The 144,179-nt window shown below is 41.1% G+C and overlaps 10 protein-coding genes and 1 long non-coding RNA gene across 33 annotated transcripts; 9 read left to right on the forward strand and 2 right to left on the reverse strand.

The window, feature by feature from the left end:
• The first annotated feature begins 11,818 nt into the window (after nt 1-11,818).
• LOC127774921 (probable aquaporin TIP4-1) lies at nt 11,819-14,083 on the forward strand. The gene is made up of 3 exons (XM_052301211.1): nt 11,819-12,158; nt 12,247-12,500; nt 13,406-14,083. The coding sequence occupies exons 1-3, from the start codon at nt 12,029-12,031 to the stop codon at nt 13,775-13,777; spliced, it is 756 nt and encodes a 251-aa protein (XP_052157171.1). The 5' UTR covers nt 11,819-12,028; the 3' UTR covers nt 13,778-14,083.
• Nucleotides 14,084-16,693: 2,610 nt separating this feature from the next.
• Nucleotides 16,694-18,409, reverse strand: LOC127775054 (peroxidase 29-like). Its single transcript, XM_052301366.1, has 2 exons — nt 18,164-18,409; nt 16,694-17,659 (listed from the first exon to the last, which is right to left on the reverse strand). The coding sequence occupies exons 1-2, from the start codon at nt 18,407-18,409 to the stop codon at nt 16,898-16,900; spliced, it is 1,008 nt and encodes a 335-aa protein (XP_052157326.1). The 3' UTR covers nt 16,694-16,897.
• Nucleotides 18,410-24,165: 5,756 nt separating this feature from the next.
• LOC127772930 (uncharacterized) lies at nt 24,166-27,478 on the forward strand. Of its 5 annotated transcripts, none has more exons than XM_052298922.1 (10): nt 24,166-24,315; nt 24,405-24,446; nt 24,525-24,579; nt 24,708-24,781; nt 24,878-25,008; nt 25,136-25,199; nt 25,547-25,773; nt 26,130-26,657; nt 26,944-27,043; nt 27,125-27,478. In XM_052298922.1, exons 1-10 carry the CDS (start codon nt 24,291-24,293, stop codon nt 27,178-27,180), a joined length of 1,302 nt encoding a protein of 433 aa, XP_052154882.1. In that variant the 5' UTR covers nt 24,166-24,290; the 3' UTR covers nt 27,181-27,478. The 5 variants fall into 5 exon arrangements, with proteins under 5 accessions (XP_052154882.1, XP_052154880.1, XP_052154881.1 ...); XM_052298920.1 differs by having other exon boundaries at nt 24,173-24,315; nt 24,390-24,446; XM_052298921.1 differs by having other exon boundaries at nt 24,177-24,315; nt 24,390-24,446; nt 26,947-27,043.
• A 19,507-nt stretch (nt 27,479-46,985) lies between these two features.
• On the forward strand, nt 46,986-52,282 carry LOC127774729 (probable ubiquitin-conjugating enzyme E2 26). Its single transcript, XM_052301011.1, has 7 exons — nt 46,986-47,079; nt 47,202-47,319; nt 49,803-50,204; nt 50,287-50,350; nt 50,785-50,924; nt 51,012-51,323; nt 51,640-52,282. The coding sequence occupies exons 1-7, from the start codon at nt 47,066-47,068 to the stop codon at nt 51,991-51,993; spliced, it is 1,404 nt and encodes a 467-aa protein (XP_052156971.1). The 5' UTR covers nt 46,986-47,065; the 3' UTR covers nt 51,994-52,282.
• Nucleotides 52,283-53,053: 771 nt separating this feature from the next.
• On the forward strand, nt 53,054-58,175 carry LOC127773843 (uncharacterized). 18 transcript variants are annotated; one of them, XR_008017654.1, is made up of 6 exons: nt 53,054-53,706; nt 54,223-54,266; nt 54,726-54,860; nt 55,011-55,096; nt 55,195-55,208; nt 55,298-58,175. XR_008017654.1 is itself a non-coding variant. In XM_052300034.1 (5 exons), exons 1-5 carry the CDS (start codon nt 53,539-53,541, stop codon nt 57,474-57,476), a joined length of 558 nt encoding a protein of 185 aa, XP_052155994.1. In that variant the 5' UTR covers nt 53,054-53,538; the 3' UTR covers nt 57,477-58,175. The 18 variants fall into 18 exon arrangements, 7 of the variants coding, with proteins under 7 accessions (XP_052155994.1, XP_052155997.1, XP_052155999.1 ...); XR_008017653.1 differs by having other exon boundaries at nt 55,195-58,175; XR_008017655.1 differs by lacking the exon at nt 55,195-55,208.
• A 1,481-nt stretch (nt 58,176-59,656) lies between these two features.
• LOC127774358 (uncharacterized) lies at nt 59,657-60,413 on the forward strand. Its single transcript, XM_052300584.1, has one exon. It carries the CDS (start codon nt 59,769-59,771, stop codon nt 60,180-60,182), a length of 414 nt encoding a protein of 137 aa, XP_052156544.1. The 5' UTR covers nt 59,657-59,768; the 3' UTR covers nt 60,183-60,413.
• A 13,379-nt stretch (nt 60,414-73,792) lies between these two features.
• Nucleotides 73,793-75,674, forward strand: LOC127774534 (uncharacterized). Its single transcript, XM_052300794.1, has one exon. The coding sequence runs from the start codon at nt 73,994-73,996 to the stop codon at nt 75,422-75,424; it is 1,431 nt and encodes a 476-aa protein (XP_052156754.1). The 5' UTR covers nt 73,793-73,993; the 3' UTR covers nt 75,425-75,674.
• Nucleotides 75,675-79,804: 4,130 nt separating this feature from the next.
• Nucleotides 79,805-81,862, forward strand: LOC127774685 (WRKY DNA-binding transcription factor 70-like). Of its 2 annotated transcripts, none has more exons than XM_052300968.1 (3): nt 79,805-80,334; nt 80,917-81,024; nt 81,199-81,862. In XM_052300968.1, the coding sequence occupies exons 1-3, from the start codon at nt 79,946-79,948 to the stop codon at nt 81,626-81,628; spliced, it is 927 nt and encodes a 308-aa protein (XP_052156928.1). In that variant the 5' UTR covers nt 79,805-79,945; the 3' UTR covers nt 81,629-81,862. The 2 variants fall into 2 exon arrangements, with proteins under 2 accessions (XP_052156928.1, XP_052156929.1); XM_052300969.1 differs by having other exon boundaries at nt 79,806-80,334; nt 80,920-81,024.
• A 12,567-nt stretch (nt 81,863-94,429) lies between these two features.
• Nucleotides 94,430-95,311, forward strand: LOC127773464 (uncharacterized). The gene has a single exon (XM_052299528.1). It carries the CDS (start codon nt 94,430-94,432, stop codon nt 95,309-95,311), a length of 882 nt encoding a protein of 293 aa, XP_052155488.1.
• A 4,653-nt stretch (nt 95,312-99,964) lies between these two features.
• Nucleotides 99,965-100,340, forward strand: LOC127774902 (uncharacterized). The gene is made up of 3 exons (XR_008017831.1): nt 99,965-99,998; nt 100,132-100,191; nt 100,285-100,340. It is a non-coding gene; the product is annotated as an uncharacterized LOC127774902 (long non-coding RNA).
• A 38,037-nt stretch (nt 100,341-138,377) lies between these two features.
• Nucleotides 138,378-140,265, reverse strand: LOC127773465 (uncharacterized). Its single transcript, XM_052299529.1, has 3 exons — nt 139,062-140,265; nt 138,783-138,977; nt 138,378-138,694 (listed from the first exon to the last, which is right to left on the reverse strand). Exons 1-3 carry the CDS (start codon nt 140,263-140,265, stop codon nt 138,378-138,380), a joined length of 1,716 nt encoding a protein of 571 aa, XP_052155489.1.
• Between the last annotated feature and the right edge of the window lie 3,914 nt (nt 140,266-144,179).

Raw genomic sequence — 144,179 nt, forward strand, 5'->3', positions numbered from 1 at the left:
GAACTTTTAAAAATCATTGATTGGATATTTCATATTTACAATATAATCTAGTTTAACTACGTATATTTATAATATAATGTATTTGTAGAGTAATATATTTATATTTAAATTGTAGAAAATATTATTTTAAAGACCATCGGTCTTTTTTTAGTGATACGAATTTTTTTTGTTTTATTGTATTTATAGTATTCCGTGCGGTAGATTTTTCTTTCTTCCGATGGAAAGTAGGAAAGCTTCATTTCTTTTTCCCAGTCGTCTATAAGTATGGACTATCCGTAATTGGGAGAGATGTATTATTTTAAATAATAAATATAATATAATGGTGTAAAATAAAACAGCTAAATTACGTGCGGACTACTTATAATTTTTTGTCTTTTCGGGTCAAAGGTTATATAGTTCTCCCATATACGTACGTAGAGTAATAAGGTATTAGTTTTTTAAATAAAATACATTTAATTTAATGGTATAAAATATTGGGCTCATCAATTTTGGTGAAAATCGACGGTGATATTTGCTTAAATTTATATTGTAATATATTTTATCTCTAAATAGTAGAAAATTCTATTTTAAAGATTATCAATTTTTTTCAATGGTACTATGTACGTATGCTTTTTGGTTTTATTTTTTATATTATTTTTTCAATGGTACTAAGTACTTTTTTTTTTGGTTTTATTGTTTTTTAGTAAGTTCGTGCATAGGATATTTTTTCTTCTGATGAATAGTATGTAAGCTTAATTGTTTTTTTGCCGTACGTATGTACTTACGGAGTAATGGATTACTTATGTATTTTTTCCTTTTCCGGCCACAGTAGTAAGGTATTAGTTTCTTTTGAGATAAAATACATCTAATCTAATCTAATGGTCTAAATTATCGGGTCCACCAATTTAAGTGAAAATCGACGATGAGATTAGCCATTGCCATGTGGCGGTATAGGAGCGGTTATACAAGTGCCACATGGCAGCTTGAGAGCGTTTGTACGGTGATATTTGCTTAAATTTATATTGTAATATATTTTATCTCTAAATAGTAGAAATTCTATTTTAAAGATTATCAATTTTTTTCAACGGTACTATGTACGTATGTTTTTTGGTTTTATTTTTTATATTATTTTTTCAATGGTACTAAGTACTTTTTTTTTGGTTTTATTGTTTTTTAGTAAGTCCGTGCATAGGATATTTTTTCTTCCGATGAATAGTATGTAAGCTTAATTGTTTTTTTTGCCGTACGTATGTACTTACGGAGTAATGGATTACTTACGTTTTTTTTTCCTTTTCCGGCCACAGTAGTAAGGTTTTAGTTTCTGTTGAGATAAAATACATCTAATCTAATCTAATGGTCTAAATTATCGGGTCTACCAATTTAAGTGAAAATCGATGGTGAGATTAGGCATTGCCATGTGGCGGTATAGGAGGGTTTGTAGAAGTGCCACATGGCGGTTTGAGAGCGTTTGTAGTAAGTTTAATGGACTTTTAGTATATAATAGATTCGTTTAAAGCGAGCAAAGTTCAAAGAAAATTTATAAAAACACTCCCAAACATGAAGCAAGCACAAAACTAATAAAGAGTACGACACAATATAAAGAGTACACAATTATTTAATCCTATTTGTGAACTTTCATTCGAAGTTGATAAAAGGTTGCATGAGAATTGTCTCAAGATTAAAACATGCAAACTTTAAAAGCTTGTTGTTTTCATCACACTTTTGTGAGCCAATGACTGTAGAAGTTTGTTAAGGTTACGGATAAGGCATATCTCCTATCTTACGATTTACCGAATATGCAAGATTGGTATACCATCTTCTATACGATATATTTCCATATGCGATAAGGAAGTATACAAGATATTATGGAAAATATCCTCACGGTCTAGCGATTAACAGAGTCCTACTTGAATAGGATAGGGATTAGTCTATATCATACAGGGTTCATTGTCTCTGAGTTCTACTCGGAGACCAAGGCAACTCATGGTATAAAAGACACACCCCCAGAGAGGTTCAGGATCATCGAATCATAGCGCCAACCCTCCCACCACAGTTTACAAAGTCGAAAGACACAAGCCGAAGCTGCCGGGAGATCTCGTCGAACGATCTCGACAAGGACCTCGTCGGTATCGTCGGATTCATCCGTTCTTTTTATACTATGCGGTTTTCCATATCAATCTCATATAAACAGGATTAGGCTATTACCTTACAAGGAGACTGAACCAGTATAATCCTTGTCTTTTGTCCGTTTTGATGTGGTATCGTGTAGATCCTCGTACCAACGTACCCCAATACCCTATTTATCCGGTCTACGGGTATCCTCCGTGACAAAGTTAGCCGACGACTAGAAAATACTTTTGTTTTCATCCGGGCTTAAGAACAAGCCACCTTTGCTTAGGAAGAAGCTATGGTGGAGGCAGATTGCTATGCTACCGCTCATATGGTTTTGTGAGAGGAGTTGAGCTCGCTGGAGGTGAAAAACAAGCTCCATTAAGTTCCAATTGAGGGCTTGTTTATATCTACCTCAAAATTTTACACCTTATCATATTGAACGTTTGAAACTTGCATGAAGTATTAAATATAGGCTAAAAAAATAACTAATTATACAGATTGCGACTACTTTACGAGACAAATCTTTTAAGCCTAATTGCTCCATGATTTGACAATGTGGTTCTACAGTAAACATGTGATATTGATGGATTAATTAGGCTTAATAAATTCGTCTCGTGGTTTACTGACGGATACTGTAATTAGTTTTTCTTATTAGTGCCCGAACACCCCCATGCGACACCCTATATAATACCCGATGTGACACGCCAAAACTTTACACCTCAGGATCTAAACACCCCTGAAACTATTTTAAGCCAGCTGACTGAGGGCCTGTTCAGATCCCATGACAAAATTTTTCATCCTGTCACGTCGAATGTTTGTACACATGCGTGGAGTATTAAATATAAACGAAAAAAATTACATAGTTTGCGTGTGAATTGCGAGACGAATCTTTTAAGCCTAATTGCTCCATGATTTGATAATCTGGTGCTACAGTAAATATTTGCTAATGATGGATTAATTAGGCTTAATAAATTCGTCTCGCAGTTTACAGACGGAATCTGTAATTTGTAATGTTATTAGTCCACGTTTAATACTTCAAATGTGTGTCCATATATCCGATATGACACACCAAAACTTTTCGCCCCTGGATCTAAACACAACCTGACTCCATTGCCAGCTAGCAAATCTGTACTTCATGATTTTTTTTAATATGTCTTCCATACAAGGTTGCCCAGGGGGGAGGGGAGGACAAAACGTGAAAAGCAGCCCCTAATTAAATAACCGTGGAAAATTCAAGAGAAATAGTCAAAGCTGAGACCGTACAAAATCATCTCATCACCCATCCATGTATCCAACTAGGAGAAAATATGAGGTGTAAACCACATGTACTAAAAATCATCGTACGACAAAAAAAAATGTACTTTCGATATGTATCCATATTATTATAAGTAAAACATTTACTTCTGGATTTAACTGTTAGTAGAAGTTTTAAGAGAAATAAAAGATTTACTCGTGGTGACGTGAATAAATATCATACATTCATTTTAATATCCTAGGGTTTCCACCACATATTTTTTCTTAGATTATGATTGGTTAATCCCCATGAGACCTTGTTCGATTTGAAGGGGAATAAGGGAAAATAATTTCATATTATAATAAGTGTTGAATAAATCCCTCCAATCTTCCTCTCTTGAGGATTAACCGATAAGATCTAAGGGAGAGATTAGAGGGAATTTACTTCGCATCTATTACGATGTGAAATTATTTTCTCATTCTATCTAATCCATTTTAATCCTCTCTGAATCGAACAAAAGCATTAACCGGAACCATCCTCCTACCTAGCCTGTTTTCCCTATTCTGGCCTCTCATAGTCATAGGTGAGCACTTGCCTGCCGCCGCCTCCCTGAACGACGACCACCATCAGGTCCGATGCTCTCTCGGGACGCCACCGGTGGATCTGGCCCTCATCGGCATGACAACCATTAAGCCGCCAAGAACTAGGCCACCATCCCACTGCACGCAAGTAGGAGGCGCAGCTAGTGACTGGTGGCCGGCGCAGCCAACGCACCTCCCCACTGCCAATTGTCACTGCATCTCCCTGAACGGCTGTCGTTAGATCCGGAGTTATCCGGGGGTGCCACAGTCGAATTGGGCCCTTGCCGGCCTGGTAACTGCCAAGCTGCCAAGAAAAGACATGACGACTTCCAAAACACCAAGAAAACGAAACTGGAGTAGAAAGAGAGAGGAAAAAAGAAAAGGATATCACAAATAGATTTCAATAATTGTTTTCTCCTTGTATGTTGGTTTATTATTTATGTTCTTATTGTTGCCTGGGCATTTGCTTTCTTCGAGAGAATTTTGTAATAAGTTGATGTATCTTCTTTGAAGCAAAGATTGGAATTTTTATTCCATTTAAGAAAATGGAAAAGGAATGGAAAAAGGAATAAGATGGGGAGGAAGGTGGTGGGTGGAGCGGCTGCCCAGTCTCACCGCCAGAGGCGATGCGGTGGCCATGGATTTGCCCTTTGGGGTGTCGGGAATGGCATCCCAGGCCGCTTGAACAAGCGATGGCCGAAAGTTTATTTTTACAATTAATTTTTAACCGAGTCCGATCTTTAAATAAGTGTTCTAATAAAAGGGTAAATTGGACAAAAAAAAATTTGTTCTCACTCACTCCCCTGATGATGACTCAACACTCAACAGTAGTCAAGTCGCCGTGGCGGCCTGCGCCACGTGGTGAATATTCTTGGTGGTCGCTCCACCCATTCGGCTCGCGGTCGCGGGTTCTGCACCCAACCAAACGTCTAAACCCAGAAGTCGTGGACCATGCCAATGGCCCCCGTTCTCTCTGCTCGCCAGTTTGCTAGCTAGGTGCGCTGGGCTGCCTGGCCCTGGGGATGCATCGCGTACGTACATCTGCACCATGTGATTCATCACGAACCCATCTGCCAATTTTACTCACTCACTAGTAGGAATACTTCTACTCCAGTGTCTAGTCGTCCATCACGAAAGGGAAACGCTTGTCCTAATACCAAACGCTCCTTTCATCGCCCACACACACACACAGGCATATGGAACCGAGGAATCGTACGTGTTCATGCACACACGAGACGGGACATGATTTCTTCGATCTTATCGCCAACGTGCGCTACTGAGGGTGTGTTTAGATTCAGCGCAGAAAGTTTTAGCCAATCATATTGGGTATTATATAGGGTATTATATGGGGTGTTTGACCACTAATAAAAAAACTAATTACAGAATCTATCAGTAAACTGCGAGACAAATTTATTAAGCCTAATTAATCCATCATTAGCAAATATTTATTGTAGCACCACATTATCAAATCATGTACCAATTAGGCTTAAAAGATTCGTCTCGTAAATTAGTCACAATCTGTACAATTAGTTATTTTTTAACCTATATTTAATACTTTATGCAAATGTTCAAACGTTCAATGTGACAGGATAAAAAATTTTGGAGTGGGCCTGTTTAGGGGAGCTTTAGATTCTGACAAGCAGCTATCTGATAGCCAGCTTCTGAGAATCTGGAAAAGCTCTGAGACCCAGCTTCTCCAGCTTCTAGCTTCTTAGTTTATTTTTCAGAATCTATAACTACAGATTCTCAGAAACTGTGGACTCTTTAGGACATCTTCAAGCAGAAGCGATTTTTAAGAAAAGCTATAGCTGAGACAAGCTTCTCAGACAGGGCCTAAGCTTGACCAGCCCCAACCCCCAAGCCGTCACAAAGTGAGGCTAAAATAGCGTCTGGTCGACCAGAGACCGCTGCACGCTACTAGATTGTGGTCTTGCTGTTAGCCGGTTGCCATCCAAGTGTTGCAAGTGCGTCGTCGTGGGAGAAGAGGGGACCTACTACTACTACTGTACGGATCAGCCCTTCCTCGGGAGCACAATCTAGGACGACATGGATCTCTCTGTCCTACCATCCACACCCTACACGACCGTCCATCTATGATTGGGATGTGTTTAGATCAGATAAAAAGTTTTGGTGTGTCACATCAGAATATTAAACGTATACTAATGACAAAACAAACTACAGATTCTATATGTAAACTGCAAGACAAATTTATTAAGCCTAATTAATCTATCTTAGCAAATATTTACTGTAGCACCACATTAGCAAATCATGGAGCAATTAGGCTTAAAAGATTCGTCTCGCAATTACACGCAAGACTAAATATAGCCTTGGTTTTTGCCGTATTTTAATCATTTGGAAGATTCTTTGGCTTTAATTATTTTCCATGTGTTTTGTGGATGCCTACTGTAGCTTTGCATCAACCAAATTTGACTAATAATTCGATTTCGTGTGCAATATAGGTCCAATCACTATACAAGTCACTTACCTGATCTATTTTAAGGTTTTTCTAGTGGATTTTAACTTCACCGTCTAATCACCATCCAACGGTATATATACAAGTTAGTCTTTTTTTTTCTTTTTCTTTTCTTTTTCAGTGGTGGAGTTGGCTCCCTGGCTGACCGAGCAATCGTCCAGCTCTATCCCGGGAGTTGCTATTGTTTATCAGTGAAAATAACTATAAAAATTAATCGACGATCAGAAAACATTTTGTCACCCAGGTTCTAGAAGAAGCCACCTTGCTTAGGAAGAAGCCATGGTGGAGGGCAGATTGCTATGCTAGCACTCACATGGTTTTGTGAGAGGGGCATGAGCTCGCTGGAGGTGGAAAAACAAGCTCTGTTAAATTCCAATCGAAATTCCAATATTTGTACTTTCACGATAACTTTTTGCTAACATGTTGTCTTCCATAGGAGGTTGCCGCGGGCGCGTTAGCGCGGGGGGGGGGGGGGGGGGGGGGGGGACAAACGTGAAAAACTACTGCCTAATAACTGTGAAAAATGCAAGAGAAATCGCCAACCTAAGGCTGTACAAAACATCTCTCACCCATTAATTCTGAGAAAGCTAAATATGTAGTGTAAACTTAAAAACTACCGTAAAATAGAAAATGAACGTTCGAGATTTGTTCACATCGCCATGAGTACAACTTTACTCTTGTTAGATTAATGGGCTATGGGTAATAATACCACTTTAGAAATCTAAGTGAAGAGGTCTCAACTTAAATATGGAGCTAGTTGAGAGTCTCTGTTGACTGGTTGAGATGGTGCGCGGACAGCCAACCGGGGCGGGGCAGGGCGAGGCGAGACAGGCTACTTCTCTCTCTCGTTTTGTAACGGACGGTAATAAAACGCCGTGAATTGATTCCGTCGGTTACGGAATTATATGTCGTAGAATTGATTATGTATTAACAAGCGTGTCGGTTACGGAATTAAATGTCGTGAATTGATTCCGTCGGTTACGGGATTAAACGTCGTGAATTGATTCCGTCTTTTAACGGACGGTAATAAAACGCCGTGAATTGATTCCGTCGGTTACAGAATTAAATGTCGTAGAATTGATTATGTATTAACAAGCGTGTCGGTTACGGAATTAAATGTCGTGAATTGATTCCATCGGTTAGGGGATTAAACGTCGTGAATTGATTCCGTCTTGTAACGGACGGTAATAAAACGCCGTGAATTGATTCCGTCGGCTACAGAATTAAACATCGTAGAATTGATTCTGTATTAACAAGCGTGTCGGTTACGGAATTAAATGTCGTGGATTGATTCCGTCGGTTACGGGATTAAACGTCGTGAATTGATTCAGTCGGTTACGAGATTAAATGTCGTGAACTGATTCCGTATCAACGAGCGCGTCAGTTACGCGTCGGTTACGGGATTAAACGCCGTGAATTGATTCCGTTGGTTATGGAATTAAACATTGTGAATTAATTCCATATTAACGAGTACATCGGTTACGAAATTAAACATCGTGGTTGATGATCCCAAACGTTACTCTCGCGCTCACATATGTATACTCCGCAGCGACCAGAAGGAAGAAGATAAGTTCTTCCCGACGTCTCTTGCACTTCACCGGTTCCTCCTCCTCTGTTCCTGCGCTGTAGAATCCTTCACCGGTTCTGTTCACTCGCACGCAAGGAACTCCGTCCGCTTGAGAACCTGCACGGGTAGGCGGGCGATCATGTTTTTGGGTAACGCTTCAAGCGCGACTGCTCCGGTTCTTTGACGACAACATTGCATCTTCCTCTACTTGCTTTACCATGGTTCCTACTAGAGAGAACGGAGGAAACAACATCAACGGAGTCAATACGAATGCTTCAACATCTTCTGCACCGTTCTCTGGGTATAAAATTGTAACTTTATTTGATTTTCTTCTTGTTATTTACATATTAACAATGTTATCCATAGGATTTCAATCCTACGTGAATATAAACGATGTCTATGCTTATTTTACCTTAAGTATGCTTATGTTTATGTTTAGTCTCATCGCTAGATCACTTCTAATTATATATGTTATGATTATTTTCTTAATATTTTAGATTAAAATATGTTGAGTTATGATAAAATTTTCAATAACTCTTAAATTTAACCATCAATAAAAGTTTTAATAGAAGTTAAAGATTTACTCGTAGTAACGTGACAAATTTCAAATGTCCATGTTGAAATTCTACGGTAGTTTTTATGTTTCCGGCATATATTTTTCTTTTAACGGGAGCCATCCTCCTATCCTACCTAGCATGTTTTCCCTTTCCTAGCCTCTCATAGTCATAGGTGGGCACTGGTAGCTAGGCAGCGACGCCGACCTGTCGCCGCCGGGGACCATAGTCATCACTGTAGTGACATTGTTGGACCTCTTCAAGCTTTGCCTTCTCCCCTCCTCCAGTCCTCTTCTCAGATATTTTCAGATTTTTTTTTTGTTGACCTACTAGTGTGTAAATGTTTTTGGGATAGTACTCCATTTTCGAAGAGGAGAACTGAACATGTCACTAGACTCACTACTCCGTAGCAATCTACGGAGAAGTAACAATGATTGATGATGAGTCAAACAAGGCGGCAGATACTTTGAGATGTTTTGTCTCCAGCTGGATTCGGAATATGCGACACACAGCAACAGCAGCTGGAAATATCTCTTGAACTTATCGATAAATGTATGGTAGTAATAAGTTGCTAACTATCTACCCTTTCCTGTCTAAAATATGACAAACCAGTATTGTATTAACATAATTTAGTATTACAAATCAAGATTTAAGTATTAGTGTTATTTAATCAAGTACAATATTTTATAACGAAATGAGTAATTCGACAAAAAATTACTTTATCCGTTCCGTTCTTTAATATAAGGGACTTCCGTCATATAGGTGATAGCAGAATTAACAACATGTGTACTATCCATAATTCTTTCCTAAATACACGTTGCTTTAAGAGATGGAGAAGCATTAATTTCCCCCTCACTAAATAACCGATGTCATTTTTACTAGTACTATTAGATAATTTATTGTATTTCACGGTACGGTACAAATTGAGGGCAATAGAAACAAAAAAGACAACTACGATTCTTTCTCTGCACAAACCAAAAATGAACTCCTGCTACGACCTCACAATCGATCGGCTCATCAATAGATCGAGATAGCTAGGTTGGCCATGAACCCGTTCTGTCCCCAGACGATTTCCCAGTCGACACAGATCGAATCATCTTCAAACAAGATTTAGATTTGAACAAATCATTATCCCCAATGCAAACCCCATTCATTCATTCATGCATTGCCGACGACCAATCAAAAATGCCAAGTTGAGCCTCAACTTTGGCCCGGTCTAACTACTTGTTGGCCTCATATCACACATGCATATGAGACCGGCTACCACATCGATCGGTAACCACCAAACCAGATATTTTGTTGCTACACATCTGCACTGCATGCTCTGCTCTGCACCCTACGTACACATCCCCTTCCTGGTCGATCACTCATTAGCACAACCAGCTGCTTCATCAACTTGCAGGTAATCAATAGTGACATGCAACTGCAAAATGGTCCTGCAGAGTACGCTTGTATCTGCACCATGACAATTATATTGTAACACACACTTGACACTTTCATTGATCCATTCGTTTTAAGTTGTTTGTCGTTTCGGCTTTGTTCTAAATCAAATATACTACTTCCTCCGTTTCACAATGTAAGTCATTCTAGCATTTCCCACATTCATATTGATGTTAATAAATCTAGACTTATATATATGTCTAGATGGGAAATACTAGAATGACTTACATTGTGAAATAGAGGGAGTACATATGTCTATTCGTGACAATCAACTTCTAAAAGAAATTGTAGTTTAACAATAGGTAAATTATATATTATGAAAGTATTTCTCAAGATAAATATAAAAATATAAATCTTACAATGTTAGAAATTGATATCGAAGATGCAAATGTTTGTCTTAGGACGAAGTTAGAACAAGTAATTTAAAACAGTTAGGGTATTAAGTATGTTGACATATACTCCCTCAATTTCAAAATGTTTGACACCGTTGACTTTTTAGAACATGTTTGACCGTTCGTCTTATTCAAAAAATTTGTGAAATATGTAAAACTATATGTGTACGTGAAAGTATATTTAATAATGAATCAAATGATATGAAAAGAATAAATAATTACTTAAATTTTTTGAATAAAACGAATGGTCAAACATGTACTGAAAAGTCAACTGTGTCAAACATTTTGAAACGGAGGGAGTATATGTTTTGTACTTTTGTAAGTAAGAGTACTTTTGATTTGTTAATGCAACTAGCATTAGAGGGGTGATGCATCCAGATCAACAAAGTGACACCAAACTATTGTTGTATAGGAGTAAGAGCTTGACTAGGTACACTTGAATTTGACAGAAGCCTGGCCGGCAAAAACTATGGAAGCATATGCGAATTGCGCAATTGGATAACTCCAGATAAGAAAGCGACCATAATAAGTTTAACAACGCCACTGTTGAATTAGTTTTTGTCAAAAAGCACATCACTGCTCACTTGTCAGGTCGACAAGTCATCACTTCATTTCTAATTTTTCCTTTTTCTTTTTGTTTCTTTTCTAGTATTTTGAAATGAATTGTGGATGGTGACGTGGAACAGAAAAGTCACGCGCTGAAACCGACGTGTACCAACGGGAGGAGCTCGACGTGTAGGCCATCTGGAATGATGGAAGAAGAAGAGACTTCTGGTTGGGTAGGCAAAGGAGTTGCTGCTAAGTAATGGAAGGGGTGTTTTTGTAATTTTACAAGGCGGTTAGGACAAGCAAGATTTGGACACCTGTCGTGTCCTATGCTCATATGGTATTAAAATATGTTAGTTGAAAATTATAATCTAATGAAGAAAGGATTAGTTTATGGAGTACTAGTGCTCTTGGTTGCCATGTGGAGTATTTCAGTGAGTAGCAAGTGTCCAGTTTCCAGTGAGATGGCACCCATGGATTTCTGTCTCATAAAAATGCAATTAAAATTTTTGTACTGCCTCATTCAATACTTTTATCCTTTTTAGCTAATCTAAACTCAAACTAAAGCGTGACAAAAGTAGAATTCTCTCTTATTGAAAAATGTGAGTAAACTTTGTGATTGGAAAGAAGTCGTACAAAATTGGACTGAATTCATATGCCATCTGTATCAATACATAAACCGGTTATCAAGACACATTTGTAACGATAAAAACAATGTACAGTACGTACTAGAAACATTTCTTGGATCCCATTTCAATAATCATTCTGACAAGGAAAACAACCAAATGGGCACAAACAGTTTCGCTTTCTTGATAGCCATGTCGCAGCCACAGCTTTGTTTGCTAGAATGAGACACCCCTGATTCCTCAGCCACATACTTAGATTAAGAAACTAATCACCTTCCTCAATCTTGGTTCCTAATCCGCTATAAAAAGCAGAGGAAAGCAGAGGAGACAGGCAGAGCAGAGGAGAGAACCCCACCTTGGCAAAAAGAAAAGAAAAATAATATCACCGCACTTTTTGCTGCCCTTTTCATCCCCTCGGATATTCACGAAGCAAATCTCTCTGCAATTCTTTTCTTTTTTTTTTTTTGATCTTGCGGATCTTCTCCATTGAGGAAAGGCGAGAGCTTTGGGATCGATTCCGGGCCATGGCGAAGGAGGTGGATCCGTGCGACCACAGCGAGGTCGTCGACGCCGGGTGCGTCCGCGCCGTGCTGGCCGAGCTCGTCCTCACCTTCGTCTTCGTCTTCACCGGCGTCGCCGCCACCATGGCCGCAGGTAAGCCCCGCCGCTCCCTTCTCTGGTCGATTAAATATTTTCGTTTTTTTTGGTTAAAAAATGGAGTTTAATTTTGGGTTGGGGTTAGGGGTGCCGGAGGTGGCGGGGGCGGCGATGCCGATGGCGGCGCTGGCGGGGGTGGCGATCGCGACGGCGCTGGCGGCGGGGGTGCTGGTGACGGCGGGGTTCCACGTGTCCGGCGGGCACCTGAACCCGGCGGTGACGGTGGCGCTGCTGGCGCGGGGGCACATCACGGCGTTCAGGTCGGCGCTCTACGTCGCCGCCCAGCTGCTGGCTTCCTCCCTCGCCTGCATCCTCCTCCGCTACCTCACCGGCGGCATGGTAAGCACCCAACCCGTCACCGCCGTTAATTCTTTCTTTCTTTCTTTGCCTGTCAAAATTAGGATCCGTGAAAAGAGGAGGAAATTTTTTTTATTTGGGGGTGGAATCATGTCGTTCTCTCGATTTGTCCGTGGCCATCAACTTCTAAATTTGTTTTTGTTAGCTTTTTTTGGGACCAGATGAGATGCTGGGTTAATTTACTAATAATTCACCTGATAAACTTCTGTGGGTTTAAGGTTTTATAGTAGTAATTGTTGAGGAACTTCAAAGATTGTCAGGTTTTTAATCCTGTGATTCAGTTGGTTCAGTTTACCAAAAAAAAAAGACTTTGCTGAAAACCATTAGTTACAAGCCTTTTTAAATCAGTTTTGTGATTCAGAACTGTGAGAATTCTAGTTCAATCTATAGTTTTGTTTTCTTATTTGGATAACAACTGCCGATTGCTTCAACCAAAGTCGTATAAGATATGAATCATTATGCTGTTAGTGACTCTGATGAACTTCCAGGTTTGTATTCTGCTTTAGTGCCTGAAGTCTCAAAAACCCTCTAGAGTCTTGGTTTGTAAAGCATATGTATCACAAAGTTAGTACAAGTTAGCCAAGTTAAACACGCTGTTAGCAACACTGACCCTTGGGAATTGGAATAGCTGGTTTAAAAATACAAGTTGAAGACTAACATAGGCGAGACCAAGTCACTTGATCGTACTTTCCGGTTAGTCCACATAGATACATAAGCAAATTCATCACTCCTAAGTATAACAAGTTCACACCTGTGCTAAATAAGTATAAATTAAAGGCCACATCACCATCTGGTTTTCTGTTCTTTTCAAGCATCTTGTATTCATGTGTAAGCTGAACACGATAGGTATCTTCCTCACAATCTAACCAAACTGTCGTAATGTGCAGGCGACCCCGGTGCACACTCTGGGCTCAGGGATAGGGCCCATGCAGGGCCTGGTCATGGAGATCATCCTAACCTTCTCCCTCCTCTTCGTCGTCTACGCGACCATCCTTGACCCGCGGAGCTCGGTCCCGGGCTTCGGCCCGCTGCTCACGGGCCTCATTGTCGGTGCCAACACCATCGCTGGTGGCAACTTCTCCGGCGCGTCAATGAACCCGGCCCGGTCATTTGGGCCGGCGCTGGCCACTGGAGTGTGGACCCACCACTGGATCTACTGGCTCGGGCCGCTGATTGGCGGGCCTCTCGCTGGGCTGGTCTATGAGTCATTGTTCTTGGTCAAGAGGACCCATGAGCCTCTGCTAGATAATTCCTTTTAGTAGTCTGGTCTCTTTAGATGGTTTCATTTGCAGAATGCATATATTGCCAGGTAGTAATAAGATGCTTGTGCAGCTTGTAGGCCTGTAAGGGCTGTATAATTATTATTTTCTTTTTGCCCTCGAGGATTTTATCAACGTTGATAATCAGCCATGTAAAAAGATTGTTTGGGATATGATTTTTTTGTTAGTATAAAATGTAGTCCGGTAGTTGGTCTGTTGTAAATCGGCGAATGCCATGTGGTTTTGAAATTAGAATCTATGTAAACATTTTCAAATGAATTCAGTAAAATTCATTTCAAATGGGTATCAACTTGACCTCAAGCTCTTCATATATCATCTAAACTAAATGCTAACTGTTATGGCTATGTACACCTAGCAGCATAGAAACACAAGGAGATCCAAGAACTGAAAAAAATCAATGGCTCATTGCAGCTATTATCTGTGCTGCCAGTGCAATATGCATACCTGCTTGCTTGGCCCATCAATTTGGCCCAAAACTGTTATGATCATAATGAACTCACCACATTCATGGAGTTGACTGTCTATGCGCCAGTTTCAATTGCTATCTTACTTCAATTTTAATTTTGGTATCGGGTATCGCCAAAAATTCGTAAGGTATAAAATGCTATTTTTCCAAACAAGTTTGTAATGGAGGTGAAGAAGTGGAACGACTACGTGCCGAACGTAGAACAATGTCGGCTGACTTATGGAAGAACCGTGTCAAAACAGCAGATCGAGCGCAAATTCAAGGCTGGATAACAAAACTGAACTAGATGATCGCAGCGCTGCTCACCCAGAATATTCAGACATTTCTATTCATACGCTCTACTCTTTCTTTCTTCTTCTTTCTTTACTTTTTACCTCTGTATTATTTTATCTCCTCCTTCTCTTTTTTAAATGGCCACTTGGCCTTGTAAACCACCGACCATCATTAATACAATGGTTATAAGGTAGAGCCTCTCTACCTTTTACCTAAAAAAAAAATGGTGTGCAGCAAATCCTCGCTAGCTCAACGCTCCCACCATCCTCACCTTCATTGGCAAGCTCAGGGCCATCTCTGTCGACGGTGCCTCAAGCTCCACCCCCCACATGCCACTGGCTTGTGGTCCCACTGCCGCCGCCGAGCTCAGGACCCCAAATGGCGTTGGCCACATGTTCTCGCGGGTGTCGCCGCCACTGGCGGGAAGCTCGAAGTCTTCTCTGACGACAGCGGTTGCTTCGACGACGGCGTCATTTGCTCCCCTAGCGACAACGTCTTCCTTCCGCCTAAGTTCATCCGTGACACGTGGTGGAGAGTTCTTCCAACGTAGGTATAAAATGGATAAAGAGATCACCACATACCCGTCTTGGAAAGCGTAAGAAGTATCGACGCACGTCACAGCGTCCGCCTAATAGACGGGGCATGTTGGCGTCCCTAAGAGTAAGTTTAATAGTATAGGCAACTACTAGCTACAAGTTATCTATAGCCAATTTATTAGGGTTATGGATACCACATACCTAATAGTAGTTGACTAAATCTCGGCAGGACCCACCACTTACCATGTCCTATACGGAAACAACCTGCGGATATAGGAGGAGTTCCGGATAAGGGAAGACAACCAGAGTTCTATATGGAAACGACAAGTACTACTCGGATTGTATCTATATTGGTTTCCCTAGTTCTACTTAGACAAGGGGACACCTATGGGTATAAATACAAGACCCCCTATGAGGAGAGGGGACAATCAACACCCACCACTATCAACTAACAATAGATCAATATACAAGCCAACATACGCCAAGACAAGACGCCGAATATCGACTTCAGAGATAGGCACGGCTAGTCCCCTACGGTGTCTTCGGATACTGATAGGAGAGACATTGCGCTGTCTCTGATCTCGCCGGGCACGGATTCGAAGAGGAAGACTACCCTGATGTCGACTACGAGTCAGACTTACAGATCGCCAAGTCGACAACAGTTAGATAGGCTACCCCAAATATTGTATTGGTGTGATTATGGTGAATAAAAGCAATACCGGCTTCGCCCAACAGGATGTAGGGTTATTACCTGATAATTCAGGGGCCCGAACCTGTATAAAAATCCCTGTCTCTGTCTCTTTTACCTCAGTCTCGCGTATATCCTAGTACCGACGATCCCCATACCATGCAAATACCGGAATCGCGACATCAAACGTCAACACAATTTAATAGCCAATTCATACAACAATTGCTTACAATACTATTAATATTTGGTCCCATGTTTCATACACACATTACGTCTTAGAGTCCGTGCTGCAACTGGCTACAGATCTATATACCGCTGCTCTTCTATCTGCTCTTTTATCTCTTTAAAATATGTTTATAGTTGGTTTATAGTCAGCTATTGTACCTGCTCAAAGCCGTTCGACACGAGTTGCAGGATCGGACATTCAGAACAAAGCATTTTCATGAAGAAGTGGGTTTGTGTTGACAAATTTATTTATCATATTTTTATCTTGATCTGACAACAAATAAATTCCATTATTTAAAAAAAAGAGAGAATCCCTTATATGCCACTGAAAATTAGTCTGATCCCTTATATGCCATTGAAAATTGGCTCTTCCCTTATATGCTATTGATCCAAATTTGCACACCCTCTCATGCCACTCCCGTCAGTTGACCGTGTGTTAACCTTTAATTCTCAAGGAAAAAAGATGTATTTACCCTTATAAGTATAGGGCATGCCCAACAACTCAGGGAGAGCAAATATGTCTTTTTTACTTGAGAGTTAACGGTCAACACACGGTCAACTGACGATAGTGGCATGAAAGGGTGCGCAAATTTGGACCAATGGTATATAAGGGAAGAGCCAATTTTCAGTGGCATATAAAGGATCAGACCAATTTTCAGTGTTTCTCAAAAAAGAAATACGTAGTACATTACTATTCCGTTTCATTTTATTTCTGCAGACTCTAGTCAACAAACTTATGGTCGTAATTTACTTTTAGAGCGATTTTACCGGTAGGTATTATTACATTTTGTAACGTAAAATTTGGTACTAGTACGATACCTCGAGGTATCACCTCAATTACAGTAAAATTTCTCACATTTTTAAGATCACAATCTTCAATTTCAATTTCAAGTCAGCTCGGAGCAATCCGATCAATGGTTGACGACGTCGCAGCGCCTCCTGATCTCCCCTTCGTCTCCGGTGAGCACCCCGCTCATGGCGAGCTTCAAGAACGCCGACGAGAAGGCCCGGAAGAAGCGGCGCCCGTCCGCCGCGAACCGCCGCACGTGCCCCGCCGTGCGCGCGTCGGCGGCCTCCTCGGCGTCGACGGCGAAGATGCCGCGCCCGGACGCCGCGTTCCAGTAGTAGAGGTTGTCGAACCAGCTCGGCGTCGCGTCGCTGAGGACGGGCACGGCCGCCGCCACCGCCCGCGGCGCGGCGGCGGGGCACGCCAGCCGGAGCGCCGCCTCGAACGCGGCGTCGGAGCGCCCGCGCCCGCGCCGCGCCGTGTCGACGGTTGCACAGTGGCCGCCGCCGAGCGTGTGGCCGCCGAGGATGGCGACGGTCTCCTCGACGGTCATGCCCTTGCTCTGGAACATGGCGAGCGCGCCGTCGATGCCGAGGAAGCTGTCCGGGAGCATGGCGTCGGCGCGCTCCGCGCTCGCCGCCGTGGCGTCCCTCCGGCCGAGGGGCACGCCGCGGATGCGCGGCCCGCCGGCGTGCGCCACGGCCGACCTCGCCGCGAGGACGACGATGTCGGCGCACGACACCTGGCCGGGGCACGCGCGCTCGACGGCCGCCTTGACGAGGCCGATGGTGCTGACGTCACGGATGCCGAAGTTCTTGTCGGAGCCAAGCTCCGACGTGATGTTCCGCCGCTCGTCGGAGTTGAGCAGAATGGACCCGTCACATCCCTGAAAAAAAAACTCACTAGTCCAACCTTAAATCTCTGAAAGCTCAAGAAAATTTCGGATCTAAATTTTCATAAGTTTCAGGTTTACCGACAGGTTCTGGTAGTATGTTCTACTGGTAAAAAAATTCAAATTTTACTGAATTTAGCGAAGAAATTCAACAAAAGTTTTCGTTCAAAATCAATTTATTTTCCTGAAATTTCCTCAAAATGTTTATGCATTTTGAGATAGTAAACCATGCCTCGAACATATGATCGACTTTATAATTATGATTTTACGTAGGTAGATTTTGATGATCACTAATAGAATTCAATAATTTTTGTGATCTTTTTATGCTGTGTGAGTTTTTATTAGTTCATCTGTGCTTTTGTTTATTCAGGTGTGAGTTTTTGTTGAGTTAGTGTAATTATTGGCCGTAGCTCTTTAAATAAAGGGCAGGATTATATTCCATTATCTTAAAAAAAATCAACAGTGTGTATTGGAGATAAATATATTGTCAGTACGTACCTGAACTTGGCAGTCGTGGAAGAAGAGGCGGAGGAGCGCCGCCGGCGAGGTCTGGTCGACGGCGAACACCGGCGCGAGGGCCATGTCGACGACGAGCTCCAGCTGGGGGCACGACCGCCGGTAGTAGTCGCCGGAGAGGCCGCCGGCGCCGGCGCCGGCCGCCATGCCTGCGCCACCTGGTCCTGGTGCTATCAGTACAAGTAGCGTTGCAAGCGCAAGAACCGAGCCAGTTGCAACGCTAACCATTGCACTAATACTAGTACCCAATGTCTTAGCTTCTTAAGCCTTCACTAATTAATTAACTTCGATATCAAGTAGAGGAGTTGTGTAGTTTCGTTCGTGTGATCTACTTTTTTTATTTATATATTTGTCTCTGGAGTGATGAGGAGTAATTTATAGGTCAAATAGGATGGTGATGGGCATGGAAAAATAATTCAGGTCATGTCTTGCATATGATTTAATTGACTCAGATCAGTGGATGAATTTTGATCGAAGAGGAATGAGATGATGCTAGGGGACTAGTGTCGCAATGGGAGATTTTTCTATTATCAAGAGGTTGCTGCCTGTTTTGCACAAGAAATGTGACTGTGTTTTGCGGATAGTGCTAAATCAAGATCGTTAAACATTTTGGTTTAATTTGTTAGCTAGTATTAATTGAAACGCCGAGCAAGAAGCTACCCACTTTAATTGCTCCAGAAATGGGGGATTTTGACCCAGAAAATTCAAAACCCGGTGGTGCGAGGAATTGGATTTTTACAACTCCACTGCCCTATACTCGTTTACTTCGTCACTACTCAGTTATCAACAACAAAAGCTATTAAAAAAATCCAGAGAAGAATTAACGTACAACATTATATAGCAGGTGTCTACCATGATGCAAAATTTGAAGTTAAAAGTCGATCTACACAAGGAGAAGCAAAATAAATATATATTTTTTCAAAATACATTACAGACAGAGGCATTCATATAAATTAACATATATATGCACAGATTATCCCTTTAAGTACCTCACAATACCGAGCCGGTATATGTTGAGATTCACGAATTTATCATAGCATCTATGAGCACTTCCGAAGACTAATCCGGTATTTCAGATTCACGAGTTACCATAGTATCGACATCTATCGCTGAAAAAATTCCTTTTCTCCTATGTACCCTTCTTTTTCTTTATGTAAATTCTTCTGTAAATGTTTTTCTCAATAAAATCATCGTAGGAGGCTAGGAGCCTCTCCTGCTGCTTTTTCCTAAAAAATCGCTGAAAAAAAATTAACCGTAAATATAATTACATGTGCCAAGTCTTACTAGGACTTGAACCTGGATAGGTAAGTTCCACCACCATGTGAAAAATAACCGATTGAACTACGCTAACTTCATCAAAATAAATAATTTGAGTTATGTTTTTTTTTACGTTGAGGTGTGAAAATTTAATTTAGTGTTGCATACATAACAATGTAATCTATGCTCTGAAATTTTTTATGACCATTCAGATGACATATAAGAGATAAGTTATTTGTGTTGCATAAACAACAAATGCACTTAAGTACTGGCTGGTTTTAATGTTTGACACTATTGACTTTTGATTGAATATATGTTTTACCATTCATCTTATATAAAATATATGTAATTGTTGCTTATTTTGTTGTGATTTTTTTATAATTAAAGGTATTTTAATCATGTTTTTTTTTATATTTGCATATTTTTAATAAGACGATTAGTCAAACGTATATCTCAAAGTCAACGACGTCAAACATTAAAAATGGAAGGGAGTATATTTTTAGAATTTAAGCCACTGCTATTTAATAGCAGCATTTTTACTGTTTTTATTACTTTTAATAATTTTTGCACTGCATTGTTGTTATTTTTGCAAATTTGCATACAACATTGGTACTACCCCCATGTATTTAAACAGACAAAAGGCTACCCTTGGACCCTTGGTCCAAATTCACCGAAACAATTTTAAAGAAGGAAAACCCTTTTTTGCGGAGAAAAGAAGTGATATCTGAATGTTCAGTATTAAAATATGGTTAAATTCGCTAGAAAGAAAACGAACAACCCGCTATGTTGTAATTCCAACAGCATCTCTACAAATAGCATTCAAGATATATACACGCAAAGTAGTTCTGCAATGTGTGCTGGGGCCCAATTGCTATATGTTGTTATCCTCTGATAATTAAGGGCCTAGAATGTTGTTGCAAACTGCAACCAGTCATATGATGATTTATACCAACACTTGATGAAACCAATTTGTGTAGCGTATTGCGTATGCTAGAGTTTATATAACTGAACCTAACACTATTGTCAGTTTGCCTTTTCAGCTCTTCAGTAAAGTCAGTTTGCCTCACATCATACATGCAGAATGGATTGGTTTTGTATAGGTTATTAATTTCTCATTCCAGTTATGAATGCAGCATGTTCTATGGGCATGTTATACAAAGCTCTAACTTCAAAGTTTAACTCCAGGAGTTTAGAACTTGAGTGGAGTTTTGAAGCTTCTAACTCTTTTATTTTATGAGAGCACTTTAGCATATTCCACTTTATTTTTGGGTGGAGCTGAAAAGGTTTGGCTCAGTTTCAACTTTGGGTTTCAACCTCAGAAGAGATGGAGTTGGAGCCGAAGTTCTGTCAAACACATCCTATATACATATTGCACATATATATACTACTGTCAAGTAGTTCCTCCAACCATATCTACGGCACCAATTTTTGCGGTGGTTGCCATATCGATCATGTACATGGAATGACCAAAACAAATTCTTTAGACGACGCTGCATGTTAGCTAGCTCGTTCAGTCGTTCTAGACTTGAAGTTTCCAGTTCAAACAGACTACCAACTAGTGTTGCATGGCTTTCACTTAGCTAGAAAAAGATCGATCCGGCCGTCCCAATCCAATCCTGGCTGCTGATAATTAAATTAAGTAGGCGATAGGCAGATGGATTATGGATACCACATGCAAAATTGTGAGACTTGTGAGTGTCGATATGTGACTACTAGCCTGCGAGCAACTATTCAGCTGAACTATAATATCTTCTTCTTGAACACCCGACTGGATAACCTGAAGTGTGTCACTAGTACAATAACGACGTTATTTTTTCGTGCGGTCAAAAGCAGTTTTCGCGTATGGATCTTCCACCCGTCTTGAACGAAGTGTCTGTGAAAATCCGATTTTTTTTTTCGGGTGACGCACCCGCACGCGAAAATCGCAATTTTTATGTGCGGGCGCTTTAGCAGCCCTGGAACCCCAATCTAGCCGCCGCCGGCCTGCCCGAGGCCCGCCGCCGTCGTCTCAGCGGTTGTCGGTGACGGATCCAGACGCCCGAGGCTGGGATACCACTGCCGCCACCGCCGTCGTCGTCGCCACGGTGGCTGACGACGGATCCGCTCAGTCGCCACCACCCTAGCTGATGCCACCGATGCCGCTGTTGCCATCGATGCCGCTGTCACTCTCACCGATGCCACTGCCACCGTCGCCGGGAGTGGGTAGAGGGGGAGGGGGAGGGGGGAGAGGGAGAGGGAGAGGAAACGGGAGTGGCCGAGCAGGAGGATGGGAGGAGATCGAGTGGCGCCGGGAGCTAAAAGGGTGGGTGGGCTATTTTCGCGTGCGGATCTATTAAGAGGCCCGCTCACAAAAATTGATTTTTTCCGTGCGGTCATTTTAAAGAGCCGCACGCGAAAATGGAGCACGATTTTTACGGACGCGACCACTTATGGTCCGTCTGTGATCTAAAGTGAGTCTTGTACAGGAAAATTATTTCTGTACTAGTGTGTGCTCCCTGCGTCTCTCCACTCAAGGGGCGACATGTGTTAAATATGTGATCTGAATTTTAGGCCTGCAATATATTCGGATAAGTTTCCTAATATTTTAGGCCTGCAATATATTCAGATTAGTTTCCTAGTATGACTCTTGAGTTTTTTCCCATTAGGACTTCTAGATTTCTCCTATATATAGGAAACAGATCCTCTATTGTAGAGCTAATACTGCACAAGTGCTTGTAGCGATCAAATCAAGCCATCCGATTAGATTAAGCAGCTCTGATTCCGTCCCTATATATATCCCTTGGAAGCTGTATAGGGAGGGTGCGACAGCTCGATGTATTCCCTGTGTTTGTATTCAACTCCTCTATAGTGATCATTGTCGGTCGGCACCCATGGTTTTTTCCGGCAAGGGTTTTCCACGTAAAATTCATGTCTCCATTGTGCATCTATTTTCCTAACAACATGGGCGCCACCCAAGCAGACACCGGCCTAGCTAGGTGGATGCAAGGACGGTGGCGGCAAGGCTCTCTCCCCTCGCTCGTAGAGTCGTGGTCAATGAGGCTGAGGCGCTGACGAGACTGGACTCTGGAGCCTGAGGGCAAGATGCCAGTGTCCAGATCCGGTGTCGTGGAGTCCGGACACGATCCCCCCATGGCCGAATCTAGTGCTCCCACGGCAGATCGAGCTAGATCAACGGCGCAAGGGCAACAACAACTTGGAGTTGAGGCGGAGCTAGGACATGCAGGGACGGCGGTGGCAAACACGGATCTGGTGAGGGGGATGGCTACATCTGTCGTCCTAGCGACTGGCAGTGATGGCGACAATGATGAGGTGGCGGCGTGCGGCCATGGAGAAGACGATGCATGGAACGGGGTGGAGGAGGGACATGGCTGCCAAGGCGAGCCGAGGTGGTGGAGTGCCACCATGGAAAAGGTGGTGCGTTCCCTAGCCGGCGGCCGTGGGAGGCCGGCACGGGTGGCGCCGGGAGGTTGGTGCGGGCGGCGGCAAAGAGGTCGGCCCGGCCGATGGCGCAAAAAAATTGAACATGATGTAGAAAAATCGTCGAAAAAAAGTATATCAGTTCATCCATAGAGCATTTAAAATCACTCAACAAAAAATGGTGCAACTAAAACCGAGATATTTTTTCTAAAGCAACATAAATATAATTTCCTGCCAAAAGATAATACATAAATCTAAATAAGATCATATTTTAAGAGAAAATTAAACTTTGTTTCACTTTGGACACAATTTAGTATGCAAGTTCTGTTTGTACAATTTGTCACTAGTACTTATTTAAGATTTTTAATTCCGTTATCATTTTTTTAAAATTCAAGTACATAACCCATGCATGAAATTGCATTTCATTTTTCAAAATGTCATTTAACATAAAAAAAAATATAGAGAAACTTTCAGTTGCACATTCGTGTATGTTAAACCTAAATAGATTGGGCCTGTTAAAAAAGTCAAGGTTAGTCTGGCACAAAATTTTATTTTATACATATTATAAAACTGTTTTTTTTCTGTGGACCATTTAGGCTGCGTTCGAACTTATTAGCACATGATTAATTAAGTATTAGTTTTTTTTTTGAAAATTAGATTAATATGATTTTTTAAAGTAACTTTCATATAGAAAATTTTTGTAAGAAAACATACCGTTTAGTAGTTTGAAAAACGTGCGTGTGGAAAAAGAGGGGAGTGAGTTGGGAAACTATACTGCCGAACACAGCCTTATTCTGCTTATATCCCACAAAAGTAATCTAGATTGTATATACTATATAGAATAAGTGGTAAATTTGAAGCATTTTTTATTCATTTAGGATTTTTTTTTTAAAAAAAGATCAACAGAATTTTCAGCCTTAAAACACAATGATATATCATCAAAAACTAATTTGAATCTGGTGAAAGGATAAAAAGTAAATGGTATGGAAAGTTCAGGGCTGAGCAATATCCAATTTTAAAGTTTATGGATGAAATTTAGACCTTTGTGAAAGCTCAGAAATGTAAAATAGACCTTTTTTTTTAAAAAAAAGCTACAGAGTATATGACTTGTGCATGTTATAACAAACCTATAATTTTCTTCTCACAAAAAAAGATCTATAGATTTGCTATGATCTGGGCATGCCATAACAAAAATGCTATGAATAAGGCATGTTATAACAAAATTCATGAGAGATACTGGCCACAATACAGTCTCAGTGGTGATGGGGAATGCTATGAGGACTAGGAGACAAACATAGACTCTTCCAATGGCCCCAGCCTCCCATCAGAACCTGTGGTTACAGATAGCCAGAAATAATATCCACCAGCTGCTGCTCTTCTCTATGCTCTGAAAGATTAGAACTGGGAGGCTTCTAAGCAGCACCAAGCAGGAACTATGCCTGGCAGCATCCATGTCTCAGGTTTTTTTTTTTTTCTCTGATGATTTTTCCATTCACATGAGTATCTGAAGAAAGCACAGAATGACTTTGTTCAGTATCTTACTTCTCAGCTGCTCAATCACCAGCTGCCACAGCTCCACTGTTCTTGCAAGGTTAGGTCTCCTCAAATCACCATTTTTTTCTCACTTACATTACTACGATTTTGTATATAAACAACACGATGGATGCAGTTGTATTGGGCAAGAGAGAGTACAACGGAAGCATAGGACAAGGCGAATTCTCATTGTGAGTTCTGCATTTCTGCTTATTTTCATCAAGTTGCATTCAAATCCCCCTTGTTTTATGCAAAGAAAATTTTCAGCATGTCTCACACTAATTAACGGAGTATATCTGTATATGTAATATGTGCGTAGCCCAGTTACGTCACTTCGTGAGAGCGTGGTGATGCTGCTGTACAATGCAGATAGATCATTAATATCACAAGCAGGTGTTTTTCAGTTAGTTCATTGTTCATTTTTTCTACTTAGCCAGCACAAATATGAACTGCTGCCTGTTTTAACTAATAACCCACAAATCACCACAGAACTGAAGATGAAAGCAGTTGTTGAGTCAGGAACTATGGATGTTGATTTTAGTCTTGACAATGGAGGAAGCATTATTCTAAGGCTGCAGTTCCTACTCAGTGATGAAGATCGCAGACGGGTCCAAGAAATGGTAATGTGGTTCTTTTTAGGGTATTTTCATGTTAGTTCAAACCACAAGTCCTTTTTAATTCATTATTATAATTCCATCTTAATTTGAATTATCTAGCTTGTGTTTATACTGTTTTCCCTTTATTCAGAGGAACTCTGCAGTGAAACGAAAGCAGCAAGAGCTGCTTTCTGATGGTTATGTACTTTCTCAAGGTAACCTGTCAAACTGTGTTCAAATTATGTCTCATTTTTTTGTTGCAAACACGATTTTAGGGATCTACTGAACAGACTATATGCTTCAGATGTGCCAATGTTAAGCAGTTAATGTCTTAGCTAATAAGAACATAATATTTAATCCACATATATTAGTATTTAAATATATGTGAGATGTTGTATAAGTTCCCAAATATCTGACCTTTGCTGTGTGTAGTGTACAATTCATCAAACTCGTATTTAGGCTGTGTAACTGGAATGCTAATGTCTGAAATTTAATCACTGATAAAATGTACAATTTGTATGGATAACTTTCTTTTCTTATAGGTGATTTTGAAAATTTTCAGACAGCTTGTTGTCTAAACAAGTCGAAAATATCTCCAACATTTCGAGAGAAGGAGATGAATCTTCAGTTAGGAAGAGCATGTCACTGGATGATTTGCAGGAGAAGGCTGTTTTCTCTGCAATTATTGTAGATCCCCAGATGAAAGACACAAAAGAATCACCGGAGCAAAGTGGATCAAATAGTGCAGTGCAGAAAATGATAAGTGCCTTTCAAAGCAGCTCTCCACAGGTATAATACTTGTATCAATAGATCAATAATGCAGGGCAAAACCACTCCTAATATACTCCGTCTGTTCATAAATATTTGACGTTTAGGATATTTTGTTAAATTTTTGAAGCTTTGATCAACAATAGTTTCTCAAATGCTTGGTTTATTTTATTTTTTTAAAAAAAATGATATGCACATTTTTGACTTGAGTACTATCATAGTATCACAAATTCATTAGATTTTATGAACTTATTTTAATACAAAATGGATTGACAAAGTTTCAAAAGTTTGACCAAATCTTATCCTGAACATCAAATAGTTATGAATAGAGGAAGTACTAGTACAATTTATCTACATAGTCTTCCATGGTCTTGCAGGATCTGACGCGGATCAAATCAGAAAGCTCACGAAAAGGGCTGTCTGCTTCTTCAGAGAATTTCACCCAGTCTTCTTCAGACAAGTCATCTAGTTCACTAGCAACCCAGGATGTTTCAGGCCACACAGAGGCAGGTCTTGTGGCTGGGACATCAGGCAAAATGCAGCTTCCTCCTGGTGACAAAAGCTTCAGTAACAAAAGATCAAATGCAACCGAGCAACAGGCCGTTCTGTCAACCACATCTGAAGGCAGAATCCGTAGGCTATTCAGAGAGAAGGACCTCGATAATTCAGAGATGGTGATCACAGTCCAAAACCGGAGCAAGAAGCGGTCGATGCCGAAGCGTCGTCGCGCCGCCATTGGCCCTTACTCTCTTGAACACATGCATCCCCATGTCTGCATCACCACTGCAAGCAGGCAGCTGAGAGAGCTTGTTGAGCTTGAGCCACCCTTGGATTCGTTTGTGTTTGTAGGACAAGTTGATATCAAGAGACCAAATGTGAGGGGAGGAGCTAGCATGCAAGATCAGGTATGATTATGAGAGAAATTTTATGAATCTAGAGAAAGTATCTGTTGGTACTAAAATTTTAATGTTATGAGTCTACAGAAAGTATCTGTCGGTACTAAAATTTTAACTAAAAAATTTGATGCCTCGAGACACTAGTATCTAGAGATATCAAGTTTTACATTAGAAAATATAGTACCTCTCGATGTCTTCTCCAAAATGATAAAATTATCCTTAAACTGATAGTTTCAGCTTAGCCTGCTGATCCCTGAACTTATGCACTCCCATGCCAAACTTGTGAAATGTGAAGCAGGGCACAAGCGACAGTAAAACGAAAAATGAGATGGTTTCTGCTCGAGGTGATGATCATGGTTTTCCAATATTGGATGGGCGGTTGATTAATCAGGCAAGTCAGTTGTCGATGTGTGCTGACATTTTCTCCTCTTTTTCTTTCCCCTCTCTGACTATCTGAATTTATGTTGTGCAGGGAGTGCGTGTTGTCATTGTGATCATAGCTTGCGGAGCAATATTTCTGAACAACAGATAAGGGTAGCAGGACATGTACATTTAGATTGTGTGTGTGTGTTTTTCTTTTTCAAGTTTCAGTAAGTAATGCAACTGCTATACACCTCCATCCCTAAAAAAATTAACTTCCGAGAATGAATCTAAACAACAAAGTGAACAAACGTGTGTCCGAGTTTATCTTAGAAGTTGCCTTTTTTTTTTTTTAAGGACAGATGAGTAATTCTTGTGCTTGCGGTGGTGTGCCGTATGCATTGCAGCAGTTGCGTTTTATCAGGCTTGGTGTTTTTTTTTTTAATCTCAAACCATGCTCTTTATTGATACGTTGGTTCAGTGTAATCACGAACCACCAAAGACCTTACAAAACACGGGAGGGGGTCAGTCCAAATGGACATCTGACCCGGGTCCCAATTAGCCCCTCGACGAGCCAGTTCATGAGCACAACTATTACAAGATCGATAGGCGAAAGACACATCAACCTTTACAAAGTACACCAAAGACATCAATCTGATTTGCTTGAAGATGACACCAGCCGTAGCTTGATCATAATCAGCTGATTTGAGAGCTTGCACTAGGACAGAGCAATCAGTTTCTACTGAGACATGAGAAATTCCGTTGTTTGCTGCGGCGCGCAGAGCATAAAGACATGCCGTAGCCTCTGCACACAAAGCATCATGCACCAGCTCAATTCTCCCAGCTCCAGCTAGCACACAGTGGCCACCATGGTCCCGTACTACAAATCCCCATCCACCGGTCTTGCCTTCATCAAAGAAAGCCCCATCAAAATTCAGCTTCAGTTCGCCCAGGATAGGGGGATGCCATTTCCTCTGCGCTTGAACGTTTGGTCGAGATTTGGCCGGGCTCAACAGGGAAGTTTCAGAAACCATCCTCATGACTCTGTCATACACTTGCTCAGCTGATCTGCGATCTTCCCCAGCGTTTACTTTATTCCTTGCATCCCACCAGTTCCAAAGAAACAGCACAGTGGTCAGCATTTTATCCTCCTCCATATTCAGAATATGTTTGCACACATCCAAAGCAGAACTGTACTGCATCAGCTCTAACCTGATATGCTTCAAATTCATCACTCTCCAGCCAGCTTTAACATATTTGCGTTTGAAGAAGCAGTGGCCACCATCCTCATTCAGACGATGACAGACAGGGCATCGTGTGTCAATCTCCATGCCTCTTCTGTCAATGTTCATGCGCAGTGGCAGGCTATCGTGGGCAAAACGCCAGAGGAAGTGCTTCACCTTCGGGAAATAATGTAGACGCCATAGCTTCCCCCAATCCAGGCTCGCCGTGCGAGCAACACCCGACGAGGATTCTCCCGTTTGTCGAGACGCTAGACGCTCTCGCTGATCCTCTAGAGTATGATATGCCGATTTAACCGTGAAGATACCTCTTGGATCAAAATGCCATGCTGCAAAATCTTCTGACCCCATATTCAGCGGTATAGCTAGGATATTCCTCACATCCTCCTCCCAGAAAATATCCTGGATCAATTCTTTGTCCCATTCTCCAGTAGATGAATCGATCAAGTCTGCTACCCGGTTCAGTATTGTGCCTCCTCTTGGAGTAATTGGCCGTCGGGTTATACCTGATGGAATCCAAGGATCCTTCCATATATCAATTTCAGAACCATCGCCAACCCGCCATATCAGACGAGACTTCAGCGCCTGTACACCACGCACGATACTCCTCCATGAATAGGAAATACCTGGGCCTTCCTTCACCTCCAAAAGCTTCCCATCTGGAAAATACTTAGCTTTTAAAACTCTTGCACATAGAGAGTCTGGGTTGGACAGAAGCCGCCAAGCCTGGCGAGCCAGCATGGCTAGATTAAACAGATGCAGGTCTCTGTAACCCAGCCCCCCCTTCTCCTTCCGACTGCACAACCTATCCCAGGCTATCCAGTGCATCTTATTTTCCCGATCGTGTTGCGCCCAAAAGAAGCGGCAAATGAGACTGCTAATTTCATCACACAAAGTTTTTGTCAGATCGAAACAAGACATCGCGAAGGAGGGAATCGCCTGTGCAACCGCCTTGATTAAAATGTCCTCCCCAGCCCGTGACAAAAGTTTTTCCTTCCAACCTTGAATTTTCCTCCACACCCTCTCCTTCAGATAACTGAAGGTTTTTGATTTTGATCTCCCCATATACACCGGCAAACCTAGATACTTTTCATTCCATGCTTCAACTCCAATATCCAGTGCCCCTCTGAACTTCTCCCTGTCATTTTCCTTGGTGTTCATGCTGAACATTACTGAAGATTTCTCTTTATTAATGGTTTGCCCCGAGCATCGTTCATACAAGGAAAGAACATTCTGCAGACACTCAGCACTCCGTTCATCTGCCTTTAGGAGTAACAACGAGTCATCCGCAAACAGTAAATGATTGATACTCGGCGCTTGTTGACAAACCTTCACCCCGGATAGATCACCCCTTTCTTCTGCCGCATTCAGCAGGGACGAGAACACCTCTGCACATAGCAGGAATAAATATGGCGAGATGGGATCCCCTTGACGCAGGCCTCTTATAGGAATGATCTGCTCAGTATAGGTTTGGTGTTTTTTTTGTCAGGAATAAAGGACAGGGACTTAGATTGCCTGCATCGTTGATGTTTTGTAGTTTCTCATGTCTGTCATACTACTACTACTACTAGTACACTCTTTTTGTTATATAGAGAGGTCAATCGCACAAATATATATGTACATGTCTGATTGTTTAGGTGGTGTTTGGATCTATGGACTTAACTTTAATCTCTGTATTTAGACACTAATTTAGAGTATTAAATATAGACTACTTACAAAACTAATTACATAAATGAAAACTAATTTGCGAGACAAATTTTTTAAGCCTAATTAATCTATAATTAGAGAATGTTTACTGTAGCATCACATAGGCTAATCATGGATTAATTAGGCTCAATAGATTCGTCTCGCGAATTAGTCCAAGATTACGGATGAGTTTTATTAATAGTCTACGTTTAATATTTATAATTAGTGTCCAAACATCCGATGTGATAGGGACTTAAAAGTTTTAATCCTATCTAAACAGGGTCTTAAACAACTGAACCTGAACACATGGCAACTACGACAAATATCCCGCTTTGCAACAAAAGCATACGAATAGCGCAACAATTAAAGAACGGAATTTACTAGATTTCACGCGTCTCAAAATTTCTAAGTTTTCATCTACATAAAATTGCACATAGCTTAAATTAAAATCGCAGTGATATGTAATGTACAACTTTAGATCATTATTCGTTGTATGTAGTTTGAATACCTTTTCATTTATTTCATAGATACTAGCAGAGGGCCCATGCGTTGCAACGGGATTTGAGAAAAAAAATATAGTAACGGTTTCACCTCGCGATCAAGTATATTTGATAGGTACAATGGTATCATCTTAAGGATGTCCGACCGTGTTACAGCGTGGGCACAGCTAACAGCTAACAGGCGCACACTAAAATTCATCATATAGCCTGAATCATCTATCGTGTGTGAGGCTTTCATCGTAGCTTCGGTAGTACACTGGAGCCAGACAATAGCGTCGTAACTCGTACGTATATTATTTTTGATTGGAAACTCATCTTCTAAAGTAACAACTCGTATGTATGTATATTGTGCTGGTACTCATGGTGATGGTGGTCAGTCCTAGATGAAACCAAAAATTAGATGATTAGCAGAAACACTACCAGAAAAACCACTTTCCCACCAGAAAAACCATTTTCCCAGATGATGACATTTTATTCTAAGTAGATAGGCCTCTCGGAGCTAAATGGCCACCTGCAAAATGGCCACCTGCAAAAATAACAACCGTGGGCGATATCGTTGTCCGCATGCAAAAATACCTCTTAAGAGATCCACCTGCAAAATAGCTTAGGCATCATAAAAATCGTCACAACAGTCAAAAAAAAAAAACTAAGTCCTCTCCCTCACCTCCCACCTCTCCCTCAACTCCTCCCTCTCTCCCCTGCATCCCGCACCTCCCACGTCCCTCTCTCCCCCCCACCTCTCTCTCTCTATCGGCGGCAGCGGCTGCCACCAGTGGCGGCGGCGGCTCCACCCGGACGCGACTCTCGTCCCCTCCCTCCTAGATCTGGCTGAAGCGGGGAGGCGGGAGGGCAGCGGCGGCAGCAGATCCGACCGGAGGGAGGGGGAGGGCGGTGGCGACGGCGGCTCCAAGCGACTACCCGTGCAGCTCCCCTCCCTCCTCCTAGATCTGGCGGAGGGAGGTGGCGACTGCTGCTCCTAGCGGTGGCGGCGGCGGCTTCCCCTCCCCTCCCTCCCAGTAGTGTTGGTGGCAGTTAACCTCCCTCCCTCCACTCCTAGATCTGGCCAGAGGGGGAGCGGCGGCGGCGCCCCTGCAACAGCCTCCCCTCACCTCCTCCCCCTCTCCCTAACCCTAGATCTAGCCGGAGTTGGGAGGGCTACAACGGCGGCGTGGCCGGAGGTGGGTAGGGTGGGGGTGGGGGTGGGGGTGGCAATTTTTTTGTTCGCCCAACACATTTTCGCAGGCGGGGTGGTTATGGCGCCTGCGAAGATTGTGATGCCGCCCAGGCGGGCCATTGGGCCGCCTGCGAATATTTTCGTAGACTTATGCGTACATGTGGACCTTCCCCCGCCAGGGAAAATGCTTTTTGGCCCCATGGAAAAACACATTTTCTAGCAGTGAAACGTAATTTAATCGAACTCTTCGATTACCAATGTATATAATTATTGGATGGTATTATTGGATGGACAACGATGCTCGACGGAGACACATACGTGGATAAGGCGGACCCACGGATGGACTCGCGACATACCAATCGGACTAAACGGAAACAACTTCAATCGTGCTGTTGCTAGTCAAAATTTGGAAAATCCAATTATATACCAATGTATACCAACGCAAAAACCAATTCAAACACGGACAATGTACCAAAGTAGTGGTAGAAACATATTCAATTTCTATAATATAGAAAAATACCCGTGCGTTGCAATGGGTGAATGTTATTTTAATCTTATTATTGTTATACGGTTTTAGCTAGGATAAAATTTACGGTGGGAATTCGCTTAGATTTTTTTTTATAAAATCATGAGCTGTAATTAGGAATCTGACTTCCATGTCAAGTTAGCATGCATGTTTTTTTAAAAAATTTCTTATCTGACTTCTTTTGTATTTTCAAAAGCAAACGAACTTAAAATCTGACTCGTACACTGATCTGTATTTTCAAAAGCGGAGGAACTTAAAAACCGACTCAAATACAAATGACGTATCAAAATACCAGCAAAAACATCTTCAATTTTTATAATAGTAGAGATTTCAATCGGCTGTAGTGTAACAATTAATGGCACAATGTGGGATGACACAAGATGATGAGAGTCGAGTAGCAGACGAAAATTCCATCAGAAGTCTTATGAATTTTTTTAATTAAGTATAGATAGATGGATACTGAATGCAAATTTGATACATGAAATTTAGCTCCGAGGAAGTGAAAAATATAGATTTGGGAGTAATAACCGAAATATTTCTTCTTTAATTTAATTTGGGATGTGTAACTCATTTGCATAAACTATAGTTCCATACTAATGGCTATAACTTTAGTGCACGCTGCATGCACGCATACATGAAACTCTCATCTGACAAATCAATTCTTGGCAGTCAGCAGCAATGCCGCATGATCATCAGTGACGCCATGCTTTTCTCCATTGCATGCAAGACGATGCAAACTGCAAACATGATCGGTAATGATCGTGAAAGGCACGGTCCGGTGGGCCATGCGACACACGAGCCGGACACAGAACACAGAGCGGACGAAAAAAAAAAAGATGGTGACGCTGAGACGTGAGATATCGGGAGTCAAGACATGACGCAAAATCTGCCTTCCATCTCCATCGCGCGTCTGGATTCTGCGTGCCACGGACAAGTCAAGCCCAAGCCGAATAGAAATCGAACACAAATTTTCACGACGTACGAAAAAACTCTGATAAAAACATCTTAAACTTTTATAAAAACTTTTATAATAGTAGAGATAGGGATATATAATAGTAGAGAAAGATATAAAAGTAGAGATAGGGATATATAATAGTAGAGAAAGATAAAAGTTAACATAAAAGTTCGAAGAAAAAGGCTACGATATAAACATGTCCAGGAATATCACGAAGCATGCATTGAGCATGTTGTCACATATGCATCAGCCAACAAAGCATATATGAATCGTGGATGGCACCCAACCCAATGGCATCTCTACTGGTACTAATATAATATATAAGTAAATTAATAAGTACGGAGTATATAAGTAGATAAGAGACAAATCAATAAAAAAATCTATGTTACGCAACTGCGCTGTTATTAAGCTTGCAAATTCTGAGAGGAAGAAGCTTAAGCAATCAAGGGCTTATACACTGTGGTTTGCGCCTGGTTGGTCGATGGTGTCCATCAGTGTAGATCATCGAGAGGTCTCGACGCTGGTAGGGTAGCGTAACGTGCTTCGTCGATATACGTAAGTAGTGAGGGCACACGAGGTGCGAGCGCGATTGTCCGTCCGGCGGCGGCGTTCATGGAAGGTATTATGTCAGCGGAAGGGTGTCCGAGCATGACCGAGTCGAAGAGAGGCTTGGACGGACTACGACACTGAAAGGACCTTGATGTCACCTAGAGGGGGGGTGAATAGGCGTTCCCAAAATTTTTCACAACTTAATAGCGTATTAGAGTGATGAGAACTTTCAATTCAAATCGGAACTTCCGGTATGGTAATACTAAAAGAGATCTTATGATAGGTGACGTTTCATTTACGTCATAAACATTAAATTTACGTCATGTTGTGTAATCTTTGACGCTCGCGTGACGAATTTTCATTCATTACCTATCATGCGTCTCTAATGGCGTTTGTCGGAGGGGTGACCCTCTCTAGCGGGAGGCTGTGAGGCCCCCCTTTGTGAGTTCGGCCGGGGGCAGCGGGTGAGATTCGAAGATTCGGTGAGCGAAGCCATGTGATGTTGAGGGGGTCAAGCCCACAAAGACGATGAGACCAAAAGGGTTTATACAGGTTCGGGCCGCTAAGAAGCGTAATACCCTACTCCTGTGCTATGCTCCTTGAGTGAAGGATTACAAGCTCTCCTTGTTGGAGTAAAATGTGGTGTTGATCATCAGGGCTAGAGACTGCTCTGGAGCGTCCAATGAATCGTCCCGTATCCGTCCCTCCCCCTTTTACTAGGCCTGGACTTCCTTTTATACCTCAAGGGGTTACCACATGGGCCCAAAAACCTAGCTCCGATGGAAAAGTGCTTTGTATTAAATGCCTGTCTTGTCTCTTGACTTGGGAAGCAAGCGCACGTCATTTTTATGATGGGGCCTATCAAATCTTGCTGCCTGACACGAAGGGCGCCCATGTCAGCTGCTATTAATGGGAGAAGACTTCCGGGTCCCTATTTGCACCGGGAAACAGGAACCCCAATTGACCAGGGCGGATGGACCGACTCTGGCCGGGATGAGAGGTTAAGACCTCTCGTCATCATGACTGATGGGACAAGACAGGGAGCATGCCCCCTGACCCATGCAATAGTACGCCTGACACCCCGTGTCCCATTAGTCATTCAACCGGTCACAGACCAATTTAGCGCGTGCTGCACGCCCCATTAAATGCGGCGTGGCGCGCCTGCTCAGGTCGTCATTAATGCGGGTAGGTGAGCGCTCGAAGGTGGCCACCTAACCCACCGCACGTGGCAACCCGCTGAAGGGGTCGGGGGAGCCCGACCCCTAGTCACATGAGGGAGTGGCGTCCGCCCCGCCTAGTCTAGAGACCCCCAAGCCCATATCACCGACAGTATTCTATGACGAAACCTTATTTTTTTTTGTCATTAATCTAGTGACGATCCTTCTGTCGTCGTAGAGTTATGACGCCCATTTTCGTCACTATCAAGCCTAAAAATCGTCATAAGATTCTATGTGGCCTGTTAAGGCCCATGTAGTGAGCAACCTGTTTATGGGCTAGGTCTATTGTAAATCCAATTAGATTTTTAATAAATTCAGCCCAATTATACAATATCCATCTATATTAAGTGAGCTATACATATTCAAAAGGCCCAATAGACCCAAGCATTGCAATGAAATTGAATTTGGGCCATGCATACTCAAGAAGCCCATATATCAAATAGAACGAGCTCAGCTAAAATCCAATACAAAACCCAATTAACATCCACATATCTGACATCTTATAGCCCAATTAACAACATTTAGCTCACATTAATACAAATTCACAAAACAGGCTATCACAAATTCAGAAAAAAAAACAAAGATCGCAGGTTATCCTCAAGTCAGTTACATAACAAGTCAGTTAATTACATCCACAAATCACTATCCAAAACATGTTCAATTACATCACAGGTTCATTGACCATACCGGAAGTTCTGGTCTCAACCGAAAAGTTCGGCGGATAACGGAATAAATACTAACTATGAACTTGTAGCTCGAACAAACAAAATGTATATTAATCAAAAGGTGACAAACAAGGTATCTAAACAAGATATAAAATCACCAACTATATTAATTAAGCATGCAAATAGATCGGGTAAAAACAAGCTCAAGCACAATATGAGAGATGGTAAGAACGAGCAAACCTAAGAGAGGAGACACATTGATTTGTTTCCCGAAGTTTGGATCCACGGATCCTATGTCTCCGTTGAGAGCCACAAGGCCGGGTCTATTTTAACCCTTTCCTCACGAGGTTGCACAAATGCACTCCTCAGTTTCACTCTTGATTTTTTCCCTTGCGGAGGTGAAATCGAAGCCTTTACAAACTTTATGTGGCACACCACAACCTTGGGTGCTCACCGGCGACGCCTAGCCGTCTAGGAGACCTTAGTCTCAAGAGTAACAAATACAATCGAAGATTTGCTTGCTATGAACTTGAGTGCTCAAAGTATGGAGTGAAGCTCACTAGCTCTCAACTTCTCAATCTCTCAATCCAACTCTCTCCCCTTCTCAAATCCCTCTCACAAAGAGGCACACAAAGGTAGGGAAATGAGGTTAGCTATTTGGCTTTGGATGTATCTAATGTTGTCCAAGAATAGCAGCCACTCAAAGGAGGGGTGGAGGAGTTTATATACCCGAGCCTCCCAAAAATTAGCCGTTGGAGGCCAAGACTATAATTTTCGGAATTTCCGAAAAGCATTTTCAGAAAAAACTGAAAATTTATATAAGCAAATCTCAGTTTCGTAGCCATTTTTGGAATTTTCGATAATTTTTCGGAATTTCCGGAAAGCACAGAGTAAAACGTCCATAACTTTTTTGCTCGGGAGTTCGTTTTTTATGATCTTGGATTCTATGGAAAGCTCACTCAGAGGACTAACCAACTCAACCAAAAACAAGGTCTAAAACCACTTAAAGGATAGGTTAAATCTTGGGTTTCTCTTAAGGTAGCATTATGATAGGTCACTTTGAGCACCGAGATATACACAAACACCTCAACATTGCATCCCTCTTAATAGTACGGCATTCCTAAACTCAAATGTAAATAGGAAGAGAATTATACCAATAGGAATGCCTTCTTCCCATCTTTCTTTCATGGGACAATTTCGTTTTTGCCCCCACTTTCATCTTCAATATTGATTTTGCCCCTACTTTTTAGGGCTTTCGTTTTTGCCCCCACTTTTTTGAACTGGAAGAGGCGTTTACCCCCGCTTTGGATGGAAGTTAGTGGGACCGGGTATATGGCAGTAAAAAAATAGAGAAATAAATGAAATAAAAAAATTTCGAATTTGTGTTTTACTTTTTTACCCCTGGCACTAGTCTAATGGAGAATCGATTCTTTCCCCCAACCTCGCTGCTTCTCTCGATTGTACAGGCAGCGGCGGTGACTAGGCGGCGGCGGCGGCTAGGGCGCAGCTCCTCCCGTCGGCGGCAGCGAGCAGTGGCCAAGCGGCTACGAGCGGCGGGGAGAGGGTAGGCGGCGGCGGTGGGTGCACGGGAGAAACAAAGCTCTCCTGGTACACATGTTGCGTCGCGAGGAGACATCATCACCATCGTCGTCGTCGCCGCCGAGCTCCCTGTCGGCGGCCACCACCTCGCCCCTCTTGAGTCTTGAGGTTGTAAACCCCATACCGATGCCCCTGACTTGACCGGAGCAGTGCGTCCCCACCACCGCTGTCGTCGCTCATGTGGGCGACGAAGAACCCCATCGTCCTGGCCACGTCGCCGAGGAACCCGGTGGCGACGCGGTACACGCATTCCCATGCCTCCTCGTCGTAGTCCCGGAGCAGCCACAGCGCCAACACTCTGTCGCCGTCTGCGTCGTACGACGAAGCGGCCATGGTGCCCTGTACTCTGTTGAGCTGGCCGGTCCAGTCGGCATCTTGGGAGTAGTCGCACGGCCTGCGCATCGTGCGAAACTCCTCTGCCGCCGTATCGAACACCAGCACGGTGCGGAACACCTCCCCCGTCAGGACGTTCCAGTGGAGGCAGCCGCACAGGGTCATCGGCGTCCGGACGTTCCAGTGGACCTCAACCGTGCAGGGTCACCGGCAGGTGATGCCACGATGTGTTCGAGGTAAGGTACATGTCGCCGTTTGGCGGCCCCAGCAGCCTCGCCATTGGCTTGCCCCTGGCAATAGTCTAACAGATAATAATTTTCCAAAGCCATGTATAATGGAAGCAAAAACAACATCAATGAATAGAGATGGAAGAGGGTATAAATGTCCTACTTAACACCGTTAACTCCTCCATCAAAAACAGGGGCAAAAGCCTCTTCCGGTTCAAAAAAACTGGGGGCAAAAATGAAAACCCTAAAAAGTAGGGGCAAAATCAATATTGGAGATGAAAGTGGGGGCAAAAACGAAATTGTCCCTTCTTTCATCGTCTTAAGGGGACGCCAATGCCAAAACCGTTTCACCATATATTTTTCAAATGATTGATGCGGTTACTTGTAGCTTCAAATGGCCTCGCACGGTCCATCATGACAAATCGTCACTTGCCCTTCACAACCGGATTTGGTTCTTGTCACGCCCTGAAGTTCTTCTCCCTAGCCAAAATTCAATTAATAAATTGTTGCAAGAAATTATTTGTTTAAAGGCAAGAGAGAAACCCTAAATAAAAAAATGCAAATAATAATCAGAATCGACATGTGGAATTTTTCTTGGGTTCTAAATGTAAAAATATGCTAACAGGATTTTTAGTAGAATTTTCAGAGCCATGGAAATAATTTTAACCAATTAAAAATGAGCATGTGCATTATTTAATCCCTAGAAAATCCCCCTTTTCCTTTTCTCTTCTTTTTCCTCCCTTTTTCCTTTTTCTTGGGCCGTCAACCCACTCCCTCGCGCGCCCGATTGCTCGCTAGGCCGGCCCACTCCCTCCCTCCTCTCTCCAAGTCACCAACAGGTGGGGCCCACCTGTCGGCCCCGTCTTCCTCTTCCAACCGGTAGCAACCGCCGCCCACGCCGCCGCTTCCTCCACATCCACGCCCCCACTCCGTGCCCACACGCCCCCCCACGTCGCCGCCCCCACGCCCCGCCTTCTCCCGCCCACGCGCACGCGCCCGCAAGGGCGGGATTCAATTCGAATCCCCCCTCTCTCTCTCTCCACCTCCCACGTCGCCGGCGAAATCGGGAGCCTCCCCGGCCACGTCCGCCTCCCTGGCCACGTCCGCCTCCCCCTCCACCTATAAAACGCTCCCCGTGTCCCCCCTCTCTCGTTTTTCGCTTTCGCCGAGCTTCCCCGTGCCCTCCTTTGCTCCCGAGCCGCTTCACTCATCGCCGCCGCCCTCCAGCCGCGCTCCGGCCACCGCTAGCCGTCACTAGCCGCCGCACCAAGCCTCACCGTCGACGCCGCCGCGTTCAACATCCCGTGAGCCGCCGCGTCCGCCATCTGCCCGGCCAAATCCACCGTCAGGGCCTGCTTCTCCCCGCGCGCCGGTGAGTACCACCATTGCCGCCGCCTTCGGCCATGGGTTTCGGTCGCTGTGGACTCCCTCTCTCCCTCTAACCTCTCTCTTTTCCTCTCTTAGGGTGTCCCGTAGCTCGGCCGCCGTTCGTCGTCGCCCTCCAGTTGCTCGCCGTCGCCGTTCGTCGTCGTCTCCTCCCGCGCCGGCCGAACCCCGGTGAGGCACCCCCTCCCCTTTCTCCCCCTTCCTCTCCCTCCTAGCGCCGAGCCGCGCCGTCGTCGTCGTCCGGCGCTTCGCCGTCGTGCCGCCGCGTCGCCGCGTGCTGCCGCTTGCCGTCGATCGCGTTGGCTGCCGTCGCCACTTCCGCGTGCACCGCTCCCCCATGGCCGGCCGGCCGGCTTGGAGCCGTGCCGAGCCAGGCACCACGTCCCCTCCCTTGGAGCCGCTTCTAGTAGGGCCCGCCTGCCAGCTGCCCCCTCTCCCTCTCTTTGTGCCGCTGGCCCGTGGGGCCCACATGTCGGCGCCACCCCCCTGGTGACGTCAGCCCTGGGATGCTTTATTGCGCAATAATTAATTAAGGACTTTTCTTTAATAGTAAAACACAGAGATTCTTCTAAAAATCATAACTAATTCATCCGAGCTCCGTTTAACTCCATTCAAGTCTCAGTAAATTCATAAAAATGCATAGAATCCATTAAAAATGGTTTTGTTTCCTGTTTCAGTAGTCTTATAGCATGTTTTGCTTGTGTGCTTTGTTTGTCGCGTAGATTTCGGCCGTTTCGTCGATCCGCGGTTTCTCGAAGACGTTGCTATGGTCTCATTAGTGCGAGAGCAAGGCAAGTCATGCATTATAATTGATCATATTGTACCCAATTTACAAATGTCCCGCATTTCTATTAAAGGTTGCATTATTTCATAATATCATGTGGGATGGGTCGTACTACTCAGCCATATATATTGTTTACCTTATGCCATTGATAACTTGGGTATCAAAATGATTAGATGTTGGATTAGGGATTGCTTAGCCATGCTTAGTTCAAGTAGTACACAAAGGGGGAATTACATTAATGCATAGACTTTGATTATTGGTATAGCTTTGGATTAGTACCACCGTAATGGTGTTAGTTAATTAAAATACACTACATGGTGGGCTGTGGGTGCATGGTTTTTCTAGTCGTGCCCATAGCGATTAAGGACCGGTTCGCGGGATGCCCTGGAAGGACTTATCGTACTTACCACAAGCCAGCGTGGGCAACGGCTGGACTTGTAGTGTAGCTTTCCTCTAGCCAACGTACCCGGGCGAGGGTGGGCGTGATGGAGTTGGGTCGGCCGGGGTGTCCGGTTGATCGGCTTCCGGATTCACCGCGGCACGAGAGGGGGGCTGCCCGTTGCCTGCTGGGGACGGGGGCGAACCCTGAGGTGTGGTGCGATCGGTTAGAGGGGGCTATGCGAAGGGTCCTGTCACGGTCTCTTTCTGGTATGTCGTGATGGCATGTCGGCGCACTGTCACGCCCGGAATTTCTATCCAAAACTCCAAACGCTTACATGTGTGTTAAATCCTCGTCTAGGAATCAGCCGAGGCACACAATAACAAATTGATAATAGAGTACTCTTAAACAACTAATTAATATTCGCAAAATAGCAAATTATTACAGAGGTGGATAGTTCCTCTCAAAAAAATAAAATTCTACGCAGCGGAAAATAAAACAAACTACGGAACAGCTATGGTGACTCCACTCCACAGGCAACTTAACCCGGACCAAGTCTAGTCCTCCAGATCATCACCTTCACTGAAGTACTCTTCCTCTGATGATTGAATATTGCAAGAATGAGCATATGACATACTCAACAAGCCACACAGCAAATATGCAAGTGCACAGGATAACAAAGGATGGCATAATATAGCTCATTGGCATAAACAACATTTAATAAATATTTAAGAGAGTATTAAAACAGTTGAATAATTAATCAGTATTAAGTAAACACTATACAACACACCCGTGTTGCATAGGCCCAACCCCATCTGAACAACCAACCCCGGTTGTACAAATCAAACCTCCATATCAGGAATATACCATTCCAAACCAGGAGTCAAATTAATTATCACAATTACCATCAATGACTAATGTGAGACTAATCACGAAAAACATTGTTAGACCCGCCCATAACCGCGGGCACGGCTATTCGAATAGTTTTACTCTGGCCAGAGATGTACCACTGTACCCACAAGACACAGTTCCACAACATGTTACCATGCGCCTCAATACCACCACGGTACCTCGGAAAGGAACTGTGACAATACCCCTCGCACAACCAGAGGCATGGACTCCCCAGCGACCCCCACGGACTTCTCGCTGCTTCTCAGTCTGGCACCCCATAATGAATCATGCTATACAAAAGGTAAAGCCGTTGCCCACGCTGGCTTGTGGTTGGCACGGTAAATGTTTCACAACAGTAGCTCGTGAACCAGTCCTTAATTGTCATGAGCACGACCATCAAAACCATATGCTCACAACCCACCTTAATCAGGTTTTAACTATCAATTAATTAACATAACACGATTAACCATCGTGAGCTACCATTAAATATAATCGTGAATAATAATGTAGTATGATTCATCCCATTAATGAGCTTATGTTTCTAAGCATGACTAAGCAATTATACCTATATAGCATTTAGCTGAACCAAACCAATATATAAGGTTCAAGCTAATCAAATTATAACCCATAGGAAAATAAAGTCATCTTCGGCCATAATTAAATGGGAAAAGGCTCACCACCCGATAACATTCGAAAATAATGCATAAGTTGAAATAAAACATTAGCTTTAAACGGGTTCAACATGCTCAAAGGGTTATTTGGGATCTGTGTGACTTGCCTTGAGCTTCCACGAAAACCTCTGAACCTTCCTCAACTGAAACGCTCTCCTCCGGAACGTCGGAAACTAAAGCAAATAAACAAAATCAACAAAACAGTACAAAAACAAGCATGAACAATACATGTGGATATTTTTAACATGTAGATCTTGATTTTAGAAAAATTTAGCAACTTGAACCACCTGAAACGGATCTACGGTTATTTAGTTATGATTTTCCGAGGATTTAATCTATTGGAGAAACGAGAAAAAGAAAAACGATGATGACGTCATAATGACATCATCAATGGCCGGACCAAGATGGCCACCTCGCCGGAGATTGGATGGTCGGCTGCGAATTTGAAGGGCATGTACACATAGAGGACGACGAGGCGAACCCAACGGTACTCACCCTCGTGCCAAACGACGACCGACGACGGCCGGCGACGAAGGGGCGACGGCGGCGGCTCGGTATAACCGGCGACGGCGAGCTACGGCGGCCGGCGATGAAGAGGGAGGTGCAGCCGGGCTAGCCCTCGGTCACGCGCACCCGACGGCGGCGAGAGGAGGCAGTGGTGACGGCTAGGGCGACGGCGCGGCGCGGCTGGTGGTTGGCCGGCGACAGCGGCGGCTAAAGCGACGCGGCGGCGACTCTACGGCGCACTAAAGAGCTCGGGAAAGGGGGCAAACGAAAGAGGAGGACTAGGGGGTCCTATTTATATCCTTGGATTGAAGAGATCGGACTCCTCCCGCAAGAAATCGCTCCGGGAAAATCTAAACTCGGTTTTGGAGATAAACTCGAAAACGAGTTCGATTCAGAGAGATTACTCAACGGTTTGCTCCGATTCTTGAGGGGATACGAAAGAGGGAGATAAGGGAAATATTTCCCCTCAACAAATTTTAGGAAAACACAAGAGAAAAGGTTGGATTTGGAGGAGAAAAACCGAGCCAATTCGGTCTCAGTTCGGCTGCTAAAGGTAGAAGATGAACAGTGCTGAGGGAGGCAAAATAGACTTTCGGCTGGGCTGAGAAGGGGAAGAGCAGCTCGGCTTGGGCCGGCTTGGGCTGCACAGCACGCACACGAGGGGGAGAGATGTTGGGCTGAAATCAGCCCAACGGCTTAGGAGAGGATTTTAAAAACTTTTCCAATTAAAATAATTCGTGAAATGATGTTTCATTATTTAAAAATACTTTCCTTGCTCAAATAATTCCCAGAAAAATCTAGAAAATAGATAAACAAGCAAAGTATTTAACGAGATTTTATCTAACTCAGTTTTATGTTACAATTTCTCCTAGATTATTAGAGTTTAACTTGAAGGCTTTTTTTTAAAAATAATTTCTAGAAATGATTTAAAATATGGATTATTAATTTAGGCGATTTTTAGGGCGTGACACGCACGGAAACATGTCGTGGGGCTGTGTCTTGTGGGTACAGTTGTACACCTCTGATCAGAGTAAAACTATTCGAATAGCCATGCCTGCAGTTATGGGCGGTCGACCAGATTCACCGTGATTAGTCTCACCCTAGTTAGGTATTGAATTGGTGTAGTTCAGGTGGTTGGTTGGGCCTGTTGCAACGTGGTGTAGCGTTGAGCAGTGATTGGTTAATATGGATTAATTACTACAACTGTTTTACTGCTTTCAACTACTGCTTTTAAATGCCTGCTTTGTGCAAATGAACCTTTAGCCTCCCTTGGATATATCCTGCATCATACCTTCTCTTCCGGTATGACTTGCTGGGTACAGTGGGTAGTACTCAGTCTTACTCTCTTTTCCCCCACACCAGAGTTGAAGTTCTTCTCAGTTGGAGATGTCTCGAAGAAGTTGGTTTCGTCGCTGCCGTCAAGGATGCCTATGGAATGGAATCGCCCGCTGCAGGAGTCAAGTCTTCAGGCTTAGCTCGCTTTTATCTTTTCCGCTGCATTTGTAATCTTTTATATTTTTGTAAGATGTGGATCAGTATATCAACAATTGTCGTTTGTGTACCCTAGCTGGTCCTGGACAGGGGGTTTAATGCACATTCAGCTTAGAAATTCTGGTTCATGAATTTCTGGGTGTGACAGTTCTTCGGCGCCAAGCCCCTTGCTTGCCCTTCACCGCCGCATGGTCCATCGTGACTGAGCTTCACATGGCCTTCACCGTCTTGCCATGGTAGCCACTTCGTATCCCACATCTTCAATATCTTCACTTTGTCATTCTTGGTATTGTTAGGTGTAATTATATCACTTGAGCATCAATATATTTGCAATCCTTGGGACCTATTTCTTTCATTCAACTAAATAAAATTATTAGTCCCAATGATCCAGTTGGCAATCTCCACATGTTGACCAACCCATCACATGTATAAAAGAATATGAATAAATGATGAGTATTAATCAATACCACAAGTGTCATATACTCAAATATATGCTCAAATGTAAAGATCCCAATTAAATGAAAGTGAATAACTTGGATCGATTACATGCATAACTAAAATATACGATTTGCTTCTCCTAAATGTATGCATACAAAATGTTTGTGTGAAGTAAGAGTATGCATAAAAGAATGAAACATTAGGAGCTTACCCTATACAAGAATAGAATGCATTTATCAAATATAAGCACTAAAATAAATGTATACCTTCATCATCTTCATGTTCTCAATGTAAAGAGACTAAATAAGAGAAAAGACTCAAACAAAACATTAGTCTCACATGTATATTGTTATTCACATGGAAATATTATATATGAACGTATCAATATGTACATGGAGAGAGAGTGATACATATAGCTTGATCTCCATGCATTTCATCATTGTGATTTAGGTCCACCATCAATGAATGTTTCTATCTCAACTCATAAGAAGTTCGGGAATCACCTCTCACACACTCTACTTTCATATCCACATGAGACTAGGCAAAGAAATGCTTATAAAAACATGAGTATCACATAATTGGATTTGTCATTAATCACCAAAACCTAATTAATGGCACTTGAACTTTCAGACACATATTAGTATTGCACGGTTGATGGGCCTCCCGAGAGCTACTCCATTAGGTCTCCCCTAATCCAATCCTATCTGCCGACCCATATATGTGATATATATGATAGGGCTAGCGTGAAAGATGGATGGCGAATACGTATGAAAGACGGACAACGTACCAAGCACCCAAAAAAACATTTTTTATTTTTATAATAGTAGAAATAGAGAGGTGGAACGGTAGAAACACCTCTAATTTTTTTATAATACTCCCTCAATCCCAAAAAAAAGGCCAATCCTAGCATCCCAATGTAAAATTAGTGGGGAGTAAAAATGCCCAAAATAGCCCTCATTATTGGAAAAAGTAATAATGGTGATAGGTAGGCAATGATATTTAAGAGACAAAACTTCTCGTTTTATGTGCTGAGAGTAGGTAGGATGGTAGAAGTTAGTTTTTTTGATAAAATTTAAACTGTAGAAGTTGAGTTTTTTTTGGGACGAAGGGGTAATAGATATAGAGGGGTGGGACTGTAGAAATAGTACGAATCTTTTAAGTAGGTAAAAATTATGAATTGTAACTTTATTCCCTATTTAGCTTGTATTAATTAATTGTCCAATCTTTTATCTAAGAAAATAATAGAATTTTGTTTATAAATATGTAATAGAGGTTGTCATAGAGGATGAGAAAAGTTATAAAAATGATTCAGTTGGCTAAAATTTTGACATCCCCTTAAAGAAAACTTCTGAAATAACAACGAAAAAAAATTGTACAACAAAACCTTATGGAGAAAGGTAGAGAAAACGTGCATTATGCAGTAAAACCATACACTTTAACGTTTGTGAACACTTGTACTCCTAGACCTGTTACACCTGTACATGTAAGAGATGCCATGCTTCTACGGCTCTACCCCATAATTTCTCATAGATAGTCCTTACAATCTGTGCATAATACCTCCTCTAACATTGACTCCTTGCATGAAAAAAATATGATGAACATTTAACCTACGGTTACACAGATGCATGATATTCATAAGTTTCCTTTTTAACATAAATGAAAATCAACACAAGGAACTTATTGGATATATTAATATAGCACAGTAGACTTAATTTCTACTGTTTTTTTTTATAAAAAAGAACACTAGCACCCTAAAGCAGTCTCATCGGTGATGATGTAGAAAGATATGGGTCTTTTCGTCGGCCACCGTACTAAACCATCAAGAAAATATTAGGATATATATAATGGACAAGATTGTAGATAGAGATAGATCAAGATGTTTCTTGCCATCTGCATATTTTGTCGTTGTGTTGGAGGTATGTTGTAGGTCGGTGGAATAGAGTGCCCGTGGACCGCTGGATTCTCAAATGACAAAAATAACAGGTAAGACGCGTGACATAAATCATTATTATATTAAAAAGTCACAAAAAAAGGAAACAATGTTGATAGACCATTGTTTCGTTAGAGGTTGGGGAGTTGAAAAAGAAGGGAACTTATACACTAAGACGATTGGATTTAAATTAGATGGAAGGTTGAGAATTAAGCTGATCCTAAACGATTTTGTTATACATTTGTTGATAAATTTTCTTTCAAAAATTACAGTGTAATTACATCATAACTTACGTGTAATTACAAATTGTAACTTTTACATAATTTTGAATCGTCAAGGATTCGTGCAAGCGAGGATGGAAAAAATCACAACGTGCGTACGAGTGAGGGGATTTCATAAAAAAAACATCCGCTCTGCATAAATAGCGTGTTACCATGAGATTTATGAAACTTTCATATAATTTATAAGGGACATAATATAATCACCCTATAATTAAACTACTATATTTACATCCGTTATATTTTGTAGAGAGAATTTAGCAACAAACGTTTTGATAGTCTCGATGCCAACCAACACGGCTTGAACTACCGGGGGTTGTTGGGCCTATTTCCCATCTGGACGCAGTACTTTGTCCCAAAATCGGAAACCCGTACTATCTCCGTCACACCCCTCTCCACCCACTGTCATGTGGGTCCCACGGGACCCGCGTCGTCTGTGGGCCCCACATGGCAGCGGCCGCGCGGCTCCCCGCGGTGGGACTTGGGAGAGAGTGTGTGTGGGCCCCGCCGCATATAAAAATCGCTACGCGCACACGCGACGAAATCCTCCTCTCGTTCGCCTCATCTTCTCTTCTCCCCCCACTTCCTCCGCCTCCTCCGCCGCCGCGCTTCTCGCCGCCGCGGCGAGCCATGGACGCCGCAGGGTAGGGTTCCTCTCGCCCCTTCTACGTCGTGGAGGAACCGCGTGGGCCGATTCTGGGTGGGGGGGTTTTGGGATGATTTTTTGATTATTTTTTTATCTCTCTTTTTTTGGTTTTCCTCGCAGTTACCCGAAGATGCAAGGAGGAGGGGCGTCCTCCTCGTCGTCGTCCTCGGCTTCCTGCCGCGCCGCCGACGCAGCCGTGTGGGACGCGGTGCAGCAGCAGAAGCGGCAGCGCTGCCAGGTACCCCCCGTCGCGTTCTTGCGCCCCCGCCCCCCGAAAGTTCTGGGCCTGAAATCGCAGGAAGTTATAAGTTTTTTTCTTTTTGCGCCGTTGGTTGGGTGTAATCTGAGCGGGTTTTTGTGCAATCCGGGATGCGATCGTTGTGTTTTGTTTGATCTACTAGGCCGTCGATCCGATCGATCATGGTACGAGGGGTTTTGGTTTTTCTGTGTTGCTATGTTTGAGAGATTCGTTCTTGGCGAGATTGTTAAATCTAGGTTTTTCTTTTCTCCTGGGATTTAGTTTCTGTTAGATCAAACCGGTGGGATTGTGGTGTCGTGGTTTTCATTGAGGTGGAATCATCGTGTTGGTGGTAGGGTTTTGGGTTTTGGGGGTGATTTGATCTTGGGTTGGGATCTGTTTATTTTTTATATTTTCGATCACACGGAAGACGTACATGCACCAAATGCACATTTATGATTAAAGGAGAAGATTGTTTCTTTTTTACCAAACATATGCGGATCAAATCACTTCTTACAACAAGAAGAAATCTTTCTCGGTATCAATCCCCTTGCCCCTCATTCTTTGAGAATTAGAAGGATCCTTTTCGAGTTTCTATTTCTTCATTTGGAATCTGGGCTCTTCTATCTTCAACTTATTTTTTTTCGCTTTATTCTTTAATAGAAAAATGTCCGTGCGTGGCAACGGGTGAAGACTATTTTAATCTTATTATTGTTATATATGGTTTAGTTAAGGTGAAATTAAATGTGTTAAATTCGCTTGGATACATATTTTGTTAGAAAATCATGAGCTGCAATTAAGAGTCCAATCGTCTCAAGTTAGCATGTAAGTTTTTTTAAAGAGATTTCTTATATGATTCCTTCTGTATTTTCAAAAGCGAACGAACTTAAAAACTGAGTCAAATACGGATTTGTATTTCCAAAAGCGAACAAACTCAAAAACCGACTCATACACGGATTACGTACCAAAGTATCGGCAAAAACATCTTTAATTTTTGTATAGTAGAGATTTATTTCACACGAGTGTGCCACCAAACGTTTATGATTAAAGAGATTGAGACTAGAGACCAGCAGCAAATCAGTTTTGTTTAGGTTTATTATATGGTAGAATGGAGGTTTTGTTTATTCTTTTAACTCCTAGCTAGCATTACTTGTAGATTGGGTTAGTGATTTGGGGTGTTTGGCACTATTCTCATCTGCTAATTCTGTACTAATTCTGAGCAGTAGTGACATTTGCCTTTGTCTGAATTTATACAAACCATTGAAGTGCCCTAGTGTTGTGATGGAAATCCATATTATGTAACAAATATCATCCTTGTCAGATCATATGGAAGCTATATTAGTAGAGATTCTTCGTGATTTGTGAGGTTTTTATGCAGTGTAGGCTTAGTCATCAGCTGTAATATCATATATGGTTGGACTTGCACGATTTGGTAGATATTGCGACATGTGTTGCTTTCAATAAGGAAATTTTATTTTTTTCAGCTTGTAGATTCAAGGATGATTACATTTATGATATGCAAAAACTACATAAGATGTTCTTACATGCTAGTCTATTGTGTATGTGTAGGATCCATAGACTTGAAGTTGAAGCTGCATAGATTATTTGCTTCGCTCCTATTATTACTAACCAAAGATCAATTCTATATTGATCCAAATCAATACGTATGCTCCCATCTTTAATAGGATTCCTGCTAAACTCATACATGTACTGTAATGTGCTTCGCTATGGGTATTTGGTTACTACATATCACGTATGTAGGCATATAATCGTCAATTTGACAGCATAAGCAACAAGGAAGCCAAAATAAAATTGTATTTCCAACGTAGCAGGGTATGAATCATCTGTATGATTGAGTAATTAGACTTGTACAGAAATAGGGCAGTGAATCTGAAAACAACAGTTTTACTTTGGGGTGTGTGTAGAGACCATCTGATCACTGGAAATTAAAAGGAAAAAGTCTGTGCCTTGTTTTCCACTTGACTTCCTGAACCTTTTTTGCGTCCATTTTAGCTCCCTAAGTCGCTATGCTGGGTTATGTTACCTCATGCTGGTTTCAACATATAAGGGGGGCATATTCATCATTGCATAAGTGTTTCACATTATATTCATCATTGCAAACTATGATGTTGAAACCCTTATATGTCGAATTCGCCCCTTATGCTGGTTTCACATATTCATGATTGGTTGAATGGTTGGCAATAATCCCTTATTGCTTCAGTTTTTGTAATGTAAATATATTGCTCCTCCAACATCGTAGTTTGTGTTATCTACATTATATTCTCATGTAATCAAGTAATATGCTTAATGTCATCGGTTGTCATGCAAGATCTGATCCTAGATGTTAATGATGAATATCAATAAAATCATAATATGCGAAACTAAATTTACAAAAGTAATAACGGTGACTGAAATCCTGTCTTTTTTGTGCAAGCTGTCTAAGATCTTTTTATTTCTTACAATAACCATGACATACTTTGTAGGGTTCTTCATCCAATGATCAAGTTGGACTCAGTACTGAAAATAATTCCTTCCAAGCACCTGAACCTGAGCTGCAGAATTCTGACTGTGTGGAAAATGAGGAAGAAGATTACTATTTGTATGATGAGGATGATGTCTGCTATGATGATGATGGAGACTATGAATTTGATGAAACTGACTTCAATCAGCAGCTAGCTGATAAGTTCGATGGTTTGGATTTGCCTCCAGGAGTGGAGGCTACCGTTCCATGGCTGCAAAAAAAGGATATTGCTGATGGACCTAGCACTTTCAAGTCAATGGCAGAACTAGATGCTGATATTACTAAGAAATATGAATTCTTTAAGCAGTTTGATGTTGTTGAGAATTTTTCGGACCATCATTATGCTGATAAGCCTGTTGGGAAGGTAAGAGATCATATGCATATTTGTATCATTTTATACTCCTTTCTTCAGATCAAAACTAACTTTTTTTAAATAAAAATATCAGACAGGGAAAGACTGGACAAAAAGGATTCAGTATGACTGGAAACTTCTGGAGAAAGATTTACCAGGTCAACTTCGGAAAGAACAGTTGTATCATTGTTGTTATAAATGTTGCATCTGCATATTTATTGAAATTTCTTTTAGTTCTTTAATCAACATTGAGCATTCTGCTTTGTACTCGTAAAAAACTGTTCTGTAAAAGCTTGAGGTATCTTTTGTAGAGATGCAAATGTTGATGATGAAATGCTCATATTGTTAGTCCTATCGATTCATAACTTCACTACTTTAAAATACTTCTATTTACACAGTTTTAGAATACCCTGTGGCTCACAGATATAGGAGCTCCAGAGGTTTACAAACTACATCCATGACTTGCAATACATATGTACACTGTTGTAGATGAAGTTAGAGATATGCTATTCCATTTGCTTGCTCTGTCTTGATATGTTTTATTCCATAAATACATAATTCTTGTAATTCTGATTCTTTTTCTTCTGTGCAGCATCCATATATGTCCGTGTGTCTGAAAATCGGATGGACCTTCTGAGGGCTGTAATAATTGGACCTCAAGGAACACCTTACCATGATGGCCTTTTCTTCTTTGATGCTCAATTTACTAGTACTTATCCATCTACTCCTCCAGTACGTGTTCAAAAATTGTTCTTGTCATTTTTTATTTAATTTATTTATGTTTTGATTGAAATATCTAAGCTGATATTTTTTTCCCAGGTGGTATATTATCATTCTGGAGGGCTTCGGCTCAATCCAAATTTATATGCTTGTGGAAAAGTCTGTCTTAGCCTGCTAGGCACCTGGTCTGGTAGTGGTTGTGAGAAGTGGAACTCAGCTCACTCAACTATGCTACAGGTTTTAGTCTCCATTCAAGCTCTCGTACTGAATGAGAACCCATACTTCAATGAGCCAGGATATGAGACCTATGCCAACAGTGCTACTGGACAGAAGAGTGCCATGGACTATAATGATACCACATTTCAGTACTCATGCAGGACGATGTTATACTCACTCCGTAGATCTCCACAGGTAATGTTGTGCTGCTTATCAAGCTCTTTTGTACTACCTCCATCCCAAAATGTAAGCATTTTTAGCTATGAATCTGGACAACTATGTGTTCAGGTTTATAGCTAAAAGTTGCTATATTTTGGGATGGAGGGAGTAGCATAGAAATAATCATCCATTAGGCATTTGAATAACATTTCTTTTACAATTATTATTGTGGCATGCTTATCTGTTTCTTTGATTATGAGCATGGCACTCTTTTGCCTGTAACTGATGCGATTCCATAGCTTACACACAAGACCATCTAATAACATCCCTTGTCATTTATTATTTGTTTCAGCACTTTGATGCCCTTGTAGCTGGCCACTTCCGCCACCGTGGTCATGCCATTCTGGCTGCATGCAAATATTACATGGAAGGTCATAAGGTTGGGTCCGTAGTCCCTAACGAGGACGAGGAGGATGCGAAGCAGCAGGACGACACTGATGCAGGAGGATCCGGCAGCAGCAGCGGAGCAAAGCCGCAGCCTGAAAAGCCAGACCTGTGCAAGGGCCGTGCTGCATCCTTCAAAACCAACATGGCCGTTCTGTTTGAGGAGCTCTTGATGGAATTCAACGTCAAGGGTGCTGACACCAAGAAGTTCTGCGATGAGAAGTTGAAGAAGAACCAGCAGGCTGCTGCTGCTGCTCCCTGAAGAGGCCCCCCAGCTGCAGCTACAAAACGCACAGATCTTCTCTAGTTCTGAGGGTTTCATAATGAAGCGAAAACCGTAGAAAGGGGTTTTGCTTGCCTAACTATAGAAGTGCTGTGTAGATAGTCCATTCTCGTTTTTCTCCTTTTGTTGTACAGGTTGAGTGTGTGGACTTAAAAAATTTAAATGATCATGTTAGATGCTAACTGAAGTATCATCAACCCACCCCTCGTTGTGGTGCGATCATGAAATAGACACCTGCATAAGTAAGCAAGGTGGCGGTTCCATATGATTTATGTTGGCTTGCATTTAGGTTACACCGTGTTACTTGCAAGAGTTTCTCCATCGGCTAGCGTAGTGGCTTTGATCATATGGTTAGATTTGCCCTTTTTCTTGTGAGTTCACTTTTTTTGCAGCTAACATTGCGTTAGTTTCAAACTGCTTTACTAATAGATTTAATTCAACCTTGAGTTGACATTTATCTTGTCGGAAACATATGAATAATTCTTTACTGACGGATGTAATTCGACCTTGAGATAACCATTATCTTGTATGAAACATTTGAACAATTTGTGCGATTTATCGTGGCTAGACTTTTTTTTTTATCATCTGTTCTGATAGTATCTTTTACTTGTGACGGTAGTAGAGTAGCAGAATTTAATCTAACCATTGAATTGCTATAGGTATTTAAAACATTTTATTTAAAAATTTGACAAGTACAACTTTAATAATTCATCTATGGCAACATTTCATAATTTTACCCCTCAAAAGTATTTGTTATTCACATAACCAGATAAGATTCATATATATTGGTTCACTTAAATGCCGTAGGAGCGGTGAAAATTTGGAGCGCCACGTCAGCATTTTTTACAAAAACCCCCCTGTGCTTTCAGTTAATTATGTGCCGGTTCCCGCTGCCGTCCACTGTCAGATCTCACCATAGGGTCGATCTGGCCGTCTACGTGTCCCGCTGTGTCGGCCCTTTCTCAGCCGTGGGATAGTCGAATCGCGAATGAACGGCGTAGATTTCGTCCAGCCGGACCAAACCCTAGCCCCCGCGCCCGTCTCGCCCGCAGCCTGCCGCAGCAACGCCGCCGCCTCGCCCTTCTACGCAGCCACGCCGCCGCCACCGTCGCCTTTCTCCTTTGCGCGCGCCGTCGCCGACGCATCCTCGCCCTCCTCCAACCATCATCGCCGTGCCGCTCATAAACCCTAGCCGCACTACCAGGCTCGCGCGCACGTGACCTCGCCTGCCGCCGCCGCCACTGCTCGCCTGTCGCCGCCGCCGCCGTTGCTCGCCTGCTGTCGTGCCGCTCCCCTCGCTCCGCACACCAGACGCGGCCTCTTCCTCGCTGTCTCACGGTCTCTGCCCAGGCGCCGGCCTCGCGCTCCTCGCCTTTCTCTCGCGTGAGGCAGAGACGGCGGCGGAGGCGCGTCGCCTCACCTGCTCGCCCGCCCGCCCTCTCGCCTACATTGCCTCCTTCTCTGCCCTCCCATCCTCCCTCTCGCTCCCTAATTCCGTCGGCCCCTCTCTACTATGACCAATCGATGCCTCCAATCCCCAGCCTCACCTCCCAAACCCTAGGTTGGCCTAAAGCATCATCGAAGATGGCACTGCTGGAGCAGGGGGTGGGGGTTTCGTCTACGATGCGCTGCCATGGATTTGAGGCTCCCGACCCCAAACCTCTAAGGTTGTTTCAATCTCCAGCGATCAAGGTATTGTGGCCAACCAAGAACGCTGCTCCGATGTGCATATCTGCCTCCGTTCCCCTCTCAAATTGCATGCTATGTACCGTCAGAGGAGCTCTTATTGATAATGTACAGACGATATGTGTTTTGAAGCTCTTAGTATTTCAAGCATCAGATAGGCTTTCAGTCACTTACTGATTAACATTTTTTTTCTTTGTGTATTTGCTCTCACTGCCCACTTGGTTCTTCATGTAATTTCTAGATGACTTAGACTTGGCGCTAATAGAACTAGATTTTAAGTTAAATAGATGATTTATATGCAGGAAGATCCGATTTGCTTCAATACTCTACTATCTACATGCCATTTTCAGTATTTTTGTTGTATGACTGTTATACCTATCCTAGCAATGTTACATACATATCATTGGACCAAATGGATTTGATCCTTCTTTACATTTTTAATTCTCTTAGCTGGTAGATCATTGAATGGTTAATATGGTCAATTATGGGTTGTATGCTAATATGGTGTATATTTGTCTGCAGGATTTTTTCCCTTCCCTTTCCCTATCATCCTTCTCTATTGTGAGGTATTACTTTTTATTTTTATTTTACTCATCCAGGCCTTCTGCAATAGCTATTTTGATGGAATTGTTGTAGTTTTCATAATTATATTCAGTTATCGGTCTTTTAAAACTGAATTACTAGCTATGAGCTCAGAATAGTAGCAGAGCATTTGTCGTTGTAAACAGAGATGATTTCCTACAGCCCACTAAGGAGTGATGGCAGGATAGATGTGGCTCTTATGTATCCTGGTGATTCACCTTGAACTATAAAAAGAATCTTTGTCCAATCAAGTAATGCCTCCTATTTGCATCAATGAATATTCAGTTTAAATGCATTGGGTCTACTCAGCCCATTTCAGTGTATTGCCAGCTCTTTCTGAATGCTACTTAATTAGTTTTCTCAAATATGTAGAATAAATGACTCCATAGTTAAAGTTTTCCAATCCAACCATACGCTCATTCATTTTCTTCCCTTTAATGCAGGAAACACTTTTACTAGCACTAGCACCTCAAAATTTGAGCAAGAAAAGTTATTTTAGCATTGGAACTGCATGGTTGTTCCTTTCACCGTACTTTGATAACTTGATATGACAAAGAGATAACAGAATTCCCCAAAAGGTGTTATAATTTTAACTGGATGTACGATAACTGTAGTATACTTTCCTATGGGATTGTAAAATTCATTGTTTATTTTGTCAACCTTCAAAATCATTGTCATCGGCAAGCATAGACTAATCTTCTTTTCTTTTACTGTTGCATGACTGCTAGGGAGGGAGTTTTCAGTCGTAATATATGCAACACAGAGCATATCCGATATACTTTCCATCCGTGGGGGAAAGTAGTTTAGATGTTGGGTGAGTGCATTTCATTGCTGGAGTGTACCAGTGTAAAATGTGCTGAAATTATTTCGTAACTAATAAAGCAAATTTACAACCTTCTGTTTTGTATACAGGTTAATGGTGATTAGTAAGTCTCTCTGACGTGTTGTGCCTGTTATGCTTAATTCAATGTTGAGTTTGTAGTTCTCTTGGACCTTAGATATATTAATTATTCAGTGACATCATCGACCGGCGCAGCCTTTGCCCCCGGCATGGAGTTGGATCTCGCTGCCGCCGCAAGTTGCCAGGATTGATTCATTGCCGTTGCGGCCTGATGGACCTGCGCTGCGGGCCTGCGGCTATGAGCAATACGCTGCTTCGTCGTCATCGTCCAGAACACCAACCGTGTCCAGGTAGGATGCCTAAATTCCTCCTGTTCAATTTGTTCTCTTTGGCTAATCGGATCCTGTGCATCTGGGATAAGGAGGAGGATAAATAATTGGGGTGATGCCAGTAAATTTTTCTCTTTAACAGATGCCTTCTAGATGCTTGGTAAAATTCCTAGAAGAAGATCTAAGTTTACTCTCAAAATATATTTGTTTCTGCAGCTTTCTTAATTATAATGTCTTATAATTTTTGTATCAGTTAACTTCACAAATAACTTCTCACTAATAATGATAAAATATTGAAGATGGGCCATACACCATCTATGTCATTTATTAGAGATGTACAGGTTCAAGCAAGGTTGTCAGTATCCCGATACGTATCCTAGTATCTTACGATACTACGATCCTACCAAGCCGAAACGATACTGATCCCACCTAGTATCCTAATTTTCATAGTATCTCGATCCTACTATTCATTAGTACACGATCCTATGAAATCTTAGGTGGTATCCCGATTCTACGATCCCTACGATACTACGAAATATTATTTAAAATAACATGGTATGAAAATAATGTAAATAAATATGCTCAAATTTATATAAAAATCAGTTAAATATATCAAAACCAACGTGGTTTCTCTTAATAAATGCCTCTATTTGCATGACATATATCATTACTATATTTTTTATATAGAATGGCTACATATAATTAATATAAATAGTAATTAAACTTAAAAAAAGAAAATCTCATAGTATCCCGATACTACGATACGATCCTACGATACGATATTACTTTGAGCAAAACGATACTACTTAGTATCCCGATCCTGACAACCTTGGGTTCAAGATTCATACATGGTCCTTCATAATGTAATCCTGATGTACGTAGGTACATATACAGGCCAATTGTTTCTGGAATCTTAAACAAATTTGGTCTAAAAGAACATATGCTTTGAAAAAAATTCTGATTTTTATTATTCTCAGTTACACTGATTCAAGAATGTAGATATGAGTATATGGCATGGTACTACATGGAAGTTGTGATTTTATTTGCCAAGATATATACTTGAAAATATACTAAGTTAGTTTGGAGGGTACGAGTTTTGATGTTCTTGGCTTAGCTTCCCTTTTCCTGTAGATGTTAATGAGTTAATTCTGAAGTAATGTCAATATTCCTTCATTGTATACCAGTCTTTTTGCAGCCACCTTTTCTGTGCTTTTATCAATGGCATCTTCCTGCAGCCACCTTTATGTGCTTATGCTTGGAGGTATATATGTTTTCTTACTGTCTTATCTGGGTGATATATGTGGCCTTCAGATCTCTTATAAAATTATTTAGGTTTAGTGTCATGATAGCATAATGTTTATGGTACAAGTAGGTTTTTCCTCAATTTCCTTCCCTATGCAACAAATCATATTTTATTTGTTAATCTGTTGTGCTCTATATTTGTACACAGAGTGAAAATACATATGCATTGATAATATCCTTTGTGGACAATTTTATATTCGCAATAGTGATGCATACATCATAAAAAAATTATCTGTCAACCTGACAACTTGGCATATGACCCTAAAATTTAGATCATGTAGTTCATTTTCTGAGACACAACGGTCTTTAGGGCTTAGTATAGACCGCCACAGGTCTTTTAGCCTCATATTTGGAGACTACATTATTTTACGAATCATATTATAACGACTAAAGTGGGTCAGCGCTGGGTCTATAAGTCAAGACAGTAATTGATCACAAAGTATGTTGCACACCTAGCAAAAAAGAAATCTAATTGGCTCAATTGAAGATTTCAATATTGGCAAGAAATTTAGTAAACCACAATTACGATAGGTTCAGGCACTTTGTATAAGAGGCTAACATTTTTTCTTCCGCTATAACCATTTATAAGCTATTAATATTTAATATTTAATATAACATTGATTCCATAGGTTAGTGTTGTTTGCAGGGCGAACTATTGCTTACCCGAAAGGATTAAAGCCACAGGTATAAGTTCTAAACTATATAGTACCATCCTCAGTTGATATGTGTAGTCCATATATGATGACAGTACATATGTGCCACCCCAAATGACCCAGGCCTCCATATCTCTGGCTATACTGTGTGGTTCTCGCGTTGATCATAAAATTTTATTTCAGTTCATTGGTGTGTGACAAAGCTACATGCACTTCAAACAATTTTAGATGAGACATGCCATATGTTCCAATAGGGACGCACTGGGATATTATTTTTCTTCTATACAAGTGTTATTCCTGCTTTTGTTTTTCCCATCTCGACATGGTTTTTGAATTTTCTAATGACCCATCCTTCCGAATTTATATTATTTGCTTTGTAAATATGCTTACAGACTTTTCATTATCAACCAACTTCAAGATATGATTTCATTAATTTGTTTTCTGTTTAATTTATTATTGTTCTGTTTGCCCCTTCTTGGAAGACATAGATGTTTCAACACAGTTTATTTGAAAAGAGTTTTGTCCTACCTGTCATATATACTCATCACATGGCAATATATGAATGATATCCAAACATGCCCTTAGACATAATTATGTATGGGATACCTCAGTACTCAGTGGCGCTATGCAAAGGAGGTACCAGTTCATCTACTAAACTGTTGCAAGTACATAATGTGATGTGGTGTTGTTTTTATTGGGAGCTAAAGCACTAAATTTTCTTTGCGGCGCAGTTCTATATGTGAATATATTCAATTAGTTCATGATGAAGATGTCTGAGAAAATGTTGCAATTCTTTGATCACTTAATGATTGTCGTTGTAACACTGCTACTTTTCTACGTTGTAACACTGCTACTTTTCTAATCTATACTCCCACATCACGTAAGCACCATTGTCCTCTATGGTTGCTGCTTTTCTGTAAATGTGCATGATTGTAAAAATAATTATATGAGCAAATGGATTATATTCGCCTTTAATCTTATGATGTATAGTTGTAATGTGTTTGCATATGTGAGTATGCTTCTGATATAATGATTTTTTTTAGATAATGTTTGGATATAATGCTTAAAAGTTACACTATATCTTGTGCTATTTTGATTATGATATCCCAGCTTCAAACATTAATTCCCACGCACGTGGCGTAGCGCGTGACTCTTGCTAGTTAGATACCAAACGAGATGGCTATTAGGGTGAAAATCAGGTGGGTACAGTCACATCACGGTACGTATCCTAACATATATTTTTCTTCAAAATTAAAACCGGATACAGTATATTACCAGATAACATATCACTCATCTTTTAGCTATATACCATATATTTTTCCTTCAAATTGTAGTTGCAATGGGTGAAGGTTATTTTAATCTTATTATTGTTATACGGTTTACTTAAGGTGAAATTTACTGTAGAAATTCGCTTGGAAATATATATCTTTTTTTTAGAAAATCATGTAGAAATTCGCTTGGAAATATATATCTTTTTTAGAAAATCATGAGCTGCAGATAGAAGTCTGATCGTCTTAAGCTAGCATGTGAGTTGTTTTAATGAGATTTCTTATACGACAACTTGTATTTTCAAAAGCGAACGAACTTAAAAATTAACTCAAATACGTATATGTATTTCCAAAAATGAACAAACTTAAAAATCGACCAGCAAAAACATCTTCAATTTGATCATGGATATTAATCTAGGGAGACACTTGGTGTGTTAAAAAGATATACATCATGAAAAAAAAATTATGTAATAATACTTGCGAGCTGGTAAAATCTTTTAGCACTCATAATAGATTTTCATGTATATATTTGATAACATGGGACATACAGTCATGCGGACATGTACAACTTTTCTTGTATCCTAACCTGCATTTTTCTATGGATTCAGATTCGAACTAAAATATCACCGGGTATTTATTTTCTCCTGGGGTGTGTTTGACAAATGGAATATGGGAGGTGAGATTGGGAAAGGGAAATGGATGAATGGCTAGGATTAAATGAGATGTGAAGAATGAATGGTTAGGATGCAATATTACCCTTTGAAGGGTGGATATTATTTTCCAATCCTTGTGTTTTAGTTAACGCCAAAATTAGAAGTTTGATTGAAATTGAAATGATGTGACGAAAAAGTTGAAAGTTTGTGTGTAGAAAAATTTTGATGTAATGGAAAAGTTAGAGGTTTGAAAAAAAAATTTGGATCTAAACTCGGCCTATTTGCCAAACAAAGTGGATGCTTGGGCGGGTCAGTGTGCGAAGAAAAATCCTCGACACCATTTCAGCCCAAAACTTTAGGGCTTAGCAGGCCGGCCTGGTGCGGAGTGTCAAGTCCACGGCGGCGGCGGCGGCGACGGCGCGACACGAGTGCACGACGACATGCTCCGGCGGGCGACCACCTCGCTGAGCCGCCGCGCCGCCTGCGCCACCCTGCTCCGCCGCCTCCCTCCCCGGCCGGCGACGACGCTCGAGCGCCACCCGCCGGTCCACCCCGGCCTCCGCCCCGCGGCGGCGGCGGCGGTGCAGCTTCGGCGCCTCAGCGACTTCGGCGTGTCGGTCCCCCGGCGCATGGCGCGGCGGAGCCCTCCCACCAGGCCCGAGGGTTACTCCACCTCCGACAGCGAGGCGGACGGGTGGTCCGTTAGCGAGGATGACGAGGAGGAGGTGGAGGAGGTTCAGTTGGAGCCCATGTCCGTCGATGACGTCGCGGCGGGGAAGGAGTGGGAGGGGTTCACATTGGAGTACGACCACGAGCACGACCTCGACGCCGATGATGAGGATGCCGCGGAGTAGGAGAAGAAGAAGTAGCGGCGCTGGAGGTGGGATTCTCTTCCTTTTTCTGCGTTGCACGCCAGGTGCTTGCGGAAATGCCTGTGAGGCTTTACGCGTGCTTCAATAAACTCTTTAGCTGTTGATCACTGATCTTGGATGCCCATTTGGGTCGAACCTGATTACCATTGTCCTAAACAATTTTAGTCAAAACCTAATTCTACTGCAGCATCGTGGGCATGCATTGTTGGTTTATTGGAATGGCGTTTCCACATTTTAACTGCACAAATGTTTGCTTGTCATGTTTGCTGTGCAGTATTGAGTGTGCTCATGCTTATCGCAATTTTACAGTGCTTAGTTTTTGTGTGGACAACTGAGTTGGAACCTTGAAGGGTTAGAACTAGGGTATGTTTGGTTCGTAAACAATGTTTTTACCCCCCATAAAAGAAACACATTGTCATTTCGATCTTGGGCTTAAGTGCAGCAAAGTTAGTTGTTTTTGTCGCAGAATACATTGGTCTCTACTCATTAGAGAGATACACACTAGGCCCTGCTCTGAATGCGAAAAATCCCCCCTTCGCTACAAGAATTGATCCCTTGGTTCTTAAGGTATATGCCATTGATCAAATTACAAATGGAAAGGATAGTATCTTGATCATCGAGCCTGCATAATTCTTTTTTTTTTTGGCATTTGTTATGCTTGTGGACATGTTTGTGACCTGTGTCACTACTTATTGCCAAATACTTTGGTGGTCTTCATTTGTCACCTGGGAAAGTCCCTTTGACAGCTAATCCCCATGAAATTCATTTGTTTCATCAGTCCCTTAGTCGAGTTACACCTATAATGATATCACAATATACTAAAGCACAGTATCCTAGCTAGTTCTCATGTTTCACTCACGAAAATTTATACTGAAATAGTCTGTGATACATCAATGGCAGATTCAGAGATTTTTGTTATATTAGTTGAGTTCGAATATAATACGAGAATGTTTTACTAATTATTTGGATGCACAAATATGACATGCTGTCTTGAATATCATGTGAAGAATTAGGAGCTCAGCCCCTGAAAATCTTCAATGTAATACATGCAGATCCCGTTGATCACACTCTCACTACCTTTGACATTCATATTTGCTCCAGCAAGCAGCATGCGCTTCTTTGTTGTTGCACTTCCCATCAATGCTTAGTGCAGCTTGCATTGTTCTCTAGCAAAAAAAAAAAAAAAACATAAATACTATTATGCTTTGCGTGGGCATGCACATTTAGTATGATATTTTCTCTCATTGACAATCTCTTAACCCAATTTTGCATTTGATACTTTCTTAATGATTTCAAGTCTGAAAATGTTGAGGGCTTTGTGGAACTTGAATTTTCTGCAATGTATGTCTGATCAACCTTGGAGAACGCATATGTGCTACTATATATTAGTGTGTTCACCACTTTATCTGAACAGCAAAGCATCTCCTCCGGTGACAATGGCGAAAAGATGTCTGGGTTCAGTCTGGGGAGGGAGATGAGGTAGGAGACCGAGGTTGCATTGGTGAGATAAGCAGAGGCATCAAGGTTGTATCAAGTGAGGTGCTTGGTTGACAGCTGCTGTGGCTACGCTGAGAATTTGAGAGCCAAACTGGAAGTATTTGTTATGCTTGAACTTTTGTCCATGGTAAGGGGGAATGAAGAAGAAAGGGGATGTGGGCATACGGATATGGCTTCTTGTCGTTGGTAAAGAGGGAAATTTAATTATTTGTCACTATTAGGTTTGACAGTTATCCAAATACACCTATTAGATTTGTTCTTATTTTTTTGCCGCTCTAAGAAGATGGCCTCATAACTATTTGCTACATTACCCATGCGGCATGCCAGCGTGGCAATCCAAGGGTGAAAAACATTGTGAGACCCACTAGTCAGTCTCTCCACTCTCCTTATCTTCCTTAGTTGACTAGGCGACGACACCAGACGGAGAGGCCTAGGTGGTGGTTGAAGTGGAGGTCAATAGCCGCGGCAGACCTCTCTGCGGTGGCAATGGAGATAAGTGCCCCTTGGAGTGCCGGTATGGCAACGGGCGCGCGGCGGTCCCAAATCGGTGGTATGGTGAAGAGGCGGTAGGACCACACCTTCGACGACATCATGGAGGTAGATTAGCTAGTGTGTCGCTTCCTCGCCCTCCAGTCCCTCCTCCTCTACACAGTGACCCCCATTGCACTCGCCAGTGGTGGGGAAGGGGTTGTGTTCGTGCCTTTCTCCCACCTCGGCGCACTCGTGTAGTGCCAGCTCCGCCTCACGCCCCTTGACGTTGGCTGCTTCCTCCTACGCCGGTCTGGGATTGTCGTGAGCCCGTTGCCCCCACACCAACGCTTCGAGGGCACCTGTCTCGACAACCGCCCGGGAGAGGGCCGCCATAGCCTCCTCCACTCTGGCCTCTGCCTGGTCAACTGGGATGAGGAAGAGATAAGGGGATTAGAAATATTGACTAGTAGGTTCCACTCTGTTTTTTACATGTGGGTAAAAGTGTCAAATAGTTAAGAAGCCATTTTCTTAGAGAGAAAAAAGAGAAAATCTAATAGGGGTATTTAGATAATTGTTAAATCTAATAGTGACTGATAGTTAAATATCCTTGGGAAAGAGGTAACTGTCGAGATTTCACGAGGGGTAATATGGACTGGGTCTGTAGGGTAAATCATGTAGGGTTTGGTTTGAGAATGATAAAGAAATGGAGGATTAAAGCTTAGAGTTCCTATGGATTCTACTGTAGCAGCTTTTGATTTGTAGGAATTGGTCATAGGAAAACTGAAGGAAATATTCCTTCGTTGCTGATTCTATGGGAGAAACACAGGAAACTTCCTATCCAGTTTGAGCTCATTTTTCACTTGCTTTGCGTAGGATCGAGGCAACCAAGCTCCTAATCTCTTTCTTCAGAGCAGGAGAACAAGCAATGAATGGATAAAATTTGTGTTGGCTGCAGTGTATTTATTAGAAATGGAAAATGGGCCCAAGTTCTTAAGTAAATATTGCTGTGTTTTTCCTATACCCAATTCAAACGCATATTCCTATACATTTCCAATGGTTTTACATTCCTCTGTTTTACACGTGAATTCCTATTCTATTTTTGTGTTTTTTCTATTCCTGTATTTTTTTAATCCAATGTTTCAAAGAGACCCTAAATTAATTAACAGATGGATTCTCCAGACTAATTAAGCTTCTCCTCAACGAAATATACAAATTCACTAGGGTGGAGTTTAGTATATCTGGGCCTTTCGTGTTAACTAGATTAAAGGTCAAATTACACTAGTCCATTTTTGTTAACAACCTCCTTCACTGAATTCAAAACAATGATAGTTCTCAATACAACTCGGAAGTGTTTGGGCCTGTTTGGGGAGTTTCTAACAGCTGCAGCTTCTCCTAGAATCTCCAGTTGCCAGAAGCTCCCCCAAACAGTACAAGTTTTTACTCAGATTCTGAGAATCTGTAGTTGTAGAATCTGGAAAATGAACTAGAAGCCACCTAACTTCTCAGTAGCTACTTCTCAGAATCTTAAGCTCCCCCAAACAGGCCCTTTAGCTAGGACGAGGTAGAATAAGGGTGTGGATACAAGCTACTAAAAAGAGACTAGAGTGTTCTGAAAGCTACAGTAGAGGAACTAGCAAGAGAGGAAGATCGACGAGGTTCAGCCTGAACCAGGTCGCCACTACCCACTGCTGTCGTGGCCGAAGCCGCCGATGCTTGTTTGATTCGTTCGATGCCTTCCAATCAACGTTGCTGCTATTTTTTATCTCCCTTCGAGGATTTTTGGGCCGGGCTTGGAATATGGCTAACATAGCCCATGTGTAGTTCAATTGAGTTTCTAACAATCCTCTCTTTTTAAAATTTGGCTTGTCCACAAGCCGATGCAAATAATTGCCAATGCCATCAGGATCCCATGCTATTTGAAGTTATTTGGTAGAAGTAGTGAACCTGTCATCAGTAATAAGATTCAAAGTCTAGGGCATCATTGCATGGAGTAGATTCACTGCACTATTTCTCTTCTTGTAGTCACTCAGACCCTCTGTAATACCCCGTATATTAAAAGATATTTTGGATTTTTTTAGTTTGGGTTGACTTGTTAAAATAAAGATGTTAACATAAATAAATAAAAGAAAAATATCTTTAGAAGTGGGCCAACATGAGAAGGCCCATAAACCCAACCCATTAGTTCTCCCCTAAAACCTAGAGAGAGGGGAACCGAATCCCACCTCCCCTCTTGGTGCCACCACCCCTCTCCTTGGCCGGCCTCCAAGGACGCCTCCTTCCTCCCCTCCTCCTATGTTTGCATCTCTCCCCTCTACAGCAAATTGCCCTCATAGATCTCCAACCCAAGAACCTGGATCAAGAAGCGAAGTGTAAAAATGGAACGAGGAGAATAGATCTCTAGCCCAAGAACCTAGATCAAGAAGTGAAGTGTAAAAACGGAACGAGGAGAAGGAGAGGAGTAGGAGGGGTTAGATTGGAGTCTCCCCTATTGTCTCCTCACAAGTTCTCTAACGAAACCCTAGGTGAGGCTTTTCTCCTTGTTGTATAGTTGTTCTAGCATGGCTTTAGTGTTTTAATTCGTGGTTAGGGAAGGCTAGAGAAGGAGTTTGGGTTGTTGCAGTTTGGTTTGTTACATTTCTGCATATGGGCAGATTTGCAGTGCTTCAGTTTTTTGATGTTTCGGGGCTCTAAATGTTATTTTCTGCAAAAGTGTATAACTAGGAAGTTGTAGATAATATTTGGATTTATCTTCTAACCAAAGGGCGCGATTTTATCTCAAGTGGTTTAGGAGATATAATATTTTTAGTATGACTATTGTTTTTATGTCATAATCTGGATAGTAGTAGATTGAACTGTTTATGGAGGGGTTAAACAGCAGAATCAGTCAGGCTGCCTATAGACAAAGCTGTAGAGTTTTCCCCAAGCTTTCCATATCTGTAAAATACACTTTTATCGGATGATTAGAACTCCAGATATAGTTTGTTTTGTATGTACCCTCTGAAATTTTGGACAGATTCTGAAGCTTGCTTTCAAGCGCAAATTAGACCATTTAAATGGCAGAATAAAAATATGCTTTCTACATAAAAGTTGTAGGTATTGTTCCGTAGATTTTCAAAATGTATATATTTTCAGTCATAGCCTTTTCATATTTCAAGATATAAAGGTTTAAAGCAGCAATCTTGTGTATAGTCCAAGCGGCGTTCCTTGTATTGCGTTTTAACGGGATGGGGCAGTAGGTTCACCTTTTTATTGTTTTATATGCATGTTTGAATGTGTTTGCTGAGGTTTTGTTTGTGATTAGGTTGTGATCCTTCAGATCGTGTATGATACCAACCCTTCATTGGAGGCAAGTGCATGACGAACTAATTGTGTGATTCTTGGAGTGATTGCTTTATCTATTTATTTTCATTATATTTATGTGTAATATGTGATTACATATGTTCAGATTGTTGTTCATGCTATTTAGATTTCGAGTTCATCTTATGTTTACGATGTTATTCTTGTTTGATAGTCCGGATTCTGGTTCTGATTAAATAATTCAAGTTCCATGTTTGCCATGGATGTGTAATATGGTTTCAATTTGGTTCTTTGTTTCCGGTTTCAATTATTCATGTTTCATGCGAGCCATGTGCTATTTGGTTTTATATTCATGTTCATGTGGGTAAGCGCTGATCACGCTTACTTGGCTTTGTCGGCAAATGCTAGGATGTAGTCACTATTGTCCGGGATGGAAACTACTATTTTAATTCATGCCTACCCGGGATGGGAACTACTATCTTCTTTGACTTGGTGTTTGAAAATGTGTTTCCTATCAAAGAAAGAAAGCATTCTGTTCATGCTTTATTGCCAATGATGTGTATATGTGTTTTCTAGTTTCATATTGTACTTGCTGAGTATTTTTATACTCACTCTTGTGTTTTATTTGGTTTTAGGTACGCATGAGACCGACATGCATGGACGGGAAGTAGCTCCCTTATATACACATTTATCTACACACTATCAACCTATATTGCCTAGGTCCATAATGACACTTAAACTATATCATGGTCCAGTCTTATAATAATCTTTTAGATATCTTTTAGTTTCTTTCCATGGATTATATGGATGGATAGCACTATGGGAATGATGTTATTATTAGTTTAATCTATAATTGCATGTCGTGGATGTTCGTATTTATAGGAGAGACTCTTTCGAAATTTTTAATGAGTTTAGGACTTAGTGGTTTCTGTACCGTAGTGTGTAGCATTCTAGGGCCTGTTTGATAGGGCTCCAACTCCAAACTCCTAGCTCTGAACTCCAATTCCAGTTGGAGCTAGCTCCTATTGGAGCTGGAGGTACCCCTGAAAGTGATAATTACCTTGGGGAGGATGGGGAAAGATATCTATATCGGTTTGCAATGCATTAAATAACACGGTTGTGTCATGCATTGATCCAGGTTGTCCAATAGATGCATAGATAAATCTCATATCATGATCACAAATAGCCATCACATTTTGAGTGGTTGATTTAGATCTACCAATATATCTGATCTTCTCTTCATCTGGAACAACTGCAAGGATATGAGTACCATCAACTGCCCCAATGCAATCTTTGAAATGTGGCCACATACGACGATCCTTCCTAATTCTATCATGGATAGTAGGAAAGTTTGGATCCTTTGGATGCACAATATCATGTCCCAACTCCACAACAGCAAACAATACTTCTTCAAATTTTCTTGATATTGTCTCACCAGAATGCTTGAAACGATTTTGTGCCCTTTGGTTTGATGAACCGTCACCTAGAATGTACAGAAAAATTGCAAGTGCCTCCATTGTGTGCATGTGTACAGTAGGTGCCCTTTGCGGCAAATTGCTCAATAACTTCGTCATACCCAGAATTGGATAAATGGGTATTTGGACGATTACCCGCAACTACTTGATCAGCAAAAATCTCACACACAACTCTAGTGTTGTAGTCATTCCAATCAACAGAGTCAATTAGCATTTTAACACTCTTCGATAGCACATTTTGAGCCATGCCTGCCATCCATTCACACCATAGTTTCAAAAATTTAGGTCAATGTTCAGAATTACTAGTATAGTTTCACATAATATGTTCAAGCCAGGTTATACTACATTTATACACCAAGAACTTTTGGCCAAATTATATATGAATGAACCCTGAAGTGGACACCTTTTTTCCCTTAATACAATTATATGCATCAATCTGAAAGTCATAGAACCAAGGAACAGCTTGTAATAAATCAAGCATACAAACCAATACAGGTACCTACATTATCCTCTCACACTGCAAGAGAAATATAGAACATATGAACATATTTATCCAGTAGATCAGAGTCTACAAGTCCATGTGACACAAGATTGAGCAGTTACGAAGCAATCATCAACCCAAAAGATAAATCCATCTCACAAAAATTATGCATAAAACCGTCTCACAGAAAACATGCATAAATCCATCTCACAGAAAACATGCACATTTGAAGGAAAGGTTTGGAAAGGATTTCTAGGGTTTGAGGAGGGGATACCGTGTGGGGCTAAGGTGTCAGGACTCAGCCTGGAAATGAGATGCAACAAACTGAAACTCTGAATACTCTGAACTTTCTGAATGTTTGAGTTATCTGAAGATTTGAGGAGGAGATGTAGACTTTTGGGAGGATTATGAAGATCCAACGACAGACAAACCAAGCGAAGCGTTATCACGAAATCCTAGCCATTAATCGATGTCGGGGACCACTGTTCTGGTCATTCTTTTGTCTTTTTCCTACTTTTGAGTTGTCTGATGCTTGAGAGCTAAGACTACCTCGTATAAAAACGAATTGCATCTGAGAATGAAAGAGATATCAAAACTCGCAATTATCTTACCTTAGGAAGTAATCTAGATTTAGGAACCCTAGTTTAGGTCCTTGCGGCGCACACCAAATACGTTTTATTCTCTAAAATTGGGTTCCATTTCTAGTGAAATCTTTCTCCGATCTTGACAAAGGTATCAGAGCTCAGCTCTTTCCTTGGCTCTCGAATTTGGAAGGCGCAGGTTGGTGGCGATCTGTGGATTTGCTGCCGTAAAATCCCGACGCCGGAAGAATTCGATCCGGAGGCGAAGAAGGGTCTCGATCTTTGGAGAAGGGTTGGCAGGAGGCTGTAAAATCCCCAGATCCAAATCCTCGAGACGGGCGGCGGTAGACCAGTTCTGTGAGGCGATACAGGGAGGGAGAAATCCTGAGCTGTCCTCACAGATCGAAGGAAACTTTATGTATGGTAAACATGACTCGATCGCACGGGTCGCTGGTAGGTATGGAGGAGATGAACGAGGTGAGGTTGGAGCTGGTTGGGATGAAGAAGGACATTGCTGATCTGAAGAATCTCAAGTCAGAGGTAAGGGAGGTCAAGAAATTATTGCAGGAACTTTGCAAGCAGAAGGGAACTGATGCAGGGAATTCAGAGACAGAAGGAGGCACTGTTGGTGGAAATCCTGAAGCAAGTGCAGGTGATGCTGCAGGAACCAGCGAACTGTGAGATAGAGGTATACCCAGGTCCACCTTCACCACTTCTGTCGTGTTTGAGATAGTACCTCCCACTTCTTCTGTGCCACAGTGGAGCCAATCTATACCCTGTTCTATGCCTGATCCACAGTTGGGGCAGCATTTTTCTACCACACATCCCACAGTGCCCCCACACATGTTTCCACAGTTTAGTACTGCAAACCATGAGTCCCAACAGGTAAACAATCAGTTTTTCCATACTAGGATCCCACAGTTTCAGCCTAGAGCAGAAATGTATCATGAACAGATGTAGGTGAACCATAGAGTAAGGATGTTTGATGAGCAGAGGAATCAGTATGTAGGGCAACATGGAGAAGCAAATCATTATGCTGAAGCTGTACTAAAAGGACCCAGGTTGGAAATACCTTTATTCAGTGGTGATGACCCTATTGACTGGTTGAAGCAGTGTGAGAAGTTCTTTGAGTTGACTGGAACTCCAATAGACCAATGGGTCAATATGTCTCTAGCACATTTGAGAGTGATAGTCCATATGCCTCACCTGCTGTAATGGTTAGGAAGAAGGATGGCTCTTGGAGATTGTGTGTTGATTATAGAGAATTAAACTCCCAAACAGTCAAGAACAAATTTCCAATGCCAATCATTGAAGATCTGTTGGATGAACTTCATGGTGCTAAAATATTTTCAAAACTTGACTTAAGGTCGGGGTATCATCAAATTAGGATGAATGAGAAAGATGTGCACAAAACTGCTTTCAGGACGCATATGGGACACTACGAATATCAAGTTATGCCTTTTGGGTTAACTAATGCCCCTGCAACCTTTCAATCTCTTATGAACCAAGTACTCTGGCCATTTTTGAATTTGAGATGGACAAATTTGTGAGAGAATGCCCAACTTGTCAAGTGACAAAAGGAGAGAATGTGCATATTCCTGGTCTGCTAGAGCCATTGGAGATTCCTGATATGGCCTGGTCTCATATTACCATGGATTTTATTGTGGATCTTCCATTGTCCAGAGGGAAAGATGTAACTCTGGTGGTGGTACACAGGTTGACCAAGTATGCTCACTTCTTAGCTTTATCACATCCTTATACAGTGCAAATGGTGGTGGAGATCTTCATGGATAACATACACAAATTACATGGCATGCCTACTGCCATTATTACTGATAGGGACAGAATATTCACTAGTGAGTTTTTTCAAGAAATCTTTAAAGCAAAAAAGGTGCAATTGAGGTTTAGTACTTCTTATCATCCCCAAACTGATGGACAAACGGGGAGGGTGAATCAATGTTTGGAATCTTATTTGAGAAACATGACTTTTCAAGAGCCCAAGAATGGTATTCCTGGTTGGCTTTGGCTGATTGGTGGTATAATACCACTTACCACACATCCATCCAAATGACTCCATTTAAGGCTTTGTATGGATACACACCACCTCAGGTAAATGAATTCTCTGTACCCTGCAATGTATCAGCTGAAGCAAGGGTGACTTTTGGAGGAGAAGGAAGCTATTCTACAGAATTTAAAAGAGAATCTAGAATTGGCACAGAAGAGAATGAAGCACTTTGCTGACAAAAACAGAACAGAGAGAACCTTTGAGATTGGTGATATGGTGTATCTTAAGCTACAGCCATATAGGCAAACAGCTTTTGGGATCAGAGGCTCACTGAAACTGAGATCAAAATATTATGGTCCATTTAAGATAACTCAAAAGGTGGGAAAAGTAGCATACAAATTGCAGCTGCCAGATGAAGCTCAAATCCATCCTGTTTTCCATGTGAGCCAATTAAAGAGGCATTTGGGAACACATGCAGTACCCATGGCAAATTTACCAGCTGTTGGTCTAGATGGACAGGTCAAAACTGAACCTGTTGCTGTGCTGCAAAGGAGAATGGTGCCTAGAGGGGAGTAGCAGTAACTTAGTGACTGATTTTGTGGCAGAATTTGAGTCCTACTGATGCAACTTGGGAGGATGCAACAGTGAACCAAAGTATGTTTCCAACTTTTCATCCTTGAGGACAAGAATGCTGCTAAGGGGGAAGCAATGTCAGGACTCAGCCTGGAAATGAGATGCAGCGAACTGAAACTCTGAATACTCTGAACTTTCTGAATGTTTGAGTTATCTGAAGATTTGAGGAGGAGATGTAGACTTTCAGGAGGATTATGAAGATCCAACGACAGACAAACCAAGCAAAGCGATATCACGAAATCCTAGCCATTAATCGATGTCAGGGACCATTGTTCTGGTCATTCTTTTGCCTTTTTCCTACTTTTGAGCTGTCTGATGCTTGAGAGCTAAGACTACCTCACTTTCTATAAAAACGAATTGCATCTGAGAATGAAAGAGATATCAAAACTCGCAATTATCTTATCTTAGGAAGTAATCTAGATTTAGGAATCCTAGTTTAGGTCCTTGCGGCGCACACCAAATACGTTTTATTCTCTGAAATTGGGTTCCATTTCTAGTAAAATATTTCTCTGATCTTGACATGAGGGGGATGGGAAGTAGCTTCCTCGCGCCGTGCACCACTCTGAATCGCCGCCGTGCGTTGCCGCTGTGCGCCGCCGTCCTCTTCTGCAGCAAGATCTGCTGGAGGTCAAGAACCCATGGACAGGAGAGAGAACAGACATGAGGGGAGAAGAGAAAGGAGAGGAAAGGAGAGGGGAAGGAACCTGCACTGCCGCCGCCACCGGTGCGCCGCCTCCGTCGATGCGCCGCTTTTTTTCACCCGCACGGTCCGCTCTCTTCACGGATGCGTGAGACAGGAGAGGGAGAGGGAGAGGGGGAGGGAAGCGGTATGGGCTAGGGGTGGGGGAGAGATGGAGGGGTAGTTGGTGGCATTTGCGGGTAATTTTGGTTCAACTTTCGGGGTACTTTTGAAATTTGGTTGGAGTTGAAGTTGTGAAGCGACGGGAATGCCGCTCCACGCCGCTAGTACAATCTTGTGGATCGATCCGGCCTACTCCGCTCCATTTTTTTGTGGAGCTGGACTGTTTGGTTGTGCACCAGTCAGATCTGAGGCGAATCTAGGAGTGGGAGCTGCACCAAACAGGCCCTAGGTAAGAGAATACCTGGGTGTTACACCCTCTAGGATGGCCTCAAGTATAGCAGCTATACCATTTTGTGTATTAGCTTCAGATAACCAGACTTTGTAGACCATGACCATCCATGCTTCTACCAATAACATCAACAATAGATCAATGTCCTTGGCTGAATCAAATTCAAGTGAACAAACTATAGTGAATTTTGAAAGTTTGCACCGATTGTATTCAACTCCACCATCAGTACAGCCTTGTGCACCTCCTCTAATAAATGTAGCAACATTATCCTTCTGAAAGAAATCGTAGCATCATTATACACTTCAGTAACCATTTGCCCCACTAATGTAGTTCTCTTTGTTGATCGTAGAGGGCATGTGTAGTGCTCAATAATGTGATCCACCAATCTTGATATTGCCGTGGCATAAGCTTGGATTGTATTTCCATTGGTAGGAAGCGAGCAACCTACAAGAGTGACACTCAAGATGGGTATGTTTTCTTTACTATGAAATTTCAGCAATTCATGCAACCATATCATCTCTGGAAGATCTAGTGCAAACATTGCCATGTCAATTTTACAGGTTTGTGATGGGGATCGATTTACTGCAAGAGGCCTTGTGGCTGGTTTGAACCGTACCAAGTCGGGTTGAAGTAAGTTCGACCAAGGGCAAACTTAACTTTAATGGTTGTTTCTTTCTCCTATTACTTCAAAAATAATAAAATAATACCGCAAGTGTCCAACACCTAATTACCGGTTTTTTGCCATGCCCTAAAGCAGATACGCGTTTTTATGGTGTCCCCAACTAATTACACTTTTTTGGATGTCCTGTAGCAAATTTTGTCTATTTTTTTTACTTCTTGGTTGGTTCTTTTCCTTATTCACATTTTCTGATTGACATGTACTTTATCCGTCCCACAAAATATAAATCTGGCTATGCTTCTGTCTAAATTATACTCCCTTCATCTATTTTTGATAGTCATATTTCATCTTGGCACACTGACCAAGGATAAGTAATTCTACTTATCATCCATTTAAATATGCTACTCCCTCCATTTCAAGTTATAAGATGTCTTGACTTTGGTCAAAGCCAAAGTGCTTTGAGTTTGACTTATTTTGTAGAAAAAATAGTAATATTTTTAACTCAAGACAAATATAGTATGAAAATTTATTCAATTATATATTTAAGAAAACTATGCTGGCGTTGTAAATATTACTACTTATTTCTACAAAGTTAGTTAAATTTAGAGTAGTTTGACTTTAACTAAAGTTAAACGTCTTATAACCTGAAACAGAGGGAGTACTGGTTATTCCTTGTAAACAAGCGATTCATTATATTTACATTTTTCGATGTCCATGTAGCCAATCTTGTGTGGAAGAATGGAGAGACACGTATTAAATCTGAGAAAGTCGTTAAGAGGATATGATTGAAATATGCCAATTAAAACTAAATTTTTCAGATTTGGAAATAGATGGAGTAGGGTTTTTTTTCCTGACGGAGTGCGAAGAAAATGGTTGACATTGTCTACGAAAAAATTGTTGTTCAATTAATATCCAACTATAAAGCTGTCCATAACACCATATTGATTCCTCGTCTAAAAAAGCATTAAGAAAATAATAAAGAAAAAAAAACCAAATATACTCCCTCTATATATTTTTTTTGATAGTCATATTTCGAAATCTAAAAAATTTGTTTTTAATAGGCATATTTCAATTCAACAACCTATCATTCTAATGACTTTCTCGAATTTAATGCATGACTTTCTATTCTTCCACACGAGATTGGCTACATGGGCATCGAGAAATGTAAATATTAATGAATTGCTTGTTTACGAAGAATGACTTTAAATAGATGATAAATAGAATTACTTATGCTTGGTCTATGTGCTAAAATAAAATATGATTATCAAAAAGTAGATGGAGGGAGTACCCCGGAAGCGTAGCCTATATATATCCGCCGTCTTTTCTGTTCTCCATCCGCATCCCCTTCCCCACCGTATCCGCGATTATCCAGCCCCAGCCGCCGCCGCCGCACCACCCCCCCCCCCCCCCCCCCCCCCCCCCCCCCCCCCCCACAACAGGAATGCCCTCATCGCTCACCGCCTCTCCGTGGCGCTCCGTCAAGCGCAAGATTTGGCCTCAGCACTGCTGCGCGGCCTCCCTCCTCCTCAACTAGTAGTAGCCGCCTCATCACGCGCCGCTCTTCCTCGCGGTCTGGGCGTTTCGTCGAACACCTGGTGGGCTCCCCCCTTCCGCCGCCGCAAGAACTCGATCGATCGGTCGGTATGACCGTCGCTTCCTCTGACGAGGCGTCCCGGTCGGTGCTGCGGCCGGCACCGCCCTTGAAGTGGGAGGACGAGGAGGCTCACGGTTCGTCGCCGGGAGGAGGAGGCTCTGCTGGTTGGGCCGTGGATAGCGGGGACCAAGAAAATGGTGCGGATTTGGGGCCGGTGATCGCTGTGGAAGGACTTGGTGGGCTCGTCCCACAACCCGAGGTGGCCGTCGTGGCCGTCGAGTTGCTGCCTCAGTTGGTTCAAGAACCGGGCAAGGTTTCCCCAAGAATCCATGAAAAGGCGAATTCTGGGGAGGGTGAGAATGGCGATGGCAAGTATCGTGTCGTCTACACAGCTGGCCGCCGCAAGAGGTGTCTCATCTCGCCGGGAGGCAGCGACGGCGACAGGATCACACCTCGCGACCTCGCCGTCGCCTTTCACGGCCAAGAGGCAGGCCAGGTGGCTCCAGAAGCTGCCACCGCCGCAATCGCCGACGGTGCTGGTGTCGCCGTCGATTCCGTGCTCACCAAAATGCAAGAACTGGTGAATCATGGTTCATGTGGCAATGGCAAGAACAATGTCCGAAAATCCAGGAGAATCCACATGAAGCAAGCTACTGCCGTGCCTGTTTCCGATGAGCTCAAGAATCTTCATAGCCAAGAAGCAGAGGCTGCCCATGGCAAGATCACCGATCAATCTGATTGCGAGATTAAGAAGGAGCCTCGTCAGAGTTGCATGTCCTCTATTGTTGGTTCTGATGACAGCCACATCAGTGGCCTGTCCACCAGGTTGCAAAGCTTGGGGATCAACATCACCAGTGTGACACCGATCCTTTCAAAGAATGTATCTAGTACTGACTGCCATCCCAACCAGGCCCGGCTGTTGCTTTCGCGCCACGCGGTGGAGGGCTCGCCGCTTCTGGGGATGCTCACACCGTTGGAGGATGCCCTTGTGCACAGTTCAGGGCTACCAATCGAGGTCCTTGACAGATATGGCTGTTCCTATGACATGTTCCTGAGGTATCTCGACTCCACCACTTCCTACAGACTTATTGTACAGTGGAGGAATTTCTTGGAAATGAGCCACATGATCCCAGGTGATTTGGTGAAGCTGGGTGCGTTTCGCTTCGAGGGGCAGCTTGCGCTGACATTGTTGCATTATGGGAATGCCGGTAAGGCGAAGAAGGTCCTTGACAGAAAACTTAAGGAGAAGAAGGTGGAGTCAAACTCCACTGTGACAGAGAAAAGCAAAGAGTTGACTTCCAGGGAGACAGAGGAAAGCAAGGAGGAGTTGACTTCCAGGAAGACAGATGCAAATGATGAGGAGAGTGCTTCAAGTGTGGCAGAGGCAATCAAGAAGAAGTGGCCATCTGAGATGCTTGAGGCAGCGGAAACCTTACTAATGCTGTCGTGTTCTGGGGATAAACCAAAACCATCAGAGTGATTCTCAATTTGTCCGGAGCAATGTGCAAGCAGTTCCTAAGCAGTTCTATTGTCAGAATTTATTCTGAAGGTTTCGTAGTTCTCAGCTCATTTTTGTGACTTGGTGCCCTGATCACTGGTTTGTGTCCTGGGCTGTCCATAGAATATAGATACTTAAGTAGTGATTCTTAGTATTAGGTATACTGTCAATATACCTCAAATTAGACAGAGTTTTTGCAATAAAGTGGGCATTTAAGCATATGATTTGTCTGTTGTATTAGTTTTTCACCCTGACAAATTATCTGACTAGTTTACACTTCTCCTAAAACTGATTTGAATGGTTATTTCTATTGTGCATATTTTGTTATCCTGTGTGGAGCTATTCTGTTATGCTACAGTTACTTCTCCAATTGCATGATTGCTGTGCTGAATCTTCAGAAGGCGCTTTGCAATTTTCTTTCTAGCCTGAATTTTGTTCCTGAGGTAACACTTCTATGAAATGCTTATTAATATTTAATTTGTACTGTAACTGTGCATAGTCATGAGCAAAGTTTTGTGCCAATGCATGCATGTAGGATGTGTCGCTTTTGCTTCATTCTATTACTGTTCTCTGTTTGGGCTGTAGTACTCTAACCATCCAATGTCACTGAAACATCAGAACAAACCATTGAGTCTTGTCTGTCAGGTCTAAATTGGTACTACTAGCATAACCATATGTAATTCGATTGAACCCTAGTTTGAATTCAGAATGTTCTTAGTATTATATTTTATTCATTGGGTTATATAGTCTGGTAAACTTTCTAGTAATCTTAATTGATGTTGCTAATATCTGTTTATAATATAATATAATATACTATGGTTTAGGATGCCATGAACTTAGTTGCTTTCTGGGTCTAGAATTGTTACAACTTACATAGTCCCTAATTTGCTTGAAATAGTTGGCACACGATACTTCGTTAGTTGTGATGAATTTCATCTGTGTTGAAAAGAATGGACACTTTCTCATCTAAACGATGAAATTTTCCTATCCTTTTATTTGGAAGAGACCTAGTAGGAAATCTACTGTGTTGATCTTGTTGCAAAAAGTTGCTTCAGGTTACCATGTCAGTTCTGACAACTACATGAAAGGCCCTACCCTCAACAGTTTTCAGGATGTCTTGCTACTGATTCCAGGATACATGATACACTGTGCCACGTACTTTCAGACATCCTAAAATATTGCACCTTTATTACAGTTTTCACTTTTCAGGATGTCTTGCTACTGATTCCAGGATACATTAGCACTAGATACACTGTGCCACGTACATTCAGAACTTTTGAAAAATGTCACACCTTCACAGTTTTCAGGATGTCTCGCTACTGATTTCAGGATACTTTAGCATCAGATACCCTGTGTCATGTGCATCCAGAAATTCTGAAGAATGTTGAATTCTGAATAATGTTTGCCCCTTTACAGTTTTCAGGATGCCATGCACTGATTTGACTTTGTCACCTTCACATTTGTTCGTAAGATATTGAGCTGTTGTAATTGTAAGGATTGCATTCACTGAAGATTATTTCTGTAGAAAAATAGTTGTGATGGTAAGAACTGCAAAATTCCTGGAGAACGCTAGCGACAGTACTAATCTACAAAGGTTTATCATATTATTACTTTAGTTACTGATACATTAGCACTAGATACACTGTGACATGTACGTCTAGAACTTCTGAAAAGTGCCTGGGGATCTAATGAAGAGCTGATTTGGTAGAAGGGAGCTGGAGAAGAAACTTGTGAATGGGAAATATTTTCCTACAGATATTTCATTTATATTCAACTTAATGCCTGAAAAGGTTTGAAAGGTCATAGAGCTGGTGTTTTCCAGTGACATTTTTTTCTTCTGCAGTCGTGATGCTGATGCATGCTCTTCGACAGATAAACAATCAGGTCTGGTCAATATCGACCCTTTATTCATTTACACTTCTTTGTACTATTGCCAGTGTTTGTTGTCTTGCTGAATTTGGGTTTTGTCACTACCTGATATTTTTATTACCATGAAAATATCACAGTCAGTCTCCAGTCGTGGTGACCATTTTCCACACGAGGAACAGATGCTGGAAGATGACCTGAAGATTGCTCTGTTTGCTGGTGACCTGAAGATGAAGTTTTTATGCTAGCTTGCTAAATTGCAATTATAATTTCTTAATGGCCAAACATTCTCTCATGAATTGCGTCAATCAGAGAGGCCTGACCCACTTCCAGAAGATTGCGTGACGTGCTGTGTGAATTGGATCCCAAGATGTTCTTCAGAGGTTAGCAGGGCAGTCAAAAATACTGGCTGCTTGTTATCGTCAGCATCAACTTGTTCTTGCCGTCGTCATGCTGGCACAAGCCTGCCCATGTCACCACGATCTCGTCACCGGAATTAATTCCAGGTCCCATTTTGTTGTTATCTCTGAATTCCAAGTCAAAATCAAAGCTTTCTTTCACTGTTAATCGTGTGGATGTGGAAGGATGCATATACAAATATATACAATCAGAAGCTACTGCTGCCGTTCTGCACCGGCCCCATGGAGGAAAAAATGACCATGATCAAGACAAAACCTCAGTATCTGTTGGGTCTTACACGGAGATATATTGGTTGCAGAGACATCTGAACCTGCAAATGCCTACCATTTTGTTGCCTGGTGCCGACATTGCAAGCAGCTGATCATGCCTTTGCATGCATTCCCATTGAATGGATCAGCATTGACAGAATGACAGCTCTATTTGCAAAATGTTTATTTTTACATTGTAGAGATAATTTCTTCACTTTGTGAGATGGCAAGTTAGATGAACCACCTTTGTTTTCAACCATATCTCGTAAGCAGAAATGCACACCTATATTGACTAAATCTGTTGCAGGGCCTTGGCTTTTCCATTGCATTAAAATGAACTAAAATTTGTGAGCTTATGACTAGCTTAATACTATTATATCACTTGTGAACCAGCTGTACCTTGTTGTAGACCATGCCTGACCTTTTGTTGCATGAGAACTTGTGTACTGAAGTCTGAAGGGACACTGTACTCTATGTCGGCTGGTCAGGATTAAACCATTTCAACGCATTCCAGCAGTAAGTCTTCAGTCACAGTCTCTGTTACTGAACGTGTTACCCAATAATCTTGTGTTGACTGGAATTGTTCTTCTGAACCTACTCATGAGAATCATTGAGGGATAATGATGTACTCCTACCACTGCACTCTGACTGACATCTCACTGGGCATGCCCCTGTTTGTGAGCCACTTTCATGTAGGAGTATTACCCAAGAATCATATTGACTTTGAGAAACTATCAATGTGAAGTGTGATAACTCGTTCTCTCTCTGTACAGATTCATTGTATTAGGAGGAGTTACATCTCCAAGATCGAGTTTTTTTTGGGACGGAGAGTAGTACCTCCGTATTAAAAGAAACCTCAGAGCAATAGCCAACTGACGATTTTTGAACTAAAATAAGAGGCAATTCTAGTGATCCATACTGTTTTGATACATGCACTCCCTCATATTATAAGGTGTTTTATGTTTGTTTTAATTTATACGTTTTTGAGTTTAGCAAAATTTATAGAAAAAAACATAGTGCTATCTACTATGCTAAATTAGTTTTATTAAATCTACCACCGACTATATTTTTTTATAGTATATTCGTTATGTTTTAAAATGATTTTCATTTTTCTATACACTTGGTCAAACTCAGAATAAACTAAAAAACACAATATGGAACGGAGGGACTACTTAAAAAAACATCAGCACAATAGCGAAATGACGTTGGAAGTAAAATAAGAGGGAATACTAGTACAAATAATGTTGTGACACATGGTATTCAGTACAATTCTGTTTATTTGAGGAGTTGTTAAGTACAATTGTACAGTAAAATTGTACATTCGGTGAACTAAAGACATCAACCTGCGACTGAAATCATGGCATATATACTAAACTTAACACTATAAGAGATCAGAACAGCAACATCTGGCGAATCAATCCTGTCATACAGTACACCAAGAAGTTTGAATTTTCTTCACATATATCCACATTTGAGTTCCTACCTACACATGCAACTCTCTTCAGCACATGCAAATACACAGTTACACGCACAAGCCTTATCGCCCATTGTTTCGCTTATATTTATGCTTATCCATATAGTTTATAAGAAAAGATAATTTATAGATAAAACTTTTATATATCTGCATTTAGCAATTCAAAACCAAATGCTGTAAAATAAACCACAATAAAAAAAAAATCAAAAAATCAACTCCAAAATTAAGTTTTAAAATACAAATTATAGTCTATAAGCATAAGCATAAGTGAAACGACGAATAAATTAGAGTTGGCAGGGTACCCCACATCTGAACCCCTATATATACACAAACACAAGACCTAGGATCACTCATACCATAAGCAATCCAATCCGATCCGATCCAATCCATCCAACAACCACCAAATCACTTTCAGTTCTCACACAAAGTTTCAGATAAAATTCAGCTATCTGAAGACATCAGAAGAAGTAGCTAATTTAAGCTAAGCTAGAGAAGATGAAGAACAAGGGCAGCAGCTGCAGGTATCTTCCTCACTCTTCTGCACCATGCGCCACCGACGGCGCCAGATGTTTCCGCTGCGACCACCGGCCGGCGATCGACGAGATCGTCAGGGAGCAGTCGCTGGTGACCCAGCTGCGCGCCGTCGTGCTGCCGGCGCTGGAGACGAAGGCCGACGACGGGCGGGCGGAGATCGTGGCGCAGCTGTTCGGGAGCATACTGGATTGCTCCAGGAAGGTGATCTCTGCTCTGAATTCTCGCTACGTCGGAGAATCACCTCCTGACGATGATGAGATCGTCGACAAAAGGAGGGCGAAGAGGAAGAACAGTGAGGGCAAGAAGGGTGATGATCAGGTGAAAGTGAAGCCACATGAGCACAAGAGAAGGTATGATTTAGCATTTTTTTTTCCACTATTCATTTGGACTAATTGCTGTGATTTGTACAACAGTTGCTATTCATCCATGTTCTTTAGCTTGCTTAATTGTTGTGTGCAATAATCATAGTTGCATATATTATAGTTGGATTAATTGTCACCTATTAAGAGGATAGAGACATTTTTTATAAGAGTAATGACACTAGCTGTACTAGCTAGCTTTTTTTTTTCTTTTTTTGAAAGATCACTAGCTAGCTAGCTAGCTAATGTTGAGTGTGTGAATGACACAAGTAGCTAAAGCATATGTTGCTCTTCATATCTTTATCATTCCGATATATTGCTTGTAGATACCTATATACATGTTGATCGATGTTGCTATATATGAAAGGTCCGTTTCCTAATAAAGTGAGTTCGATCTTGATCTACTTTGGATTGTCTTTCCTCATTGGCACTGCACTTAGGACTCTGAATTGCCTCAGAAAATTATTTGAGTGTGCATGTGTAGATGATTTGAAGTTGGTCTTGAAGCTAGCATTATGTTTCTATTCATGTAAATATTTCCTAATTGAATTAATTTTGCCCCTCATGTTTCAGCAGGAGATACACTAACTCAACATCACAAATCACAGCTGTTCCACATTATGACGGTCATCAATGGAGAAAATACGGACAGAAGAATATTAACAACTCAAACCACCAAAGGTATATACACATATATCCACAAAACCTCAATTATTTCATCTCTCTCTCACACACACATCAAGGTTCCGTTTTTGTGCCCAACATACGACGCAACTAATTAATTAAGTTTTGGCAAAGAGAATTCTTATGGCACAAGCACACAACTAACAATTTGCAACATAAATTAATAAGCAGGAGCTACTACAGATGCACCTACAAGCATGAACAAAACTGCAAAGCAACCAAGACAGTGCAACAACTGGACAGTGCCGGCGAAACCATCATGTACACCGTGGTCTACTACGGACAACACACCTGCAAGACTAACATGAGCAATGCTCCTCTCCATGTTGTTGAAACAAGTACCCCTCAAAGCATCTCAACAACATGCTGCTCTGATGATCTTGGCGATTATAGCCAAAAGATGGAGAACATGCACACACCAGAGTTGGCAGAAGTGTGCTCTGATGAGCTTGGTTCTTACCATGCAATAATAGGGGCAGAGCACAGTGCACTAGGGTTGGAGGATGAACACATGCACAAGCTGCTCGACACATTTGCATGTGGAGCATTAGATCTGGACAGCTGGGAGATTGATGCAATTGTGAGATCTGGTTTCTGCTAGGTGAATTTTGATGCAAGTCGCTGTGATCAGTTTTGGTGCTTAGATGGAGTTTTTTTGTATTATTTGTGGTTATATGGTGCTTACTGAACTTTGGTGAATGCAAAATAAATAGTTTAGTGCTTGCTAGATAGCAAGTTAAGTTAAAAAATATAGTTACTTACATTATTTATATATGTAAATTGGTATTGTAAGGTACAATCAACAACCTTGAAGAATTTTGTCCATAAATTTTAAGTATATATGCATGCAGGTTGAAGATATAAAACACACTGTCTATGATGAGTTGACACTATATATAGGATGAATTCAGTGTAATAATGGGTCTATTTGGTGTACTAACAAACGAATGATGATGCACATAAGACCATCTCTCTTGACCCATGTATAGTACAAGGAACAAGTAGCCATGCATGGCAACGAAAATGAAAAAATATGTTTGTGTTTGACATAATGTCAAAACAGGCATGATTTACCTAACCCTTTTTAACTTGTACGACTTGTGTCAGTAATATTTTTTTAATTATTTCTGACTTTTCGAAATGGTTTCATATGTATCAGTAGTGATTGCTTCCTATATGTCATATAAGAGTGTGTTCTATACTACATGTTCCCAACTTCTACTCACTCATTTTTTACATGCATGCTTTCTGAACTTATAAACAATACATTTTTTTAAAAATATTCCTATAGAAAAGTTGTCTTATAAAATCATATAATCTATTTTTCAAGTTTTTTTATAGCTAATACTTAATTAATCATCCGTTAATAGCCACCTCGTTTTGCGTGTGTAGGAGAGAAGTTCCCAACCTTCTGTCCTGAACACACCTAAGTAGACAGTAACACATTGACTTATTACTAGTTATCACCCTTACATTTGTTGGTATATACATATTTATTTCCATATGATGCATGCTAATTTCTTTTTTTTTGTATTTGTATAATGAGAAAATCTATTCTATACCACTGAGTTTGTTCGAGTTCAACGATTTACCATTGACATTGTCCCTTTCTATAATATACCGGCAACTTTATCGATTGTTCTACAATACGCCATTAGACTAGACATTTTTTTCAAAAATACCTAAAATACCCTTATGGATATACAAGGTTAACAATTGATTTATCATATTAGAAGTTTCAAAAAAAATTAAAAACTTTTATGTGACCTCCTTATATAACATGGAAGTTCGAATAGAAGTTTCAAGTTTTTTTTGCATTTATATTTTTAAAAAAATATAACTTATTTGTTATATGCTATATAAAATACTTTTTTATTGATGTTTTTAATATAAATCATTTTTCATACACTACATAAGATATTATTTGCTAGAGAGAATTTATTCTATACCATTGAGTTTGTACAAGTTGAACAATATGTCATCGATATTGTCTCTTTCTATAATATACCGACAAATTTATCAATTGTTCTATAATACACTATTGGACCGGGCCTTCTTTTCAAAAACACCAAAATACCCTTAGAGACATAAAAGATTAACAATTGATTTATATCATTAGAAGTTTCAAAAAAGTATGAAAATTGTTATGTGACCTTGTTACACAACATGGAAGTTTGTATACATGTTTCAAGTTTTTTCTGGTATATTTAGTCTTTAGAAAAAAATATTTTTATGTGGTATATGAGAGAAAATTTGCTTATACGTACAATAGATAATAGCAAAATTTGCTTATACGTTCAATTAAATCCTTGTTCTCTCCAAGGGAGTCAAAATTCGTGCATCAAGCATGTCCCAACATTTCTACTAGTATATATGTTTTCCTCCTTCCAACACCTATACATAAAGCATAATCAATTAATATAAATTATTTAATTGGTGTTAATTATATCGCACGACTAGAATGATCATATCCACTGAATTGTCTTATTTTTGTTCTCTTCACGTGCATAAAACCTATAAAAAGTACACTATGCTAAATAATAGCAGATACAACAATCAAACGTATAATAATGCATTTCTAAAGATAGAAATAAACGATACCACTTCCACAGAGTAGAGTTGCACACACTAATCAGCATGCAGGCTGCTACTACTACGGTATCTTTTATGGATATTTTTTTTGCTTTTAACCTACTTTTTTTATATGAAATTTGGATATATGTTTTCCTTGATTAGATTCAATCACCAAACAAGTCCTTCTTATCAATATTCCCACATGGATCCACTCTTTTCAATTGCATCATTTAGCTAGATGTATTCTGGTTATTTCCTTTTTTTTTTACTTTAGCATATTATGGATATTTTTCATATTCTATATAATATTTGTGTGGTACTATACCTGTCTGGTATAATACATTGCGTTGGTTTGAATTATTACATCATCTTAAAAATTGTATCCTAGTACAGCTACATTACAACTACTTGATGAGTGATTGTGCTTTCTGTTTAAAATAGGACACACATGCAAAAATATGGTCTTGGACCGTTCATATTTTCTAATCTAGTAGTATTCAATTAGGAATACTAGAATATTTTCTTCACTGTTAGTAGAAATCACAAATCAACAGCAGATCACTTCTACCGGTAATAGTACTAGCCATCGAATATTACCGGTATTGCCATTGGTGGATATGAAGGTTTTGTAAGGCACATATTTGGTGCAGAAGCTATAATATATATATTTCGTCCATTTTAAAATATAAAACGTCCTTGTTATTTATTTTCGACTGATATTTGAACTAAATGTTTTGTGTCGTATATATAGTATCATTTTATATTTGTGTTTTAGAATATCTTCATATGAGGTTATTAATTAGTTCTCGTACTTGTTGATAATATATTATAAAAAATCAATGATCAAAGTATAATAATGCTGAAGACCTTGTAAAATGTTAATATACTCATTATATTTTATTTTAGAATGGAGAGAGTAGTTGCAAGAAGTTAAATATGTGTACAACACTACTACTGTATCGGTTATTTTGCCAGAAGCATGTTCTGCACACCAAACAGAGGTGATGCTGATGGCGTCCTAGGAAGACTATTTTGTTTGGATTGGGATTAATTTGTTTGTCCACTTGCTAAACAAATCATTTGGGTCTTGTGCTGGCAACACACCATAGTTTACTTTATGAACAAATTAAATATAATCCACTGAAAGTTCGATATGAACTACAATATAAGAAAAAGAAATGTGAGATGGACCTGAGTAGTACGTACTCAAATGCGCACATGTGCAAGCATGCATCAACACAGAAAGACGATTGGACAAACTGATAGGAGTTAGATATAGAGAGATGCTCTTTTAAATATATCGACATGCCTGCTCCATCTGGCAATATTAAATACAATGATAATATTTGGTTAAAATTTTTAAACTTCGATCATTTTGTATGAGACTAAGTTTATAAATCTAATAAGTTTGTGATATTACGATAGTATTTTTAAATACACATACCAATTTTAAACTAAACATTTGAGAAATTATAATTTTATCAAAAAAATATTTTCTAAATTTTATCATAGCTGTCAAATACTATTTATGGATTTAGATCTAAAAGTAGCGAACGGTTTTAAACTAGCTAATCTCTTGCCGACGTCAGTTACGTTATGGATCTGGTGAGACGTAGTGTATTGTTCTGATAAAGTTCTTCACAAGGGTTGCAAAATATAATGTCGACCTGGCCATGCACAATATAATATGGCCTCTTGCAATTAATGAATGATGACATAATCAAGATAGATAGGTGAAACACGATCACATAGTTCATGAGGTGACATTCATTTATCTTGAAGTCTTGAACGCTTAGACACTTAGTACAAGATCGTACACGGATATCAGGGATTCGTTTTTAACACAGCTTAGAATATTTGATAAAAAGTTTACTATTGACTATGGCTGTGTTTGAATGTGTAAATTACTACTTTTACTAATTCATTTTTTTTGCGCACGTTTTCCGAGCTACTAAATGGTATTTTTTTAAAAAAAAGACTTTCTAAAAGAAAGTTGTTTTAAAACAATCATATTAATCTATTTTTTAAGTTTTTAGCTAATAATTAATTAATTATGTGCTAATGAATTTTTTAGTTTACGTGTGTGGGGATAAGTTCCTAAACCGAACTTCCAAATGCAGCCTAAGGAATACACCTAAAGAAACGTGTTCCTAGCATGCATCTCAGGATAATTTAGTATGGAGGAGAAAGATCAAAATACACCTTATTATTGGAAAAGTAGTATTGGTCGGTGGTAAGTAATGAGTATTGAAGGGATAATTTTCTTTAATTTGTTGACCACGAGTACATAGGAGGGTAGAGCTGAACTTATTTTGGGGCAATATTTAAACTCTATAATTAAACTTATTTTGGGACTAGAGGGAATACACTAGAAGAGACCTTTAATTCTTCCTCTGTTTATATGTAGTGGTAGTTTTTAATATTTTGGTTTTATCATCTGTAAATTTTTTTCAACATGATTTGAATGTTATGTATTTTATGAGTTTTTAATTTATCATAAAAAAATGTCATAACAAACAGATTGTGAAGATGAGAAGGGAACAAATCCCCCTCCCACCCCCCCAAAAAAAGGAACAAATGGAGTGATAGAAAATAGATAATATATATGGACTCTTTCAGTGGTGAGAGAGGACATTTTATCTTAATTAATTAAATTTCTTTACTTTATTTACGGTTTTTGACAGTCCTCTCTTATCTGACAGCTGGAACCTTTTTATTTTCGAGAAACAGAGCAGGTTAAAATTACATGTCCTAATACAAGAACAGAAAGAAAACTATCAGTCGGCATCTAAATGTTGTACATCTCACACAGGTTAATTCTCGTCGGCAGAGATAGGCAACTCCATCTGTGCGGTACGTGTCTTGAATTACCATGAATCACACAGGTTAATCGGAACTTCTGTTTGCTGCTGAAATATTCTTCTCTTCCTCTCCAGCCAGATATTCATATTCCATCACATTGTGAGAAAATGTTTCATCACCATTTCTCATTTTCTCTAAATTCCTTTGGCCGATTAATTGCTAGCAGGGCTCCGCCTTTGAATTTTGAAAGCCTTAGTACAAAGACTACAGATCTGAATTATGGAACATTAATAGTTACTCCATGTCCCCCTCGTTCCGATGAAAACTAGATCAACGCGCCATTGAGTTGAGAGAAGTTCCGATTGAATCCATTGAATTGAGTTGAGAGAAGTTCCATTGAATTTCAATATGAATCTTTGGGACTTCTCTTGATATTTATATCCACTATCTATGTAGCAGTTGGAGAGATAAAACTTAAAAGAAGTTTCCAACGATTAAAGATTATATTTAATTTCATTTTTTTTTTGGAAAGGATATCAATTGCTAGAATGTGATGCATAGAGATCTAGCTACCGATCATGCAAATTAATTAAAAGCGATTATATTCACAACTCCATTATTGATGTGTGAAACATCACCATTTGTTTCAGTAAAGATATGGGACGAATTAAAGGTAGTATATGGCAACTAGCTAGCTCGATCTATAAGCGGCCGCCACAACATTGTCCTGAATGGAGTTATTATAATCTCGGAATTAGCGGATAGATAACTATAGAGACTTTATTTTAGTTTGTAGTAGTTTATTGTGCGAGTTGGCGCTTAACTAATACACAGCGATTTAATTAAGAAATGTACCGTGCCAAGCTAGCTAGATGCATGCATTAATAGGGTACCCTGCAGAGTATTAATTAACTGAAATACTATCCCTTTTGTTTATCCATCTGACAATTCAACTAATATCTGATGGGAATCTAAGAGGGACAGTGACCGGGCACGCGTTAATTACGCCAATTTGCACTGCAATTGTTCTAGTAATTTGTCTGTTTTTAATTAGTTTATATATTTGATGGTGTGGCGCCAGCCTGAGGTTACTTGTGACGTTTTGAGCTAGGCCACTGATCCAGCAGGTTCAAATGATCAAATCATGCGAACGACATATATATCTATATATCATTCTCGATTGTGGCCCTGTTTAGATCCACTGCTAAAATTTTACACCCTATCACATTGAATGTTTGGACACATGCATAGAGTATTAAATATATATGAAAAAATAACTAATTACACAGATTGTGTGTAAGTTGCGAGACGAATCTTTTAAACCTACTTGCGTCATGATTTGACAATATGATGCTACGGTAAACATTTGCTAATGACGAATTAATTAGGCTTAATAAATTCGTCTTGCAGTTTACAGATGGATTATATAATTTGTTTTATATTAGACTATGTTTAATACTTTAAATGTGCATTCGTTTATCCCATGTGACACGCCAAAACTTTACATCACTGCATTTAAACACAGCCTGAATCAACAGATGGCCTATGCATGCAGCAATCCATCATGCAGTTTTGTATATATATTCTTAATTATTCCGTACAATTGAGCAATGTGCATGCCCGGAATTGCATGCAGTGTACAGCCAGCTAAATCCTAAAAACGTTTAATTTTGTGTGTACGGCATCGAGGACAGGTTCACTTAATCAAAAGAACTAATTAATTGGTTCTGAAGAGACTATTATGCCATCGATCAGCTAGCTGGCATGTGATAAATATAAATTAATTGCATTAACACCTTCACTTGCAATAGAAGTTAGTCGTGATGCAGTTCGACAGGATCAGGTGCATGCATATGTCAGTCAGGTCAGCCTGACGGAATTCAGTTCAACGGGGGGATTGAGTTGTTGAAAGATGATGAACAACGCTGAAGGATCGTATCCGGCGTTACCTACGCCTGATGGACCATAATCTTTTCGTTTATACTTATACTTTTTTCGTTTATACTTATACTTATAAGCTATAATTCGAATCTTTAAAGCTAAATTTAAAGTTGATTTTAGATGTTTTTTATTATAGTTTATTTTTTCAACTTTTGCTTTTAGATCGCTAAGAACACATATAAAAGTTTTATTAAGAAATCATTTTTCATTTGTAAATAAGCCAAACGATGGAGTCTTTAGTGTACTAAAATTTGAAGTTTACCCTTATTAATTTCAAAGTTAACTTTGTAGTTTTAGTTCATTTTATAACATTTATTTTTTATTGCTAAGGACACGTGTAAAAAATTTTACCCATAAATTATTTTTTGGTTACTAATAAATGATATAGATAAGTATAAATGATGTGGTACTAATGTATGGCTGCATGTGCCGAAGGTCTGTTTGGGCCACCGAATTGAGGATTGTTGTCGAGTCAAATTATTTAGGGAAATCAAAAGCTTTTGCACAGGTAGGACAATTGGTCTGCTATCACGAATGTTCTTCGCTTGGATCATTGTGGAAACAAAATCTTTAGGGTGGATAACCTAGCCATCTAGGTTGGTCCCATCTCAGCTTGTTGATCGTATAGGGCTACAGTTCCAAATTGGGAAATCCTGTCGCAATTTCCAGGGGATCCAATCCCTTTCATACAGTGTTTGGAGAGCTAATGACAGTATGAAGGAAAAGGATCAAATAAACTTTGTTGGAAAAACGGTACGGCGCCGTATTTCTAGACAGGGCTAGTGTGAATTTTGGGAGCTAGGGTTTTTTTTGCAAGTGTTGTGTACAATGCAAAATGGACATTTTATCCAAATTGGTAATTAAACTATTAGTATGTGAGTCGTTGGTCTGTGTATGACAATATAAACCAGGGTTTGAACTAATGTACTAATGGTCTTGGTAAACCTAATTATGTACGTGTGTGGTTTATATATATATATATATATATATATATATATATATATATATATATATATATATGTGTGTGTGTGTGTGTGTAAGCGGTCAGAAGAAAAGTCAAATGAGTATTTTAGACTGAGCAACATGGTTACGACTTGGATAACACTATAAAAAACGATTTAGTACACCGTTAAAGACGAACAATAATTGGTCGCATATGTAAAAATCGACCTCTATTTTCACACCTATATGCAAAAATCTATTTTTGAAGGCGAGCATCTTAAGAGGCCGCATATAAAATTGAGCTTATTTTCACGGGCAGTCGTCTTAAGGGACTGTATACAAAAATATATTTTCGCATACGGGCCTTAAGTGGTCCGCATGCGAAAATACCCCCTCTTCTCCACAGTTTTTTCTCCCCTCCCCTCATGATATTTTCCTCACCTTCCTCTCTTTATCTCCTCTTCTCTCCTCTCCTCTCCTTTAAGTGGGAGCTGGCGGCGGTGGGCAGCGGTGCCAATAAGGAGGTGGCCGGGAGCGGACGGTGGGCGGTGCCACCGCCGCCGGTGCCATCCCCGTCCCCACCTGGCACCAGCGACGAGGAGGCGGGCGGCTCTATCCCTAGCACCATCGCTGCAGACGACGGCGAGGCAGCTCGCTGTAAAAGCCGGATCCTCGCCGCCGCCTCCATTAGGAGCTAGGGTTTCAATTTTTCTTTTTTTTGAGATTTTTATTTTTCATGCGGCCGACATAAGCACTCACATGCAAAAACAACGATTTTCCATGTGGTTTCGCCACCCGTATACAACCACACAAAAAAATAGGTTTTGGTCGCATGGAAACAAAAAAGCTTTTTTATATAGTGTAAAGAGGGTAATTATAGGGTTCAGCAAGATACTGATAAATATTTAATCACTCTTGAAAACAAGCCTATTTGAATAGAGCCAGAATTGAGGCAGATAGGAACAATGCCTTAATTATAAGGGAGAAATTGAATGCATCTATTTTTATTCCAGAATCTCTAATAGTCTACTCCACATAAGGGTTAACTTGGAGATAATATGGCTAGAGTGTCAACTTATAAGCTGACTTTCACCAAACCAAGGGAGAAATTGAATACATTTTTTTTACTCCACAGAAGGTTGTACTATACACAGGTAGCCCAATAAGCTCTGCCCTTCCCCGATGCTCACCTCTCTTCCTCTCCCCATCCCCTCCCTCTCTATACGCTTCGACGGCGACACGACGGCTGTAGCTGCGTGCAGGCTTGTCTTGCTCTGCTCCGGCGGAGAGAGGAGGCCTCGTCGGCGGCCGAGACGAGAGGGACAAGAAGGAAATTAAAATGGAGGAAGGAGGTGGATGGGACCATGAACCGTGGCTCAGGAAAAAGGAGTGGAGGTGCGTGTTCCCCTCCAGGGGGTCACGCCTCCCTCCAGGGATGCTGCTCGGGGACGGGAGATCGATGGTGTGAGTGAAGGCATGAGCCAGGGCTACCTGTTGTACATGGCGTAACAGTTAGACAGTTCTTGGGCTAGCCCATACAGAGTGAAGCCTCTATCACCGATGTGTTGGCCCTCATTGTGAGTAAAACCCACATGCTCACTAAATTCAAATGCTCCCCAAAAGAACAAGGTCTAAACAAAAAAGCAAAAATGTTAATATTCTTTGGTAAGATCTGTTAAGTATGTAGGAAAGAAATCTATAGCTAGTCTGTATATTCTTCCAAGGATATGCACATCATGTCATTTTTTTTTTTTTACAGTTGCAACGTAAACACAATTTGCTAGTTATATAAAAAATACATTAGTTCTATGAATTTATGGCTATTATTTGTCTATCATTGAAGGCCTCATGCATAATCGATAATTTAGGAAACATATATAATCCTATGTACCTATACAAATCATCCCCACTACTACAATTCTCTGCTTCCTGGTGCTTCCACGTCACCCTTTTTATCCCCACCGTTGGATAAGCATCGAGCGCTTCCTTCCATCCGCATCGCTCCTCTCCTCCCCTCTCCCGCATCGCTACTCACCTGCCCCACCTCCTCTCCCGCATCGCTCCCCTCCTCTCCTCTCCCGCATTGCGCTGCTCCGCCGGCCCACACGCATCGACTCCCCTCTCTTGCATCGCTCCTCCCCTCTCTCGCATCTCACGCCGCCGCACCCCCCCCCCGCATCCTCGCCGCACCGCATCCACGCCGCATCCCGCTTCGCCTCATCCTCTTGCACCACTCTACGCCACGGTTCCGCTTCGCCTCCCCTTCTATGCCTTGCCACGTCGCACGCGAGGTCCGCTTCCCTCCTTCCCCCCTCAGCGCCACCCAGCCCTCGCTTCTGCGACCCACACCGCCCCCAACGACGGTTGCCTCTCCTTCTCCCACGCCGTTCCGATTCCATATCCGAGAGAAGCGAAATGACCGCCGCCCACTAAAACCAGACTTCATCAGCATCATCAAGACATTAATTTTGTTTGCTCATAATGCCATGGCGATATCATTGCGGCCCTTCGCTTATATTGCCAATGAAATTCTGCAATCCACCTCCACCAACTGCTTCGTTTCATCTGAATCTCCATTGCATAGGTACATATTATTGGATTTATTCGGAGTACAATGATCTTCTGATAGGTTTTTTCATCAGTTTGAATCTTTCATGTCTACAGAAGGGTATTTGTTTATGTGGTACCGACGGCCTTCCTTTTGAATTTGTTCTGTGGCTCCTGTGGATTTTCATTCAGGAAAGATAAATCTGGTACGTGCCTTTTCTCCCTTATGCTTTCACCCGGCTTTTGTTTCTTTCTACTCTTGATGATGAATGCTCAATTTGACCTATTATCTTTTTGTAAGTTCAACAATTGTTTACAAGATAAGTTCAGTTTGATTTTATTCGGTTATAGACACCTATTTATTTCGACTTATAGGATTCGTTGGTTTATGCTCTCGGGTAGAATGGATAATACGATAGGTTCTTCTCAACCAATTATACGTCGTCGTGGTCGACCACGCCGGCAGCCTTCTAATATCCCGATCCCACATCCTAATCAAACTATTGCTGCTGAATCTCGACGTAGGCGTAGGCAAGTTATCGATGCAAATAGGAACAGAGGTTTGTTAGAAGATTAACATTCCTACAAGTTGTCAGTATTTTATGCAGACAAAAAAAATGACTCACATTATCAATTTCATCATTTTTCCCTAGCATCAACCTCTGCAGATCAACGAATATTACGCCCACGGTTAATTGGTGAATCTTCTAATTCTAATCATATAGCACAAAATGAACCCCCTATTCATATTGGTTCATCTACATCCAATCAATCATTCAATCACAGGCGTAAGTTGTCTTTTCTACTCCTAGGATCTAACCACTTTAAGGTATCCATTTGCTGTAAAGATTCCTTCACATATACCATGACATACCTTTCAGGCACTATATTTGAACCATTGAATCTTGGTGGTCCACATCATTCTTGCAGCCACTGTGGTGCTTTTTTTTGGTATGAGGAGCGAACACGTAGAGAGAGACATACTTCAAATCCATCATATAATTTGTGTTACAAAGGTGGGAGAATATGGCTGCCACCTTATCAACCTCCTCCACAGCCATTGTTGGATTTATTGACCTCACAAAACAACACTCTTTCTAACCACTTCTTTGATCATATTCGGCAATACAATAGCATGTTTGCAATTACTTCAATGGGAGCTAAAATTAATCAGTCCATAAATGATGGAAGAGCACCATATGTTTTCAAAATTAGTGGTCAAGTCTATCATCGAATTGGTTCTCTGCTCCCACCACAAGGTCATCATCCAGAATATGCGCAATTATATATTTTTGATACAGAACATGAGATCTCAAACCGGATCAATGTTGCTTCATCTTCCCGTGTCACTTTCCATGCTAATGAACAAATTGTTGCATCCTTGATAGAAATGTTGAACACAAATAATCCCCTTGTTCAACTATTCAGAACAGCACATGAAAGAATATCCCTAGACGCATTTGATCAGTTTTGCATAAGGTTATTTGGTAAGCCGGATGCACATGGAGATATTTATAGTGCTCCAGTCGCTTCTGAAGTTGTTGGCCTGATTGTTGGTGATGTTGGATCAGCTGATGTAGGGCGAGATATTATAATCCAAGATCGTGCATCACGTTTGCAGCGAATCAATGAAAATCACCGCAAGTTTATGGCCATGCAATATCCACTTTTGTTCCCATATGGAGAGGATGGTTATCATGAAAACCTCACATATCGTACAACAGCACGCACTCAATCCATGCAACGGAATAAAGTTACAATGCTAGAGTGCTATGCATATAGGTTGCATGATAGGCCAGGAGACTTCAATACACCGTTACGGTGTAAAAGGGTAACACAATCTTATGAAGTAGATTCTTATTGTTGTGTCGAGGGGAGCCGGATAGCACATTATCGCACACCAGCCTTCCAAAGTAAATATAGATCATCACCATTCAACTCATTGATTAATTCTGTCTCAAGAGGTATTACATCTGGATCTTCTGTTGGGCAAAGGATAATATTGCCAGCTTCATTTACCGGAGGACCTCGGTATTTGTATCAAAATTATCAAGATTCTATTGTTATTTGTAGAAAATATGGTTGCCCTGATCTTTTTTTGACATTCACATCGAATTCTGCTTGGCCTGAAATTAGAGAAGCTTTAGCATCAATTCCTGGCCAACAACCTTCCGATCGTCCTGATATTGTCAATAGGGTTTTCAAAATGAAGCTCAATATTTTAATGGATGATATAAAGAAGCACAAATTTTTTGGCCCTATAAATGCAGGTATCAAATTTTATATTGGTTTCCAAAAGATAAATTTTCCTTTCTCTTCCTTTTGTAGGGTTAAACATGCATGTTACCACCATGCAACCCTTAAAACATATCTTTTTAATGCAGTTATCTATACAATCGAATTTCAGAAACGTGGTTTACCTCATGTTCACATCATCATATGGTTGGCCAAAACAGAACCCTTAGATTCCAAGAAGATTGATCATTATATTTCAGCTCAATTACCAGATCCTGCAATTGACCAAATAGGATTTGAGGCTGTATCTTCTTTTATGGTGCATGGACCTTGCGGTCCTCACAACACTTCTTCAATCTGCATGTCTGAAGGAAAATGCACAAAATTCTACCCTAAGGAATTCTGTGAAGAAACAACTATATTAGAAAATGGTTTTACACAGTATGCACGTCCAAACAATGGAAGAACTGTTACAAAAAATGGAGTTGACGTTGATAACAGATTTGTGGTTCCTCATAATGTTGATTTGGTTGTGAAGTTTCAGGCACATATAAATCTAGAGAAAGTTAATTATGATGGCATGCACAAATATCTTTTTAAGTATGTAACAAAAGGATTTGATTGTTCAATGGTTGGAATTCACTCTAGTTCAGGATCACAATCATCAAGTGAAACTATCAATGAAATAGATAATTATCTAGAATGTCTTTGTGTCACTCCAAATGATGCTGCTTGGCGATTGCAACAATTTGACATCCTCCATACAGATCCCTCCGTAGAACGCCTTCCTGTCCATCTCCCATTTGAGAATAATGTTATTTTCACAGAAGATGATGATCTTGAAGAGGTCATTGAAGATCCAAACAGCTCTACAACCAAACTAACTGCATGGTTAGAAGCTAATAGGGAGAACCCTTCTGCTAGGCAACTTACATATATAGAATTCCCTGAACATTGGACGTGGCACAATCAAGGCAAATATTGGGATGGTCGTCATGGTTCTCAACGTAGAATTGGCTGCATTGCTTATGTAAACCCTTCACAAGGAGAAGCTTGCTATCTGCGAATGCTACTGCACATCGTTAAGGGCCCTAGATCCTTTGCTGAAATCAGAACTATATCAGGTCATGAATATCCTACATTTCGGGCAGCATGTGAAGCATTAGGTCTCCTTGGTGATGACCAAGAGTGGTCAAATGCTTTGAAAGATGCAGCTCAATGGGCCTTACCATCCCAACTGTGACAACTTTTTGCTATAATGTTACTCTTTTGTGAGGTAACAAATCCTACAAGACTTTTCAGTGAACATGAATCATATATGAGCGAAGATATATCATATCGAATGCCCCGCAACACTTCTCAGGCCAGCAGCTCCACCAATCCTTATGTTAGATCTGTTCTTCTCATTGAGTTAGATAAATTGCTAAGAGATGCTGGCTATGACTTATCCCATTTTAGTTTGCCACTACCAGATGATATTGGAAGTGTTTCAGCACAGAATAGACTTATACTAGATGAGCTCAGTTACGATGTTTATAACATGCCATCCACTATAGATGAAGCTATTTCAGGTTTGAATAACAACCAGAAGGAAGTTTTTAATGCTATTTATAATTCTGCCATCAATAATGAAGGACGGACTTTCTTATGGACAACTTTGCTTAATTCTATAAGAAGCCAGGGAAAGATAGCATTAGCTGTTGCATCATCGGGAATTGCATCCTTGCTGCTTCCAGGTGGGAGAACAAAATCCCATTGGAAATCTCTAAAAATTCAATGTGCAGTATAAAAAAAATACAAATTTAGCTGAACTGATCCAAAAAAACATCTCTCATTGTGTGGGATGAAGCTCCTGTTAATCATAAATATTGCTTTGAGTCATTGGATCGAACTCTACGAGATATATTGTCTGAAACAAACCCAAATTCATTAGACAAACAATTTGGTGGTATAACAGTAGTTCTTGGTGGAGATTTCAGGCAGACACTACCAGTCATCCAAAATGCTACAAAGCAACAGATTTTGAGATCATGCATTGTTAACTCTTATTTGTGGAATCAACGCATACTTGTTGAGTTAACTAAAATATGAGGCTTACCTCTGCATCTATTTCTGCATAAGATAGAGAAGAGTTAAGAAAATTTTCTAATTGGCTTTTGAAAATAGGAAATGGCACAGAACCTTTTGTTGATGTCCCAGAGCAACTATCGAACATGTTCATAGAGATGCCTCAGTCCCTTCTTCTATCACCAGACTGTAGGAATCTAGATGGATTGATTTCTTTTGTCTACAACTTACGATGTCAACCATCAAATCTTACATCATATATGTGTGAGCGTGCAATTTTAGCACCTACAAATGAGGTGGTTTCAGAAATAAACAATAGAATGATTGCTCAGTTAGAAGCGAGTGAGATGTCATATTATTGCTCAGATTCAATTGATGACAGTTCTACTAACTGTACTGCTATAGAGGCACTATATCCAACAGAGTTTCTAAACACAATTTCTATAAATGGACTTCCAGAACATGTGCTGCACTTGAAAATTGGTGTTCCTATAATGCTTTTGTGTAATCTAGATCCATCAAGAGGACTCTGCAATGGGACTAGGCTCATTGTCACACAACTAACAAGCCGTGTGATAGAGGGAGAAATAATCACAGGAAAAGCGAAAGGTACAAAAGCATATATTCCTCGCATTGTTACAACATCAACTCAATCCAAGTGGCCCTTCAAATTGCGGCGTCGACAATTTCCAATACGTCTTTCATATGCTATGACAATAAATAAGAGCCAAGGACAGACCTTGAGCAGAGTTGGAGTCTATCTACCTTCACCTGTGTTCTCCCATGGTCAATTATATGTTGCATTCTCGAGAGTGACTTCACCTAATGGTTTGAAAGTTCTAATAGAGAACAGCCCTGCTTCTTATGAAAATTGCACACACAATGTAGTATATTCCAAGGTATTCAACCTAATAAATAGAAACAGGAACTGATAAGGTATATTGTGATGCATAGGTTGGTTTCGTTGTTAGTTTTGTAAATATAATGTTTTACTGTACTTCAATTTCCATATTTTGCTCAGTACATATATTCACTTAAGTTTCATTTTTTCTTTATTATGTTTTTTCATATTTACCTCAATGGCTAACCTAGCTACATCATTGAAAGATATATCTGTTGGCCAGCAAAACTGCAAGGTTTTTGGACGTCTAATAAGATTATGGGATGCTATAAACATGAGATCAAAATCTGCAGATCCCCTCATTAGCATTGACGGCATCCTATTGGATGAACATGTATGTCATTCTCTTATGTGTTCCACCAAATATTAATCCTAGATTCTACTTCTTTGCTATACTTAATACTAGCCATATCAATTGTTGCACAATAATTTTTCAGGGCTCAATAGCACAGATCACTGTGCCAAAAAGGTTTGCAAAGCAATTCCGCCCCTTGCTAAATAAAGAATCTGTCTACCTAATTAGTAATATTGTTGCCATTGATGCAAAAAGAAAGACCTATATCTACCAGTGCCAGAACTACATTCTCCAGTTTAAACATGACACAAGAATTCAACCCCTGGAATCTAGAGGATTAACCATACCAAAGTTCTTTTTTGACTTCTGTCCATTTGATGAAGTCCTAGGGAAAAATATCAGTTCCAAACCTCTCATAGGTAATGCTATCTTTAATTCCACATTGAATCATACTTATTACACTTCACATTCTTTTGGCTTATTCCTCCAGATTTTTTTTGAATGAATATTCCTCCAGATTTGATTGGAGTAATCAGTCATATTGGTCCGTATGATTTTGCGAGCCCAACATCAGACAAAAAACTCAGGAGAATTAAAATTTAAAACCTAGAGTACGTACCTTTTCCAAACCTGATCGTTAAAATCAATGCTCTCATTAATTACTTTTGTGTAATCTCAGCAATTGTTTATATGCAACATTTTTGCAGGGAACAGACTCAAGATATCCTACTCTGGGGACAATATGGAGAATCATTCAACGAAGATGCAACACTCCATAAATCAAAGGATGGAATTGTAGTAGCCATCTTTGCTGGCCTTACTGCAGGAAAATTTTCAGGTTCATTCTTTCACCCAAACAAATGCCCTCCCATACAAAGAATGCAGAACATTTCAACTTCACTTTCACCTGCAGCTATAACAGAAGCATCTTCAAGCTCTGCTACTGAAATATATATTGACCTGGACACACCTCAAGTTAGAGAGTTTCGCACTAGGTAATTCTCTTTAACCCGTTCAAACCATTTGCACTTGAATATTTCTGTTCAATATGTATTATATTTCACGTCAAAAAATGCCAACCTATCTCTTTGCAATTTGAAGCTACTAATGGGAACGTCCAACTCTTGAGCAACAACTCCCTAAGGTTATACGTTTAACCCCGATCCAAGCAGCAGGAAAAATGTACACCTTAAGTGAGATATCAGCTATGCCTATTTCAGCCTTTCAGGTACAACTCAATACAAAAGAAAAAAAAACTATATTGTTATTACCATGCCATGGATTCCTTTCGCCAAGATTTAATACTTTTTATTACATAAGGGTGGAGCTACATACAGTGCTACTGCAAAAATAACTGCCATACTGTCATCAATTAAATGGTGGCATCAATTAAATGGTATTACATAGGATGCCATCGTTGTGATAAAGGGTACAGCAATAATTCTGATTCACCAAGATGTGCTTGCGAAGTTTCATTCCGCAAACCAATGTACAATCTCCTACTCTTATACATTCATTCGAAGAACTAAAATAGTTTACTGTAACGCTAACCACTCTAGATGTATCTAACTAATGTACAATGCTTCAGGTACAAACTCCCTGTCACGATTACAGATAAATCAGGGAGTTTAGATGCAGTAGCATTTTCTTTTGTTGCTGAAGATTTGGTAGAGCTTGATGCAGCCCAAGCTTCCCAAAACATGAAGATAGACCCGGCCGATCATCCAACAGCACTCAATAATGCCATTGGTAAAACAAAAATTTTTGCTATAGGGATGAATACTGATACATCTTCTAAGTTCCCTATCAGCTATGTGCTTAAGAAGAGTTTCACAATTGAGCCTACTATGTCGGTCCCTATGCTCACAGATGGAGAGGTTAGTAAATACTACTGTTCCATATTACTTCAGATATCCTGTTCCATATTACTTCAAATATTTCAAACTAATTAAATTAAAATATAAAACTAATCAAGCCTTTGAAGAACAAAGAGGTACTACACCTTCCACCACCTACACCACATATAGATAACTCAAGGTTTGTTGTTCTATCAAATATTCTATTCATTACATTTGTACAACACCATAATTTTTTTAGATAAAGGATTTTCATTAAAACCCAGCCTCTACATCACATTGGATATATAGTACTAACTGCTGATGCCAAATAAATTTCAGCACAACTATTTATAATACAGGAGCATCAAGCAAAAGTACACCTCCTAAAATATCTTTGGCTGATAAAACTCCAACTGAAAAAACCAGGTAAATATACAAAAAAAATTATGCTTAATAAAATCATTCATATGATTATTATCCATTACTGCAGCTCAACTACAAAGAGAGCCATTGATTTCACTAAAGACTCCATTGAGGAAACCAGAAGGTATATTTTATAACCCCATTTATATTGCCTTTTCTGATTAACAAATATCAACTCACAACCAACCTTGGAACATTTTTCCTTTTACACTACCCAAAAACTAGATCTCCCTGTTCTCAAACATTACAAAGAAGGGCATGTACTACTTTGGAAAAAACATAGAATAACATAACTCAACTATAATACTGACTACAATATTTTTGGAACTATTTCATGCAGCAAAAAACTACTGCATACAGAGGGAAAGGCTGATTTTCCTGAAGACTCCTTTGAGGGAACCAAAGGGTATACATTATTTTATAACACCACACATTTCATTATTTTTATATTGATTTTTGTGATAGATAAATCCACTCATGACTTGCAATACTTTTGCCTTTAACACTAACTGCAATATCTTATGAACCACTCCAAACAGCATAGAGCTACAAACTGCATTGCATACCAATCTGCCTGACCAATCTACATAATAAAAATGGTACTTATTCTTCACATTCCTAAAGATTTACTTCATTATCTTACAAGCACATCCCTGTTGTACTACTAATATATTCTCCAACACAAAATACAGGGGAACACATGCTGTCTGACCTACGGTGAATTCACTATGTGGAAGACTGATTATATTTTCCTTCCATATGAAGACTTCATTATGTTATATGCATAAGACTTGCTATATTTTATTAGGGTCCCATTCTGTTCTCCATCTTGCAGCTATAGCATTATCTGTACTACAATTCTATAATATCAGTACTCTTCGATTACAAAAACATATAAGAGATTTCCCATATTTTCAGAATGTGTTTGTTGATATTATCACCCTTTTCGAAATTACATAGTTCGGTACTACTTTTTGCACTCATATCCCGCAGCAACACACGGGGTATCTTCTAGTTATGAATGTTTTTTGCTATGATGTATCAATTGAAGGACAAACTATTTTTATGAAATAAAAGAAGGCCTGAATAGTAGGATGGAACACAGTAAAATGCCTCATTTTCACCCACAAGGACATAACGGGTTCTGAACTGAAACATAGTGTGATCTCTAAGCAGTGTTGTGATGGAAACAATAGACTATACCAGCTATAGCAACAAAAACCCTACGGTCACTTGATGTACACAGGAGGTTCAACGTCCGATGGAATGGTTACTGACAGGGCCTGATTTTAGCACGATCTCTAACATTTATATATATATATATATATATATATATATATATATATATATATACACTAGAATTTATGTTCAAGAAGGAGGCAGCAAGCATTATCCATGGGTATCTCTCAAATATCAAAAAGCAGAATAAATATTACTGAAAAGCTAACCAATTGAACTACTATTGGACTTATATTTCCTTGAGCACATGGCACTCTTCTTCTGAATTATGTAAAAACAAAGGAAAAAAATATTCTGCCAATGAGATGAAATATAACCCCACACAAAAGGTTCAATGTCTTGCCCCTTGATCTTCCTTTAAAATGGAGTCTTAAGTTCTTCGTTATGGCAAAAGATGGTACCTTAAGTTGTAGAAGTAAATGTTAAGGGCTAAAAACAATGACTCAGTCCTTGTCCAGTTCATGTTGATTGCCGAGTATTTATACATATGGACCATATATATGGTCATTGACAGAGAGTAACCAACACTGCCTGAATTCCATGTTATTTGGTGATTCTTATGGGAATGGCAGAAGGAGAAAGTGAGGAACAGAGTACCTTTTTAATTCACTTCTTTTACCTCTCTGCCTTCCTTTCTCGATTGAAATAGACATAGGAGGTATCAGAGAACATGTTCTGCCGGCAGGGACAATGTCAGGATCAGCGATTGCTTCGCTTCATGCATGATTCGCTTCAGTCTTCTCTTGGCATGTCAGTATGACTAGTCCTGACTTAGGCTTCGCGCTGTTTCAGAAGACGGCAAAACCAGATTGAGCAATCCTTGTTAGCTTTGGCCAAGGATGCAAAGAACTCACGGAGCAGCAAACTTACGCGAGCAGCGAACTCAAGCGATGGCACACACGCACAAGTGGCAAATTGTAGTGGACACGACAATGGCGACGCACGCGCACTCAGCTTTTCTCTCTATGGCTCAATGGAGATAAACACAAAGAAGTGCACACACACAGGTTTTTGTAGCAATTAACAAATGACTGAAACCTTTTCTCTGTTATTACAGACTGATGATTACACGGCTTATGTAGCCTTGCAGACATGCATACACAGCTAACAGCCCGGCTGGGTCGCCCGCACGACCATGCATGAGCCACTCATTCACCCGATCGGCGCGTCTCACGCGCAAGAATCGCTCCTCTGAGCTGACTGAACCACGCCACAAGGTGCTCCACTAATCTTGCATGCAACTAACTAACTTGCCACTAAGACGCGGTTTAAATGGGACTATGTCACATTGGATGTTTGGACACTAATTATAAATATTAAACGTAGACTATTAATAAAACTCATCCATAATCTTGGACTAATTCGTGAGACGAATCTATTGAGTCTAATTAATTCATGATTAGCCTATGTGATGCTAGGCTAATCATGGATTAATTAGGCTTAAAAAATTTGTCTCGCAAATTACCTTTTATTTATGTAATTAGTTTTGTAAGTAGTCTATATTTAATACTCTAAATTTATGTCTAAATAAAGAGACTAAAGTTAAGTCCGTCGATACAAACACCACCTAATCCTCTTATTCCCTAGACTTTCAGTTGCTAGTTGTGCTGCAACACATATACAAAGCTTGGCCAAAGCTTGGACTAACCATTGTTTCCATGACACACATATGCATTTATCTAGAGGATCAACATAAACATATCACGTGCCTATCTACATGCAACTCTTGCAAGACTAAAAACAATATGCAAGTCTGGATTAGTGCTAACAATCCTTTGATGATTGTGTTTTCATGGCATCCATATCTTTCCTGAACATTGGGGAGGTGAGAAAAGATATGACCTTCGAGAAGTCATAGACAAACACTGATTACCCTATGTGTAAATTAACAACTTACATAATTAAGGAAACATTTTTGTATCTTTATCTGAAGGATAGTATAGCTCCTAATTAAGGAAACATGATTAGGAAGGGGGAAAAGAGATAAGAGATTGTAACTCAATAAAGTACACATGGTTCAGAATGGAGTAAGAACACATTAACCCTACTTGGTTCATCGCATTTTACCAAAAAAAAAAAAAACACAGACACACACAGAAATCAAATCTCTATCTATAAAATGCAGCAGCGATAGGAGCTAACCATTTTTCCATGCATTCAAGGGGGTAAGATTTCTTGAAATAATGAAATGGTTTCTATGGACAGCAGCAGGGTAGCAGGTAGCGAATGCAGAGTCAGTAATACACATGCACCATTGCCTTTTCATTCTTGGATTTTTTGTGGTAATAGTAATGTGTATGTTGTAACGGGTCAAGTCCATATAATTAAGGATGTGTTAAGAAAATAATTGATAATAAAATATTGTATGCGGTGGTTATGTACGCTACAAACATGTTGCATAGGTGGGAGCTAGGAGCGGATGAAAGGAGGACAACTCTGCTTTTTAAAGTAGCAGAGACATCACTGAAGCTGCTCAGCTGTCCGTTGTGCTTTGATCAAAGAGATCTATGTTATGTAGGTGTGCTGAAATATTATTTATTACATTTAAAGTCTATTAAATAATTTTAAATCTGGAAAAAAGTTAATGTTCCCTAACACAACATAAAAAGCTGTAATATTATAAAAAGGGACTAAAGGAAAAACATGTTGTTTTCTTACTATTTCACACATTGCCGAAGATTCAAAATATTACTGTGTAAAAGATGCATCAAATATGTAGAAATTTAGAGTTGTATAGTTTTGACATAATAGCATATAATAGGCTTCAAGGTACAATCCTTTTTCTAGTATAATGATTATGTGATGGATTAGATTAATTTTGATTTCAGGACTGCGGAACTTTTAGAGTACACACCAAATCAAATGTCAAAAGTTAATATGCTTTCATAGACACGTAGGAAATCCATTTCGTTGGATGAAACTTGCCTCCTTAAGAAGTTCAACAAGCATGGGTTTTTTTGTAAGCATAATTTTGCCCGTGTAAAATCAAAGGTGTTTTTGATTATTATTCTGTGATGAACAATTGGGCATTGGAGATTATTGGTTTTGTTATTTAGAATTTATTCACGAAGTGGTTTTGGAGATGATTGGATTTACAGGTGAATCACAGGTTTATCATTTTATGTGACCGGTCAGACCGGGCTCTGGTAGCCAGTCAGACCGGTGTGTAATGCGCGGTCAGACCGGCCAGCCCGCGGTCTCACCGGCCGACGCTGTGTCGGTTTCGGTTTCGGGTTGTTTGTTTGGATATCCGAGTTTATTTCATGTTTATGACTTCTAGATGGATACTATACGTATGTAATACTATTGTTTGCTGCTAATGAGTCAAGTTGAAAATAGCTTGGTCTCAGAATATGGTTTCTTTCTTTGTTCCATGTGTAGGTGACTCGATGTCTCGGGAGAGTATTTGCGGTGATAGACCGGGAGTCGGCTTGGAGATAAGACGACATCCGTTGTGGTCAGAGATCATGCGCGATACTAAGGCTAGAGTTGATGCACGTGGTTAATGGAGATTCCATATGGCATACGATGGAGTTATTGTGTGCGTATGGGATACGGAGTCAAATTTGGAAGGAGTCCAAATTTGGTACGATTGGTTATGTAAAGTTTCTTTCTTGTACTAGTGGGTTTCCTAAGGTGTTTAGGACTCCTAGTATGAGTTTGGTTCGTGGCTTTAGGCTGCCTACCTCATGTATAAATAGAGGGGGAGCGGGAGGCTTCCCGGTATCGCTTTAGAGAGCAATTGAGTTGAGTTTTGAGTTAGGGTTCGAGTTTAGTCGAAATTTTTGTAAGGAGTGTTGTTGGTGCACTTTGTAAACACAGAGAGAATCAATAAAGTCGTCATCCACTTTAAGAGTTCTGCGATTTGTGTTTACCGGGTTTCGGCGGTCTAACCGGCAACTCACCGGCGGTCAGACCGGCGGCAAGCGGCGGTCAGACCGGCGGTGGCGACAGCGAGCGGCAGGCGATCTCGGCGGTTAGACCGGTAGATCAACACCGGTCAGACCGGCGGCTACGCTTCGGTCAGACCGGCTAATCTACTTCGGTCAGACCGATCTCATTGAAATTGAGGGTAACTTTTATTTCCGCTAAAAGTTTTCGGTTTTTGGGTATATCAACCATTCACCCCCCCCTCTGGTTGGCTTAGTTCTTGTGATTCGATCCTACAAGTGTGGTATCATAGCCTTGTTTTCTTATTTGGATTTTTATCGATCTAGAGTTTTGCCATGGCTACTCCCACTAGGTTTTCAACTAAGCCTCATGTTTTCGATGGAACAGACTTTTCTCATTGGTGTAGTAGGATGCAATCTTACATTATGGCTGAAGATTATGATATTTGGAGAAAAGTTTCTCATGCTTATGTGATTCCTGAAGCTATTAATACTGCTGCTGAAAAAACTGCTTTTGAACAAAATTGCAAAGCTCGCAACATTCTTTTGAGTGGTATTTCTCGTTCGGATTATAATCGTGTTGCTCATCTTCAAACTGCTCATGAGATTTGGGTTGCTTTGAGTAATTTTCATCAAGGAACAAATAATATTAAAGAGCTTCGTCGAGATCTTTTTAAAAAAGAGTATATTAAATTTGAGATGAAACCTAGAGAAGCTTTGGATGACTATCTTTCTAGGTTTAATAAAATTTTGAGTGATCTTAGATCTGTTGATTCTTCTTATGATGCTAATTATTCACAATCTGAGATTTTTCATCACTTTTTGAATGGTCTCGACATGTCTATTTGGGAGATGAAAGTTATATCTATTCAGGAGTCTGTTAACATATCTACTTTGACTTTGGATTCACTTTATACAAAATTGAAAACACATGAGATGAATGTTGTTTCTCAAAAAGTTTATTCTAAGTCGAATGCTTTGGTTTCTTCTTCTTCCTCTTTGGATGTTGATGCTTCTTCATCTAAGTCGTCTTTTCTTGCTGTTTTTAATGCCACATCCGATGATCAACTCGTACAAATCGAGGAGGAGGATTTGGCTTTAGTTGCTAACAGAATTGCTCGAGCTATGAATAATGCCAGGAAAAAGAAAAGAGGTGGTCCAAATCGCTGCTTTGAATGTGGTTCAATTGATCATCTTCGCTCGCATTGTCCTAAGCTTGGGAGAGGCAAAAGAGAAGACAAAGATGGTGAGAAGACCAACAACAACAAGCCCAACAACAACAAGTCGAAGGGTTCATACCAAGGGAGGAAGATGGAGAATCTTAGGAAGGCTTTTCAACAAGTTTGTGCCGCCTTCGAGCCACTAAGTGATGTAGATGGTGAAAGTGGAGATGATGACAAGGGAAAGAACGTCTCCGATGTTTGCTTCATGGCGCGTGGTGAATCTGACACAGAGTATGAAGATAATGAGGTAACTGCTTTTGAGAAAGCTATTAATATTTTGAGTGCAAAAAATAAGAAGTGTGAGAAGATGTATAAAAAACAAGAATTTATCATTGAATCTCTTAAATCTGAAATTGATAGGTTAAGATCTCTTATTCCTAATGATGATGATTGTGAAAATTGTGAGGTTTTAATGAATGAGATTTCAAAAATTAGAGATGTTAATGCTGCACATGATTTGAAAAATAGGTCTTCTCTTGCTTGTAGTTTTGCTTTGCACACACGCACTTTGGATGAGTTGTTTTTAACTAAAAGGTTGTTGCAAAAATATCAAATTGCTTTTCATGCTAGTTTGATGTTTAACATGATTTCTGCTAAAAAGTTAAAACAACCTAATGATGTTTTGGATTGCTCAACATGTAATTTGAATAAGATGAAACTAAAAGATGCTTTAGGTCGTGTTGAGTACATGGAAGATGTTGTGAAAAACTGTGAAGTGCTTTCTTGCCCTAAATGTTGTAAAAGCAAAGGTGTCATGGTAGATTGTGAAAATTGTGCTAATTTGGAAAAAGAGGTTTCTTATTTGAAAAATTCTTTGCTAAGATTTTCTGATGGTAAAAAAAATCTCAACATGATTTTGGATCAATCAAAGGTTAGTACACATAACCGTAGTTTAGATTTTAATCCTTATGCTCATAATTCTAGACATGCTCATGTTGTGTTAGGTGTTGGTGCTAGAAGTGGTGAGATTTTTGTTAAATCTGATACTAATAAAACTGTGTTTAAATCTGCTGGTATGATGTCTACTATGAGTGCATCTTCTTCAAAATCCAATGTTGTGCATGCAAAATACTTTTTTTTTGCTAATCAGAATTAGCAATTTCATTTGCTATGATTCTATGTTCTCCTTAGTGAAATATTAATCATTAAATTATTAGCAAATAACAAAAAAAACAAAATATCTCAAAAAATGTCTACAATGATGGACTGAAAATACAAGAAATTCGCATGTTCTCTTTATTATGTTTTCGTATATATATTATTTATTCTTTTCCATGCAAAATCTCCTGTTGTTGCTCATGTTGCTAAATCTACTAATGCTACCAATGTGTCTAATCATCGTGAAAAATATACTTGTTCTTTTTGTGGAAGAGATGGACATATTGTTGGTTTTTGTTTCAGATTAGCTCATAAACAAAAAAAGGAGAGAGAGATTGCTTTTGCAAAATCAAAGTGGCAAAAATCTGGTTTTCCCTCGAGGAAACCGGTCAGACCGCAGTGGGTCCCACGGTCAGACCGGCGTCCGGTTAGACCGGCTGAACAGCCTCGGTTAGACCGACCACCGGTCAGACCGGCGGTGAAGCCTCGGTCAGACCGGCCCCCGGTCAGATCGGCTGCACATCCTCGGTCAGACCGGCCTCGGAGGAATTTTCCTGAAAATTCTAAAATTGATTTTGCACGTGGATATATGCCTATTGGATCTGCTGGTCGTGTGTCTCAGTACTGGATTCCTAAGTTTTTATTATCATCTAACCCCAGTACTGAGGCTTCGACTTCTGCTTGTGTGTAGGCTTTGGTGGCAAGGAAGGAGAACGTGTGGATCGTGGATTCCGGTTGTTTGCGGCACATGACCGGTGATAAAAATTGGTTCTCCTCCCTAAAGAAGGCATCTAAGACTGAATCGATTATCTTTGGTGATGCTGCTACAAGTGCCGTTCTCGCTACAGGTATGGTTAAAGTAAATGAAAATTTTGAATTGAAGAATGTAGCTTTGGTTGAGGACTTAAAGTACAATTTGCTTTCAGTTTCACAAATTGTTGATGAAAATTTTGAGGTTCACTTTAAGAAATCTGGAAGTAAAGTTTTTGATTCTTGTGGTGATTCTGTATTAAATATTTCTCGGTATGGAAGAGTGTTTAAAGCTGATTTTCAAAATCCTATTTCACCTGTAATAACATGTTTGGTTGCTAAGTTTGATAAAGATGTGATGTTTTGGCATCGTAGACTTGGACATGTTGGTTTTGATCATCTCACTAGGTTAAGTGGTTTGTATCTTGTTCGTGGTTTGTCTAAACTTAAGAAAGATCTTGATTTGGTTTGTACACCGTGTCGTCATGCTAAGATGGTTTCTACTTCACATGCTCCTATTGTTTCTGTGATGACGAATGCACCGGGACATCTATTACAAATGGACACTGTTGGTCCAGCTAGAGTGCAATCTGTTGGAGGAAAGTGGTATGTGTTGGTTATTGTTGACGATTTTTCTCGATATTCTTGCGTTTTCTTTATGGCAACTAAGGACGAAGCTTTTCAACACTTTCGTGGTTTGTTTCTTCGATTGGATCTTGAATTTCCTGGTTCTTTGAAAAGAATACAAAGCGATAATGGTGGAGAGTTTAAAAATGCTTCATTTGAACAATTTTGCAACGAAAGAGGTCTTGAACATGAATTTTCTTCTCCTCGTGTTCCTCAACAAAACGGTGTTGTTGAAAGAAAAAATCGTGTTTTGGTTGAGATGGCTAGAACGATGTTGGATGAATATAAAACTCCTAGAAAATTTTGGGCTGAGGCAATTAACACTGCTTGTTATATTTCAAATCGAGTTTTCTTGCGATCTAAACTTGGAAAAACTTCTTATGAACTTCGATTTGGTCATCAACCCAAAGTTTCACATTTGCGTGTTTTTGGTTGCAAGTGCTTTGTCTTGAAATCTGGAAATTTGGATAAGTTTGAGGCACGTTCTACGATGGATTGTTTCTTGGTTATCCCGCACACACTCGTGGCTATCGTGTACTTATTTTAGGGACTAATAAAATCGTGGAGACTTGCGAAGTTTCTTTTGATGAGACTAGTTCAGGTACTAGACCCGATATTGCAGGTACACTGTCACAGGTTCAGGGGGAGGATGGTCGTATTTTTGAAGACGAGAGCGACGACGACTATGACAACGAGGTCGGCTCGACCGGTCAGAACGGGTGCCAGGCCGGTCAGACCACCGGCACACCTCCGGTCAGACCGGCTCATGAGGAGCGGTCAGACCGGCCAGGGTCGTCGGCTGAGGGTTCTGTTGATGCTGATCAAGATGGTCCTCCGGAAATTACTACTTCGACCAGTACTAATACAGAACGTGGATCAACTTCAGAAGTCACTGCTCCTTTGCACATTCAACGACGACATCCGCCGGAACAAATTATTGGTAATATAGGTGAGCGGACTACAAGGTCTAAGGTAACGACTCATGATGTTTGTGCAAATTCTGTGTTTGTTGCTTCTTTTGAACCCAAAGATGTGTCACATGCATTAACCTTTGGATTCTAATCGCTTTGCATTTCTTCGTGGTGAATTGGGCATAATTCATCCTTTTGGCATGGTTTGAGGGGGAGTTTATACCTCATGGTTTTATCAAGCAATAATATGACAATGAGAAAAATTGAGAAAAGAGAGCTTTGTTTATGCATATGGTATTTTCTTGTGCATGCTAGCAATACTTTGAAGGTTTATTTGTCTCTAGCATAGCTTGTATGTATTCTAGTCTTTTTATGAGATTTAGATTTTGCTTTTAAGGGAGATGATGCATGACACTTAAATTCTACACTTGAATTAAGAAAATATGCAATGTTGAGGCTAGCATATGGTTTGATTTTTAAATGCTCTATATATATGCTTTATTGACTTGTTATTCCTCAAATAACTTTAATTGCTCATTGTGAAAAAGAGAATAAAAAATATGAAAAAAATGAATACTGAATCCTTGGAAACAGTCTTGACGACAAGGACGTATTCGATGTGAGCAAAATAATGGGTGTCAAATCTCTGGAAACGGTCTTGACGACAGGGACGTACCCGGAATAAAAGAGAAAAATATGAGCAAAAAGGCTCAAGAAAAGAAAAAATTGAAAAAAAAAATCTCTTGGTTATTTTGTGCTAAAGGTTATTTGAGAAAGAGTGATAAAAGCAATAGGTATATGTGTTTAGTGTTTATTCTTCAACCTATGTGCTTGTTAAGATGTTGCATTATAAATCGTATGAAATCATGAATTTTGATTGTTGATTCACGCTTAATTGTAAAATCTTTGGTTCATGGTTATACTTTAATGCATGCTTGTTATATTATAGATGACTTGATATGCTATATGTATGCTAAGCTCTTGAACATTAATGAACATAATTCCTATGCTTGATGAAATCATTGTCAAAAGGGGAAGAAGTAATGTGAAAATTTTTGGATTTTTTGGAGAAGCAAGGTGAATTTTTGGAGAGTTGTTGAGAAGAGCATGTTTTTTGTTCAATTGGGAATTTCTTTCTTTTAAAAAGGGGGAGAAGTTTTCTTTTGGATTTTTGAGCACGATGTGTACATTTGTACGAAGTGTGCTTTTTACCAAACAACAAAACATTTTTTGATGGGTTTGCCAATGTATTCATCAAGGGGAAGATTGTAAAATCAAAGGTGTTTTTGATTATTATCCTGTGATGAACAATTGGGCATTGGAGATTATTGGTTTTGTTATTTGGAATTTATTCATGAAGTGGTTTTGGAGATGATTGGATTTACAGGTGAATCACAGGTTTATCATTTTATGTGACCGGTCAGACTGGGCTCTGGCAGCCAGTCAGACCAGCGTGTAATGCGCGGTCAGACCGGCCAGCCCGCGGTCTGACCGGCCGACGCTGTGTCGGTTTCGGTTTTGGGTTGTTTGTTTGGATATCCGAGTTTATTTCATGTTTATGACTTCTAGATGGATACTATACGTATGTAATACTATTGTTTGCTGCTAATGAGTCAAGTTGAAGATAGCTTGGTCTCGGAATATGGTTTCTTTGTTTGTTCCATGTGTATTTGACTCGATGTCTCAGGAGAGTATTTGCGGTGATGGACCGGGAGTCGGCTTGGGGATAAGACGACGTCCGTTGTGGTCAGAGATCATGCGGGATACTAAGGCTAGAGTTGATGCACGTGGTTGATGGAGATTCCATATGGCATACGATGGAGTTATTGTGTGCGTATGGGATACGGAGTCGAATTTGAAAGGAGTCCAAATTTGGTACGATTGGTTATGTAAAGTTTCTTTCTTGTACTAGTGGGTTTCCTAAGGTGTTTAGGACTCCTAGTATGAGTTTGGTTCGTGGCTTTAGGCTGCCTACCTCATGTATAAATAGAGGGGGAGCGCGATGCTTCCCGGTATCGCTTTAGAGAGCAATTGAGTTGAGTTTTGAGTTAGAGTTTCGAGTTTAGTCGAAATTTTTGTAAGGAGTGCTGTTGGTGCACTTTGTAAACACAGAGAGAATCAATAAAGTCGTCATCCACTTTAAGAGTTCTTCGATTTGTGCTTACCGGGTTTCGGTGGTCTAACCGGCAACTCACCGGCGGTCAGACCGGCGGGAGCACAGCGGTCAGACCGGTGGCGGTGACAGCGAGCGGCAGGCGATCTCGGCGGTTAGACCGGTAGATCAACACCGGTCAGACCGGCGGCTACGCTTCGGTCAGACCGGCTAATCTACTTCGGTCAGATCGATCTCATCGAAATTGAGGGTAACTTTTATTTCCGCTAAAAGTTTTCGGTTTTTGGGTATATCAACCATTCACCCCCCTCTGGTTGGCTTAGTTCTTGTGATTCGATCCTACAGCCCGACTCCGTTATTACTCTATCTTTATGACTTGAGGAAAATGTGAACATTTTTATTAAGGAATTTAAAACAAACGATTAGGATCTTGCAAGAAAATTTTCCTCTAGATATTAGATGAACAACTGCAAAAATTCTCATACCCATCCCCTAATATAACTCTATGCATATATTTTTTTTCCATTTTATGCCTTCATCTGTTTTGGATGGTGAGAAGAAAGCATAATGCATGGCTCAAAATTTGTTCAACCCATAAGACAAAGAGTAAATTTCATAAAACTACGGATACTTTGCACGATCCATCACAAAACTACAAATTTAACAACTTGTTTCACAAAATTACAGATTTAGCGTCTTTGTTTATCACAAAACTATAGGTACTTTGCACAATATATCACAATACTACAGGTACTTTTCACAATATATCACAGAACTACAGATTTAAGAACTTGTTTCATAAAATTACAGATTCAGTGTCTTCGTTTATCACGAAACTACAGGTTTAATGTTTCCATTATTATAAAACTACAGGTTTTAGCATAGCTAAAACCTATAGTTTTGTGATAATTAATGGAGACACTAAAATTGTGGTTTTGTGATAAATGAAGACACAAAATATGTAGTTTTGTGATAAACGAATACACTAAATCTATAATTTTGTGAAACAAATTATTAAATCTATAGTTTTATGATAGATTGTACAAAGTATCTATAGTTTTGTGATAAGTGGAGACATTAAATCTGTAGATTTGTGAAACAAGCTCTTTTAAATCTGTAGTTTTAGGATAAATTATGCAAAATACCTGTAACGAAAGCAGGCTCACGAACTATTCTTGTAACGTGAAAAATGGAAAAGGGTATTGTTGTCTATCTATAGCTGAGTCCAACTAATACATGGAAAATAATCCTGAGCATTTTCTGAACAGGGTCTTGCAATACATGGAGTAGTCATAGATGGTGTTTTGTTCAAGCAAGCTGATGAGTGGAACCGTATACATATCCGCTTTTTTTTTTCCCGAACAGCCAAACATGTTACTTGGTGTTATATTAATAGAACGGATTTAAGTACACAACAAAAGATGAAAGAAAAATGAAAAGCTGTACATTTCTGATTGCAAACTTGCTTGCACGTCAGTCTACCTTTCAGCTCATTGCAACAATCATGCAACGTACTTTGCGCTGGCCAAGCACTAGCAACCGAACTCATCCTGAATTTGATTGATTATTTGGGTGCAAATCCGCTTAATTTGCACCCAAATCTCAGGGTTGGTGGTGTCAGCACGTCTCCTTTCTACCCTGTCCATAGCATTTCTGGTAGCAAAGTTCTATCTCTCCGAATGCATGGAAAATGAAATTTTCCTCTAGCTCAAACTCGTTCTTTTCATGGACATAGATGTGAATTCCCCCTACCAGTACCTCCCATGTCCATAATGATCATCAAACTTTGCTATAATATGTGCTAAACCTAGAAGGGTTTTCAGCATTCGGTAGACTGACAGAGGAGGTTAGGGTAGAACTCTCTTCTTCCCACGATCTCATGGACGACATGTGTTCTTCTCTGTTCGATCTCTTTTGGTGTTGGCATTATATGACCAAGGCTGTTTCCTACCTATGAAATACTCTCTCAGGTCAAATATATTTAATGTTTATATCGGACAAGATTAAGTCAAACTTTTACGATTCATAACATTTTTTTTTACATTTTATAATACAACTTTCTGTTGGGTTTAGTTTCACATCGGTAATTTATGATGGGGAACACGACTTAAAAGGTGGGGACAGTCCTCACTCATCAAAGTAGTCTTTAGGGTTATGTAGACCCAGGACCTTAAGTTGTGGTTCCGGTTAGACTTGTAGTGGAGCAAGCCCAATGTGACCTGAATGGCCCACGGTTGGTGGGCCAGGCTACGCAGTCTAACATTTTCAACAAGGAAAAGTTGTATATCTCTGTTGTTAAAGATTGGGATGCTTAAATTATATCTGAAAAGCTGACATATTGAACTATTACGTACTCTATGATACGATGAGTTATATTTGACAATCTTCTTCTAAATTATGTATAAGAAATGGAATATTTTCTATCGAAGAGATCAAACATAACCCCAAACAAATGATTCACTTTCTCTTTCCATGATGACCCAACCATTTAGGATGGTAGCTAGCTTATGTTGTACAAGTGGAAGTAAAACTGTAAACATTGAGGGAGGAACATAAGGACACAGCCCTTGTGCAGTAAATGTTGATCGTCGTGTATTTACATGGTCATAGAGTGACCAACATTGCCTGAATTCGATCTTTGGCGATTCTTATGGGAATGGCAGAAGGATAAAGTGAGGGGAACAGTGTATATCTTCACTTCTTCGACCTCTCGATCTGCCATCCTTGCTCGTTTGGATTGATTAAGGGAGATATAATCTCGAATATGTGAAAGAAATAGATGTGGGAGGTATCAGAGAGCATATTTGTCCAGGGATCTAATGTGAGTGATCAATTGTTTTAGGGCTCTTTTACAGTACCTTCCACTAGGAGTGGTAGTAGTGCAGTAGAAATAAATCTCACCGTATTTTAGTCATTTCCTTAAGTGAGGTGGAAGGGTAGTTTAGTAATCTTTGCTCCCATGCTGGACTAAACGGTTCTGAGTTTGTGGAGGATCCACCTCTACTATAAATCTATAATCGTGTGGATGCAGGGGCGGATTCAGGAAAGATTAACAGGAGGGTTTAAACAAACTATACAAAATTATAGCCCCCTCTTCTCACTGGTGGAGAAATCATCTTTGGTCGGTCGACCAAATTCCACAATAGTCCCGGATCTAATAAAAACCAGGACTAAAAAACATCTTTAGTCCCGGTTTAAAAGTTGAGGGGTACTTTTTGATCTTTAGTCCCGGTTGGTGTTACCAACCAAGACTAAAGATCATTTTTAGTCCCGGTTCAAGAAGTTCTGGGGTTCAAAGGGTTCAAGACAGACCCCAATTATTTTTACTCCCGGTTGGTATAAACAACCGGGACTAAAAATAGATCTTTAGTCCCTGTTGTTTATACCAACCGGGAGTAAAGAGTACCCCGAACCACGCGCCACAAAAATAATTATTTAATACCAATTATTTTTACTCCCGGTTGGTCTTTAGTCCCGATTGTTTATACCAACCGGGAGTAAAGAAAACCCCGAACCGCGCGCCACTCAATATTATCCGCGCACTCTCGATCTCCTCCCCTCTCATTACTCCTTCTCCATCCCTTCCTCTCCCCCTTCATCCCCTTCCTCTCCCCTTTCCCCTCCCGTTCCTCCCCTTCCCCTCTTTGAGCGGCGGCCAGGCGGGAGCAGCGGCGTCCGGCGGGAGCGCCGGCGGCCGGGTGGGCGGGCGGGCGCCACGGCCGGCCAGGCAACCGGGCGCGGCGCCCGGGCGGGCTGGCACGGTGCTCGGGTGGGCTAGCGCGGCGGCCGGTCGGCCGAGCTAGCGCGGAGGCCGCAAGGACAGTGGCCGGGAGGCCGGCGGCGCCCTCCTCTCCGCTGCTGATTTTTTTGAATTTTTGATTCATTGGATTTGATCTGCGATGTATGTGATATTGGATCTGATCTGGGAGTTGTGATGTATTTCTTTTAGGATTTGTAATGTATTTCTTGTTTGAGATTTTGTGATGTGATGTATTGTGATCTGTGATGCATTTTTTTCCAATATGTGATGTATTTCTTTCCAGATCTGTAATGCTACTTTGATTTGGGGATGATTTGGGATTATGGTCGGGGATATCTAGGGAGCAGATCGATTTGAGAAAAAAAATAACCGGGACTGCTCCTACCATCTTTAGTCCCGGTTGGTAACATCAACCGGGACTAAAGATGGATTTTTAGTCCCGGTTATTTTACCCGGGACTAAAGATGGGTATCTTTAGTCCTGGATTCGTAGTCCCGGTTGTATAACCGGGACTATAGGGGGGTTCCCAACCGGGAGTAAAGCCCCTTTCTCCATCAGTGTCTAATAGATGTATGAAAAAAAAATTTAGTGGGGTCTTTATAGGGTCTCCCATGGTTACAATATGGGAGCGGGGTCTCGAGACCCAAGAGACCCATGGTGAATCTGCCACTGTGTGGATGGATTGCTGATAAATGTGCTTACTACCACATACTTTGTGATTTAAGTTTGTAGGATCCACGTCTACTATAATCGTGTGGCTGGATTGCTGATAAATGTGCTTACTGCCACATAGTCTGTGATTCAACTGTCGTTACAGCTAGGAATCACAATCCTTTGTCAAATAGCCTAGGGATTGCTTTGTGGTATCTGCATATAGTTTGTTGTCTATACAATGTGGCCGATCGCGGTCGTACCTCCCCACGCGATGAAGTGAGGTGCAAGCTGATCTGAATAAGCACAAAATTATTGAAATTCTTGTATGTCCTGAATTTACTCCAAAACAAACGAATATATTTGAAACATGTATAATAACTCATCCTTCATTGCGACTACAAACAAATATAGTAACAAAATTCGCAGGTAAATGGTCTTCTCGATGACCTTATTGAAAATATAAACAGATAGCTGCAAGCCTGCAACAGCAATACTAGGCCAGATCCATGTCATGAATATGTAACTGCAGCTCAAAATCAGTCATCGAGAATCAAAATTGGCAAACTGGATGGAAGTATTTGTCCCTTCGATCCCATTCTATCAAAGATGGCTCTTAACTCATCTGCAGTATCATCGGGAAACAATATATCATAAAAATTTACCAGTATGGCTTAAGCCAATCATATTGTTTCAATTTTAGCAGACTATTAGGAAGGGGTCTTTACCTTCAAAGGCCGTAAACTTGTTCAGGTTGAAGAGAATGGTGAAGAAATCAAGAAATGCCCAAACAGTTTGCACCTTCCGAGGTCTTTTAATGTAAAAAAAAGTCTCATTCTGAAACATGAATAAATTAAATACGCTGGCTTAAAATGCCTAACAACCTAGTAACAACATATAAATCTAGAAAAATGTTTGCTTATATACCTTCAATCATACTCCCTCCTTCCCTAAATGTTTCACGCCGTTGACTTTTTTAAACATATTTGACCGTTTGTCTTATTCAAAAACTTTTGTGAAATATGTAAAACTATATGTATACATAAAAGTATATTTAACAATAAATCAAATGATAGAAAAAGAATTAATAATTACTTAAATTTTTTGAATAAGACGGACGGTCAAACATTTTTAAAAAACCCAACGGCGTCAAACATTTTGGGATGGAGGGACACTACTAGGAAAAGCATTATTGCAAGCGGCCGAAAAGGGTCTTCGCAGGCGGGGCAGCCGTCTGCCTGTAAGCCAACGACTGTGAAGATCGCCGATCTTCGCAGGCGGGGCGGCCGTCTGCCTGCGAAGATTATGTTTGCAGGCGGACGTTGGCTAGTCCGGTCCACCTGTGAAAATAGGAATCGTCCGCTTGCAAAAAAAAAAAAAAAACTTCCGCCAGCGAAGATAGGTAGAAAATATTGAAATTTAATTACAATTTGGCCGTAAATTACTTTTAAATTATTTAATAGAAATTCTTGCAGGTAGATTTTTATGTACATATATTGGAAGATTATCAAGCATTTGGTACTGAGAAATCTACATATATTGCATAACTCAAAAGTGTTGCCAAAATATATATATTACAATATTTTTTTACATTCTCACTTCAAATAACGTCATCTAGTTACATTATGGCATAGCAGTGTTCCACTCCCGAAGATCCTTGAATTCGTCACTTGCCGCTAGGGCACCCTCTGGGTCAAAGAAATCTCCTTTGACATGACAACACTCATGGTGGATGAAGTGGCACAGATCACGCTGGACATTTGTGATACCTGTATCGTCAAAGCTTGTTCGACGTTCTAATCCTGGCAACTGCATGCATTGAAATTAATCAATATATTAGTATCATAAATATCAACAGATGTCTAGTACATAGTATAGAGATTTACATCCTCCGCGTTAGTCCTATACCGTCCATTAACCCTAAGGAATTCGCACGCATAATACCCGCAAAGGACCGTTCCTCGCGGTTGCTTGTGACACTTCAGGACATATCATAGAAAAAGGTAGTTAAAATTTGCAATTAGTGAAACAATTGGAATACATAAAGTGAGTGGAGTATTATCGGCCAATAGGTACATACTAGCAGCTTCTCCCGTGTTCGGGTCTGTTCTCCACCCTTGAACTTGTAGTATTGGTATGCACTGTATGGATGTCGTACCGTTTCAGAGTAAGGAGGATATTTATTTGTAATACATTCATATACAAATGCAAGAGTCATAATAACTTACTACTGTAAGATTGTTAGAAATTCTTTGTATTGCTTGTGACTGTAATAAGGAGGATCCAAGACTACCACGGTTCCATTTTTAGGGTGGATGAGTAAACAGATATAATGATCGCTACATATTAACAACATTATAGGTAGTTAGTACTAGCTAAAATAAGACATATGTGTACAAGATAAATGTACCGGACTTACATAAATTATAAGCGGCCATGACGACTCTCTTATTTTGAAAGTGCAAGAAGGCTCGTCCAATGTACTGTACGACAGTAATCAATTTCTCCTTGTGCAAGCCCTTCTTGTATTCTGCTATCTCTTTTGGATTCTTGCCCTTCAGCTGGTCTGACCCTGGTGCTAGCGTCACGGTATGCTATGTTTGGCAGATCCGAGTTGGATCCAAGAAGCCGATGGGTTCTTTTTTCTTCTTAGCATCCATGTATTGCATCCTACAGAAGAAGTTTGTTAGTAACAATCACATGGATTTGTATTGTACATATTTTTCATCTAATTAATTAAAACTCATACTCACATGCACCAAACACCGATGTAGTTGACGTCCATCTTATCCCGACGATATATGGCGTGGAGATCTGAGAAATCTAGCCATACGTAACCTTCTTCGCCGAAACAATCTGCCGGTGATCGAGCTGTTATATTGCCCAAGCCTTTCTTGCTGGCCTCCATGTAGAAGTTATGTAACCTTCTCATCTCCCATGGTGCTTCTTCCAATGCCCATTCCGGCAACAGTGCTTTCCCATGTTCATACTTTTCCGGGCAATCATCGGTTGCAAAGTATGTTGGCCCGACTAGTTCAGCAGCCTTCTGGGGGTCGTCATCTCTGAGCTTGGCATGTTCCTTACCCCCTCTGAAGACGGTTACCATGAACTTCTCCTTGTTCTCATCTTTGGACTTGGAGTCGTGACTCCTAAGCACTCGTGGCACCTCGGGGTCTTTCGCAGGAGAAGGGTCTTCAAATATTTCTGTCTCTGTACCGTCCCATTCCAATCCTGGTACTTCTTCTTTGTCTGACCCGACTGATGCCACAAATTGCACCTCTGGTTCTGCCACTGTAATCTCCATGGGCACATCCGGCACTGGAATCTCCATGGCTGTCTCCGGCGGTGCAATCTCCATGGCTGCCTCCGGCAATGCAATCTCCGGTGGCACTTCCGGCACTGGATTTTCCTTTTGCATCTCTGGATCATCCGCCTTATCAGTCACCTTCCTCTTAGGAGGCCTCGGAGGTTTTCCCAACCCCGGTTTAGGCACCACAGGTTTTTGCGTGGCGTCGGTGCCCAATCCAAAGGATATGTCATTCTTGTGTTAGAGAATTACAAGATCGACCGCATCCCCAAGTACGGATACACCATCTGTAGTCGGGTAGTCAATGTCGTAGGACTCAAACCCTTCGTGGACCACTTGTGGCTGCACCTTGGCATACGCATCGGGTATGAACTGTTCATTGTATGTTCTCCCAGGGATAGCAATGCCTGTAGCGACCTCAAGAGTTTTACCGGAGCGTCCAATGGGAACGTGCAATCTGCAGGGTGTATTCTCCTTGAGGTCACCGAAGGGGTAATCTGGCTCAGTTTCTTTGGTTTCGGGGCGAGGCAAAATCATGTGCTTGACGCAGAAATCCATCATTTGCCTTTCAAACTCCACAGCCCCTTCGTCTCTAAGTTTATCCTTGTACGCTTCACGCTTCTTGTGGGGGTCATTTTTGAACCCTTCCTTCCAACTCATCTTGCTCGACACACCTCTAACCCTTCCCCTATGCTCAGGAGTACCCAGCGCCGTACTTAGCACATCTTTCTCCCTTTTAGGCTTGAAATATCCTTTCTTTTGTGAACTGGATAAATTTTCTATTTTATCGGCAACGCTCTGCAGCTCCGGATTTTCAAACGATACTTTTCCTTCATCCGTGATCTTCGGAGTTCTAGCTCTTACCCAGTTCCTTGATCTTTGTTTCCACTCCTCCATTGGTACCGGTTGCCCCTTCTTCCTCATTTCCTCCTCCTCTTTTGTCCACTGCTCCACCTTTGGTGCGTATCCCGCGGAGCCTAAGCGATGAGGAAATTTGTTCTTCTTGGTCAACTCTGCATACTTTTGGCTCCTTTTAATTTCTTCCGGGGAGTTCTTCAAGGTCAGAAAGTCGTCCCACTAATTGGGGGTTATGTTGGCATACGTCGAAAATGGTGTGCGTCCCGTCTTCACAAATTTCTTGTTCAAGGTGGTTTTCCAACCACGCCAAGACTTGGCCATTGTTTGCAGTGCACAATTTCTCACTACTGCCTCTGATCCTTCCGGGAACTGGAAGATTTTCTTCAACTCTTTCCATAGGACTTCCTTATCCCCATCTAATACATGATCCCAGTCCTTGACCGTGATGAAGATCTTTTCCCTTACTATTATGCCACACTGTGAACTGAATTTCACACGTGTCATCTTAGGGGCGAGCGGCTCTCCTTTAGGCGAAACATGGGTAACAACATGGAACCCTTCATCCTTTCTATTCACGCTTCTCTCACCCTTCCTTTTCTTCGCCTTTGCTGACCGTTCGCTTTTCTTTGTGCCGGTTGTGTTAGCTGGTACGTCGTCGTCTTTCGATGGAACTTTTTTCTTCGGCTCCCATTTTGATCGCCGTGACGCCGTTTCCTACGAGAAGGTATGCATGGAAGTTTCGAATTAGCTCGGGCTAATAGTTATCACGGTGAACATTTTACATATTAAGTTTACTTACCCCTCCTTTAGGGGGAATGTAGTCCTTGTCGCCTTCTTCACCGTCGCCCTTTTTCCTCTCTTCGGGCTTGGGCTTGGACAAGGATCGCTTGGCGACGAGTACTCCTCGTCTTCGTCACCTACGTCGCTGTCGGAACTACCTTCCAGTGGGACCGTTTGTTCCGGAGCAACCACAACAGCAAGGGACTGCTCATGCTCCCCTAAACCCTTCTCTTCAGTCCCTTTAGTACTATCGGCCATCGTTTCAAACCTCTAATATAAAAAAAAAGAGTTATCGTCCACATTTTAAATTACTCAAATTAGTACAAACTAATTAGTACAAAAATAAACTGTATATTAACAATATGTCGTATGAACAAATTTAAATTCTCTAAGATTTCCAAATTTAACTAGTACTTACTATTATGCTAAATTAATTAGTACAAACAAATATAAATAGCGAAACTAATGACTACTTACTATTATGCTAAATTAATTACTACAAACAAATTTAAATAGAGAAACTAATGACTACTTACTATTATGCTAAATTAATTACTACAAACAAATTTGTACAAAATTTGATATGTTATTATCAAGTAGTGCACTAATTGACTTCCTTATTTCATCGACATGTTGACTAAAAAAAAATGGAAAAGGCAAACATATCCTCCACATTTTTTTAAAAAAAAATGTTAACATACCCTCCAACATGTTATTTAAAAAATTTGACAAATTCACATATCCTGCAAAATTGAACATACCCTCCCAATTTCATTCACATATCACCCACATTCCCAAATTCACATTCACAATCAACATATAACCCCTCATTCACATATCACCCACCCCTCATGCCCATTCACACCCACATGCACACACATATAAAAGGAAACACCCACATGCACGCACGTCCGTGTTCGACGAACGGCCGACGACGAGCTTCGGTCGTGGACGACGAATGAAGGGCCAGCGACGAGGTTCGGACGTGGACGACGACCGGCTTCGGCCATGGACGACGAACGGCCGACGACGAGGTTCAGCCGTGGACGACGACTGGCCGAAGAAGTCGTTCGGCCGAGGACGTCTTTGCTCGTGGACGACGATCGGCCGATGAAGCCATTCGGCTGCGAGCGGAGGGGTGGCCGATGGCGGTGGAGGGGCCGGCGGTGGTGGAGGGGCCACCGGCGGCCGCGCGCGTGGTGGAGGAGCCGGTGGCGGTGGAGGGGCCGGTGGCGGTGGAGGAGCCGGCGGCGGTGGAGCGGGCGCGCGGTGGAGGGGTCGGCGGCGCGGCGGCAGAGTGCTCGACGACGGTCGGCGGTGGCAGAGGACGACGGTCTCGGTGGTAGCGCGTGGACGACGACGGTCGGCGGCGGCGGAGGACGACGGTCGGAGAGTGAAGGTCGCAGGCGGGCGGCGACGGAGGACGGCGGAGGCGTGCGGCGGTGAAAAATTTCAGCAGCCTGACGGCACCAAAATTTCTAAGGTTCCCGCCTGGACTTAGAAATTTTGGCGCCGCGGGCTTGCCCTTATATAGGGCAAAGATCTTCGCAGGCGGGCGGTCAGCCTGCGAAGATCATCTTCGCATGCGGGCGGTCCGCCTGCGAAGATCTTTTTTTACTATCTTCGCAAGCAGGCCATCCGACTGCGAAGATCTTTTTTACTATCTTCGCAAGCGTGTGGTCCGCCTGCGAAGATCTTTTTTACTATCTTCGCAAGCGGGCCGTTCGCCTGCGAAGATCTTTTTAACAAACTGGTAATTGCACATAAAAATATTACACTTTTCAAATATTACTAATTTCAAATTTTTTATCTAAATTTTTACACTTCAAATGGTATTTGCACATAAAAATTAGTACGAACTAATTAATATGCAAAATGTTGTGTACAATTGTTCGTCAATTTGCGATATGATCACACATCATCTTACATACGACCATTACATAACTACTAACTTCTTAGATGCTTACATGCCAGTCAACAATCATTACCCTTTAACATTTTTGCCCACACCGTCCGTGCGCATGTAAGGCTTCACAGTCTTCTGAGTAGATGTCTCGACATTCTTAATCTTCTGTACAAACTGACTATAAAGTGGCATACTATCATATTGGTTGTAATCTTCGACATCTTCAACCCCATCCACTCCCAATATCTTTTGTTTCCCTGGTAGCACTATATCTTTCTTCAAATTTGAAGGGTCTTTCACATAAAACACTTGTGCCACGCGATTGGCGAGTACCCAAGGGTCATCCTTGTGACCCACACTCGCAAGGTCAACAACAGTAAGACCGAACTTATCAACATTGACCCCGTTCGGGTATTTTACCCACTAGCACTTAAATATGGGGAATTGCATTGTGTGCCCATAGTCGATTTCCCATATTTCTTCAATAAACCCGAAGTATGATTGTTTTTCCCTGGCTTCATTAATTGCCTCCACACAGACACCGCTGTTTTGCGTACAGGTCTTATTATCTCGGGCTCTTGTGCTAAACAAATATCCATTAATGTCATATCCCTGCTAAGAATTTACTGTAGTTGATGGACCACAAGCCAACCGCTTCATAGTTATTTCATCGATAGTTTCTCCCTCAGGTAAGTCTAGGTCTCGCAGCCAATCTATGAAGAGACGCTTGTGTTCTTTCATTATCCACTCGGTGGAGCGACCCTTATTGTTAGCTCGTATTAGTTCGATATGTTGATCGATGTACGGCTCGACGATAGCAAACTGATGAAGCACGCTAAAGTGAGCTTCTTGGAATGATTTGTGATCATGGGTGACGAATCTCTTCTTTCCTATCGTTCCCCTGCCACTCAATCTGCCCTCGTGTCGGGGCACAGGTACTCCAATTGCATATCCATCTTTGAGGTAATCGATACAACACTCGACAACCTCTTCAGTACTATAACCCTCAACCATTGATCCCTCTGGATGTGCACGATTTCGGACGTAACCCTTCAGAAGCGCAACCATCTGCGGCACAATGTGAACAATGAGGTGCTCCATCATATCAAAAAATGACGAAGGGAAACACATCTCAAGTTGGCGCTGGGTCTCATGTGCGAATGTACGGAGATTTCCTAACTCTTCGAGACTAATGACCTTCTGTGACACTGCGTTGAAAAAGTAGCACAACCTTGTGATAGCAACCTTTAAATGCTCCGGTTTTATGGCTCTTATTGCAATTGCAAGAAACACGGTGAGCAAGACATGGCAGTCGTGTGAATTATAACCAGATACCGACAAATCTTTCATTGAAACTAGTCGACTGATGTTTGATGAGAAACCTATGGGCACTCTGACATCACGGAGTGAGTTGCAAAATGACTTCTTCTCCTCAAGTGTCAGTGTGAAACAGGCTGGTGGAAGATATACTTTGCCATTCTTTTCTCCTTCTTGAGGGTGTAACTCTTCCCTGATTCCCATCTCGACTAGGTCCATCCTTGATTGCAGACCATCTTTAGTCTTCTTTGGCATGTCCAATAATGTTTCAACTATGTTGTCAAACACATTCTTCTCTAGATGCATGACGTCTATGGCATGCCGAACCTCCAGATCTTTCCAGTATGGGAGGTACTTAAAAAATATGGAATGCTTCTTGAATGGGGGAGGGAGTTTATCATCTGGCTTCGAACTGTCATCTTGCTTCTTACTATCCCCTTCCTTCGTATTCTTCTCAGGTTTCTTGCGCTTTGTTCCCTTTGATGGTTTCTTAGTCATTTTTCCAAACTCGCAAACAATTTTCTCTGTCATTGCACACACCTTTTCTCCCGATGTAGGTTTTGGTGCAGGATCAGTCTCTTCAGTACCATCGAACTCCGCCTTCATCTTGCGGTACTTGTGATTTGTGCGTAGGAACCGCCGGTGCCGCATGTACACACGCTTGTTGGAACCCGGGAGATACCTATAGTACGTTCCATTCAAGCAGATCACACATCCTCTTTTACCTTTAATTTGACCTGAAACTGAAAACATTGCTAGATAATCGTTAATGGTCACGAAGATGATGGCCTTCACTGTGAAGTATTCCCTTAAGTACTCGTCCCACACTTTCAATCCCTCTTTCCATAAATCAGCCATATCTTCCAACAATGGTTCAAGAAATACGTCTATATCAATACCAGGCTGACGGGGTCCTTGTATGAGGATATAGAGTAGTACGTATTTTCGCTTTTGACAAAGCCAGGTAGGAACATTATACATGGTGAGAAGCACTGGCCAAGTACTATGTGAACTGCTCATGTCTCCAAAAGGATTAACTCCATCAGTACTCAGAGCAAATCTAATGTTCCGTGGGTCTTTAGCAAACTCCCTATACTGAGCATCAAAGTTTATCCACTGACGAGCATCTGCTGGGTGTCGAATCATCCCATCCTTCTTGCGCCCTTCTTCATGCCAGCGCATTAGTTCCGCATCTCGCGGGTTTGAGTATATCCGTTTAATGCGGTCTTTGACAGGAAGGTACCACATCACAAGCTGCGGGATTTTTCTCTGTCGTTCCTCAGTCGCTTTAGAGGGTTCTAGGCCAGTATTGCTATTCGACTTGTACCGGTTTGCACCGCATGTTGGACATTCATCTAAAGAAGCGTACTCTTTCCTGTACAGTATGCAGTGATTTATGCACGCATGAATCTTTTCCACACCAAGTGAAAGGGGGCATATGAGTTTCTTTGCTTGATATGTGCTGGATGGTAGTGAGTTAGGCCTCGGTAGCATTTTCTGCAGAAGTTCTAACAGACTGTCGAAACTGGTATCAGACCATCCATGTCTCGCCTTTAACCTCATAAGTTCAAGAACTGACCGGAGTGTTGTGAACTCACTGTCACAGCCCTTCGACTCATCGTACAAAACTTCCTTTGCTGCCTTCTATAAAGCTTCAAAGTTATTTAGCCCTCTAGCCGACCCCATCAGCACATCAGGTTCTGCATGACGTAACATTTCCTCTAGGTCAATTTTGTCCTCAACAGAACCATCGTCATGCACCATGTCTTCAACTTGTGTCGGAACTACATTTTCAGGCCCGTCCACTTGTTCTTCGCCATGACGTGTCCATATTTCGTACTTGTCCATAAATCCACGAGTTACTAAGTGCTCTTTCACTTTAAAAGCATCGTCAAAGTCCCAGGCTATTTCATTCTTACAGTCAACACATGGATAAATTATCTTCCTCATATTGTTCTTCTCAGCGTGTGCCTTGGCAATACCAATAAATTTAGCCACTTCGTTTCTATATGGAGACAAAAACCTCAGCCAATGATACATCTATTCCCGACATTCCATATCTCTAAAAAAATACACGTAAAATATTTGCACAATTAATACCAAATTTGTAGGGTTTATTGAAAAAACTTATCGCTATTCAAAACTAATTAACTAAAGGTTAAGTGTAAAGTAATAAAAAAATCAAAGTTTATTTCAATTTTTTTTACACAGACATGCCAAATTAATTAGTACATTAGGAAAATCTAACAAAATCATATCATCGGCATATTACAAAATACTATAACTATTTTTTGATTGCACCGAATAAATAGACATATTAAAATTTTATTCTCTCTCTATATATGACAAGATCTAGATCTAGAACTAGGTGGTGGATGTGATAGCAAAAATAAAAAAAATGAGAATTTATGTTACCACATTAAACCACTACAACAAGAGGCATCAAGTATTACACATACATCTAACATTAACATATGAAAAGAAATAAAATTAAAAAACATGGAGCTCTTCCTTCACAATTTTGGATGCATAAATCCATCACAAATTAAGGTCTAAAAGCTTAAAAAATTGCATACCTAGTGTGGAAATAAGTAGATCTAAGTACCGTAGAAAAATCCCCCGAAGATTTGAAGTTCAAAACCTCCCCCCTATATTTAAGTCACTTTAGGAGAGAGAAACGTCGGGGAGAATGAACAGGGCTCGGGGAGGAAGAATACTATATAGGAGCATCTTTGTAGGCGGGCCATATAAGCGTCGCCTGCGAAGATCGATCTTCAGGCGGACCATATAAGCGTCGCCTGCGAAGATATATCTTCGCAGGTGCACGACGTCTGCCGTCTGCCGCTTGCGAAGATCGATCTTCGTGGCGACGCTTATATGGACCGCCTGCAAAGATCAATCTTCGCAGGCGGACCGCCCCCTCCACCCCGGGTACTTTTTTTGCCGGCGGGGTTTTGGCTCCGAATTACATGCCCGCCTGCGAAAATCGATCCCCTACGACACTAAAAATGAGTTTTCTAGTAGTGGGAGTATTAATTAGTTGACGCAAGATGTCCTCAAACGGTACATGCATGTTCTTGGCCATGCACTCCATGTCCTCAAACAGTACATGTTCCAAATTAATGGGGCCTAATAACAGGGTTCAACTGTGTGCAGGCCGATCATTACCATAATCAGATAATCGTTCATCATAGGCCTGTGTAAAGAGGACTACAAACAAAACAGATAACATGTACTCTCTCCAGGAAATTTAATCCTCTTGAGAAAAGGGCCAGGAAATTTCGAAGGCATAAATTTGATCATGAATGAAAAGCTTCACACAGTCTAAGCTAGAGCTTGATAGATCCAACAAAAATTATTTGGCATGACGCGCTAGCCACTAACAACTACTTCCTCCGTTTCACAATGTAAGTCATTCTAGCATTTTCCACTGTAAAACCATGTGTCATGTGTGGTTATAGTTCTTTTGTGATGGAAAATTGACAAGTACCGGAAGTGCAAGAAGTGTGTACGTGGACTAACATTGGTCAGGTTGCGACATCTGTGCTAAGACAACGGTTGTTTGGTTCATGTGTGTGCAGGTGATCGGAGTTGATCTTGGTCAACGGCGGATCGGGACTAGATTCAGAGAGGAGTTGAGGTCTAGAACGATCAAGGATGCCGAATGACAAAATTGGACACACGGTTGCACATGGTGGGCGGACACCGTGTGAAAAGGTCTTTGCAACGGGCTTCACAAGGTCAAGTGTGCAAGCATCGGATTCACGAAGAAATCAGGAGGGACTGTGCAAGTGCATTGCTGCTACAGTAAATGGACTTACCGTAGGTATGCATGTAATGCATGTACACGTACTGTATATGTGCAAGGAGGAGCTTGCACTGTACTGGTTGCTACTAGCATGGCTCGGTGAAAAAGTCAAGCTAGCTAGTTGTGCGTGTGCGCTGTGATTGGCCAGGGAGCACTAATGCGCGACTGACTGCGCACGGGGACTGCCGCGCGCGGCGCCCCCTAGTACTAGTACTAGTAGTACTACTACTCTACTGGAGTACTTTACTATTCTACTACTAGTGCTATAATACTACTACTAATACTACTGTTATACTACTATACTACTTTTTTTGGTTTTTATATGTATATATTTTTTATCACATGTACAAACTTGCTATACGTACATATTAAAAAAATTGAAAAGGCAAAAAAACACATCACGTGTATACGTATACAAACTTTGTATACATACATATATAAAGTTTGTATACACTACAAATTTTATATATGTCGTTTACAAAGTTTTTATACATATGTATACAAACTTTGTATACGTTTGTATAAAAGTTTGTATACGTATATGTTATGAAAAACCGAAAAGGCAAAAAGGAAGGAAAAAAACCAGAAAAAAACCGGAAAGGAAACCGCAAAAACCAGAAAGAATAAACGAGACAGAAAAAAAAAACAAAAAAATCGCGCAGGCCCCACCCTGCGCGTTGCCACCGCCGCGGCCCTCTCCGCGTGCGCCATGTGCCTCGCCGCGCGGGAGGGCGCGCGCCGTCAGTCGCGCATTAGAGCACCCGCAATGGTAAAGTAAGGTGCTATCTATAAAACATGTACATCTCAGCAATAGATTAGATTAATAGTAAACCACTTCAATGGTATGTCTACATGGGTATCTATAGCTCTCTAATCCATTACCTTGTTTTTCTCTATAGACTATCTCCAGGTTAGTAGATAGCTTTTCTCTCTCTCTCTTCATTTAATTTCTTCCAGGTAGAAAAATATGCTGACATGGGTCTCTGGTAGAGAGTCTATAGATAACCATTGTGGGTGCCCTTAGCATTTTCGTTGGCAGGGAGGCCAAGCCAATCCAGTCGTTCCACGTGGCCCAAGTGGTGGATGGCTCGGCTAGCAGGGAAGCCAAGCCGAGCAGCCCAAGACGACGGCCCACTGCGTCGAGGCAAGCAGGCCCAAGGCAGAGGCAGCGACCTCCGTTTCGGCGAAGCTCGGAGGCGCGCGCGGGAAAATCGTACGGATGAGGACACGCGGCAACCTCCGTTTCACGCGGCTCGGAGGCGGGCACGGGAGCGTGGGACCCACGCGCGATTTCGCGAGTGCGCGCGGGAGCGGCTCAGCAGGATGCGTGGCGGCTTTGGACTAGATGCGCGCGGGCGAGCACGGGACCCATGCGGCGGAGCGCGCGCTCTCGTCTGCTGAGGCGCGACGTGTCAGCGTGTTACTGGTTTGAAGCAGGAGCACGTGGATCAGTGCGGCGTGGAGAGTTTGGATCAACGACGTGGCAAGCATCTAATAGGTCTCCTTCGGATGTAAGGAAGAATAAACAGCCAGGATTGCAACTGAGATAGGGTTACGCCCTAAGGGTATTTGTGACAATGTCTTAGAGGGTCTTAGGCTATAAATAGATAAGTGGATGCATGGGTGGAGGTTGCTCCTTTTGTAATCCTTTTGAGATAATCGGAGAGATGGTCTCGGTGTGAGTTTGGAGTGTGTTTGCCCGAGAGGCTTATGTGTTAGAATTTGTTTGGTGTGTGTTTGCCCGAGAGGTTTTTTAAGTTTGAGTTAATGTTCCTCTGAATGTGTATGTTTGCTCGTAGTTGAGCGGTTATTTTGCAACACTGATGAATGAAATGATTTGAAGCATTTTGTTTTGTCTTTGCCTTTTAAATTCCGCAATTTAAATTCCGCTTGCGATTTGAATTTTGCGATGACGAGTTTTGTTATCTCCTCCTCACCTCACTTCTAGTTTCGGGAATTCCTTCTCTCTTCTTTTCTAGATTCGGCTTCTCTAATAGCCGCGGTTCTAGTAAGAATTTTGAGAAATCCGGTTTGATGAGTATTTTCGAGGGCAAGTTTTGAATTGCTATATTCACCCCTCCTCTATAGCCGTTCTTGGTTTTTCACCCATATTCATATTGATGCTAATGAATCTAGATGAAAATGCTAGAATGACTTACATTGTAAAACGGAAGGAGTAATTAACTATCAAATAAGAGAGATGATGTGGACGTGTGGTTGAATTCATCTAAACAAGGCTAGTTCCTATGTCGATCAATGCTCGAGGAGCAAAATAGAGGGGTACTGGAGTTGGAGGGTGAGAGGGCGGCTTGGTTACCTGGAGTTCAGAAGAAGATGGCATCGGTGTAGTCGTGGTCCATGGATCATGGTGGTCGCAAAGTCGCCAAAGTCGTCGACGGTGGCGCTCGGCAAGTTGGCCTCTATGAACTACACCCCCTGTACAGTTGCAGTCGATCTCCACGTGGCCGTCGTTGTTGTGCGCCAGCCGTCCCGCCATCTGGTAGAACCGTGAGGTCTCCCATTAACCCCTCCCCTCCCCTATTCCCACACCGTGTCAGCGGCCGATTCGGCACCACATAGCTAGCACGGCGAGATGGAGGGATTTGACGGTGCGTGCTCGCCGGGGTACGCGCCCTCTCCCCCCTCATCTCCGGTGGATCCGGAGTTAGGGCGGACTCGATGCAACGCTATGACGAGGAAGCTAGGGCGGTGGCGACGGCGACCATGCAGGTTACTCCAACGTGCCGGAGCTCCAGGTCATCTGGCCGGCGGGCGACGTGCGGCACGCAGCGGGCGGCGGCGGCTGGGGGAGGATGGCCAGTGACACGTCTCGATCCTAGGTATCCCTCTAATCCCTAGTCATCGGGCCGGCTCTACAGTGATGAGATAGCAGACTTAACCATTCAACAACCGTATATTTTACAGCAATGCCATGTATTTTTTTTCTCTGGAAATACCCTTCTACTACACTGCTCCGCAATTTAATGAGTCTAGTAGAAACACATCTCATCCATTGGATCTGTTATAATGGATGGCTCATATCCATACAGAGGTATTCTAAAAAAAATCCTTGTTTTAAGCATGATCCCCATCAGTCTTCTCTCGGAATGCCAGCTCCTGCGGGATGACTAGAGCTGTGTTCGGGGGTGAGGGTTGAGCTCCTTAGCACGCAAAACGAAGCAGCATTTAGTGCATGATTAATTAAGTATTAGCATGAATAAATTTGAAAAATAGATTAATATGATTTTTTAAAGTAATTTTCATATATAATTTCTTTTAAAAAACACACCGTTTAGCAGTTTGAAAAACGTGCATCCGAAAAATGAGCTAGGTAAGCTGGGAAAGCAGAGATAAGTAGTTGTGATACCCTGCTAGCTCCTTTCAGACTTTAAGGCGATCGTTGTTACATGCCCTGTTTCCATGAAAAGCGAAACCAGAGAGCATGCATGTTTCGGTAATCCCCGATTACCGTGTTCTTATTATCTGCCTTTCTTGGACATTTTAGTTGTTAGCAGTGTGAAGAAGTATATAACCTTCGAGAATGGGTGAAAAGGCACACACTGATTATTTGATTACACGTGGGGTAAAGAAATATCACCTTTCAAAAATATGAATGACTGATCTTACATACAACTTTCAGTTTTTTATATGACATCGTTGATTTTTCATATAATATTTGATCATTCATCTTAGTTAGAACTTTAGTGTAAATATATAAAAATATTAAGTTAAGTTCAGAGTTTCTTTGACAATAAACTAAGACACAATAAAATAAATATAAATTATTTAAATAAGATGAATAGTCAAATGTTACGTCAAAAGTCAATAGCATCATATATTAGAAAAAAGAGGGAGTACTAGCAAACTATTCTCCCTTTTATTAATGCAAAGCATTCTCCCTTATTTCAAATGAGCTTGTATGCAGGAACAACCCTGGCATAGTATGCCTGTAGCAAAGTACCTCAACCTCGTATGACATATCTGAATACAACGAATCTAGACACATCTTTGTACTAGGTTGCCTTTTTTCGAAATGGAGGGAGTAGAGTTTAAAAGGACACATTGGTTCAGAAGGGGAGACAAGAGACTGTAACACAATGTGTCCTTCTAAGCTCTACTTGGTTCATAATATATATATAACCCTACTTGGTTCATAATATGTTACAGCAAAAATAATGACCATGGGCTTGGAGATGTTACCGTTTTTACATGCATTCATGGGGTACTGATTTCTTCAAATGGTTTCTTTGGACATGGATTCTAGGATTTTGATGCAAAGCGTTTTGAATCAGCACCTAATAAACTATGCCTTAGCCATATCCAACAATTAATACATGTGCACCGCCGCCCTTCTATTCTTGGATTTTTTTTATGGTATACCAGAAAATTTGGTCAGCCGTCCATTGTTCTTCGATGAAAGGATCAATCTCTCTTGTGTTAGGTATGCTAAAACATCTATTTATTACAATTTAAAGTCTATCAATTACAAAAATTTTTACAATATGGAAAATAAATTAATATTTCCAAATTTCAACATAAAACAAATCCCGGGCAAAAGCATGCATGCTCACAATTTTTCTGTGTATCATAAGAAAATGGGGGGAAAAGGGTAGTTGTGTTTATGCATAGTTGGCTAACTTAACATGCGTTAAATTTTGAATGCGGCACAACAAAATCTGGTGTTACAACTGCTTAATTTCTGCCTTGGCTTTCATATCAGCTATTTCAGGCCTACCCTATCTCTGTTCTTCCATGGAAAATGGAAGCAGCCCTATGCCCTCGATAGCTACTGCATTTCATCGACACGGAGATTTGAATTCCCAGTACCTCCCATACCCACTTTTATAAAACTTTGCTCTACTATATGATCAACCTATGTGCTAGGTTGCTAATGTTATAATCTCTTGTCTCACAATCATGGCCCCTCTCTTTGGTGATGGACCATGCGTTTTGAGCTTTGTATTGGTGTGGCATAGTAAATGGCCAAGTCTGTGTTCTCACCCATGTGGAGATGGATTCAAAACTGAGGGCCTGTTTAGTTCGCGAACGAAAATTTTTGGCATGTCACATCTGATATACGGACACACATTTGAAGTATTAAACGTAGACCAATAACAAAACAAATTACAGATTCCGCCTGAAAACTGCGAGACGAATTTATTAAGCCTAATTAATCTGTCATTAGCAAATGTTTATTGTAGCACCACATTGTCAAATCATGGCGTAAATAGGCTTAAAAGATTCGTCTCGCAATTTACACGCAATTTATATAATTAGTTTTTTTTTCATATTTAATGCTCTATGCATGTGCTAAATATTCGATGTGTTATGGTGAAAAATGTTTGTTTGGGAACTAAACAGGGCCTGAATATAATGACTCCACCACGAGAGAAGGGATGTTGGCACCTCTTTGGTCTCTAAAGACTGGTGTTGTCATTTCAGCATTAAAAATGTCACAAAATTGATCGTGAGTCTGTTAACTTGGCAATTTGTAGAGTATGATTTATTTATTTATCTATTTTAATTCGGATTTTCTCTTTAACCCTGGAAGTGAGCTGTCCATCTCCACAACAATATATAGTGCTTCCCTTCTTGCAATGCAAGTATGTGCGACTGCTATTTATGCATATATATATATGCTGTTCGGAAAGTGGATTTGTGAATTTCCTTGTTTTTATATTTGTAGTAGACATTATTGAACAATTATGACCATAAAAGGCTCTTGGACGCAAAATAGAACTGAGAAGAACTCATGGATCATGAGATGAGAAAAACCCAGACTAGCAATACAGTCAAAAGATGGTCGTGTATGTGGGCACATGAGAGGTATCGGGAGCTCAGATATCGTAGGATGGCACATTCAAGACCCTTTTTGTTCCCCTTGCATAGGAGGGATTGATTTGAATGGAAGTAACAGCGCAAGGCAACAGGATACCAATCATGAGCCACAAACGCTGAATTTCTCCAAAACGGCTTATTGGGTTTGCACGTGAAGTTAGACCGGATTAACAACGACAGCAAATACCTCATTACGAGAAACTATTCTCAGTGCAGTTAATGTGGCCTCCGAACGAATTAAGGGCATCATATTTTCGCTTATGCTTATGGTTATCAGCCAAAATTTAAATTTTCAACCTGAAATTTGGAGCTGATTTTGAGGTTTTCATTGAAGTTTATTTTTCACCCTTTGCTTTTAGATCACTAAAAACACGTATATAAAAGATATATTCACAAATTAATTTTCATTTGCAAATATGCCGTTTCGCTTATACGATGGATGTCATGGGCATTGGGCTGTAGGTCAAGGCTTATAGGTAGCCCAAACCAATCAAGTTAGAGATAAGATTATTAGTTAGATAAGATAAGGTTAAGTTCTTACATAGGGATCAAGTTGGTACCATCTATACAAGGATGGAATTGTGTCTATTATTAATTAAGCAATGAATATCAATTAGTCTAATCTCTCCCTCCCAACAATGTTCTTCTCCCTAGCCTAAACCTATATACCTTCTTCAGGAGCCGACGCCGCCCGGCTATCTTCCCAGTGGTGTTTATCCCGTCATGGCCTCGGGTCATGACAACTTGGTATCAGAGCCACTCACCATGGCTTCCGATGCCGATCGAGTTCTCCGTGTCACAGGGAGCCATCTAGTATATCCGGTGGATGAGTATCTACTTCACCAATTGTTTGATGGCTATGGAGCGGAAAGGAAGATTGAAGTACGCCAGATGGGAACACATGTGGAGGCCTTCGTTCCGTTTCAAACTCGAGCAGCCGCTGAGCACGCTTGGAATCTCAATGGCCGTGCCATCTATGACGGCTGTTGTTGGCTGAATATACAGTGCAAGCAGCCGTCTAGTAGCACCCAGCAGGCAGCGGCAACACCCCTTCCCCGGATCGCTAAGAAATTAATGGCAGATGTGCTGGAATTGAAGGCCATGTTGAAGGCAAGTAACGCAGCAAAGAAGGTGGTAGATGGGTGTACCGAGCAAGAGGTGGCAGAGCAGCAGAAGATGGCGGTGAGCACGTTGACAACTTCACCATTGCCTCAGTTTTCTCCGCCGGAGGCTGGCGTCCTGGAGGAGCAGGATGCTTCATCTCTGGCGAAGGCCATCGGCTAGCGGCATCTGTCATCGTGCCTACATCTGCATCGGCAATTAGTCTTCAAACAAAGCAGATCCTCGATGTGCAGAGCGAGCTGCAGCGTGCCGCCGAAGGTAACACTCACTTCCTCAGCAAAGCCGGTGTCCATAACAAGATGGTGGGTGGGTCATCTTCGGCTGGTACATTAATTCTTCAGGAAACCCTCGGCTGTTTTGTTGGTTGGTACATTCTTCAGGAAACCCTCGGCTGTTTTGTTGTTTGTCATGGCGTCGGCGTGTCGAGCGAGGCAAGAGCAGGCGAGGAGGTCCACGCCGCGAGGAGGGCGGATCCATTATGATGGTGGTGGGGTCTCGAGCTCCCACTGCTGCCGTGAAGACTCTGAGAGCCCCATGAAGAATCACTAAAACTTTTTAATGTATGTAGATGGTAGAGGGGACTGTAACTCTATCTAGTTTGCTCAGACCTACTGTTATTTCTTTCTGATCCGCCACTCACCGAAGAGCAGAAGCACACCGACGAGCATCGGGCGCCGTGCACGAGGCGCAGGCGAGATGCGCATCGTGGCCTCTCGCTGGGCTTGAGCCGCGAAGGTGGGGCCGATAGCTCACACGTGATCGGAGCTGCGGCGGTGATTGCGGCGCAACAAGCGGCGTGGCTTTCGGTGCAGCTGAAGCTCTAGATACGGTGGCAGATAGAGGGCGCGTATCCGATTTGTTGGAGGCGACGCATTTTCCGGGAGACACAGCTCGGTTTCCTTGGGCAGCAGCGCAATTTCAGGAAGAAGGAAAGCAATCAACACGGCGACTCCATCACCTGGCGATGCGGCTTCTACAGGCGGTTGACACTCGAGTGGCGCGATTGGGCAAAGCGGTAGGTCCGCGACGTTTCTACGTCCTTCAAGCACCAGGTACACGACGCCGTTGCGTGGTGGCGCGGACGACGGACAGTTGGGCGAGGTCTTCTCGTCCTGCATGGCTGAACAGATTGATTGCGTTCGAGCGCACGAGAAAGAGAGAAAGATTGTTTCGTTTCCCACGCGCACGCTTCCCGAACTACTAAACGGTATGTTTTTTTTAAAAAAAATTAATCCATTTTAAAGTTTAAAATAGTTAATACTTAATTAATCATGTGCTAATGGCTTACCTTATTTTACGTATCTTTTCAATTTTTTCAATCCCCTTCTACTCAAACACACCTTAAGTTATAGCGCTTGAGAAAGAGATACATGCTGCTTGCCATCATGCATTGGGCCATGAGCAGTCAGCTTGGGCCTTTGCCATGGCATAGACTTGGCCTTTCACTGAAAGCTTCTGGATGGGGCCCGCCAGTGGTTTCAGACAGCAAATTGGCATGGCAAATTATCTTCTATCAAATTTTATTTTCCTGTCATAGTAATGTAACAAGTCGAGATGTAAACAGCTTGAGTTATGTTAAGTTTTATCTAGGAAGTTATTTAAGTTTAGAAGTCTATGTTGCAGCTCGAGGACGAGCTGCTCAAAAGGAGGGGTGTAATGTCATGGGCATTGGGCTGTAGGTCAAGACTTATAGGCAGCCCAAACCAATCAAGTTAGAGATAAGATTATTAGTTAGATAAGATAAGATTAAGTTTTTACTTAGGGATCAAGTTGGCACCATCTATATAAGGATGTGATTGTGTCTATGATTAATTAAGCAATGAATATCAATTAGTCTAATCTCTCCCTCCCAACAATGTTCTTCTATCTAGCCTAAATCTACATCCCTTCTCAGGAGCCGACGCTGCCCGGCTATCTTCCCGGCGGTGTTTATCCATAGGAAGTAAAACCAAATTTTCTTTTATTAGAGAAAACTATCGTTAGCATTTTCATAGAGCAGACGGCATAAACGCCACTTGTGGAAATGCTTTCATAAGCTAGCGGCTCTTTAAGCCTGTAGAAATGTCTCCCCGGAGCTGAGGATTTTATAATGAAAATATTTACTATTGTACAGAGTAAACCGATGGAAATAATCAAATGGAATATTTTATGGCAATTATCCAGTTGAATATGAATATGTCTACGTTTGTGTTCATATTTGAATCTATATAGTTATGTACCCATATGCCTTTCTGTTCTCAGTCGTTCTAAATTATTTGCTGCATTTGCACACTGTTTTACAGATTGCACCTGTGCTGAAAGTTGATTGAAATGAATATATTTAATATTTTGCAATATTAAAAAGATGAAAATTAATTTTCTTCTGATCTAAATGTAAGTAATATTTCATTATGCAAGTGATTTTTCATGTCATAGTAAAGTTCAACTAATTGTAGTATGACTAGTTTCCACTTTCCAGGCTTGACACTTCAGGCGTTCGTCATTGCCTAGCAAGCTAGCACCCTCGGAAGAACCATTCTATGGCACGTTTTTATTCAAAAAATTAACTTTGCTGTAATTTTTTTCTGTATTTACAATGATTAATTATACGAATTCTCTTTATTCAGATGCATATTTGAAAAATCAAACTCCAGCCTTCTAGGTTGTTTTGGAACCCACCAAAAGGAATTTGATCAATAATTTAGGAAAGGTAGCAACCAGGGTGGGCCCAGGATTTTCAACTTGGGTATTTGAAATTAGAAGAGATAGAAAAAAATTTTCAACCCAAGTCTAATAGTTGTATATTACGTAACGGTATAAACATGATTTCAAATAGTCATAGATGGATGGATAAAATTGATCATAAATTGAATGTGTTAAGCATATTAGAGCATACAAAATGGCAAAATGATAAGAAATCTTACAATTTAGAGCAGAACTTTTCGTTTCTTGATATTTTGAAAATGATTGATGATGTCTTTATCCTTGACTTGCAAGAAGAAATCCCTTTCAATGGATGTAACCAAGCAATCATTCAAATATTCTTGTCCCATCTTGCTTCTTAACTTGTTTTTGATATAGTTCATTGAAGAGAAAACCCTCTCAACACCAGCAGTTGCAACAGGGAGAACTAACACCAATTTGAGAAGTCTGTAAACAAGATCATAGCGAGAAACCTTGTTTGTTTTGACAAGCATCATAGATAGGTCTGCTAAACTTCTCAAATTTGTGAAATTCTCATCCTTACCCACATCACTAATATAGCGGTTCAGTTGAAAGGGGAGTTGGTTCATTTCTTCAACATCAAAATCACTAGGATAGAACTTGGCAAGCTTAACTAAGTTGTCAACATTAAAAGCAGAGAAGGATTTGGCTGGGCTAAATGATGCCATGCATCTAAGTAATTCTGTGTTTACCTCATTAAATCTGTTATTGAGCTCTTGAAGTTACCTATCAATGACACCCAAAAATATATCGGCATGGAATCGATGGTAATTAATAGCATCTCTGAAGAATTTCCTTGATCTTTGTATAGGCTTATACTTCCCATCCATGTCAACAACTTTAATTTTGTGCTTCACACAAAAAGAAGTGACCTTTCCAAGAAATTATTTCCATCCACAATCTTCTCTCAAAACATCAAGTTCTGCCTTTGTGAACTCAAGAAGATCCATTGCATTCACAATATCTTGCTCCCTCCTTTGCAGAGCATTGCAGAAGTCACTTGTGTATCCAAATATTTCATTCATCATGTGCAACAAGAAAACAAACTCAAATGACTGAAATACTTGTAGCATAGTTTGAGCTCCTATAGCCTCTGCCCCATTACACTCTTTCCCAACCTTGAATAGAACTTTCTTGATTGAAGGATATAGAAGCATGACATGCATTACTGTCTTGTAGTGAGATCCCCAACGTGTATCACCTGCCACCATATGTTAATTAAAGTAGTGAGTACAATTTAGAGGTGTAGTAGAGATATGATAGAGGATTGGAGGTAACAAGGTTCTCACCTGGCCTTGCTAAGCCCATCTCTTGATTCAGACCTTGGCCACTCTCAATTTCACCCAACTTCAATGCTTCAATCATATACTCAGCTTGAGCTATACGAAGCATGCGGATCTTTTTACAAGACATCCCAAGGACATTCAACAAATATGCAAGTTGCCCAAAGAACCATGCACAATCAGTATTCTCCTTAGCAACAGCTACAAGGGTTAGTTGAAGTTGATGGGCAAAACAATGTACATAGTAAGCTGAGGGGGATTCATCCATAATTAGTTTATTCAAACCATTAATATGACCCTTCATGTTACTAGCACCATCATATCCTTGTCCACGTACCTTGGATAAGGGTAGTTGGTACTTAATAAGCAAAGACTTAATTGCCTCCTTAAGAGTCAATGATGTAGTATCTTCAACATGGACAAGACCAAGAAACCGTTCAACTAGTTGCCCCGTTGTATTGACAAACCGCAAGCAAAGAGCCAATTGTTCTTTTTGGTAGGCATCACTAGACTCATTAGCAAGAATTGCAAAACACTCATCATGAAGTTCCTCTATGACAAGTTTAGTTGTTTCGTGAGCACAAGAACCAATGAGTTGTTTCTGAATCTTGTGGTCTATCATTTGACAACCAGTTGGAGCATTTCCTAGAACCACCTTATTAACTTCTTCAAAGTTCCCAGCTAGCCATTGCACAAGTTCCCTAAAATTTCCTTTATTGTTAGAATCCTTTGGCTCATCATGACCACGAAAAGCCAACCCCTGCCACAGAAGATATCTTATGCACTTAAGTGACCATGTCAAGCGAGCTAAGTATTGAACCTTAAACTCTGCAGAGTTTGATGCAAAGGACTCACGAATTGATGTCTTAGGTTGCATGAACAAATTGTATTTCTCTTCAGCTTCACAATGAGCACTATTGACAGCACCAGCATGTTTACTAAATCTACTTTTAATGTTCCAATTTCTAAAACCTCCATTAACAAAAGCATCTCCACCATGATTGTTAGTGCTATCTTTGAACAAGTAACAAACAAAGCAATATGCAGCATCTCTATGCACACTATACTCAAGCCACTTGAACTCAGAAAACCATTTTGGCAGGAAGCGGCGCATACCTCCACACTCATGCTGCGGAAAATCCCCCTTCTTCATCTTTGGTTGACAAGGGCCCAATGCAATATACTCCCTTCTAACTGAATCTTGGTCATTGACATCATATTGTGAGATAGGAGTCCTCAATCCAGGATCATGCTCTATGTCATATACACCACCATCATTGTCTTCATCACTTGATGACTCATCATTTGGCCCTCCTCCAATATCATCATTCTCTACATCAGGCGGTACTGTGGTTGGACTGCTTGCCCCACTATCACTCTCATTCTCGGGTTGACCTTGATATATCACTACTTGCATCTGACTCTCAATACAAGAAGGCTGACTTGGACCAATGCAAGAAGGCTGACTTGGACCATTTTTTCTCTTCATGTTTCAAACCTACAAAACAACAATATACTAGGCATTAACCAATAGGGATTAACCAATAGCCATGAAGGGAGAGTTAGTGAGTTACCTTCGTCGTATCGCCTACTCGGTGGAGCTATGGAGCCGTGGAGCGGTGGAGGTGGTCAGTGGCAACGCCTGGAGGTTGGAGGCAACCTCCGCCGGTCGCCGGACCGCCGTCCGCCGGGCGCCGGTGTGGACGTGGGTTGCGGGAGCGGGACGCCGACGCGCTGAGATGCGGGCGGCCGGCGGCTGGTGGTGGCGGTAGCGCAGCGGGCTGCGGGCAGGGGCAGCGGCAGCGCGCAGGGTGACCGGTGAGGGCGCAAGGCGGCGACTCGGCTGGAGTGCGGGATTGGACTCAAGAGATTTGGGAATGGGAACTGAGGAGATAGGGTTAGAATAGTGTTTGGGCTTTTTTTTTTTTGGCTATTGGGCCAATGGGCCTGAGGGTGGTTGGGAGGAAAATGGTGGGAGGGATAGGAATCGTTTTTAGTTTGGGCTTCTTTTGAATGGGTAGGCCTTTTTTTCTTTTTTCATATATACATATGGAATATATACTTCATATATGTATTTTTTGTTCAAAAATCTTGGGTATTCATTTGAATACCCATAAATCATTGTGGGCCCGCCCCTGCCCATATATGTGAACTCCCAGTGCCTCTCGTGCTTACATAACGATATTTTGTCTCCAGTACACAGAAGATATATTTCAGGATTTTACTTGCCGCTATATAGTGCAAAAGCTTGCGTTGGTACGTACCCTTTGTTCCCATCTCACAGTCTGAGAGTTCTTCTGAGCTCTATTTTGCTACCCGCCTTTTATGGTCAGGATTGCTCAATAATTTATTCTAAATCAAGAAAAAGGATATCCGTAATTCCACTTTTCTGATTATGACCATAAATTCTAGCTAGTCACACATAGCTCGTCAAGGCCTTATTCGTTTAATCCCCAAGAATGAGAAATGAGATGAAATAATTACACACATCACACTAGATGTGGAATAAATCCTCTCCAAATCCTCCTTCTTTAGTCGGAGAGATTATCCGAATAATGCCTAAAGGAAATCGCCGTTGGCGTAGAGATTGGCGGGGTGGGTTATAGGACCCCACCAAGCATGGTTTAAATGCTGGTGACTATGAAATATATTATAGAGTAAAATACTTATGTGCATCCTTGATTAGTTGGTTGGTTAATGCGATGGTTGCACTATATTAAAAAGAATATTTTATTTTGGCCAGAAATAAAGAGTTTAGTTAAACAATTACCTCTTTTGGGAAGTTAATAATTCTTTTGGGAGTAAATTGCACCCACGGTACAAGAATTTGTCAGGTGGGTTCGTTCTAGTATAAGAACTTGAAATTTGATCATATCGGTGCATTAACTTAGCTTTATGGTGCGTTTTAGGCAAAGTGAAATACCACATTAGTATTCTTTTGCCACATCAGCATGGGACATTGTTGTTGATTGCACAAGAGGTGCACAAGATTGCTTCTCTCGCATTCCAATAAATTTGAAACAAACTCCCTATGACTCTTTATGTTCTATTTGTTCCACATGATGTGTAGGATCGAATCACAACAACTAAGCCAACCAGAGGGGGGGGGTGAATGGTTGGTATACCCAAAAACCGAAACTTTTAGTGGAAATAAAAGTTACCCTCACATTCGACGGAGATCGGTCTGACCGAAATTGTCCTGCCAGTCTGACCGCGCTTGTGCCGTTGGTCTGACCGGTGTAGATCGATCGGTCCGACCGCCCTGAGATCGCCTGCCGTGCCTATCGACGTCGTCGGTCTGATCGCCTTTACGCCGCCGGTCTGACCGCCGCAATGCCGCCGGTCTGACCGCCGGTGTGTCGCCGGTTAGACCGCCGAAACCCGGTGAAACACAAATCGAAGAAAAAGTGAACGACGACTTTATTGATTCTCTCTGTGTTTACAAAGTGCACCAACAGCACTCCTTACAAAAATTTCGACAAAACTCGAAAACCCTAACTCAACTCTCAACTCAATTGCTCTCAAAAGCAATACCGGGAAGCCTTATGCTCCCCCTCTATTTATACCCAAGGTAGGCAGCCTAAAACCACGAACCAAACTCATAATAGAAGTCCTAATCCCATAGGAAACCCTCTAGTGCAAGAAACAAACTTTACATAACCAATCATACCAAATTTGGACTCCTTCCAAATTCGACTCCGCATCCCATACACACACAATACCTCCATCGTATGCCATATGGAATCTTCACCAACCATGTGTATTGAACTCTAGCCTTAGTATTCCGCATGATCTCTGACCATCACGGACGTCGTCTTATCCCCAAGCCGACTCCCGGTCCATCACCACAAATACTCTCCCGGCATTCGAGCAGGGCCGGTCCTGAGTTTTCAGGCCCCAGTGCAAAACTAAATGTAGGGGCCCATAACATACTACTACAAAACAATAATCAACAATTTCTTAATGTGAAGTTATCGATGACATGGCTTGATAATTAAAAGAATTAACACTATTATGATAGTTTAACTTATATAAATTACACTACAAAATTACAAATATAAATTTAAAATTTTACCAATTGGTTGATCGCAAGCGTCTAGATGTGATGTGTAGGGCATGAGGACGATTCGATCGAGTGAACAGAAACAAACAATTAAGCGCTACTGCCCGCGATGCCATGCGTTGAGATGACCTACATATGTTTATGTTTTGATATCAAGAGGTTGGACAGCAGTAATTAAATTAATAATCGGGCTACGGAGATGGTGTATTGGTGTGCTGATTGCTAACCTTGCTGAGGGGAAGGCAGCCGACGGAGGCTAGGAGATGCCGAGCAGCAGCGACGCAGTAGATTGCGTCGTCGCTGAGCAGCTGGCAGCAGCAACCAGGGAGATTGCGTTGGTGCTGAGCAGCTGGTGATGGCCATGGAGTGAATTACGTCAGCGCCGGCCGCCGACGACACGCGATGCAGTTTCGATTTTTGGCTTTTCGCCAATTCACCATCGCCCGGTTGCCGATCGCTGAGCGCGTGAGCATGAAGAGGAGAGGAGGGGATGTGGGCGGCGGCAATCACGCGCGTTTCTGTTCTCTTTTCGCCGCGGGGCTCTTCGCTTTACGGCTTCCGCGCATGCATGCGCTCGATCTGCGGGCCAGGACGCGGGAGGGAGGGGCGTGGGGGGCCCCGCGATCTGGGGGCCCAGATCGGCGGCACCGCTCGCCCCCCACCAGGGTCAGCCTTGCATCCGAGTCACCTACACATAGAACAAACAAAGAAACCATATTCGGAGACCAAGCTATCTCCAACTTGACTCATTAATAACAAACAACAGTATTACATACGCATAGTATCTATCTAGAAGCCATAAACATGAAACAATCACGGATATCCAAACAAACAACCTGAAACCAAAACCGACACAGAGTCGGCCGGTCAGACCACGGGCTGCGCCGGTCTGACCGGCAGCACATGCCTGGTCTGACCGGACCACATCCAGAGTACCTGTAGATTCACCTGTGGAATCCAATCATCTCCAAAACCACTTTGTGAATAAATTCCAAATAACAAAACCAATAATCTCCGATGCCAATTGTTTATCACAGAATAATAATAAAAAACATCTTTGATTTTACATGATGTATATTTGATGCCGGCTTCCTTCAATTTATCAGGAACTCGTGCCTCCCAGGTTGATCTATTGCTTTTGGTCAACTGTAAAGCTTGTGAACGTAGATCATGCTGCTTTTGTTAGACATCATCTAGCTTCATTTGTTCAATTGACAGTATAACTATGAATTGGTTCATGTATCGATCACGGTGCAAGTGGCAACCTTGTTATACACTATCCTCTACCAGTCTACTGAATGCAAAAAATATAAAAAAGAACCACTAGGTTTATGATATAC

This window comes from Oryza glaberrima, chromosome 5, assembly GCF_000147395.1.
Source record: "Oryza glaberrima chromosome 5, OglaRS2, whole genome shotgun sequence".
In the NCBI taxonomy this organism is placed as follows: Eukaryota; Viridiplantae; Streptophyta; class Magnoliopsida; order Poales; family Poaceae; genus Oryza; species Oryza glaberrima.

Coding starts and splice junctions, on each gene's coding strand:
- LOC127773843 (XM_052300034.1), top strand. CDS start 53,539: ATGCCTCCAATCCCCAGCCTCACCTCCCAAACCCTAGGTTGGCCTAAA. Junction 54,267..55,297: donor TCATCCTTCTCTATTGTGAG/GTATTACTTTTT, acceptor TTAATTATTCAG/TGACATCATCGACCGGCGCA. Junction 56,714..57,383: donor TTATGTGCTTATGCTTGGAG/GTATATATGTTT, acceptor TTGATTCCATAG/GTTAGTGTTGTTTGCAGGGC.
- LOC127774358 (XM_052300584.1), top strand. CDS start 59,769: ATGCTCCGGCGGGCGACCACCTCGCTGAGCCGCCGCGCCGCCTGCGCC.
- LOC127772930 (XM_052298920.1), top strand. CDS start 24,291: ATGCCTGGCAGCATCCATGTCTCAG. Junction 25,009..25,135: donor GCAGACGGGTCCAAGAAATG/GTAATGTGGTTC, acceptor CCCTTTATTCAG/AGGAACTCTGCAGTGAAACG. Junction 25,774..26,129: donor TTCAAAGCAGCTCTCCACAG/GTATAATACTTG, acceptor ATGGTCTTGCAG/GATCTGACGCGGATCAAATC.
- LOC127774534 (XM_052300794.1), top strand. CDS start 73,994: ATGACCGTCGCTTCCTCTGACGAGGCGTCCCGGTCGGTGCTGCGGCCG.
- LOC127774921 (XM_052301211.1), top strand. CDS start 12,029: ATGGCGAAGGAGGTGGATCCGTGCGACCACAGCGAGGTCGTCGACGCC. Junction 12,159..12,246: donor CGCCGCCACCATGGCCGCAG/GTAAGCCCCGCC, acceptor GGTTGGGGTTAG/GGGTGCCGGAGGTGGCGGGG. Junction 12,501..13,405: donor GCTACCTCACCGGCGGCATG/GTAAGCACCCAA, acceptor CGTAATGTGCAG/GCGACCCCGGTGCACACTCT.
- LOC127773464 (XM_052299528.1), top strand. CDS start 94,430: ATGTCTGAAGGAAAATGCACAAAATTCTACCCTAAGGAATTCTGTGAA.
- LOC127774729 (XM_052301011.1), top strand. Junction 47,320..49,802: donor AGAAGCGGCAGCGCTGCCAG/GTACCCCCCGTC, acceptor CATACTTTGTAG/GGTTCTTCATCCAATGATCA. Junction 50,205..50,286: donor CTGATAAGCCTGTTGGGAAG/GTAAGAGATCAT, acceptor TAAAAATATCAG/ACAGGGAAAGACTGGACAAA.
- LOC127773465 (XM_052299529.1), bottom strand. CDS start 140,265: ATGAAGAGAAAAAATGGTCCAAGTCAGCCTTCTTGCATTGGTCCAAGT. Junction 138,978..139,061: donor CATGAAGGGTCATATTAATG/GTTTGAATAAAC, acceptor TAACCCTTGTAG/CTGTTGCTAAGGAGAATACT. Junction 138,695..138,782: donor GATGGGCTTAGCAAGGCCAG/GTGAGAACCTTG, acceptor ATATGGTGGCAG/GTGATACACGTTGGGGATCT.
- LOC127774685 (XM_052300968.1), top strand. CDS start 79,946: ATGAAGAACAAGGGCAGCAGCTGCAGGTATCTTCCTCACTCTTCTGCA. Junction 80,335..80,916: donor CCACATGAGCACAAGAGAAG/GTATGATTTAGC, acceptor CTCATGTTTCAG/CAGGAGATACACTAACTCAA. Junction 81,025..81,198: donor AACAACTCAAACCACCAAAG/GTATATACACAT, acceptor ATTAATAAGCAG/GAGCTACTACAGATGCACCT.
- LOC127775054 (XM_052301366.1), bottom strand. CDS start 18,409: ATGGTTAGCGTTGCAACTGGCTCGGTTCTTGCGCTTGCAACGCTACTT. Junction 17,660..18,163: donor TCCACGACTGCCAAGTTCAG/GTACGTACTGAC, acceptor TTTTTTTTTCAG/GGATGTGACGGGTCCATTCT.